We start from the raw sequence: 121896 nt of genomic DNA on the forward strand, positions 1-121896 counted from the left end.
ACGTTATCTTTCATTTAGATTTACTTTTACCGGAGATCCAACGGCACCATTGTTCCCTCTAAGTGTTCCCACCTGCGCACTGGTCGCACACTCTCAGCGCACAAGAAAACCTATTCCGTGCAGAAAACGCACTGCAAATGAATTAGATCTCCAGTACAACATTTTCTGTATCAAACAACCATCGACGCTCACACTCACACCTAGGGACACATTTTGAGTGTTAAATCAGCCAGCCATGCATGTTTTTGAAATGTGGGGGGAAACCAGAGTACCCAGAGAAAACCCACGCAGGCCCGGGAAGAACATGCAAACTCAACACAGGGAGGCCGGAGCTGACATTGAACCCGGTAGCTCTGCACTGTGAAGTCGATGCGCTAACCACTGGGTCACCGGGCTGCCAGATTTTGGAAAGTAATTTTGCTAAATATGTTGTAAAATAAAGCAAAACTGACATATACCCAGATATTATTCATTTGTCATAGGTAGTGCAGAGAGTATTGGTATTGGGGGGGGGGGGGGGCATGACAAAGCATTAATGCTGAGGGCACCAAAATGGCTGGCTTAGAACAACACTGAAGGACAATGGAACAGACAAAAACAGTTTTTTTCAGATTTGTCCACAGGAGATGGTTGTCTGGCTGAAGAATACAAAATGCAAGTGGATGAAAGTGTGAAACTTGTGGAAATGACCAAGGCGACGTGATCCGCGCGCCATGATGAGGCCTCTGAAAGAGGAGCTAACAAACCTGAAGCTCTGAGGTATTTTCAATCCTGTGGACTGTGGCACAGACTGGATCAGAAGAAGTCCAGGGGTTTTCCAGGAAGCGGTAAGGACACAAGACAATTAAACGGAACCCAGAAAAGTTCAAACTGAGAAAAAGTGAGTGAATATTAAGTTATATTTTATTTTTCAAAAAGCATGATATGAAAAAAGCAATGACACTGACATTTGTAATATTTTATTCATGGACCAAATGATACAGGATAGAGACACTAATATTTATATCAAATAAACACAAATTACCATTTTGTGGACAGATTAAATTTAAATTGGTTCGTTGCTCATTAAAAAAACCCTCCCAACTGGCCTTTCAATTCTGAGCACCTCCAAAGGTGATTGACAGCAAGTAGGGAGAAATGAGCACATGAAGCAAAATTGAAGACAGAATACATTTTCAACGATTCAAGGACTGTTAAATTTTGAGGAGGGAAAACCCCCCAAGAACTAATACAAATGATCAAACCTCTCACAACAAACTACATTTAAAAACCACAACCAAATGAAAACTAACTCCCATGAAGATTCCAAAAGTATTATAACCCTAATGAAAATTATAGATTTTCTAATTCATTCCAAAAAAAACCCCCAAACCTTTTCAATGAACTCAAGGAAAAGAAAACTTCAGCATCTAAGTCAGAAGGTACATAAAATACAATCAGCCTTGGCGTATACAAACCTGAAACATGCTCAGGTGAGAAGTGAAAATTCAATAATGACCGTTTGTCACATCATCACACTTGTGATTCTTAATCTGATACTTCCACGAGAATCTTTGGCCACAAACTGAGCAGGCAAAAGGTTTCTCACCAGTGTGTGTTGTTGTGTGTATTTTTAAGCTTCCCTTCTCAGAAAATTTTTGGCCACAAACTGCGCAGGCAAACGGTTTCTCACCAGTGTGGGTTCTTGTGTGTATTTTTAAGCTTCCCTTCTTGGAAAATCTTTGGCCACAAGATGTGCAGGCAAAAGTTTCTCACCAGTGTGTGTTTTTGTGTGTATTCTTAAGCTTTCCTTCTCAGAAAATCGTTGGCCACAAACTGCGCAGGCAAAATGTTTCTCACCAGTGTGGGTTCTTGTGTGACATTTTTAAGCTTCCCTTATGAGAGAATCTTTGGCCACAAACTGTGCAGGCAAAAGGTTTCTCACCGGTGTGTGTTCTTGTGTGTATTTTTAAGCTTCCCTTACGAGAGAATCTTTGGCCACAAACTGCGCAGGCAAAAGGTTTCTCACCAGTGTGTGTTCTTGTGTGTGTTGTTAAGCTTCCCTTATGTGAGAATCTTTCGCCACAAACTGCGCAGGCAAAAGGTTTCTCACCAGTGTGTGTTCTTGTGTGTATTTTTAAGCTTCCCTTCTCAGAAAATCTTTTGCCACAAACTGTGCAGGCAAAAGGTTTCTCACCAGTGTGGGTTCTTGTGTGACATTTTAAGTTTCTCTTATGAGAGAATCTTTGGCCACAAACTGCGCAGGCAAAAGGTTTCTCACCATTGTGGGTTCTTTTGTGATCATGTAAGCTTTCTTTATGAGAGAATCTTTGGCCACACACTGTGCAGGCAAAAGGTTTCTCACCAGTGTGGGTTCTTGTGTGACATTTTAAGTTTCCCTTACGAGAGAATCTTTGGCCACAAACTGCGCAGGCAAAATGTTTCTCACCAGAGTGGCTTCTTTTGTGACCTGTTATGGTTCCCTTACAAGAGAATTTCCAGCCACAGTCTGAACAGGTGAACGGTTTCTCACCAGGGTGTGTTCTGATGTGTCTTTTACAAGCATACATGTTCCCACAGTGAGAACATTCCCAGGGTTTGTTGTCTGTGTTACATGTCAGATCACCTTCAGACTCATCTTCATCCTCCTCCTCATCATCATCATCTGCATTTGATGACGTGTTGTCACTGTCTGATCGTGGAGCTAAGAGGCCATCTGCTTTTGATTCTTCCTGGTGGTTTCCAACACCTTTTGTTGTCATGTGTTGACATGAGCTGCTGCTTGGAGCCTCTCTGTCCGCCTCATTTATACTCTTCATAAGGACACTAGTAAATGGCACCTTGCAGATAACCTCCTCCTCCTCCTCCTCTTCTTCTTTGATGTCAGGGGGCTCATCCACCTCCACTTTCGTGCAGCGGTGCTGTAGCTCCTGCTCTTTAATATATTGGGCCTGCTGCTCCACTTCCTCTTTCAAGTGGGAGATCTCTTTTTTCTCCTCTTCCTTTTTCATGTGATAAGGCTCTGCATCCAGCCGCTCAGGACAAACATCTTCGCTGATGTCTGAAAGACACAAGAAGACAAGCACGTGTGGAATTATACACACACACACACACACACAAGCACACCCTGATGAACTACATTTAAAAAAAGGCATGGCAAGGCACAGAGAATGTTGGAGGCGGGGGAGGGAGAGGTTGCAAATGCTTTGAAACTGCTTGGTGTAAACATTGCCAGAGAACGTTATTTACTCCCAAATGGTGCCTCCTGATGAAGAACCAGACAAGATCAAAAACCTGTTGAATGCATGGGAGATAATGAATCAATACGAATTGTGTAAGCATGACATCCTTTTTAAGCTGCATTTTGACAATTTTGACATGTGATTTTAATGAAAGTATGTGCACGATGTCTATCAGCGATTTGAGGGAAGATTACGGGTTAAAGCGCCAAAGATAAACCGAAAAGTACCGAATGAAAATAGAACAGCTATGATGGTGTGATTGGACGCCTGACTGCACAGCAGTGGAAATTTCTGATCAGCCAGAAAGTGAAAGAAGCCGCCTCACCCTTTGAAGGGAAAAACAGCTGTGAACAGAAAAAACATCATTTGCATAAACCGGACCAGCTGTAGCCTTTTCGGGGCTATAAAAACCGCAGTCCGGGGGCGCGCGGGCGGACGAGCCAGGGCGAAACCCTGATCCCCCCGGACAAACAATTTCCGGTACCAGACGAAAATAGGATTACCAAGATGACTCCTTATCGAGAAATTCAATATTACAATCAACTGGCAGAACTTGAATACAGGTCTTGGGGTGGCTTTTCACTAATACTCTGTTTAATTCCAACTACCCTTAGTTAGCTGTTGTGTCTGTAAGGAGACATAGACAATATACCTTATTTTCACGACCATTCGGCGCACCGTATTGTTGGGCGCAGTCTCAGTAAGGGGTGCTATTTCTGTATTTGACACATACACAAAACGCACTGTATTATTGGGCGCAGCCAGGCATGGTAAAACATACGCCAGCTTAAACATACGGCATGCATGCACGCACGCTAAAAACACGTTTTTAAAAAGGCAACGGAAGCAAAACTGAGTTTGGTTGTACTTTATTTTGCCATTTTACAATGTACTCACGCGACTGGTACCCGCTAGGGGCGTGCCTTTAGCGTCCTCTTACGCGCCCACCCTTCACTCATTGGCGACTGGTACCTGCTAGGGACGTGCCTTTAGCGTCCTCTTACACGCCCACCCTTCACTCATTGGCGGACTTCCGCATGCCTCTTGTCACTCACTCCACCTTTTCTCAATATAAACAGCGTGTCGGCCAGAGGTGCTCTCAGTCAGGCTTTGGAACTCGGCGCATACACTCGACGCCCCGCATTGTAAGGCGTCCTGTCCATTTTGGAGAAAATGTAAGACTTTTAATGGCGCCTTATAGTCGTGAAAATACGGTACTACTCTTGCGTGTTGGAAGAAACGAGCCAACCGTATGTATTAAATGTCTCTCACCCAAAATTTTTGTCCGGATAATGTAAAAATAGGAAGTATAGAAATGGTACGAAAATATTATTATAAAAATTTATTAGTTAAATCACGGGACGTTTAAGATGATCAATCCTGACTCCCTCAATGATGATAGACAGGTGCTTATTTCATTTTTATTCTTAGAATCATTTTTATTCATTTATTTGTTTTTAATCTTTTTTACCTTACTCTCCTTTTATTCTCATGATAATCACTCTTTGTTGTGACATAATTCTCATTTGATTTCAAGTCGAAAAATATCATTTGAACAATGTTTTTCTTGTTGACGATAGTATTCCGTGTCTTACAATGGTTGATGAATGCATGTTTCACTATAATTGTCATATTAATAAATGTGTCAAAATTCATCATATCGTCTAACGCAGTTGTTTTTATGATTTAATTCATATCACCATTCAACCTTCGTCGAATCAAAGGTTGTGTGCTCGCGAACAACGGGCCGCGTGATCCGTGATGAATAGTTAATTAAAATAGTTTACTCCAGCGTAACGAATAAAAGAAACAAATCTGAACGATCTCGACCGGGATTGTGAAATCAATACTAGGTCTGTACCAATTGCTACAGAAGTAAAAAATCGAAAGAGAGCCATCGTTAAAGCGAAGCGGTCACTTATTGACTTCCGGGGTGAGAGGACGCTGGCGTGTATGTCGCCGCTTCTCACTCCAAACTTTTCCAAAACTTTTCAGATATTTCTTCTGATTTTTCTTTTGCCCTTCTGTTTTTGGACTGTTTGGACTGTGATTGATGTAACAAATCATAGCTTCACCCGATCAATCAAACCCCAAATCGTAACTTAGTCCACGGGCTAACGCCGGTAGCTTAAATTTACCGGCTGTCACCGCACCGGCCTTTCTCCCTCGTCATGGGGCGGCACAACTTCGCCGCCTTTGGGTTATTTCTGATACTTCTGACGTTCTGCCATCATCCAGTGACAGGACTACTCCACTATTCTGTCGCGGATCTTCTCCGGATCCGGAGGATTGCACCGGAGCCTCCACCGCCGGAACTGCACCATCATCCTGACATCGCTCGCCTGCCTCGACGTCGCTACATTCACCGCGGGTCGCGTAGACATGTTGACTACAAAAATCCTGGCTCAATCAACTCGACCTGGTCCACTTCTCGACGTCCTCCCAGAAACCGCGGCCGCAACACCAACTACTATGCAGTAGCCCGCCTGGCTAGGTCGGCTAACAGCACTGCCGCCATCAAACATGACACCTCCGCTGTCAACTTTGGACTGCTGAACATCCGCTCACTTACGAACAAGGGTCACCTCATTCAAGACGTCCTCGCCGAACGCAAACTTGACTTCCTCGTTTTAACAGAAACCTGGCAACAAACAAACGACTTCGCTGCTCTGAATGACTCCACTCCTCCCGGCTTTGTTTACATCTGCCGTCCCCGTGGCAACGGCCGTGGAGGAGGCCTCGCGGTAATCCACCGCGAGAAGTGGAAAGTCTTACCAGTCTCCGTTCCTGCATCAAGCTCTTTTGAATGCATGGTGTTTAAACTCCCTGGACCCACGCCAACCATCATTGCCACAGTTTATCGCCCCCCGAAGCCACATAGCGATTTCATCAATGAATTTTCCAGTTTAATCACACACTTATCCACTCTCTCGCCAAATTTAATTTTGCTGGGAGATTTTAATATTCACATGGACAACCCCGACCTGCCACTCACAAGAGACTTCACATCCTACCTGGAGAGCCTCGCGATACACTGTCTTACTGACTTCCCCACCCACATCAAAGGCCACACATTGGACTTGGTTTGCTGCTCTGGCTTCTCCCCCTCCAAGCCCACTGCTGATGTTTTTCCTGAAACCGATCATTTCCTCCTCACTTTTAACATCGTACTCCGTCTCTCTACAATCAAAACCTCCCGCCTCATTTCTTTTCGTAATACCAAAAATATCAACATTGACACCTTCTGCTCCATTATCGACCGTTCCCCGCCCCCAGACGCCCTTTCAAACCCGGATGACCTCACCGCTCACTACAATGCCTGCCTCACAAATATTCTAAATTCTCTCGCCCCCCTGAAGACCAGGACTGCTTCATTCTCTACATCTGCCCCCTGCTTTACACCCGCTCTTAGATCATTGAAATCAAAAAACCGCCAACTTGAGCGACTCTATAAGAAAACCGGTCTCACCATCCATAAGGACATGTACACTACCCATATCACTAAATACAAGGACCAAATTGCACAAACCAAATCCAGCTACTACTCCGGCCTCATCCTCTCCAACGAAGGAAATTCAAGAACTCTCTTCTCCGTCATGAACAAAATCCTCCGGCCACCAAACTCTCTCCCCCTCCACCTGTACTCCACAGCAACCTGCAACTCCATAATGGAACACTTCAATCACAAAATCCTTAAGATCCATCACCAACTCCATCAAAACCTGCCTGCTCCCCCCCCCCCCCCCATCTGAACCTTCTTCTCCTTGTCATTTCTTCTCCAGCTTTGTTCCACCAACGACTGCTGAATTATCCAACCTCATACTCAAATCCAAGCCCACCACTTGCCAGCTTGATCCCCTCCCTTCATCCCTTGTTAAATCCTGCCTTCCTTCTGTGCTTCCTCTCATATCTGCTATTATCCACTCCTCACTCTCTTCTGGTATTGTCCAATCACTCCTCAAAACTGCTGCTATCACCCCCACACTGAAAAAACATGGCTCTGACCCCAACAACTTTGATAACCTCCGCCCCATCTCCAACCTTCCATTTATCTCGAAAATCCTTGAAAAAACTGTTGCTGCTCAACTCCACTCCCACCTGTCCCTTCACTCTCTCTATGAACCCTTTCAGTCCGGTTTCCGCCCCCGCCACAGCACAGAGACTGCCCTAATCCATATTGTAAATGATCTCCTCATAGCATCTGATTCCGGTTTAGTCTCCATCCTCATCCTCTTAGACTTGAGCGCTGCCTTTGACACAATCTCTCACCCTATCCTCCTCAATAGACTCTCCTCCATTGGTCTCTCCCACACTCCCCTCAGTTGGTTCCACTCCTACCTCACTGGCCGCACTCAGTTTGTCCAGCTCAAATCCTTCACCTCAAAGCCCTCCCCAGTCACCACAGGTGTACCACAGGGATCTGTCCTAGGTCCCCTTCTCTTCATCATCTACCTCCTGCCTCTTGGCCATATCCTCCGCAAATTTAATATCCACTTTCACTGCTTTGCTGATGACACCCAGCTCTACCTCTCCTGCAAGCCAAACTCCATACTCCCACCCCCCTCCCTCACCTCTTGCCTCTCCGAACTCAAAACATGCTTCACAACAAACTTTCTTAAATTAAATACTAATAAAACTGAAGTCCTCCTTCTTGGCACCAAATCCACTTTATCCAAAGTAAACAGCTTTTCCTTCAACATTGACAGCTCCCTAGTGTCCCCCTCCCCCCAGGTTAAGAGTCTGGGTGTCATCCTGGATAGCATGCTCACCTTCCACTCACATATCAACACCATCACCCGCACTGCTTATTTCCACCTCCGCAATATTACCAGACTTCGCCCTTCCCTCACCCCCCGCACCACTGCTATTCTTGTCCACAGTCTTGTCACATCCCGCCTTGATTACTGCAACTCTCTCCTCTTCGGCCTACCTCAAAAGTCCCTTCATAAAATCCAGCTGGTTCAAAACGCCTCTGCTCGCATCATCACAAAAACATCTTCCCAGCAGCACATCACCCCCGTTCTCCAACAGCTTCACTGGCTCCCTGTTCAACATCGCATCAATTACAAACTGCTTCTATATACATATATGGCCATCCACAACCTGGCCCCTCCTTACCTATCCGACCTTCTCCAGGTGCATATCCCCTCTCGCTCCCTCAGATCCTCGTCCTCCCTCCGCCTGTCAGTGCCCCCTGCCCGACTGAGCACCATGGGAGCCAGAGCCTTCAGTCACGCTGCTCCAAAGCTCTGGAACAACCTACCTCCGGACCTCCAAAACTGCACACCTCTTTCCACTTTCAAGTCCCGTCTAAAAACACACCTGTTCAGGATTGCCTACAACAGCTCTTCCATTTCCTATGTTTTTATGATTTTATGATTTTATGTCCTGTTTTTATATATTATCTCGTTTACTAATTTTTACATTGTATTTTCTTATTGTCTGTACAGTGTCCTTGGGTGGCATGAAAGGCGCTTTTAAATAAAATGCATTATTATTATTATATTATTATTATTATTAACCTCTAATTCTCTGTTACTTATTAGAGTTAAAATAAGCAAAGGCAGATTCGGGTTGGCTTCGTGAAATCAAAGGCGGTCAGGAACCTAGCCTCATCTCTTTCGGAATGGACTCGCAAGAAATAAAGAACCCCCGTCTTCCCAGCCGTCCCGCGTTACCGCGAGGAGGGGATGAGCTGTAAACGGGGGTTCGGGCCCGTTAGTAAGGGGAGTCGATCAGGACTGTTCCCCGATTCGGTCCTGCGGATAACAAATTCTGACATAGTTTAAACTCAACATGCAAATAGATAAATGATGGCTTCAAGAACCATGAGGAAAAGAGCACCCAATGGGAGATAGCTAACGTGTCCGTCAAATCAACGCCCCTTCCCAGAAAAAAATAAAATAGTTTCCAAAAAGTAAGAACGCAGTCTTCAAGTTCAGGAAAGACAACTGGGAGAAAAGAAATAAAAAGTCAATTTGGCTCTCTTCAATGCTTTTGACAGAATACAATACATGCTGATTGATATCGCGCCTTCACAACAGCTGCAGCTGTAACAAAGCCCTTAACAAAACAGTTAACATAAAGTAAGATAATAAACACAACACAACACATAAAACACGGACAGTCGTGCAATGCTAACCACTTTTCCCTCACACGCTTTGTTGTTGAAAGCAGTTTGAGATGAAAGAGGAAAGAATCAAAGTGTCCTTTCACCATTGGATCAGAGACATCGCGTAAAATGGTTAATAATGACAGGAAGAAAAGCAGGTCGTGACCGATAAAGAACTAGTAATGACCAAACCTGCTCTGCTTGAGCCAAATCGAGATCGAGACTTGTTGAAAACAGCCCCGCTGTCCTCTTTTGCCCTACAAAGTTGCTCCTCGGATTCCGCCCTTCCTCTTGTGCATTTTTAGGGAAAAATCACAACACTTTACATTCACACATTTGTTTTGCGATGCAGTGGCTAGCAAGCGAGGCCAAGTAAGTTGAGCTAAGTAAGCTAAACTCGGCCCCGAAGCTTGAGATATTGATGGTACAGTCCAATAAAGCAACGATGGCCGTCTTGTAGTGATGGCTCCCGCAACACCGATGCGTGGACGCACGGGTCGAGCTCACAGAGCAATCCCTGCGTCGGTGCGTGTACTGCTTCAGGACGATCACGACTCAGTCCAGCGGGCGTCGACGGCGCAAAAGCCCGCCAAACTGTGTTTCTAAGGAAGTGCATCGAGCGATGCGATGCCGCCTGCCAAAGCAAGCCAGACCTCACCCTCGCTCGAACAAAAATACTGCATATATCTGGGCAAAAAGGAAAACATACAGGTTTATCAGAAAAACGTGTCCGTCTGACTTCGAGCGTCGTGTCGGCCAGGCTAGCTTAGCTGTTGTCGTGGTTCAAAGCTTCTTTGATATGTGACGTAGTTTGCGTCGGCGCTGATTGGTTGAACCAGGTGAGTATGTCCTCGCGCTCACCCGCGCACAGCAGAGAGCAGCTGACTATCGACTGCTGAGGCGCGCTTCATTCGAGTGGCATTGCTACAGTCCGCGCGTATTATGGAGCAGCTCCCGGAGAAACGCAAATTGTCCGCCGTGTACAGCCATTTTGATCTCCTTTTGGAGAATAAAGTATTTCTTCAAATCTCCTTGTCTCACCAAGTGCCTCTCGGATTTTGGACATGTCTTATTCCATCCTAATTGAAATTGAAATGAATTTCAAGGTAACTCTGAGTTCACTATTCACATATTTTATTGCAGGTGAAATGTCGAATTTACCATACAGAAATATCATATACCAACAAAAGCACCTCTGCAACTACATCTGGCATGTTACTCACCATTGTTAGTTAGTTTTTTTGGAAACTGTTCAAAATGCCAATGTTGTTAGGTTTGGTTTTTTAGATGACCTGTGGTAACATTTGGATGATGAGGTAGGGAGACTGCGAAGAAGTGCAACAGCAGATGCGATACACATGCGATCCACAGCAGGGGAAATAGCATGCAAGAAACGCAACAGACTGAAATTCAAAACACTGGAGCAATTTTTTTTCTGAGTAAAAATTTGTGAAGACAAAGCCCACAAGCATCCTCATTTACATAATTTTCACATTATTCAAACATATTGAATAATACAATATGAATGCATAGGTGTGAATGATATTGTATACTCTTCATTTTCAAATAAGTCAGTTCAGTATGTCAAGTGGGTTGTGAAGTCTGTATTCTGTTCATATTTAGTCTGTACTCTGCACATATTTAGCCATGCTTTATAACTTTCCCATGCCCGCAGTGCATCTTGCCGTACTTGTAACAATCCTCACCTCGAATTGGAATACTCCCTGCTGAAGACGCACAAACTTTGGAATGCGCCAAGCTGAGAATCGGTTTAGGAGAAACGAAGGTTGTGATCTCACACCTTGCGTCCCGGTAACGCCCTTCTGATGATATAAAAATGATGTGATTCTCTTCCTGCTTCGTACTCGTGATCATCGCAGCCATTGTCTGTAACCGCGGGTCCCCGGAATATTCTGTCATTAAAAGCTTTGAATCGATGAAACTGTTCATCGATTCCAGCCTTTATTTGAAGAACCAACATTCACCTCGTCCGAAATTCAACGAATACACGGGGAAGAGGAGGCCACTCTTCCCCCAATAGTTGCCTTCAGGGATTTTGAAAGTCCAGCAGGTGTCAGTGGTCAGCGACACAGTATCAACAGAGTGTGTCATTGTGTCAACATGCTTCATGACGCCTGCCATGTCTTTTTTTAATATTGTCATCAGTGTGTGTGTGTGGGCGCGCGCGCATGTTTTCACGATCTGACAGTGGAGCTCAGAGGCCATCTGCTTTTGGTTCTTGCTGGTGGTTTCCGACACCTCTCTGTCCGCCTCATTTGCACTCTTCAGGAGGACACCAGTAATGGCCACGATCCGATCCTGGGCAATCGGCCCCCGTCAGGGACTTGCCCCCCCTCCCGGGTCCCACACCCGGCACGAATCCCGTTGGTGTCTTGCAAGGTTCCCCGCCAACATTTCCTTCCCACACCTCCCGCAAGCCACCCTTCTCCCTCCGCGACCCCCATTCGCCCTTCGTTTCCCCCCAGCCCCCCCTCCACACGCCCCACCCGCTCCCTCCCTTCTCCCTCCTCCCTTCTCCCCCTCATTCTCTCCGTCCACTCTTTCACAGCCTCTCACGTGTCTGGCATAGTTTGCTTTCGTCACCCACCTTTCACACCCTCCGCACTGTCTCCTTTCTCCCTTCTCCTCATACGCCCCTCCCGTGCAACTCCTTTCGTGACTTATTTTATTCCCTTTCGACCCAAACCTCCTCCCACACCTCCCACACTCAAACTCCACCTGTTCCTCGTTCCTGCGGTGTATGCGTTTTTCGTGCATGGTTAGACCAGCTCTACTCCTGCATACTTTTCCGCACCCCTCATACCTACATACCAACCCATCATTCACTCTCCTAACATTCCTTCCCAGTCTCTCCTCGTTCCTACCCACCTCATATCTGTGACCCTTCTGATTTTCCCATTTATACAGGTGATCCATTCGCTCGCTCACTCTCCGCTTCCATCCTTCCCTATCACTCGTCAATCTTTCCACCTCCGTCCAGTCCATTCCTGCATTCCTCATCACTCTCTTCCAATACAACACCGTCTTCCTTTTGTGCCCCATCTTCTTCCCTCTTCCTTCCAATTCCTCCCACCATCCCAATACCATAGCTTTTGTTAGTCTTTCATTCCCCATACGCATCACATGTCCGATTCTCTGCAACACTCTCCTCTCAATTTTCCATTCAACGGATTTTACTCCCAACATTTTCCTCACATCATACATATTCACTCCCCTTTCTTGCATTTGCCTCAGTGGTTCTCCATTTCTATCACTCCACACATACCTATAGCACCTATCCATCCACTTCTGTAGTTTCCCCCCATCCCTCTTCAACCACGTTCTTACCTGACAGTCATACAACAAGCTGCTCTCCACACACGCCTCCACTACTCTCCCTTGCCACCGCTTTGATAGTCGTGTCCCTTTCAGCCACCCTTTCACACTCCCCCATAGCTGTCCCGCCCTTTTGATCCTGTTCTTCACGTCTATCTGAGTCCCAATCCAGCTTCCTAACACTCTAATCTCCTCCCCCTCTTGCGTTCCAAACTCCAGCACCTCCTCCTTCTCCTCATTGTTCCTCTCTTCCCACTGCGTCATCACCCTTTTCACCCTCCTTACACTCTCGTGTATCTCTCCTTTCGTTCCCACTATAGTAGTGTCATCTGCAAACAAGGCGCTCGATACCCGCACTTCTTTTGTTTCCGAGCTCCCTCTCTCCCAGCCATGTTCCCCTGCGAACGACCCTCCTGGTATCCACCTCCACACCACCATTTTCTCCTCCCTGCCATCTCGGTTCCTCGCCGCCAGTGCCTGCCTCATCACCGCCTGATGGTAGATATTAAAGAGGATCGGCGATGTAGAGCATCCTTCTCGCAGCCCTCTTGCTGGCATCCATCCTCCACTCACTCCCTCCCTTCCCCTCACCTTGTACTCTGTCGTCTCATGCAGGTCCATAATGGTATCCAGACATTTGCCCTTTAGCCCATACCGTTCCAGCAACAACCACAACGCTGGTTTACTCACTCTCGGATACGCCTTTTTCAGATCTAACAGTCTTGCACATGGCCAGTCGTCATCCTTCACATCCTTCACCCCTTCCTGAGTCACTCTTCTCTTACAATCTTTTACATCCTCCTGTATGCGTACCATCATCTGCGTCACATCTGCTGTGGACCTCCCTTTCCTAAAGCCCGCTTGGTTTTCATCAAGGAGCCTCAGGTGTTCGGCCCACCAACTCAGTCTCTTCGCTAACACTCTTCCTAACACCCTGCTGCACATACTCAGCAGGCACACTCCCCTGTAGTTGTTTCTGTCATTCCTGTCCCCCTTCTTATGTAACGGTACCATCAGTCCCACTTTTACACTTCTATCCCACTGGTCCGCCCTCTGCTCAAACATCTCCCTCACTATCTTAATCCCCCTTCCTAACACTTCCTCACACGCATTCCGTAAATATCCTATTCTCACCCCATCCTCTCCCGGTGCCGACTCTCGTATCTCCCACATAGCCTCCATGATTTCCTCCCTATCTGGCACCTCATTCATGATCTTATTTGCTTCGCTCGCCCTACAATCGTCCCTGAGATCTACGGCTCCTCGAACCGCCTCCTCAATCACTCTTGGTTCTTCCTCGTACCTCTCTCTCGACACACTTTCAAAATGCTCCCTAAACTCATTTGCCGTCACAGTCGTGCTCCGAGCGGCCGGTCTATCCCTCTTTCCTATCTTCCTCAAACATTTGTACATTTCGCCAATCCTCCCTCTAGAACATGCTTCCTGACAGTCCTCAATCACTCCTTCCCACCAGTCTCTTTCCAGCCTCCTCAGCAACTTCTTCGATTCCTTTCGCGCTTCCTTCACTTCCGCTTTTAGTCTGGTGAGCTCTTCTTCCATCTCCCCCACTCCTCTCCCTCCTCCCCTCACTCTTAGCCTTCTCCTCGCATTCAGTGTCTCCATTATCTTATTCCTTCTGTCTACCCTCTCCCATACCCTCTTCTTTATCTCTTCTATCTCCTCCTCTCTCCCTACCGTCCACGGGTTGGATATTTCTCTTCTCTCCCTTCCACATACCTCCACTGCTGTTTCCACCATTATTTTCGCCAGCTCCGTCCACCCGCCCTCCTTTACCAGTCCTTCCTTATTCAACTCCCCCAATTTCTCTCTTGTCCTCTTCTCATATTCTCTTTTCTTCTCCTCCACTTTCAACCCCTCCCACTTCGCTTGCACCACTCTCCTCTGGATCCTCTCTTCTGTCCTCCATCTCTTCCACTTCCCATTCACCTGCATACACACCGGCCTGTGATCTGACAGTTCATACTCACTCATAGTCCACATCCTTTTCACCATGCGGTGTCTCTCATTCCCTTTCACCAGAAATCCATCCAACTCATACCATTTTCCACTCGCCATGTGTCGCCACGTCCCCCTCCTTCTAAACCTCCTATAGCTATTCACATATGCCAGATCGTGCTCCTGGCACCATTCTATTAGGCCCCTTCCGGCTTCATTCATCCTCCCCAACCCATGCCCCCCACACACTCCTCCTATCTTCACATTCGTTCCCACACTTGCATTGAAGTCTCCTCCAATCACCAGTCTTTCACTCCCTCCCATCGCCACCTGACTCCCCATATCTCGTTGGCATCTCTCCATTTCTCGTTCATCCGTTCCCCAGCTCGGTTGGTAGCCTGAGCCCTCCCAGCACCACCGCCACCACTCTCTCTCCCAGCCACTTCTGTTGTCCTTCCTCTATCCACATCCTCAATGCCGTTCCCCTCAACATCACTCCGGCTTTCCTCCCATGAACAAGCGCTACCTGTTCCTCCTCCTCACCCAACCACACCACCCCAGCTTCTTCTGCCTTTAATTCCGTCATCAGTACCACTTCCCATTTTTCCTTGTTGACTCTTTCTGCCACTCTCCTCAACCTCTTTCTAAATGTCTCTCTCACACTCAGTCGCCTCACATTCCATGTGACTATCACTCGTTCTTCATTCTTACCCCGAACTTCCAGTCTATTGCCCCTTTCCCGTCCCACCCTTCCCTTCCTCCTGTCTCCCCTCCTTTCATTCCTCTCCCTTCTTTTATCGTCCCTGCTCCTCGCTCCCCTCTTCCTGCCAGGGCCTGGATGGGGGTGAATCCCCACCAGTCTGTCTTTCACCCATCCTCCCACATGTCTTTCGTCCATCCCGCCCTGCTTACGCTTCCTTCTCACCATCCCCATCTCACCCCCTGGGGAACCTTTTTCCCCCCTCGTCGCACCACGTGCGGGTCCTGAAAGGGCCCTCGCCTGACTTTTGTTTAAGGAGGGTTGTGGGGCGGCTACTCCCACTTCCCTCCGTTCCGGCGGGGCGAGCATCGGGTGTCTCTCCTTCCGGTGAGGTCCCTTCTCCTTCCCCGTCAGCTGGTAGGTCTTTAACCGCAGCAGGGGCTCGAGACCCCCGGCGTTCCCCCTCGCGCCACGTGGAGGCATCCCACCAAGCGAGGGAAATGTCAGATCACCATCAGACTCTTCATCCTCATCATCATCATTTGATGATGTTTTCTCACTATCTTTCGTGCAAGGGTGATCTGGCTCCTCCTCTCTTTTAATGTATCGAACCTGCTGTTCTTCCTCTTTGCTCTCCTCTTCTTCTTTCAAGTGAAAGGGCTCTGCATCTAGCCGCTCAGGACAAGCATCTTCGCCGATATCTGCAAGACACTTAAAGACACAAACACCCATGGAATTCTGGTTTGTAATTCCAATGAAGGTTACTCAGAGAGCTCGATTAGTTCAGATTACAAATCAAAATGTGACATGACCAGCATCACATATTCGTCGTGGATTTTTCTTTATTTATTTTTATCCATGGTGGTGGTTTATTAATTTTTTTTATCCTTGGGTATTTGTGAAAAAGACTTGCACAGAGCGTGCCATTGCACATTTTTGAGTGGTGGGTAAGTCCAGAGCGCAAATTCTACTGCGTGATTTTCACCTTTCGTGGAGCATTTCTGAACCGCGAAAAAAAGCGATTACTATACATTGATCCCTCGCTATTTCGCGCTTCAATTATCACGGCTTCCGTACATCACATTTTAAATATTTTTCCAAAGTACTGTATTTACAAAAAAAATGCCGAACAATTCAGAGGTTTTGTCCATGCCTGTACTGTTCGGCAACGGGCACTGCCTCAAGGCGCACGATTGGTTTCCGGTGTGATGTCGACCAATGACAGCAAGAGTGGATTTATCCTGTGAGCTGATTGGCTGTGTATCTTTGCATCCCCGCGCAGCGTCACGTGACGAGACACTTTGGAAGCCTTGTGTGTGTCACATCATGCTGTTGATTCTCTGGCATACTGTCTCTTTTATTTGCTTCGTGCGCGGCGAACAGAGAGAGAAAGAGTGAGAAAGTGTGAGAAAGAGGGGTGAGAGAGAGAGAGAGAGAATGAGAGAGAGAGAGAGAGAGAGACAGAGAGAGTGTGCGACCATTGCACTTCAAGGGAACATTGGTGCTGTTGCATCTCCGGTAAACGTAAATCTAAATGAAAGATACCTTTCATTGTTTTGCCTCGAATTGGAAATTTCGCTTATCTCGAAGCGGAAGGCAATTTCCTCGCTGCTGCTTCCTGCCGGTATGGAAGAGGACTACATGGTTACTCTTCCAGGCGATCGACCGCACAGGCATACATCTTAGATAATTTCCCACGGCACACCTGACAATTGCCACGGAACATGGTTTGAAAAACACTGAATTAGACATTCATAATAAAGACCCAATGAGGAGAGGACACACTGGTTTCTGGTACCAATCACTCAAAGGGGGAAACGAGGAGAAGCGTGAGGTTTCATTTCTCTGTCCGTCACCCCAATGATCTCCCCGTTCGCCCCCTAATGTACTTTTCAATGGGAATCTAATACAGGGGTGTATCCAACCTAAAGGGTGAGGGCTGTTGAAGACAAACTGAGTGAAAATTACGTACATGTGTGCAATCATGACAAAACACCAAGTTGCAGCTGGCGTTGGCAGCTCCATCCAGTGATGTGTTCCTCGAGCTGGTCCTTGGCCTCGAGGACCGAAGGGCGGTCCTTGGTCCTCGGCCTTGGAGACAAGTCCTTGGTCCTTGGCCTCGGAAATCAAGTCCTTGGCCTTGGGTTGCCAGTCCTCGGACACAACGAGGGATTAAAGCCTCTAATCCTTCGTCCACAGGTATAAAGTGGGCCAGAGGACCGCAAAAATTAAAAAGAAATCAAACACAATCCATCCAGGGAAACCCACGTTGAAGACTTTCTCTGGTGCTTTAAGAGGGGCGGGGCTGCCATTGACAGTCAGTACAACGTGTAAAGAGCGGCATCACAGTTAGTTTCAATCACGGTTCCGTTCGCGATCGGCAGTTTAAATCGCGTGTAAAGCCTTTCTGTAACAGTGCTGTCTTCTATTTAGTTATTTTTGCACAGTCGTCACGTTTGTGCGGTCGCACTAGAATGTGAGTTTGAACCAAGTAATTTGCGTTACAGCTGGAGTCAATAATGTCAGCACTTCACTTCCGGGTTTGGCCGTTGGGATTTGGAGTCCTTTTGCTCGATTCCAGTTGTGTTTGCTGAATGCTTTCTGATGTTTGGAATAATGAATATTGATAATACATCGTTTAAAATCATGGTTGATGTAATTATTTATTATTATTGTGAAGTTGAAGATATTAATTAATGTAATATTAGTGGGAATAATAGTCGTACTCAGAGAATGTTGAGAGATTCAGCCATCTCGTTATTCTGCGTCCGCGTCCGAGACGCATAATTTTCCCACGGGACGCACAGTTCCAAATAATGTGCGTTTTTGGGACGCAAGGAAATTTCTCAGTCAAAACAAATAAACAAACCAAAAAAAACTACGGCAAGCCTGGGGATTTCACTGTAACAATCGTTACCGGGAGCGTGTCGTTTCAGTGGCGTCATTTTAACGGTACCGAAAAATAGTTTAACCATAAAAGTCATCGCACACAAGTTGACTGTGTGATCAACGCAATTTCACTGTGCCTGTTTTTCGTTTTGTTTTGTTTTCAGTGTTGGCGGGGGGGGGGGGGGGGGGTGCAACAGATAACGTTATGTGCGCATGCGGGTTGCTATTATAGTCCGCAAACTGAGGAATCGCGCGGATGAAAGTTTGAGATGGCGGCAAAAAAAAACTCACAAAGGTCTACTAATTACGACATTTAAGAAATGGGAATGCCAGTCTGATTTTTCGTATGAATCGTCCAAAGGGCGTATCACTAAACTCACCTGTGATGAACTGTATGCACAGAACGCGAGAGCAAGATACGACGCGAGGCACGATTACGAGGCAAGTTGGTCATTAGATTTGTAGGCTAATCGCTGTGAAAAATATTATGAAACAGTATTGGTTATTCTATAATTTACTGGTTGTAGCATGGTAACTTTATGAATAAAACCTTCGTCACAAGGTGTAGTAATGCTAATGTTAACTGTTGGTAGAACTAATGATGACGTGTGTTAAATTCTTTCGTCAAATTGATCGTAGATTACACATGCATCGTTTTGGGAAGAGGATGTCAAGCCACATCAATACTTACCTGTATTAATGATTACCAGTCAATTAATCTTTGCAGTGTGAGATTGGAAAAAGTACTCTGATGATGCCACATGAGTACACCAGTTTTTGATCCATTTATTTTTTGGAATAAACCTGGAGTACACAGCTGCTGATATAATGTTCATTGTTAATGCATCGTTTTCAAACATTGACCCTTGAAACATTATAATTTTGAGTTTCGGAATTCTTGATTATGAATATCAGTCAAAATAGAAAAATGGGTTCCCATGATGAACGTTTACGGAACCCAACATTTGTTATCGTGGTTTCCCATTGGGTAATCCGACGGAACCAAAAAACGGTTACCATGAATTTCCGAAATTCTCAGGCCTGCTCCTGAATTATTTACATTTTTTCAGCATTTGTTTATCATTGTATGTATATGTTGTTGTTTGTGTTATTATCATATGCAATTGAATAAGTAGACCCTTTCAGAATTCGAAATTTGGGACTCTCTCAATGCATAATGGGACTCGGACTTTTCTGATCAGCGAGTCCCTGGGACTCGCTGCCGGTAAACTGTAAAATTATCACTGAGAGATTAGCGCTTTTTCTGCAGTCAGTGATTGACTTTTATGCAAAGTCATTTCTCAACTTGTGTTCTGTGCCATGTCATGCCTGTTGAGTGTTGATTTACTTCATATTAAGAAACTACTGCACTAAAACATTCATTCATAAATGTATATCATATGATTTTTTTTTTCTCAGTATAAATAACACGTACCCTGACTGTTCTACTCTTTGAATAAAAACAGTTCATTCAAGCGTTTAGGGAGTGCAAAGGGTTATGATGGAGGGGTGTTGCAAATCATGAGGACCTGCCAAGTGGTATGATAGCATTGTTTTATACATGTCCTTGGCTCGGCCTCAATTTCAAAATCAGTCCTTGGCCTCGGAGGCAAGTCCTTGGTCCGTGGCCTTGGACTCGGAAAATTTTCCAAGTCCTTGGCCTTGGCCTCGGGTTGCCAGTCCTTGGACACAACACTGGCTCCATCCACGTCCGATCTTGCTCTTGTTTTGTTGAAATACTTATCTCTTTCCAACCACTTTGTTGCAAAGGGGGTTATGTCACTCAACTATGACATGGTGCATTTAGAATTCTTGATTGTAAATGTGAACATATCTTTATTAAAAGCATAATTATGTCTTTATTAAAAGCATAAGTGTTCTTCATTGCAGGTATAATCAATTTATAATTGCAGGCATCAGCGTTCTTCATTGCAAGCATAATCGATTTATGATTAATCATATGCAAATGTATGATAACTAAAAACAATCAACCGAACACCAAGCAAAAGCTCCTTCGTGGGTTTTCACTTATCGCGGCAAGGGCCCGGTCCTCATGAAGATATCCTTTATTTGTCCCACACTGGGGAAATTTACAGTCTACAGCAGCAAAATTGGGGGGTAGAAAGAAGAAAAACAAACTGTTTGCATGCACAAAAATAAATGTTTCAGGATAAGTGAAATATAAATATTCAATATAAATATAGATATATAATATAAATATAGATCTAGATATATAAAAGCATATTTGCAACTGTTATAAGGTGGCTGTGCAATTTACAATTGTTACTGGTTTTCACATATTTTATTTTTTATTCCGCAGCCTGAAAGCAGTCGCGGGTGTGACAATTAATTAATTAATTAATTAAATGTAAGTAAAATTAATTAAATTAAAGTAAAAGTAATTAAATTTAAAAAGTAATGAATTAACCGCGAGAAGTGGGTTATAACAGTGTCTATGTACACACTCTTACACAAAGGTGTTTGTTCTGGACAATCGTGACAAGCACAGAAGTCCAATAACAAAACACCACTCGAGTTCTGATCGGGGGGCCATTCCTCCCAATCACGCCCTTCCAGGTCTCACTGTCATTGCCCACGTGAGCATTGAAGTCCCCCAACAGAACAAGGGAGTCCCCAGCTGGCGTACTCTCCAGCACACCCTCCAAAGACTCCAAAAAAGGTGAGTACGCTGAACTGCTGTTGGGTGCGTATGCACAAACAAACAACAGTCAGGACCCGTCCCCCCCACCCACCCGAAGGCGGAGGGAGAAAACCCTCTCGTCGACCAGTGTGAACCCCAATGTACAGGCGCTGAGCCGGGGGGCAAAGAGTATGCCCACACGTGCATTTTGACATTAACCGTTATTGTTTTTCACTCATTTGTGTTTGCAAGCCTGCTGAAGCTATAGCTAGCACAAGTTTGCGGGGAATTCTGGTATAAAATAGAAAGTACTTTTAGCATCATCACACAGGTAGTTCATCTGTTGTCGGCATGTTCGCCTGGGACGGTCCTTCTGGAATGGTGAGTCAGTCACCAAAATCGCTTCGCGGACAACTGGCTGGTAAATCAAAAGGGAGTCCTTGATTGATGACAGTGCTGAACAACGCTAGCCAGGAACAACCCTTTTGCGCGTCTTTTACATTAATGGCCAAAAGACGTTTTTCTGTACACAGGTACAGTAATCCCTCGCTATAACGCGGTTCACCTTCCGCGGCTTCACTGTTTCACATATTTTGTTGTGCAGTTTTTTAAATGCTTTTTTTGAAACAGTGAATTGTGTTCTGCATCCTGATTGGCTAAGGGGCTGACTGATGTGAACAGCCTCCGCACCTCGTCTCTGTATAGCTTGCCAAATTTGCCTTTGCAAATTTTTGGTCTTTGGTTTCATTATATCAGTGGCAAATGCTGGTCTTTTCAGGAGGGGAAGCTTAATTTCGGCCGATATCAGAAAATGTGTCAGTTTATTGATACGTGAATTCTACTCTCTGTTCCTTTTCAAAAAAATGAAAAGGATGCCTTCACCATAAGATCGGTGATTGGCTCATTTCGCTGTCAATCAAAAAGAGATTCAGCCTCAGACAGATCATCCAATCATCATGCAGAAAAGCTCTTCCGCCCACTGTCCATAGACTCCCAGAGACACTGAGCGTCCAATGGGCGGGACAAAACCAGCATTTATCCAATGATTCGTCTCGTTTCAATGCATTGGGACAACCTACACTGAACTCTCGAGACGCCCAGCGTCCACGCTGGAGACGCTCAGCGTCCACATACTTTAAAGCAAGTGAAGCTGTGGGAATGAATGAGAAGAGAGTTGCGTCGTAATAATGGACATACACACATATGTGCTTCCCTTGCAGTCTGAGAGCAATCACCTCTGCATTGTATACATCAGGGGTGGCCAACCAGTCAGAGATGAATAGCCAATTTTTTTACTGTGTTACTGCAAAGAGCCACATCATACCTTTCGTCACGCGCGCACACACACACACACACACACACACACACACACACACACACACACTTTTTAGGCCAAAGATCGACTTTTAAAGCGACCAACTTCTCACGAACGACCCGATCGCGCACGTGCAAACACACACACACACACACACACGCTCGCACTCACGCGGGTGCCCACCAGTCGGAACGGGCCGAAAATAAATAAAAGCTCAAGATACAAACAAACAAATCTTTTTTTTTCCCCACCCATTTCCTCCTCTCACCGATCGCGGTCCATTTGGGACCAGTTCGCTGGCTCTTGGCCGATTGCGTTCGACGTATTGGGCACCATTGCTTTAAAAACAGAGGTAATTCGCCAACTCGCTTAGCACTGCGTGCCGTCGTTTGTGCATGAGCTGTGATGTAGTCATCTGATTGGTTGCCCTCTATGTCAATCAAGTAACGGGATTGATGATTGGCTGACGTAGTACATTCTGTGCCTCGATGGGATCACCACCTTATCGTGGTGAGGCACTTTGCGCGTCTCCGTGACCCCTAGAGCTATGTCGGCAGGAGTCCCGCACTCCTGGCAGGGTCACCCAAGCCGAACAGGTCGAAGGGTAGAGGCCAGACAAAGAGTGATCCCAAACCGGCACCTGGGGGCAGGCACAGGCGGAGTCCAACAGACCGGACTACCGGCAGCCCCCTGCAACTCTTGCCAGGAGAAGGTCATCATGGGTACCCTCATGCCACCGGAAACCACCTGGCAGGAGTGAAGATGGTGGGAGTGAGGACTGCGCGCCCACACCCTCACCTTAATCCGAACCTCTGCGCAAGCTTCTTGCCCCAACCCCACACCCAATCCCCCACCCTGCATCCCCCTAATCCCCCAAAGTCCTGTGGCGATGTGGAATGGCGGTGGGCACAGGCCAAGGATGTGGCTGGGAGTGCCTAGCCAAACCATGCACACAGGCGGCAATGGAGTGATGGTCGTTGACACTGCGGGATGGAGCAGCGCATCTCTTCGGCAGCTTCCATTGTGACTGAGCAGCTCCACACTGCTCACCCCTGAGATGGGGAGGGACCTAGAAAAAATGGTCTAAAAATTGTCTGCTCTCCACACTCCGGACGGTAAACCGCAATCGTCGGAGCATCCCCCTTGCGGTCGAAAGGATAATAAACGAAATAGAAAAAATCTATGCATAGCTTCGTGGAACGTCCGCACACTGCTGGACCTGGCTGAAACTCCTGACAGGCCCCACCGGAGGACAGCACTTGTGGCCACAGAGCTCGCGAGGTATAACATCGATATCGCAGCTCTCAGCGAGACCAGGATACATGGAGAGGACTCCCTGACAGAAGTTGGTGCAGGGTATACCTTCTTCTGGAAAGGGGTCCCTGAAGGCACTCGTCGAAACCATGGAGTTGGCTTTGCTGTGAAGTCCCAACTGCTGAAGCGCATCCCAGAATCCCCCACCGGCATCAATGAAAGGCTGATGACATGGCGCATTCCCCTGGCAAAGGGACGCTTCGCCACACTCATCAGTGCCTACGCACCTACTCTGAATGCCGAGCAGAATATAAAGGAGGATTTCTACAGAACTCTGGACACCATCCTGCAGCAAACACCGGCTATCGACAAGCTCATAGTCATGGGAGATTTCAATGCTAGGGTGGGCACGGAACACCTGGTATGGAGTAAAGTTATTGGCCAGCATGGAGTGGGAAAAATGAACAACAACGGCCTTCGGCTCCTCTCCCTCTGTGCAGAACATCAGTTGGTCATCACTAACACCATTTTCCAAATGAAGAACAGGTTTAAGACCACCTGGCAGCATCCCCGCTCCAAACACTGGCATCTCCTGGACTATGTGATTGTCCGTCAAAAGGACATACGGGATGTCCTCATCACCCGTGTCATGCGCGGAGCTGAGTGTTGGACTGACCATCTCATGGTCAGATCCAAACTCCTCATGAGCATTCAACCCCGTCATCCAAGGACAGCTCCCAACAAAAGGCTCAACTGTGCAGCATTGAACAACCCCACCACCAGAGCCAACCTCCGGCGACTCCTTGCTGAAAACCTTGACAAGATCCCGGAGGAATCAAGTGACTGGCCAGCTCTGCACCAGGCTATCCAGAGCACAGCTTCGGAGGTGCTTGGCCAGTCAAGGAGACGCCACCAGGATTGGTTTGACTGCAACTCAACCGAGATACATACACTTCTGAAAGCAAAGCATGAGGCCCATAAAGCTCTCCTGTCCTGCCCTACATCTCTCACCCGTAAAGCCACCTTTTCTGCAGTTAGAACAGTGACCCAGCGAGCACTCCGTATCATGGAGGACACCTGGTGGGTGCAGAAGGCAAATGAGATCCAAAATCTGGCAGACTGTAACAACACCCAGGGCTTCTACAATGCCATCAAAGCACTGTATGGTCCCAAGAAGCGGGCAATTGCTCCAGTCCGACCAGCTGATGGCTCTGCACTCCTCAAGGACCACCATGAGATCCTTGCCCGTTGGGCAAACCACTTTGAACATCTTCTCAACCATACCAACCCTGTCAATCCACACATTCTGGACAATCTTCCAGACCTGCCAACAATCATGAGCCTCGACGCCCCACCATCCTATTCTGAAACCCAGCAAGCCATTGCGGGCCTAAAGAACAACAAAAGCGCTGGACCTGATGGCATCCCTGCAGAGGTTTTCAAACACGGAGGTTATCTCCTCACGCGCCGACTGCACCTCCTGATTCAAAACATCTGGGAACATGGGACCGTCCCGCAGGATTGGAAGGATGCTAACATCGTTGTTATCTATAAGCAGAAAGGGGACAGAGCAGCCTGTGGGAATAGCCGAGGAATCTCTCTCCTCTCCACCGCAGGAAAGATCTTGGCCAAAATCATGCTCAGCAGGCTAGTCGAGCACATCTCAGAAGGTGTGCTTCCAGAAACCCAGTGTGGCTACCGGAAGACTAGATCCACCACTGACATGATCTTTGTTTTAAGACAGCTAATGGAGAAAAGCAGAGAACATCAAAAGGACCTGTACATAGCCTTCATCGATCTCAGCAAAGCCTTTGACACCATTAACCGTGAGTTGCTCTGGAAACATCTCTCCAAACTTGGGGTCCCACCCAAGTTTCTCAGCATCCTCCAGCAGCTGCATGATGGGATGCAAGCCAGAGTGCTCATCGGAGGACTCCAGTCAGAGCTCTTCAAGGTGAAAGTCGGGGTGAAGCAGGGCTGTGTCTTGGCTCCAGTGCTTTTTAACATCCTCCTCTCTGCCACCACGTGCCTCTTCCACCGTGGCATGGGACATGAAGACGGTGTCCATATGGAATACCGCCTAGACGGAAGCCTCTTCAACATCAGACGGCTCCAGGCTCACACAAAGACAAAAATCTGTCAGATCTGTGAGCTTCAGTATGCTGATGACTGCACTATATTAGCTCACAGTTCAAACTCTATGCAGCACGCCCTCGACACCATTTCCAATCTGTACCAATCCTTTGGTCTTCAGATCAACATTAAAAAAATTGAGGTCATGTTCCAACTCGCTACCCCAACCTCCACATCCCCCAGCTTTCACATTAATGGCACTCCACTAAACGTAGTGGACCATTTCACCTACCTTGGCTCCACTTTATCTTCAAACTGTTCCCTTGACACTGAAGTCCACACCCGTATTAATAAAGCATCATCATCCTTTGGTCGCCTACGCAGCAGGGTCTTTGAAAACCGAAACCTGAAGACCTGTACCAAGATTGCTGTGTACAACGCAGTGTGTCTCTCCACTCTGCTCTACGGGTCAGAGTCATGGACTCCATATCGCCGGCACATTACTACCTTGGAAGCCTTCCACATCCGCTGCCTGCAAAAGATCCTTGGCCTGTCCTGGGAAGATCGAATTCCCCATACAGACATCCTCGAAAGCACCAATTCCATCTGCATGGAAGCGGCCGTGGCGAAAAAACATCTTCGGTGGATTGGACACACCATTCGCATGCCAGACAACCGCCTGCCCCGCCAGGTCCTCTATGGCCAACTGAGAGGTGCAAAGCGTTCTGCTGGGGGCCAAAAGCGGCGCCTCAAGGACTACAGCAGGGACCTCCTAAAGCGAGCCAACATCAACCCCACGCAGCTTGAAACACTTGCACTCAACAGACCAACCTGGCAGATCACTTGTGCTACTGCAATCTCTGAAATACACAAAATTAACCAAGCCAGACGAACCGAGAAACGCATTCAACGACACCAGCGGGCAGCTGGTACCCCCCTGGTATCCGGTTTCCCTTGCTCCATCTGTGGTCGAGTCTGCGGCTCAAGAATCGGTCTCTATGCCCACGAGAAGTGGCACCAGCGACAGAGTTGCTGACCCCCCCCCCCCCCCACCCCCACCCCCCTACCCATCCTCCCCTCCCTTGGAGCAAGTGTCATCATCAGACATGATGGACAGCTAGAACATTCTGTGTAATGAGCGCCTTGTTTGAATGGCGTCACCACTGCCAAGGCGTTTTGCTTTCTGCTCCTGTCCCCCCACCCCCACCCTTCCCTGCTCGCCACTCAGTCCATGTGCTGTCTTTGTCTGACTTTTCCTAGCCTCCTGTCGTATTTTCATCCTAAAATAGGTGGTTCGAACATGGAATTGGTTGGCTGGTCTCTCGATGCCATCGACAAAATTTTCTCGATGAGAAGAGCAGGCAGTGGGGAGCCTACTTGCCCCTCGGGGACTTTTGCTGCTGGGTACAACCTAGATCCTTGGAGGAAGCGGAGAATGGTGTACCTGTCAACACTGTCCGTTGAGGATGTGGATGACATCTCCATTATCGGCCTTTCGATAACAGGTATGCTGCTGTTTGGTGTTAGCAGTTTCCTGATCTATCGCAAAATTCAACCGACGGAAGCGGCTCGATTGGAAGTGAAGAGGCTGCCGGTCTAAGGATGGCATAGTGCGGATGTCCAACACTCAGACTGTGCTCAACCACAAACTGTTGCGGTTTTAGAGCGTCTCTGCAAGATGGTCAAGAACTTGGAGACACTGGAATCCGTGCTCAAATATTGACTGAAATCACGGATTTGGCTGATCGACGCCACTCAAGAGACATAAGCCACGGACTCAAGGCTGTCTTAAATTCTTGGGCAGCCTGCTACCAAAACAACATCTGCTATCTCGACCTTCCCCTGATGAAAGTATGCACGGAAGCTAGTCCCCCACCATCACCCACTCCTTCATACATTCCCTTGTTTCACCGTCTTCATTGTTTATGTCTTGTGACCTGTTGTAACTGTCATATGCTTGTGCAGCAGTTTTTTGCCTAACTCAAATTATCCTCAAAATGAGGGTAGTTCGAGCGTGGGTTTTTTTTCTCCCCCTCTCCCTCTATCTCTGTCCTACTTGCCCGTGTCCAAGACGTGAACAGATAGACAGATAGCGAACAGACCATTGGACCAAGGCTCCACAATGTTGAGATGGAGCTTTAGTTTCTTTTTCCCTAGGGTTTTTCTTTTTTTTGTAAAACTGTACAGAGAAATAGAAACACAAAAAGGGGAATATTTCACACCGTTCAAATTAAATGTCTCTGTGTCATCACTGTACATTGTAAGGTTAACTTGTCAAAACGCAATATAAGCTTGGAACAGAAATAACCAATATATGCGCGGTTAGCATTGAAAATAGCCGCAACTAGCATGCAGTAGCCCATATGCTAATATGGATAGCCCAAGCGCTAATGTAGCATAGCAAAAACGGACGGAAAATCGTTCTTAATATTGCATATTTCCAAAGCTAGAACTGAAGCAACGGTTTGGTAGACATCATGAAAGTGCAGTCTAAACAGGGTTCAACTTACAGACGATGCTTTCCAAGGCATACACTCAAGAACAAAATGAGAGACGATGACAACAGCTAGCACGAAACCGTGAGGTCTTCACTGCACTAGGCACTTCCGGTTTGTTTTGCCAAAATTAAAGTCCTCTCGAATCTAACTACAAATGGAACATGACACCCTCCCTTGTGGTTTCTTTCTGACTTCCGGGTTGAGTGAACGCTGGCGCGTTTTGGCTGCCTCTGCTCAACCTGTATTATTTTGTGTTTTTTGTTATTGTAAAGTGTCCTTGGGTGTCTTGAAAGGCGCTTATAAATAAAATGTATTAATTGTTATTATTATTATTATTATTATTATATTAACATTGTCATCGATTGTTCATTTAGTATGTCGTAATCTGAAAAGAAAAAGTCAATCTACTCTCATACTCAAAATCAATACAGTATTCCCTTACATTACAGCACATATGTCAACGTCAAGGCCTAGGGGCCAGATCTGGCCCGCCAAATCATTTTATGTGGCCCGCGAAAGCAAATCAAGCATGTCAAATTCCATGATGCTGTCACGTTGGGCCCGAAGCGACAGAATAATCGCTTCGTGCGCAACTACTAGAGATAAGTGGATCCCCGAAATAGCAGACACAGAAAAGAATTTTGTCACAAAAAATGAGATTTAATATAACACAAAATCCCCGTCTTAACGGACAACAGAAAACGCTGGTCAAAAAGAGGACCAGAAAATAATAACGAGGAAACAGAAAACGCTTGCGAAACAAAAACGGCAAGGAGAAAGTTCTTAGGCAAAATATTAACTCAAACACGAGAGGAATATCAAAGCACGCAATAATAGTCAACAGTCATCAAAATCTGTGTTTTAACCGAGAAGGAATAGGCGATAGCAAATGGCACGGCGTGGAATACTCCGGCAGTGAGTCGACTGTCGGAGCGCCTAGATATAGCAGGTGTAATCATCCACAAATGGGTGGCAGGTGTGCAGGCGGCAAGCAAGAACGCCTGCCCCCTGCTGTCAAATACGGAACGTGACAGTACCCCCCCCTCAACGGACGCCTCCCGGCGGCCTACCCGGTTTGGACGGGTGAGATGCGTGGAAGTCGCGAAGAAGGGACGGATCAAGGATCCAGGAGCGGGGGACCCATTGCCGATCCTCCGGCCCGTAGCCCTCCCAGTCGACCAGATACTGGAACCCCTTTCCCCTGCGCCGAGAGTCCAGGATGGCCCGTACCGTGTACACCGTGTCACCATAGACGACCCGCGGAGGAGGGGGCGGAGTGGGAGAAGGAGCCAAGGGACTGGTCGCCACCGGTTTGAGCAGGGAGACATGGAACACGGGGTGAACCTTCATGGTGGCCGGCAGCTGGAGCTTGACCGCGACGGGGCTGATGACGGACTCCACCACGAACGGCCCGGTGAATCGGGGCCACAATTTCGCAGACGTGCCGGCCAGGCGCAGGTCTCTTGTCGCCAGCCACACCTCCTGCCCCACTTCATAGGTTGGTGCAGGGCGCCGACAACGGTCCGCGATCTGCCGGTTACGGGTCGCCGTGCGGGACAACGCGGCCCTGGCCTCCCTCCACACGCGATGGGCCCGCTTGAGGTGGCACTGCACGAAAGGAACCTCTATTTGTCCCTCCTGGGACGGGAACAGCGGCGGTTGATACCCGTAGGCCGTCATGAAGGGGGACCTCCCAGTGGCCGAAGAGACGAGGGTGTTGTGTGCATATTCCACCCAAGGTAAGTGGTCGGCCCAGGAGGAGGGACGGTGGAGACACACACAGCGGAGGGCTGCCCCCAGATCCTGGTTGGCGCGCTCTGCCTGCCCATTGGATTGTGGGTGATATCCCGATGTCAAACTGGCCGTGGCCCCGAGGGACCGGCAGAACCGCTTCCACACACGGGACACGAACTGGGGCCCCCGGTCCGACACTATGTCCACAGGGATGCCATGGAGACGGAAAACGTGTTCGACGAGGAGGTCGGCGGTCTCCAACGCCGACGGCAACTTGGACAGGGGAATAAAGTGGGCAGCTTTTGAGAATCGGTCCACAATAGTGAGAACGACGGACCGCCCACGGGATGGAGGAAGGCCCGTGACAAAGTCCAGGGCGATGTGGGACCAAGGTCGAGGAGGGATGGGTAATGGCTGGAGCAATCCCGCCGGAGGCCGATGCGAGGCCTTGCCGCAGGCGCAGGAGGAGCAGGCATTAATGTATTCCACCACATCCTTCCGAAGCTCTGGCCACCAGAAACGCTGGGAGATGAGATGCACAGTCCGGTTCACCCCAGGATGGCAAGCCACCTTGGACCCGTGCCCCCACTGCAACACCTCCGAACGCAGCGGTGGCGGCACAAACAGCTTCCCCGCGGGACATCCAGCCGGGACTTGGACCCCATCTTGAGCCTCCTGTATCCGCCGTTCGATCTCCCACCTCAGCACCCCCAGGATGCAATGGTCCGGAATGATGGCCTCTGGCGTCCGGTCCCTTTCCGCGGGATCATGGAGACGGGAAAGGGCATCAGGCTTGATCTTCTTGGATCCCGGACAATACGTGAGGGTGAAATTAAACCGGGTCAACAGGAGGGCCCACCGGGCCTGTCGAGAGTTCAGTCTTTTTGCACCGCGAATATACTCCAGGTTCTTATGGTCCGTATAAACCGTAAATGGCTCCTTAGCCCCCTCGAGCCAGTGACGCCATTCTTGAAGGGCTGCAACTACAGCCAGCAGTTCACGATTCCCTACATCATAGTTTGCCTCGGCTGTGCTGAGTCGACGAGAGAAAAAGGCGCAGGGGTGCAACTTCTGGTCGACTGGAGAACGCTGGGACAAGACCGCCCCCACTCCTGAATCCGAGGCGTCCACTTCTACCACGAAAGGGTAGTCAGGATCAGGATGTTGCAGCACCGGGGGGTTAGTGAATGCTTCTTTCAGATTCGTGAACGCCAAGTCCGCATCCGAGTCCCATTTGAATGGGATCTTAATGGATGTCAACCGGGTTAATGGGAGTGCCTTTTGGCTATAGTTGCGAATGAATCGTCTATAGAAATTTGCGAACCCCAAGAAGCGCTGTAGCTCCTTACGGTTAGCCGGTGTTGGCCAATCCACCACCGCCTTTGTTTTGATGGGGTCGGCTCTCAGCTTACCCTGCTCGATGATAAAACCCAGGAAAGAGATGGTTGGAACATGAAACTCACATTTTTCTGCCTTGACGAAGAGCCTATTTTCTAATAAACGCTGTAATATGAGTCTGACGTGCTGTTTGTGCTCCTGTAACGACCGGGAAAAAATCTGAATATCATCAAGATACACGAAACAAAATATATTCAGCATATCCCTTAATACGTCGTTGACCAGATTTTGGAACACCGCGGGAGCATTGGTCAGCCCGAAAGGCATAACTAAATATTCAAAGTGGCCTAATGGAGTTTTGAAAGCAGACTTCCACTCATCCCTTCCCGAACGCGGACCAAATGATACGCACTACGCAAGTCTAATTTTGAAAAGACGGTGGCGGAATCTAACAAAGGCAGCGGGTACTTATTTTTTATGGTGATGTCATTTAGCCCACGATAGTCCACACACGGCCGCAACGACTTGTCCTTCTTCTCCACAAAGAAGAATCCCGCACCTAACGGTGATCGCGACGGTCTGATTAGACCTGCAGCGAGCGAGCTGTTTGTATACTCCATTAATGCCTCTTGTTCTGGTTGAGACACCTGATATAGACGAGAGCTCGGCAGTGGAGCGCCCACCTGCAGGTCAATGGCGCAGTCGTACGGACGGTGGGGGGGGGCAAAGAGCGGGCGCGATCCTTGCTGAAAACCTGTTGTAGATCGTGATAGCACTTTGGCACTCCGTCAAGGCAGATAGCTTCAGGGGAGTCGTTACCGGCACGTTCGCGTCTGTGTTCGACGTGATTCCCGGATACTTTGAGCTTGAGTGGTTCTGTTTTATGTGTCACAACCGCCAGGAGGCGCCCATCGAGATCATGAACACGCTTCTTTTCGGCTAACTCCTCAATAACACAGCCTATCTCTGAGGCAAGGTCGGTATCAATAAAACAGTCATCAGCCCCCGAGTCTATTAGGGCCCTGATCCGCCGTGCCCGAGACCCCCCATAGATTTCTCCCTCAAGTTCCAACCTCTTGGGGTGCCCCGGCCCAGAGTCGGCTCTCCGAGGCTCACGAGATTCCGCGCGGGGTCGTGACTCACAGTACTCGATGGGTGTAGGTGGTTGAGGTTCCGAAGAATAGGGTGCGGCCCGATGTCCTTGTCGGCCGCTGGTAGACCAAGCCCGATCGTTGCCCCGGCGCCGTCTTTCTTCCGCTCTGGAACTTTCGCCACCCAGCTGCATCGGCTCCTCCCCGGTGACAGCACTCCGAGCTCGGGGGTGGTCTCCGGACCCAGCTGCCCGAGGCGCCTCGCGGGACGCCTCTCGGTGCGCAGTCTGCTGAGATGGGAACCAATCACCTCCGCGCTCCCGGCTCCTCTCTCTCAGGCGGTTGTCCAAGAGCAGGGAGAGATCTATTAGTTCCTCAAGATTGGAACTGTTGTCGCGGGTCACCAGTTCATCCTTGAGTAGGGGGTTCAATCCGCGACGAAACAACCCACACAGCGCCCGGTCGTCGTAGCCACTCTGGGCGGCCAAGATCCGAAACTCGATCGAGTAGTCCGCCACGGATTGCCTCCCTTGGTGGAGATCGAGTAGTCGGCCCTCAGCCTCTCTTCCCCGTACGGGATGGTGGAACACCCGACGAAGCGCAGCCACGAAGCCGGGGAAGGAAGACCGGAGGCTCGGTCTTGCTTCGCTCACCGCCATTGCCCATGATGCAGCCTGACCTGTCAATAGGCTCATTATATATGCAACCTTCGCGTCATCACTAGCATAAGCGGACGGTTGCTGATCGAAAAAGAGCGAGCACTGATGGAGAAAGTGCCCGCACTGACCGTGCTCACCCCCGTAACGTGGAGGGTGTGGAAGCATCGGTTCCCTACTAAACGTAGGGGGAGAGAGAGGTGCCTCGGTGGGGTTATGTTGAACCACCGGGGGAGGTGCTCTCCGCTCCTCTAGGCGTATAATACGGGGTTCGTAGTCATCGAACCCGTGAGCCAGCATGGAAACCGCGCCGCGGAGTTCCGTAATGGCCTGGCCCTGCTGACTCATCCGTTGCTCTTGACGGGATAGAGCGGACAAAATCATTTCTATGTCTGCGGGATCCATGGTGGCCGGAGTATTCTGTCACGTTGGGCCCGAAGCGACAGAATAATCGCTTCGTGCGCAACTACTAGAGATAAGTGGATCCCCGAAATAGCAGACACAGAAAAGAAATTTGTCACAAAAAATGAGATTTAATATAACACAAAATCCCCGTCTAAACGGACAACAGAAAACGCTGGTCAAAAAGAGGACCAGGAAATAATAACGAGGAAACAGAAAACGCTTGCGAAACAAAAACGGCAAGGAGAAAGTTCTTAGGCAAAATATTAAATCAAACATGAGAGGAATATCAAAGCACGCAATAATAGTCAACAGTCATCAAAATCTGTGTTTTCACCGAGAAGGAATAGGCGATAGCAAATGGCACGGCGTGGAATACTCCGGCAGTGAGTCGACTGTCGGAGCGCCTAGATATAGCAGGTGTAATCATCCACAAATGGGTGGCAGGTGTGCAGGCGGCAAGCAAGAACGCCTGCCCCCTGCTGTCAAATACGGAACGTGACAGATGCTTACTAAAGTCTGAACCAAAATTTCAAATTGTCATATATAATCCACAATAACAGTCATGATTCTTGACTTCTAATTTTAAAAATAGTTATTCGTCAATTTATTGTGCACTGCGTATGCAATATGTGGAGGGGATTAAACATTTGTATGGTTTCCCAAAATTCATAACTGCCCTCCAAGGGAAACCGTAACTATAATGTGACCCGCGACAACAAATGAGTTTGACACCCCTGCATTAGAGCATTTAATCAATTTACCAATTTAAATCAGATTTTTTCATTTAGTTTTTTTCTTGACTTTTAAACCTGGTTTTGAACACAGCAAGAGATTCACACGTTGATCTCTGCTGAGTGATGTGTTGGTGAGAAAGGCTTCTCTTTGTTCGAGGCGAGGAAGCTAAGATCGGAAAAAACTCGGCCGAGAAGGCCTGACGAGTACCGAGACAACTGTAACTGGACAGTAAGATTTAACACAAACTGTTTTAATTTGGAAACATAGTACTGGATGTCCCATATTCGTGCATTTAGTACAAATTCAGGGAAAACTTTCCTGAAAATTCCAGAAATGTTTTTAAATAAATTATATATTATATACAGTGGGGCAAATAAGTATTTAGTCAACCACCAATTGTGCAAGTTCTCCTACTTGAAAAGACGAGAGAGGCCTGTAATTGTCAACATGGGTAAAGCTCAACCATGAGAGACAGAATGTGGGAAAAAAACTCGAAAAATTACATTGTTTGATTTTTAAAGGATTTATTTGCAAACATTGTGGAAAATAAGTATTTGGTCAGCTACAAAGAAGCAAGATTTCTGGCTGTCAAAGAGGTCTCACTTCTTCTAATGAGGTCTAACTCGGTGCCTGTATTAATGGTGCCTGTTTTAATTCATTATTGGTATAAAAGACACCTCTCTACAACCTCAGTCAGTCACATGCCAAACTCCACTATTGCCAAGACCAAAGAGCTGTCGAAGGACACCAGAGACAAAATTGTAGACCTGCACCAGGCTGGGAAGACTGAATCTGCAATAGGTAAAACGCTTGGTGTAAATAAATCAACTTGTGGGAGCAATTTTTAGAAAATGGAAGACATACAAGACCACTGATAATATCCCTCGATCTGGGGCTCCATGCAGGATCTCACCCCGTGGCGTCAAAATGATAACATGAACGGTGAGCAAAAATCCCAGAACCACACGGGGGGACCTCGTGAATGACCTAGAGAGAGCTGGGACCACAGTAACAAAGGCTACAATCAGTTTCACAATGCGCCGCCAGGGACTCAAATCCTGCACTCCCAGATGTGTCCCCCTGCTGAAGCCAGTACACATCTAGGCGCGTCTGCGGTTCACGAGAGAGCATTTGGATGCTCCAGAAGAGGACTGGGAGAATGTGTTATGGTCAGAATAAACCAAAATAGAACTTTTTGGTAGAAACACAGGTTCTCGTGTTTGGAGGAGAAAGAATACTGAATTGCATCCGAAGAACACCATACCCACTGTGAAGCATGGGGGTGGAAACATCATGCTTTGGGGCTGTTTTTCTGCAAAGGGACCAGCACAACTGATCTGTGGAAAGGAAAGAATGAATGGGGCCCTATATTCGAGAGATTTTGAGTGAAAATCTCCTTCCATCAGCAAGGGCATTGAAGATGAGACGTAGCTGCATGTTTCAGCATGACAATGATCCAAACACACAGCCAGGGCAACAAAGGAGTGGCTTCGTAAGAAGCATTTCAAGGTCCTGGAGTGGCCTAGCCAGTCTCCAGATCTCAACACCATAGAAAGTCCGTGTTGGCCAACGACAGCCCCAAAACATCACTGCATGGAGGAATGGGCCAAAATACCAGCAACAGTGTGTGAAAAGCTTGTGAAGAGTTACAAAAAAAATAGGGCCTACGTTATTGCCAACAAAGGGGACATAAAGTATTGAGATGAACTTTTGGTATTGACCAAATACTTATTTTCTACCATGTTTGCAAATAAATTCTTTAAAAGTCAAACAATGTAATTTTCTGAGTTTTTTTTCCCCACATTCTGTCTCTCATGGTTGAGGTTTACCCATGTTGACAATTACAGGCCTCTCTAATCTTTTCAAGTAGGAGAACTTGCACAATTGATGGTTGACTAAATACTTATTTGCCCCACTGTATATAATATATATATATATATATTGGAGCTGTCAAACGATTAAAATATTTAATCTAATTAAAAACGCAACTGTCATAATTAACTGAAATGACCTAAAAATTTATAGTGATTACTCACGCATTTTTTATCGTTTCTGAATTTCCTTTTTCTTTTTTTTTTTTGTCCTATTTTTCTCCCATTTTAATGCTCTCATCGACATGGAATCATGAATCAGTTTTGTGCAAAATGCAAATATTTACTGAAATAACAATTTCGATTTTCAATTTTACATGAGGGCGGCCCGGTAGTCCAGTGGTTAGCACGTCGGCTTCACAGTGCAGAGGTACCGGGTTCGATTCCAGCTCCGGCCTCCCTGTAGGGAGTTTGCATGTTCTCCCCGGGCCTGCGTGGGTTTTCTCCGGGTGCTCCGGTTTCCTCCCACATTCCAAAAACATGCATGGCAGATTGATTGGACGCTCTAAATTGTCCCTAGGTGTGAGTGTGGGCGTGGATGGTTGTTTGTCTCTGTGTGCCCTGAGATTGGCTGGCAACTGATTCAGGGTGTCCCCCGCCTACTGCCCGAAGACGGCTGGGATAGGCTCCAGCACCCCCCGCGACCCTAGTGAGGATCAAGCGGTTCGGAAAATGGATGGATGAATTTTACATGAACATTTTTCACTTGGAGCAGTTATTCACACATAATCTCTCACACAATATTACTGTCCATCAACAACAGTGAAAAAAATATTTTGTCACACAACAGCTGCTTTAACAGCTCTTTTTATGGAATCAAAACAGAGCAATATACCATTATAAAGTGCACATCTAAAGTAAACTAGTACTCAGCCTATAGTGGATTTAAGCCATGGTTGCATACTTCGTTTTTCTCAAGTTTGCTTTGAACACAGCAGTCAGGCGATGTTGATTCTGTTGGGTCTTCTTGCTTGGAAGTCCCTCTACGGTTTTGTGTTCCACTTGGTTAGATGACAACACTGGAGACGTTTTATTTTCAGCTAGGTCGCTACCACTGTATCGCTGAACTCTTGACGTGCCTCAGCGGCGCACCGTCGCTGTCAGACGAACACAGAGAAGCTCCACCCGCTTTATTTATATGGCCACGGAACACTGTAACCTTCCACACAAAATAGTTCCAAACAAGTAACAATCACGTCAATGGCATATGTCGTATTCGACAGGCTACCTGCTCTTTATTCACCAGAGGCTCATCAACCTCGTCTCTTATTTCTCTCCCGAAACAGTGTCTTCTCCGCTGCATACAATCTCTGTCCACAGCTTGGAATGGAGGCTCTCGTTAGATACTATGCGAATGATTTCAGCTTGAGTTGAGCTGTGGACAATGTTGACAGGCTTGCATGCAGGAGCCATACATTTAGCTATGGATTCAGCAAATTTGTTCTTTGTCGTGTGATCTATTTTCTTCACTTTGAAATGATCCACAGCTGTCTGTCTTAGACGAGGGGGCGGAGTACTCACATCAGCTGTGTGCTTGGCCATTAAGTGGGATTTCAGACTCGACGTGCTGTGATGATAGCTCAGTTTACGACTGCAAAACATCCAGGTAACTTTGGTCTTGTCAGTGGAACTATCTGGCAACTTTTTAAAAGTAAATTTTCCATTCATAAACTCTTCAAGTATCCGTTTTCGGTGTCTCGCGCTGCCGTGGCTGGCAAAACAGACATGGGCGTGGACTTCTGCAGCGCGCTTGTTGTTTTGTTTCTGGTGTATTTATAGAGCAACGTAACATCCGCTTGTGACATATGCCGCGTTAATGTCGCGAGAAAAAAATTAATCCTGTTAAAATTCATTTAAATTAATGCCAATAAAAACACGCTAAACTGACAGCTCTAATATATATAAAATTCCTCGTCTCACCCCCCCTCGGGTGGTGTCCGTCCCTCATTCAGCTTGGGTCCTCTACCAGAGGCCAGGAAGCTTGAGGGTTCTGCGCAGTATCCTTGCTGTTCCCAGCACTGCACATTTCTGGACTGAGATGTCCGATGTTGTTCCCGGGACAACCACTCATCTAGTTTGGGGGTCACTGCCCTGAGTGCTCCGACCACCACAGGCACGACTGTCACCTTTACCTCCCAGGCTCTCTCCAGCTCCTCTCTGAGCCCTTGGTATTTCTCGAGTTTCTCGTGTTCCTTCTTTCTGATATTTCCATCACTTGGGACCGCTACATCCACAACAACGGCTTTCTTCTGCCCTATATCTATGATCATGATATCCGGTTGGTTCGCCATTACCATCTTGTCAGTCTGGATCTGGAAGTCCCACAGGTTCGTCGCTCGGTCATTTTCCACGACCTTCGGAGTTGTTTCCCATTTTGACCTTGGGGTTTCCAGTCCATACTCCGCACAGATGTTTCGGTAGACTATGCCAGCCACCTGGTTATGGCGTTCCATGTAGGCTTTCCCTGCCAGCATCTTACACCCTGCAGTTATGTGTTGGATCGTCTCAGGTGCCTCTTTGCACAACCTACACCTTGGGTCTTGTCTGGTGTGGTATATCTGGGCCTCAATGGCTCTGGTGCTCAGGGCCTGCTCCTGAGCAGCCAGGATGAGTGCCTCTGTGCTGTCCTTCAGGCCAGCCCTCTCTAGGACTTCTTGAGTTCGGCCACTTCAGTTATGGTCCGGTGGTAAATCCCATGTAGGGGCTTGTCCTTCCATGATGGTCCCTCTTCCAACGCCTCATCCTCTGTTCCCCATTGTCTGAGACATTGTCTGAGTACGTCATCCGTTGGAGCCTTCTCCTTGATGTATTCATGGAGCTTGGATGTTTCATCCTGGACAGTGGCTCTCACACTCACTAGTCCCCAGCCTCCTTCCTTTCGGCTTGCGTACAGTCTCAGGGTGCTGGACTTGGGATGGAACCCTCCGTGCATGGTTAGGAGCTTTCGGGTCTTAACGTCCGTGGTCTGAATCTCTTCCTTTGGCCACCTTATTATTCCTGCAGGGTATCTGGTCACTGGCAGGGCATAGCTGTTTATTGCCTGGGTCTTATTCTTGCCATTGAGCTGGCTTCTTCGGACTTGCCTCACTCGCTGGAGGTATTTGGCCATAGCCGCTTTCCTTGTTGCCAGTTCGAGGTTGCCATTGGCTTGTGGTATACCGAGGTACTTGTAGCTGTCCTCAATGTCTGTTATTGTTCCTTCAGGGAGTGAGACCCCTTCAGTGCGGACTACCTTTCCTCTCTTAGTCACCATCCGACTACATTTCTCAAGCCCGAATGACATCCCGATGTCGCTGCTGTAGATCCGGGTTGTGTGGATCAGGGAGTCTATGTCCCTTTCGCTCTTAGCATACAGCTTTATGTCATCCATGTAGAGGAGGTGACTGATTGTAGCTCCATTTCTGAGGCGATATCCATAGCCTGTCTTGGTGATTACTTGGCTTAGGGGGTTCAGTCCTATGCAGAACAGCAGTGGGGAGAGTGCATCACCTTGGTATATGCCACATTTGATGGACACTTGGGTAAGTGGCTTGCCATTGGCTTCAAGTGTGGGTTTTCCACATCCTCATCGAGTTCGCAACGTAGGCTCTTAGGGTCCTGTTCACCCTAGACAACTCCAAGCATTCAGTGATCCATGTATGTGGCATCGAGTCATAGGCTTTCTTGTAATCAATCCAGGCTGTGCACAGGTTGGTACGTCGGGACCTGCAGTCTTGTGCGACTGTTCTGTCAACCAGGAGCTGATGTTTGGCTCCTCTGGTATCTCTACCAATGCCCTTCTGTGCTTCGCTCATGTATTGATCCATGTGTCCACTTATCTTAGCCGCAATGATGCCTGACATGAGCTTCCATGTTGTGGAGAGACAGGTTATTGGCCTATAGTTGGATGGGACTGCACCCTTTGAGGGATCCTTCATGATCAGGATCGTTCGCCCTTCGGTTAGCCATCCTGGGTGAGTCCCATCCCTCAGCAGCTGGTTCATTTGTGCTGCTAGGCGCTCATGGAGTGCTGTGAGTTTCTTTAGCCAGTAGGTGTGGACCATGTGCGGGCCTGGTGCTGTCCAATTCTTCATATCTGAGACTCTTTCCTGTATGTCTGCCACTGTTATGGTAACTGGGTTCTGTTCAGGGAGGTTGCTGTGCTCCTCTCTCAGGGTCACCAGCCATTGTGCACTGCTGTTATGTGCAACCTCCTTCTCCCATATGCCTTTCCAGTACCTTTCAGTTTCCAGTCTTGGTGGGTCAGCTCTGTTGTTAGGACCCTGCCACTGAGCGTACACTTTTGCAGGTTGTGTTGCAAACAGCCTGTTTATTCGTCTGGCCTCATTCTCATCGTGTACCGCTTTAGGCGGCTGGACAAGGCTTGGAGCCTTTGTTTGGCAGTTTCGAGTGCTTCAGGTATGGTCATCTGGATGTACCTCTCGGGTATCGGCCTTTTCATCACAACTCTCTGGGCCTCCGTCAATTGACTCACATCTTTCCGAGCCGCCTTGCATGGTGGGTAACGTATCTCATGGCTTCCATGGTTGCTCATATAGCCAAGCATCTCAAGGATCACTAATGCTGAAGCGTATATCAGCTCATTGGTTTCCGTGATCGTTACGGTCGGGATCGCCCTCAGTGCTGCATTCACACTTTCCATGAGACTTTCAGGTGGTACTTCACATAGCCGTTGTAATCGGTTTCTAGGTTGCCCAGTTTTCATTCTCGCCATGATCTTAGCTTAAAGGTCAGTTGCTGCCTCGCTCAGCATTTCAATCATTAGGGCTGGCCTCCCAATCTCATCATCTGCATTCATTGGGGCTTGCCTCCCAATCTCTGGTATGACCTCCTCCTCTGATCTGGCAGCCTGGGGCCCTTCACCATGGAACCTGCGTTGTACCTCATCAATATATATATATATATATATATATATATATATATATGTATATATAGATAGAGAGAGAGACAGAAAGATTAATCAAAAGTATGAATTGTTTTTATAAAATCACTACTGTACTTTCTTCTTCAGGTATTATGAGCGTAAGGTTCAGAATGAGCTCACTAGTGAACTAGTGGGCGTTTTGTGGCATACATGTTAACTAGTAAGCTTCAAAATGAGCTCACTAGTGGGCGTTTTGTGGCACACATGTTCACTCGTAAGCTTCAAAACGAGTGCACTCGTGAACTAGTGGGAAATATGGAAGAAATACTCAGGGCCATTTATTCATCCGACATGCATTGTAGACCAATGAGAGCAAGTCCGACAGACACGTGGACTTCGGGCAGCCAATCATGATGCATTTCGAGCCAAGCAGCGACAAAAGTCGAGGAGAAAACTTTCAGACACATTGAAATGTGAAAATGGGTTAAATATTACTCTTATTGTGACACAATATGTTGTTTTACAATTATTTTAGGCGGCAAAGTAATTGTGTAAATGTCAAATGTGTGGTCAATTTATCAAGATGAAGCCTGCTTAAAAATTGGATGCTCCAACGATTTCGGAGATGTGTCTTTGACAGCAATGGCGGCAGTTCAACGCTGACAGTCGCAGCCGGGTGCAGATTTATTTCAGCAGGACTTTCTAAAATGTGCTGTTTGCTCTGACAGTTCTCTGTCTGACAGTCACATTTTGTCTTATTACTCACAAGCTAATTGACATTTAAAAAAGAGTTAAAGTTAAAGTTAACCACGGCACAAGCAAATCTCATCAGCGTGGCGGTATAGGTGCCATGAAGGAAAAGCTCAAGATTATCAACAAGAAAGTGCTACGAAAAGACTACAATGGACAGAGCATTGAAAGCAAAGACTATCATGTATTGTTCACAATTGTACCTGAACTGTGTGAGTCACTACTTAGTGGTGAAACTTCAAGAAGACTAGACCTAGTTAAGAGAGTCTACCAAATCAGCTTCTCACCAGGTACACAGTCAGTGGAAAATGTTGTGGAACAATATCAGGATGTATTGAAAGGACTTGGATGTCTACCTTACACATACAAAATCCAACTCAAAGAGGATGCGACACCAGTGATTCATTCACCTCGAAGAGTCCACTCCAAGAAAGGCTTAAAAAGGAGCTGGACAAGATGTGTCAACTTGAAGTCATCACTAAAGTCGAAGAGCCGACTGAGTGGGTCAACGTGATGCTTTGTGTGGACAAAGAGAATAAAAACAAAGATCGGAGAATATGCATGGACCCTGGTGTCTTAAACCAAAACATCAAACGTGAGCATTACCAGATTCCGAAACGAGAGGAGATTGTGAGTGAAATGGGCGGAGCCATGTCCAAAGCTTGATGCAGCACAAGGGTTCTGGCAAATAAAGCTCAAAGAGAAAAGCTAAAAGTACTGCACATTTAATACTCCGTTCGGCACGAATAGGTTCTTGAGAATGCCATTTGGAATAATCTCAGCGTCAGAGAGCCATGGACAATATGCGTGTCGCCGATTCTGTTCATAATCTTTATGGACAGAATTTCTAGGCGCAGCCGAAGCGTTGAGGGGGTCCGTTTTGGTGGCCTCAGTATTGCATCCCTGCTTTTTGCAGATGATGTGGTGCTGTTGGCTCCTTCAAACAGGGCTCTCCAACTCTCACTGGAGCGTTTCGCAGCCGAGTGTGAAGCGGTTGGGATGAAAATCAGCACCTCCAAATCTGAAACCATGGTCCTCAGTCGGAAAAGGGTGGAGTGCCCCCTCCGGGTCGGGGGAGAGATCTTGCCCCAAGTGGAGGAGTTTAAGTATCTTGGGGTCTTGTTCACGAGTGAGGGCAGGAGGGAGCGAGAGATCGACAGGCGGATCGGTGCAGCGTCTGCTGTGACGGTCTGTCGTGGTGAAGAAGGAGCTGAGCCAAAGGGCGAAGCTCTCAATTTACCGGTCGATCTACGTCCCAACCCTCATCTATGGTCACGAGCTATGGGTCGTGACCGAAAGAACGAGATCCCGGATACAAGCGGCCGAAATGAGTTTTCTCCGCAGGGTGTCCGGGCTCTCCCTTAGAGATAAGGTGAGAAGCTCGGTCATCCGGGAGGGGCTCAGAGTCGAGCCGCTTCTCCTCCACATCGAGAGGAGCCAGATGAGGTGGCTTGGGCATCTGATTCGGATGCCTCCTGAACGCCTCCCTGGTGAGGTGTTCCGGGCATGTCCCACCGGGAGGAGACCCTGAGGAAGACCCAGGACACGCTGGAGTGACTATGTCACCCAGCTGGCCTGGGAACGCCTCGGGATCCCCCAGGGAGAGCTGGAAGAAGTAGCTAGGGAGAGGGAAGTCTGGGCTTCCCTGCTAAAGCTGTTGCCCCCGCGACCCGGCCCCGGATAAGCGGTAGAAGATGGATGGATGGATGGATGGACTTGAAGGGGTTCGCTGTTATGTGGATGACGTTGTCTTATGGGGCACAACCTTACAGGAACACAATGAAAGACTGGCAAAAGTGCTACAAAGAGTACGTGGAAATGGATTGAAACTGAATCGTGCGAAATGTCAGGTTGGTGTGCAGGAGATAACATTTCTGGGGGATAAGTTGTCTAGCAGAGGCATTGAACCGGATGAAAGGAAAATAAGAGCCATCCTCAGCATGAAAATAAGAGCCATTCTCAGCATGCCTCACCCCACAGACAAAAAGGGTGTACTACGAGTCACGGGAATTGTAATTTCCCCATTGCGGGACAAATAAAGGATAAAGGATTATTAACTTCATTGGAAAGTTTATTCCGAATCTGTCAGTGAAAACATCAGCCATGAGAGAGCTACTTCATGATGCTACAGAGTTTAAATCAGGGGTGCCCATTCCGTCGATCCTGATCGACCGGTAGATCTGGGACAGGACCCAAGTGTATCCAAGGGGTGTAGAGGAGAAGAAAAAATCCCAACCATTTGTGTGTCTTTGTACATGTTAGGAATAGATTTTTTGTGTTAATGTACGCTGCACCCTAATCATCCTATCAGTCTCATTTTCACGAAAAAATATTTAAAAAATAAAAAAAATAAAGCAGGTAAATCATTAACCTTTGGTGGTGCGTGATCTACGTCACCGGAAGTTGTTGGCGCTCAGCAGTCTGCAATTGCAGCTTGTGATCAGAGCTGTTGTGCTACATCTTTTATCGTCATTATTCTCATTCAGAGTTTCCATCGTGTACAATTCACCGAGGGCACGGGCAAAGAATAGGAATCTAGAGGGCCCAGGGAAGCACTTTAAAATGGTACATGTGAGCTACCTAAATAGTTAACAGGCTGCAAAGGTGCATTGCATGCCTCCCTGTCAGGCTATTTCTCATCATGGTGGGAGGTTGGTTGATTGAAAAGTCGATTTGAGGTCCAAAAGGTTTGGGTACCCCTGGTTTAAATGGACGAGTCGACATGAGCAAGAGTGGAATGTTTCAACAAAAAGACTGAAAATCACAACAGATGCGCTATGAAGAGCACCAGAGCTACACCACACAAACTCCACTGAAAGTGATGTCGAGGCTCATGTAAACCTCATATTTGAGTCCCTGCCGGTCTCAGATTCAAAATCAAAACAAATAAGGGAGGAAACCATGAAAGACACAGAAATGCAGACGGTGATGACACATATGAGAGAAGGCTGGCCGAGAGGGTCATGAACAAAGTATGACCACATCAGGTCAGAGCTCAGTGTTACAAATGGACTATTACTGAGGGACAAAAGGATTGTCATTCCGCACAGTATGAGGACAGACATACTGCAAAGGATACATGAAGGACATTTAGGAGTCGAGAAATGCAAGAGAAGGGCCAGGGAAGCCGTATACTGGCCAGGCATCAACAAGGAAATTGAAAATATGATTGCAAAATGTGAAACGTTTCAAAAGTATCAGAGCAACAAAGCGAGGGAACCTATGCTGATTCCAGATCTTCCCATCGCTCCCTGGAAGAAAGTTGGAACAGACTTGTTTCATTACAATAGAAAACATTACTTGCTGGTGTCACGTTCCGTATTTGACAGCAGGGGGCAGGCGTTCTTGCTTGCTGCCTGCACACCTGCCACCCATTTGTTGATGATTACACCTGCTATATTTAGGCGCTCCGGCAGTCAACTCACTGCCGGAGTATTCCACGCCGTGCCATTGCTGTTGCCTATACCTTCTCGATCGAACATTACGTTAAGACTATTGAAAATCGTTGCATCCCTGGATCTCTCGTGTGTAATTATAGTATTATCTTAATCTTCTCCTTGCCGTTTTTTCGCAAGCGTTTTCTGTTGTCTCGTTATTATTTCCTGGTTTTCATTTTTAACCAGTGCTTTCTGTTTTCCGTTTAGACGTTTTTTTTTTTGTTGTAATAAATATTATTTCTGTGACAAAGTTCCTTTCTCTGCCTGCTATTTCGGTGATCCATTTATTCCTAGTGTGTTGTGCACAAAGTGATTACTCTGTCGCTTCGGGCGCAACGTGACAGCTGGTAATTGACTGTTATTCCAACTATCCCGAAATTGTCTTGCTCACATGCACAACTGAAACCAACGTCATAACACATGTGAAATCCTTCTTCGCAAGACATGGGACAGTGATTATTTTACAGTTTACACCCAGCGAGTCCCAGGGAATCGCTGATCAGAAAAGTATGAGTCCCATATGCATTTAGAGAGTCCCAAATTTGGAATTCTGAAATGGTCTACTTATTCAATTGCATATGATAATAACAGGGAATACTTACTGGACCATCAGGTGAAAAATAGGAAGTAAAACAAGGGGGACGGGCTTTTCTTCCGCTTGGTTACTCAAATGTAAATAATATTTTGTTAAACAATGATGTGTTAATTAAATACGCACTGATTGCTTGACAATTAATGGGATTCAAATCAAGATAATGACGAACCACGGTGCGCTGCTGCGACTCAGGGGGGCACTCTTCTCCGCACAGCAAGCGCTCAATTAGGAATTTGCGTATTTGATGTCACTGCAACAGGAAGCGAAGGCCCCTAACCCTAACCCTCCTCGATGACAAGTCTCATGTCTGCAGATGCACACTGCAAGTGCAGACATGAGTCAGGCGCTTCTATGTGCGCTGATGGCCGCTTGGAGTCTTGGTAAGGTCATCTGAGGTCAATACCACTTTCAACTGATGCCTGACCGCATTTGTGTCCTCTTTGTGACAGGAATCAGCGGCCAGAAGGTGCACCAGCCGGAACGGGACACCCACACCGTGGAGGGTGCAGCAGTGATGCTGGACTGCACCTACGACGTAGCGGGGGACTTAGACTACATCTTATGGTACAAACAAGAAGCCAACTCATCGCCCGAGTTCATCCTGAGCCGCTTTAAGATTGGTCAGGGCAAGAAGGCGGAAAAGTACGGTGATAGGTTTTGCTCCACCATGAACGCCAGCGCTCGGCAAGCTCCTCTGTATATTGAGCGCGTGAAGCCCAGCGACTCGGGAGCCTTCTACTGCGCCTTGCAGACCACGCTGACGCAACCACTGGCGTGCCTGCACAAAAACATGTGCACCCGCCTCATCTCATAAGTGACATTGGGGGCGTGGCCTCACCGGAGTCCAAGAGGAACAAAGTTTGATTCCGGCTCCGGCCTTTTTGTAAGTCGCGGTTTTGTGAGCATTGAGTAAATTTGCTGCTTTGAATTACCGTAGTCAAATGAATGCTTTCCATAGAGTTCATGGTGGAAATAGCTCATGTTTATGCGGTACCATCTTTCAATTGCAAGAATGTCATTTTCTCACGCAGTCAACACACAGGGAACAAACTGCCGTCACCATAACTTTGGTCAGCTCCTGTGATTTTATTTATTTGAAGGCATCACTGATTTCACACACATGTAAGCCTGTTGGATTTGCAAAGCAATGATTATATATTGTGAGAGAAAAAAAAACAACAACAAAAGTTTTGGGTTCTTTATTTCGGTGGTTGAACATTTGTCGGCAAAGTTTACATTGTCGCCCAAGCAAGAATGCTGGTCATATTTATTTTATTTTATTTATTATTATTGTTGTTATTATGATTACTACTCGTAGTAGTAGTTGTAGTAGTCGTCGACGTTGAAGAAAACGTAGGGCTATGATTATGGTTATTTGAAGAATCCTTTTTTTGCCCTCTTTCGTTCATGTTCTATCTCGGAAGTGGTTTTTGCCTGGCATTTTGAAAAGAACTGATCCATGGATGTTTGCTTTTGTCGGGTTTTAACAATCCTTTGAAAATGTCCAAGGCAAACATCAGCACAGTGAGTGATCGCCCGACTGGTGAACACTTTTACTTTCTGGTTGATTAACATTTACATAAAACTATCAGAACACCTCATGGGCGAATGAAGAGGACGCTGCATCGACACATATCTATCTGACCACACACACACAGACACATAAGGTAATAGCCAATGGCAGAGCAGCTGTAAGTATGTTGCTTTCAGGAAACTCAGAGCTGCGATTAGCTGCCCATTCTGATTTTTACCTTGTCGTATCTTGAAATTTCTTTCGCAACAAGAAGCAATATTTTTCTGTTCAGGCACTTCGTAACTTGAAAACTTCGTCCGAATAGACATTCGTAAGAAGAGGTACCAGTGTAAAAGTGAAAGGCAGCTTGGGCCGTGGCTTCACGTGATCAGGGAGGAGCTTCAGTTACACTGAGATTGTGAGTTCAGAGCTTGAGTTCAGAAGGAGAAGCAGAGTTGACAGAAATTTCTTCAGTATGTTGCTGTCAGCATGGTTGCTGCTCATCATCACGGTGGCGGGTGAGTGCTGCATGGTGAGGCAAAGAGTCACTCAACATGTCACCGAATGCTGAAACAGCTTTTGTCTTATCCTTCAGGCACCAGCAGCGAGCTGGTGGCGGTCACGACTGAAATGCTGGCATCAAAAGGCAGTCGGGTGACACTGTCATACGTTTATGCCAAAAAGTCAATGAGTAGTCATTATATATTCTGGTACAAACAACTTCCTGGACAAGCGCCACACTTGCTTTCCCACTCAGGAAATGGCAAACCATGGAACGGCAAAACCAGAATGTCGGTCAGCAGGACAAGTGACAGGCAGCGAGTGCACCTGCACATGGAGGATGTGTCGCTTGAGCACTCGGCAGTTTACTACTGTGCTGTGACACCCACATTGGCATACACGCCACATTCTCGTTAAAAGAACATTTCCTGCTCCTGAACTCATCACACTCGCCTCTTACAGAGGAGCGGCTTAACTAGATTTCCAAACCTCAATTCTGAATTTTGGATGTTGATCTGCAAAATTTAAATAAAATTGAAAGGCTTTTTTTTCCCACCCTAGTGGGCTGTGGTCTGAGGAGTCCACATTTCAAATTGTTTTTGGTCATCATGGTTTTTGAAGGTCACTGTTGTGTGACGCAGTGTCATGGGGCTTCGTGTGTACAAGAAGAGGCCTCCTCAACGGCTTGTAAGACAATATTTATTCGCAAGAAGAAGGAGAAGCAGATGGGGCCAGGATGAATTTCAGGCGACACGACACAGTACAGTGCTGTTACTCAGGAGGACATGTCTTCGAATGTGCATGTTGATGTCATTGCAACAGGAAGTGAAGGGCGTGCCCACTCAACCACAAGTCAGCATTCATGTGAACCGCCAATGCTGCACCATGAAGCTCATGCCGGCACATCCTCTGGCGCACCTGCAACAAAAACACCTGCAGCCGCCTCGTGTCATAGGCCACATGGGAGGGTTGGGGGGCGTGGCCTCACAGGAGGAGATGAGCCACTGCGACAACACGCTGCTGCTGCTGTGCAGGGGACGTTCTTGTCTCATGGCTCATTTCAACTTCATCTCATACTCACTGATCTTATGTTTTGTTGTGATGTTATGCAAGCACATGGAGGTCAATGTGTAATGTGACTGAGAGCTGCAGTGATTTTGTTTTCATATACTGGCATGCGCAACAATGAAAATGTTTTCTGGCTTTCTCGTCATCACTGGCGCAAGAGGATACAAGTTGTCCCATTACATTCCTGACATCCACGACAAAGGTCAGGCATGCGAAACGCCCGCATAAATATCGATCAGGAGACCAACAAGGGCCAGCGCTGCTGACTGCTACTGCGCATCCCCACTCTGCGCACGAATATGAACACAGCTTTGATGACCTCACTGTTAAAACGCAATAAAGACCCAACGGTGACCATTCAATTATCGCCCTGAAATCAGACCTGCTGAAAAGTTACAGAAAGCGATGCTCCTCATTCTACCTGACCTTCATTTCCTACACACAACAAACATCCTGTCCCAGTAAGCTTTTGAGACAGAAACCATCACCGCTGTCATCTGTGGCGCAGGTGCCATGGTGACCGCTTCCTGTGGAAAGAGCAGCAGACATGCACACCAACGCTCACACTGAAATAGCTCAAGTCACTTTTAACTCATGCTCACAAAATAAATCCCGATAGCCTTGCTAAATGATGTGGGATTTTAATTTTTAATGTGTGAGTTGACTCTCATTCATCCAGGTCATGGCAAAAGTTGAATCGAGGCAACTGAATTCTTCTGTATTGTTGATTTTTTTTTTCAAAATGGCTTTCTACAATTTGAACAATTTGTAATCATGCTGATTTGATGTCTTCTTTGTATTATGACTTATTAGTTTCTCTGGATATAGAATCTTGGGGGACTCTTTTGAATCATCCAAAAAATAAGGAAGCAACAGCCTTCTAAAAAAACATTCTTTTATTGAATTTTTGTTTATTAAATGATGCGTTTTATAGCTCACTGACATGTAAAAAGTGGCATGTTCTCACACAAGCACAGCAGCAAGAGGAAGATGGTGGCGCCGTGCTGGCTACTCCGGTGCCCCGAACCACAGGCCCAGTGTCATGACACAGTTGATGGCGAGCGTCTTGGCGAAGACGAGGCGGAGGGTGAGGACGGCGAGGGACAGCAAGTTCACCTTCTCGTCTGCCGGCGACATGCACATTTAGCTCAGCCCAACAAGCTGCGCCTCTCGCATGTTCGATACTAACCTGGCACCAATGCGTCCTGGCACTGCCCTTGTCCACTGTCACCTGTGGCAGCAAAACAGGAAGCAGACGTGAGGTGGTGACTCCACTAAGATGACTGGAGGCCTCGCCTGACCCTCCTCACCTTCCTCGCACGTGTCGTTATGTGCGGTTGTCAGCAGTGCCACCTGGTTGTATAACGAGTCATCTGATATTCGCGCAGGACGAGACTCCTCGAACATGTGTCCTTTTCCCGGCTTCTCAGTGGCATTGCGTCGGCTGAAGCCGGTGGCGAGACACGCCGTCAGGTTGCTAGCCTCAAGTTTGTAGAAGGATGGCTCAGAGTCCTCCCCTAAAACACCAACCACATGCTCACATTACAAGGGAAGTTGCGTCAAAAGTTTTCATGACCATAATATGGAATATAAATGACCAATCCAAGTGGCTCCCCTCACTCCTTTTCAAATCAAGGCAGTCGAAGGACTTTATTGAAGTGGAAAAATTGACTCACTGGGGTCCATGTATCAGGTTGGTGTGTGCAAAGTGCATAAATATAGCGAAACTGCAAACGATCCCCTTGTGGATGTGCATGTGACGTGCGCAATTCGAGACCACCTTGCAACCCTGGTTGAGCGTCCACGAAGACCAACATCACGAACGACTACTTTTTTCGTGTTTAATTTAATTAATTTAATTTTTATTTTGAGTTTAATATCTAAATCAAGATGAAAATAAAACAGCCATTTAGATTTTTTTTTCCAGTGATTCACTTTGGGTTATGGTGCTTTGACGTGGGCAAATGGAGAGCACCGTACAACCCTGTTCAAGCATCCATGGGGACCAAAATCACGAACGGCAATTTTTTTTCCAGTGTTCTATTTTTAGTTCAACACTAAATGAATCTGGAAATAAAACAATCATTTAGATTTTTTCCAGTGATCCACTTTGGGTTATGGTGTTTACTTGTCGCTTTGAAGAAACTTGCTGGTTCCTGACATGTCTAATATGCAACAATAGCTTTCATATTATGTTCGTGACAGAGTTTGTGAAAGTTTCACACAAAGTATGTCAACATGTAACGAGCAAATCCCCAAATTTCATTTTATTGAGCCACCAAATAGACTTTGCCATGTTTCCACTCACCAGGCTCAACACTCAATCTGGTTCTACATCCAAATGTCGACTACACATTCAGACAATGTGAGGCTCAAACAAAACCAAAACAAAAAAAGAAACAATATGAACTAGCTGAGTTTCTGTTTCAGATTTTAATTCAAACAAAACTAAGTAATTATCTTCCAAAAACGCCCAAAAATCCCACTTACAGGTTTCCACCGTCAATCTGGTTCCACTTCCAAAAAGTAACCTGTTGTATCCTGTCACACATTAGTTGCTTCCTTTACAAGAACCTCCTGAGATCTGTTTTGAACTTGCAAACCTCAACAGGCTCCACGGTGTAAAAAAATGGACACAAAAAATGTATTTCATCTTGTTTTATCTCATCTTTTTGAGGTCGTGACACAATTTGGGTTGTGATACATCAAAGCCAAACTTACGAGTCTCCACAGTCAGTCTGGTGCCGCTTCCAAAAAGTACTCTCCAGTTTCCTGACACACATCAGTTGGTCCCATAACAAAAACCTGAAGTGAGCACAATCAGAATCCCGATGGGGTTGAGGTGGTATGATGATCATTTTCCAGCCTGAAGGTCGTGGGTCCAATCCTGAGTCCGAGTGACCATGCTCAAGCGTCCTTGAGCAAAATACCAAAGCCCCAACTTGGTCCTGATGCTGATGAGGATTGTTAAAGTGCCTTCAAAAGTGCGATACAAGCAAAATCCCAATTGTTATTTACATTCATTTTTCCACGCACGAATAAAATGTATTGTCAGCGTACCAATTATCTGTTCATTCCAGCTGCATGTATGGGAAAATTTACCAGTTGCGACAATCAAACTAGTTTCACAACAGCGTTCCGCCTCTTCACAGTGGCATCCCTCAGGGCAAGGTTACTCGTCCACGAGACTTTCATGTCACCCATGTCGACTGGACACCCTCCTCCAAATGTCTGTGATATCTTGAATCATGTTATTTGCATCAAAAAAGCAAATTTTTCATCGTGTCGCCATGGCACTTGAGGCAATAAAAGGAAGATTCGCGGCAGAAGCAAGCATCTGCATATTTCCCCGAAAAATTGAGTGGAGAAAGAAAAACAAGTGTTCACAGATAATTCTGTCAAAACAAGAGGTGGAAAACGCAAGCTACCGTATATATTAAGATCATCCTGAATTCCACTGTCATGCTTGTCCCGCCCCTGAAGACAATCTTGAGCCTGCAGCAGCCTTCTTGCAACAACATCCACTGTGACACAAATCTGCAACCACATTGGCCACGCCCACCACCCCTGGCTTCACTATGCTGGCATCATGTTGCATCTTTTCCAAGTTCCGCTCAAAAGTCATTCACATCTATTTTAATGTTACCAGGTGGTCCCAAGTAATGGTACAAACTACAGGAAAATGATACAGGATCCGACATTAACGGTGGCCCAATGGCTTTATGGCCCTGGACCAGTATGCCACTGTTGTCGGGCCACCACCAACATTCTAGATGCAGGCTCCGTAGTCCAGTACAAATTTCACCAATATGAAACTGAATTTCTTGCTTTTAAACAAAATAATGTACGATTTAAACATTGAGTTTTTAGTAGTCAGGGGATGCAATCAAACTGTCTTGAAAGCAAAGGATCTTTTGGGCTCTCCTCAGTCAAAATCTGTCTTGTTTGGGGTTCACAGAGAATTTTCAGTGAAAGATTCTTTGTTCAAAAGTAGGTGGCCACAATGAACAACCAAAACATACTATGCTGGGTGCGTGCTAAATTATTTTCCACAACAATACTGTATGTATTGGCTTGAACAAGAAATAAGCTCATAAAAAATATTTCTTATACGGATATGTACTTTAATCAGTGTCACACCAAGCGAACTTCCCAGTCAGCAAAGGCATCTGGCCTGGATTCTGCATGAAGCTGGCTCAGCTGGCCTTGTGTCGGCACTGGCTTGACTCTGGCAAACCAGATGAGGGCCAGTTGTGGAATGAAGTATTTGGGCCAGAAATCAATTTCCAACTCCGGCCCGTATATGGCCAGCCAGTATTGAGCCACCCTTAAATGCAGTTTCAGATTTTTTTTTCTACACACAGCCTTGTTTTACAATTGCACACCGATGCGGAATTCCATTCATCACACTCACACACACGCACGCACACACACACACACGCACACACACACGCGGGCGTGCCCTTACACACAGTTACACACGCACGTACTAATTCTTGTGCACGCTGCTCTTTAATGTACACTCCGATACAGTAGGCGGTGATACACCGCAAACGTTAACTGCCAACCGCCAATTAAGAAGAAGAAGAACAACAAGAACATGAACAAGAAGCAAGAAGAACAGCGCTCACAGCCTCGCGTGGTGGGATGCCTCCGAGTAGCGGAGGCTACGGGGAAACGTCGGGGCTCTTGGGCCCCTAACGCGGTTAAATGCCCACCAGCCGGCAGGAAAGGAGATGGGAAGGTGAGGCGCCCAGTGCTCGCCCCGCCGGAACGGAGGGGAGTTGGAGTAGCCGCCCCACAACGCTCCTGAAACAATAATCAGGCGAGGGCCCTGCCGGGGCCCTCACTGGGTGTGAAGCTCGCGAGGCACCAGCCGATTGCCCAGGAGGAGGAGGACAGCGCTCGCAGTTAACGACGACGCTCTTTGCCCACAGTTGCCGATGCACGCTCCGGCGAGATGTCCAGAAAAGACGTGGTGAGTAAATTTATTTCACGCTTAGCTTACCTCCCAAATCGTGAGGTAAGCTGAGGTTGTACGTGAGGTTGCAGAGCTGTGAGTCGGACAGGCTTCTCTGCAGCACTGGAGCGCCGCAGGGGACTGTTCTGGCTCCATTCCTGTTCATCCTCTACCCCTCGGACTTCAGACACGCCACTCCAACCTGCCACCTTCAGAAGTTCTCCGATGACTCTGCGATTGTTGGCCTCATTACAGAGGGGGGCGATCGGGAGTACAGGGGAATGACGAAGGACTTTGTGGACTGGTGCCAGCAGAATCTCCTCCAGATCAACCCTAGGAAAACTAAGGAGTTGGTTGTGGATTTCTGTAGGAAACAGTCCTCACCGGCACCGATGAACATCCAGGGTATGGACATAGAGAGGGTGACCTCCTACAAGTACCTAGGTGTTCTTCTGAACAACAAACTGGACTGGTCTACAAACACGGACAACCTGATTAGGAAAGGACAGAGCCGACTCTTCCTACTCAGGAAACTGAGGTCTTTTGGGGTTCAGGGGTCGCTCCTTAAGACTTTCTATAACTCGGTGGTGGCCTCGGCCATCCATTATGGCATTGTCTGCTGGTCGGGCAGCATCTCAGCCCGGGACAGAAAGAGACTGGAGCGACTGGTCAGGAAGGCTAGTTCTGTCCTGGGTTGCTCCCTTGACACTCTGGAGGAGGTGGGCAACAGAAGGATGCTAACTAAGCTAAAAGCTATGATGGACAGTCCCTCCCACCCTCTCCAGCCCACCCTGACAGCACTTGGTAGCTCCTTCAGCCAGAGACTGTTACACCCGCGCTGCAAGAACGAGAGATACAGACGCTCGTTCCTACCAACTGCTGTCAGGCTGCTGAATAAAAAATAGCAACAATAATATTTAATAATTGAATGATGTGGAAAACAACTGTAAATAGCACTGCGATTTATCCATTTTGTATTTATATTGCACTTAATTGGACGGTGTTTGTTTGTTTTTTCTTCTTCTTTCTGCCTACATTCTTGCTGCTGGAGGCTGTAAATTTCCCCAGTGTGGGACTAATAAAAGATATCTTATCTTATCTTAATATTTGTCCTTTGTGACAGTACACTGACAATTACAATACGAAGACAATTCTGTCTAGAGTTTAGCCTGAATTTTGAAGGGCGCTAATAATGACGATTAGCATTAGCCCGTGCTCCAAGCACAGATATGACTTCTTTATGGTGGCATAGGGAAATATTAAAAATATATTGTGCTACAATTTAAGGGTTATTTACATGTATTGTTTTCTAAAATTGTCACCTGCTGTATCTAAATCGAGACTAAAGCGCGCGAAGTTTGAAAATAAACCGCTCAGTTACGTCACAGGCAGGCCGGGCGTGAACCTGCTGCGTCACAGTTTCCGTGTGCATGTGAGTTTCGTGAATATGTAGGTGATTGAGCAGTCAGAGGTGCTGCCAAGAAAGAAACCTTTCTGCACTGAAATACAATGAAATTAATTTTGATTCGGTTTGCTGTGATCCAAACCGGATAATTCATCCTTGACCAGAAAGTTAGTTTAAAACGTATTACCTCAATTCAAAAACAAAATCTGACGTTAAAATGAAAAGATTTGTGTTTGTAAGACTGAATATGAAAATAAACAGAATTTAATTTTCAGTGAGGATCAAATAAGTTTCAAAGAAAAAAGTCTATCCTATCACAATTCAGATTCAAATATTCAATATGATTCAGAGTAAAATATACAAATCCATCCATTATCCGAGCCACTTAACTTCAATTCATGTCATTCAAATTCAGTATAAACTACTGAAAAGTTATTTACGTTTAGTTTTTGGTGGCAAATATTCCGCCCCACACTGTCACAACTAATTCAAGAAATTTCAAGGGTTATTTTTACCGACCATTCATTGGTCATGACATGTACAAATGTTTCTTTTAAAGCCGTTATTCATTGAGGTACAGTATGTGGGCCGAATGTACGTGCCGTGTCTGCCCCAGAGCTGGGCCGGACCAATTTTGCTGACTGGGATTATTAGCACTATTTGCTTGGCTGGCCACAAGGAGCCAGAAAAAAACCCAATACATTAAACAAAAAGCGCTTGCGAAGGCAAGGTACAAGAGAAAACCGGGAATACACAAAATAAATATCTCAAGTCCAATAACGTGAAACCAAATATCAAGATCGATTAAAAAAAAACATTGAAAACGAGAGCGACTATGAAACGGACCGAACAGTCACACGTTTTCTGCTTTCCGTCTTGCCGAGTGGCAGCTCGCCACGTGCCGGAAGGTCGGCGAGTCTCGAAAGTGACAGGAAGCAGGTGCACCTGCATATCGAGATGATTATGCACATATTTACTTTAATATTTGCTGTAAATTAGTGTGATTAAAATCAAGACAAATATGACATTCACGCGAACCACAGTGCGCTGCTCCGCCTCACAGCAATACACGACCTCCGTTGTGCATGTGTGATGTCACTACTTCAGAAAGGCCCTGCCCCTCTGCAACTAAGTCAGCGTTTACGCACACTGCGAGTGCAGACATGAGTCGGGCGCTTGTATGTGTGCTGACGGCTGCTTGGAGTCTGGGTAAGGTCGAGATGTGAAGTCACTGCCGCTTTCCACTGAGGTCTGATCGCTTTTGTTGCCTTTTTGTGACAGGAATCGGCGGCCAGCCGGTGCACCAGCCAGAACGGGACGTCCACGCCGTGAAGGGTGAAGCAGTGACGCTCGGCTGCAGCTATGACAGAGCGGGGAACAGCGACTACATCTTCTGGTACAAACAAGAAGTGAACTCATTGCCGGACTTCATCCTGAGCACATCTCAGTTCGGTCAGGGCAAGAAGGGAGAAAAATACGCTGACAGGTTTCGCTGCAGCATGGTCGCCAGCGCTCGGCAAGCTCCTCTGCATATCGAACACGTGAAGCCCAGCGACTCGGGAGTCTTCTTCTGCGCCCTGCAGCCCACGCTGACACATTCACTGGCGTGCCTGCACAAAAACACCTGCACCCGCCTCATCTCATGAGTGACATTGGGGGCGTGGCCTCACCGATGTTGATTGGTCTTACTGTAGCAAGAGCTGCAACTCAGCGTGACAAGAGGCTGTGCTCGAGGATGCTTTTGTATTGTCTCGTTTTTTTACTTCACTCTGCTCTGTTATGTTGACAGTGCAGCTCAGATGTCAACTAGGAGGCCAACGACAGCTGATGCTGCTCACCAGTGTAATGGCAGCCTCCTTGGCAAATCAAACTGCAATAAAATGACAAAAGTAGCGAAACGACATCAAACTCCATCTACATATTGCACATGTACAATCCAAATGCATAGTCCTCTCCACATGAATCCCTCAGGCCGCTGTCATAGACTGAGTCCGCCGCTGTTGTATAATCACGTGACCACAATGAGCCAATTGAATCGTTTGTTTACCGGAAGAGAGTTTTGGTTTTTTTATTGATCGGAATCTGTGCTTAAAATAGAAGCACTAAAAGTAAAATGCAGCCTTATTCTCTTTGTAGTCAGGAAATAGTCTGTTCACAGTTGGATTTTTGACATTTATTCCTAAAATTGAAATACAGTAGTACACAGCATGAGACAAAAAAGAATGGCCGGTAAATTTTTTTTGGATTCCTGACAGGTTTTCTGGTCCGTGTCTCCCGTTTTGTTTTTTTAAAAAGAGAACAGATTGCATCTGTGACCGTGTGCATCCTACGACACTGAAGGACATTACATTAAAAGTGAACAATGACCAAGACACAGTGACAGTGAAGTACAAGTGTCAAAATAATTTTGACAGTAATTCATCACTGCCAAGCTTATTGCACACAAAACAAAATAGAAAGGAAAAAAAAAAAAGCTTTTGTCCATTTTCTGAGGCCCATCCAAACTTTAAACCACAATTTCATTAAAACCCTGGAGAACCCATGGGGTCAAATTTGGCCCCTATAAATTCTGATACTCAGATGCGACCCTTAAATCCCAAAGGGTCAAATTTGGCCCTAATCGAAAATTAGGATTAAATAATTCAATATTTGAAAAAACATTTTGGTGTTCAGTGAACATTTAGTAGTCATTTAATATCTTATTCATCATTTTCCAAAGAAAAGGGTTCTTGGGTTCTCCAGGGTTAAGTCCATGAGACTGGGACAAAAGAAAAATCCTAAATATTGGATAGTTTTCATAGTGTTGTAGTGTGGTGGAGCCAGTTTGACAGGTTCTTTGTTTCAGTGACCTCATTGTGTTTTTGTTTTTTTTTGTCACTCCCTGCACATTGAATACAAAGCGGGACAGGACCCCATCATCCTGGACCTGAACATGGCCGATGCGGAACTCTTCTTTTCTTTTCTGATTGATATAAAAATTATTTATTAGATATAAACACATCACGGGGTAGGACTAGATAAGTTTTTTACTTCTTCCTACTCCCTTGAACATGATAACTGTGTTGAATGAAGACTGATTTCTTTCTTTTTACTATTTTATCTACCTTATTTTCTGTCAAATTATTACTGTATACTGTATGTTTTATGTTCAATAAACAAACCAAACCAAACCAGTCTGTCGGCAGATCTGACCAGCTTGAGTTTTGGGAAAATACATTTGCATCCAAAGAATCCAGAGAGGTTTGAATGGTACATAGTGTGTCGTTCCGCTTTGGCATCAGGAACGCACACTTGGGATGTTGAGGTAGGAGAAAGCACTTATTGGAGACTGGGGGTGGCCTGGGGGGACCCTTGTTCGCCAAATTGCATGGCCGCATATGGCATTGGATTGTTTGGTGGTGAGTTCAAAGGGTTTGCAGACCTATCCGGAGCCTACATTCCATCATGAGGATCCGAGTTCAAGTGGACACTCATGAAAGATTCATTTCCTTTTCCGAATCTCTTAGGAACACTCAGCTAGGCAAAACCAATCCTTAGGCTTGGTCACGTTTGTCTGACAACATGAATTTGTTTCCTTTCCTTTGGACCAGGAGTCAAATTCCTCTGTGAATCATTCCGCTCACCCCTCGCGTTACAACCCAAAGTCAGTGATGCTTTCGGTTGGAAATGTTTTGCCCCACATTTGAAGTCTGATCTGTGATTTTGAGAGCTTTTTTTCCCTCTCTCTCCAAGGGATTGTTGACATGGATTGATTCAAAAAAAATTTTGATAAACAATGGGGAAGGAAGAATTCAATATGTGCAAAATGTCATGATGTTGTTTGCCAAAATGTATTAAAGAAATGGAGTTCAATCTTGAGTGATAGTTGCTCGTTTACGCCGACAATTTCGAATTTCATCCGTAATTTTCATCAAAGAATGACCTCTATTTCCATACTATTTTTGATACCCTGGTCGTCTTGGCACGGACGAGCGTTTGTATATATCTTGTTCTTCTCCCACTGTGTAACCATCATTGACAATGGTGATCATTGCTGTGATCTGAAAACTCGTGACATTCCTAGCGCGCCTGAAGGCGTGAACTGTTGCATATGTGGGTGGAAGTACCACCTCTGCATTCATGATCATCCAATCACAAATCAGCGGGATGTGTGAAGGAAAAAAATATCTATAGTGTGTATGTTATTAAAATGGATTTCTTGTCACAGTGGTGTGACATCATCAAAAGACCACATTGTGATATTTGAGGGAAACTTGTCGGGACCCGTTTGTGTACCAGAGGAAGCCTGCTATTCCCCTCCGCCACCGCTTCTCGGCCAGTGTTCCCAAGAAGAAGATGCAGACAAGGTCAAAGATGACATGTAGAAGAGCCACAAGAACCACAGTGCACTGCTGCGACTCAGGCGGAACCTCTTCCTCTTCTCACAGCAGCGCCAGACTTCCAATGTGCGGGTGTGATGACACTGCCTCAGGAAATGAAGGCCCCGCCTCCTCAGCCAGAAGTCAGCATTCATGCAGACAGGGGGTGCAGACATGAATCGGGCGCTTTTATGTGTGCTGATGGCTGCTTGGAGTCTTGGTAAGGTCATCTGAGGCCAACGCCACTTTCAACTGATTTCTGACCACATTTGTTGCCTATTTGTGACAGGAAGCAGCGGCCAGAGAGTGCATAAGCCCGAAGGGGACGTCCGGAGACTGGAGAGTGCAACAGTGACGCTGGACTGCAGCTATGAAACATTGGTGAGCAACGACGACATCTTCTGGTACAAACAAGAAGCCAACGCAGCACCCGAGTTCATCCTAAGCCGATTTAAGATCGATCAAGGCAAGACGGCAGAGAAGTACGCTGACAGGTATCGCTGCAGCATGGACGCCAGCGCTCAGCAAGCTCCTCTGCGTATCGAGCGCGTGAAGCCCAGCGACTCGGGAGTCTTCTACTGCGCCCTGGAGCCCACGCTGACACATCCACTGGCATGCCTGCACAAAAACTCTTGCAACCGCCTCATCTCGGAACATACATTGGGGGTGTGGCCTCACAGGAAGAAATGGGTCAAACTGTCGCAGAGCTGCAACTTAGCGTGACAACAGGCTGTTTTCGTGCTCAAGGAGGATATTGTCTTGTCCCGTTGTGGCCCAGCGGGCCTAAAAATGTACTTTGTAACTCACTGAGGATGATTTTTCGATTCTACTTGCCGCTCACTCTGTCATGAGTCTCAGATGTGCTCCTTTGCTCATCTGAGTTCAGACTCCATATGGATTCCTTCTAGTATTTCAATGTCCTCTCCTTCTTTCTGATCTGAAGTTAGGTCTGTTCAAAATAGGACAAATTTGAGTTGGGAATACTCATTGAAAATTTGGGTAGAGGTCACATGTTGCATTAAACTAGTGCTTCTCTAATAGTGGGGCGCACCCCCCCCCCCCCCCCCCCCCCAGAGGCTCCGTCAAGGCGGGTGCATTTGACCTCGGGGAACGTGCATTTTTATTTTTTTATTTTTATTTTTTTTTAACTGTCCTAGAATAAAGTGCAGCGGCACCTCCACTACATTAGGGGCAGTGGCACTCTCATTGGCAGAGTTTGCGCAGGGAGCATTCGAAGGGAGGTAATATGACGAGGCATATGTAGCGCTTGCTTTCACTGTATGACTACGTTGGCAGACGAGGAAAGATAGATCGGTGTGTTTACTGTGTCTAAAAATGTTGGTAGCGGACAGCATGAAGCCAAATAAATTAAGGCGTCACTTCAAAACATTACACCCCAATCATGCTGATAAGCCGCTTGAGTTTTTTCAGTGAAAACGTGCCGAATATTGCCAACAATCATTACGCTTCGTGACTGCTCTTTCAGTGAACTAAAACACAGGTCCCGGCTACACATTGAGCAGGAGCCAAGAGTTGCTGTGTCCTGCTTCAAACCTCGCTTCGAAAAGCTGTGCATTGCAAAATGTGCTCATTGTAATCATTAATCCAGACATCTTTGATAAAAAAAGAAATCAGCACAAATTATTTTATATATTTTTGTTTTGCAAGTTCAAGTTATTTTTAAATATTGTGCTCTGAGTAGGGGTGTTCACATGGCAGACATTTGCTTCGGTGCTGCACCGATGTATTTTGTTGCGATATATCTTACATCGGAGCAAATTTTGTGGAGCGTTCACACGGACAAAGCCACTGACGAAAGAGAAGCGTGTTAACCCCCGTGCTGTCACGTAGCAAGGTGGTGGTGGACCCCAAAAAGCAGGCAGGAGGGAGGAGCAGGGTGTATTTGAAGAATTGTATTAAAACAAAGAAAACTAAATCCCAAACAAAGTCCAAAGTATCAAACAAAAAAGCATGACTAAAGCTAAAACATAATGAACTAAACATGACAGAAACTAAGAGCAAACAGCAAAACACATGACAGTAGCAAGAAGCAACAATGACCCGACACCGAGTGTTCGGGCAGGAGTCAACAACTAATTACCAAATGACCAACAGGTGTGCAGCTGCCGGGGGAGCCCTCCAGTGCCACCTGTTGGTCCCTAAACCGAATCATGACAGTACCCCTCCCTCAAGGGACGGATCCCAGACGTCCCAAAGTTGTCCAAAAGCTTGCCTCGCCGGGGAACAGGAACTAAAAGCGACGGCAATCCTTGCCTCGCCGCAAAACAGGAACTATAAGCGACGGTGACCTTCACCTCGCCAGGGAACAGGAACAAAAGCGACGGCAATCCTTTTGGCTGGGCGTGGCCTGATGTGGACGGAGCTCGACGTAACGGGGGACAGCCGGACGTGAACAGGGGCTCGGCCTGACGTGGGCGTGGACGTGGCACGGCTCGTCATCGACGTGAATGCGACTCAGCTCCAACAGACACGTGACGAGCCTCGGCTCAACATAGACGCGGACAGGGCTCGGCCCACCGTAGATGCGGCTTGACGAGACGAAAACAGGACAGCCGCATCCCCAGCGCTGCCTGAAAGGGGAAAGGGGTGTCGGCCGCAGACGCGCTCCGCCAGGCACATGGTGGAACAGGGACCAGTCCTTGGTACCTGCGGGGTCCAGGTGGTCGGGTCATTCTGTCACGTATGCGAGGTGGTGGTGGACCCCAAAAAGCAGGCAGGAGCAGGGTGTATTTGAAGAATTGTATTAAAATAAAGAAAACTAAATCCCAAACACACAAAGTCCAAAGTATCAAACAAAAAAACCATGACTAAAGCTAAAGCAGGTGCACACTGCAATCCAGGAGGAAGGGCCACAGAGCTACGAGGAAGTGTGAGTTGCTACGCATTGCAGAGCGGAAAGAAGGAGCAGCAACAGCAAAGTCAACATTTCTCTCGTGTGAAGCTTTCCCACATTTGAAAGTAAAGAACAGAGCGAAACATGGTGGCAGCGCATGTGTAGAAATTGGCGACGTGAAGAGGGGGTTGGACGAAACGCTAGCTCGTTAGCACGGAAGCTAACCGCGGACGTTAGCACGGAAGCTAATTGCGAAAAGTCGCTACGCAGCTGGAACCCACCACCAGAGACCAACCAGCCGAACGCCAGCGAGCGTGAGGGAGCCGGCAACCCCACTTGCCACGTTAGAAACACCCAGCAGCAAGCCCACTGGACACGTCACAAACTAGCATACAACTGGCTAGCAACGAGACCCGACAAAATGCCACCCAAACAGAAGCAAGACACAAAGCAGGATGAGGATTTCCTGACCCTCACTCAAGTAAACGAATTACTCCAGCAACAAAAAGAGCTTTTTACGGCGCTCTTGCAACAACAACAGGAAAATTTCAAAGGATTTGTCAAGATGATAATAGACTCAACAAACTCACGACTTGACACTTTTACCAGGGAAGTCCAAGAAATAAAAGCCAGCATCAACTTTACCCAAAAAGAGGTAGACGACATTAAAAAAAATCTAATCTGTCAAACTGGCCATTCCAAAGACATGCAAACAGAATTCTACAAAATATGTGACGGCATGCTTGTATTAACAGACAAGATGGACTACTTGGAAGGACAGTCAAGAAGAAACAACTTGGTAAATGATGGAATTGAGGAAAAACCGGGAGAAACGTGGACTGAAACAGAGGAAAAAGTTCAAAAAATCCTCAAGGAGAAGCTGCTGATACAGGGGCAAATTGAGGTGGAGAGAGCTCACCGCACAGGAAGACAAGAACCTGGAAGACCTCGTCCGAGGCCAGTTGTGGTGAAATTTCTCAAATACAAGGACAGATCAAGGATCCTACAAAAAGCAAAATACTTAAAAGGCTCCAACATCTACATCAACGAAGACTTTACAGATGCCGTACGACAAAAAAGAAAAGAGCTCCTCCCAAAATTAAAAGCTGCACGTGACAGAGGGGAAACTGCCTACTTAAGACATGACAAACTTATCGTCCACCCCCGCACCAGTACTCCAACACAACAGGCTCGAGTTCAACACCATCAAGCAGCATACTGAGAATTATTCACCACCCGAAGATATAAACTCTGACCCTACTGAAGCAGGAAATTCACATACCAAAAACATGGACTTCGAACCCTTTGATGACCCTTCCAACCCTTTGATGACTTCCAACCCTACTGACCACAAGACATTTGACCCTGAGAACAACTTGGACCCGGACAATAACTTTTTCAAGACCGACCAACCGCGAGGGAGCCAGCGACGACCGAATGTGAGGGAGCCAGTGATGACCGCGAGGAAGCCAGCGACGACTGCAGGGAAGCCAGCGACCGCGAGGAAGCCAGGAGACAACCAGCCAGCGACCACCGCGAGGGAGCCAGCGACGACCGCAAGGGAGCCAGAGACGACCGAGAGGAAACCAGCGACGACTGCAGGGGAGCCAGTGACCGCGAGGGAGCCGGGAGACAACCAGCCAGCGCGCGTGAGAGAGCCGGGAGGCAGCCAGCCAGCGAGCGTGAGGGAGTCGGCGACGACCGCAAGGGAGCCAGCGACCACGAGGGACCCAGGAGACGTCCAGCCAGCAACCGCGAGGGAGCCAGTGATGACGGCGAGAGAGCGAGCGACGACAGCGAGGGAACCAACGACGACCGCGAGGGAGCCAGCGACGACCGCGTGGGAGCGGGAAATTCACATCCCAAAAACATGGACTTCCAACCCTTTGAAGATATTGACTATAAGCCATTCGATCCTGAGAACAATTTGGACCCAGACAACAACTTCTTCCAGAACAAACAAAGGGTAACAAACTCTGACTATTACCTGGATGAACAATTCAACACTAATATAAAATTGGAAAATGCACTTTCAGTAATACACTTAAACAGTAGAAGTCTCTATAAAAACTTCACAAAAATCAAAGAATACCTGACTAAATTCAATAAATTTAAAATAATTGCCATATCAGAAACTTGGCTTGATGAAGATAAAACAACTGAAATGGAAATAGAAGGTTATGAAATGTTTGCAACTAATAGGGAAAACAAAAAAGGAGGGGGGGTTGCAATATATGTAGACAAAGCACTTAAATGCAGTAAAATCGAGAGATTGACAAACACAATAGAAAACCTAATGGAATGTCTAACCATTGAAATACATAATAAAAAGGCATCAAATATCATCATAAGTTGCATCTATAGGACACCAGGATCATGTATTGACACATTCAATAAAAAACTAACAGATATGCTCAGTTACAACAACGATAAGAAAACACGAATAATATGTGGTGACTTTAACATTGACTTATTAAACCCAAATGGACACAAAAAAAACAACCGACTTCATAAATACTATGTACAGCAACAGCTTTTTCCCAGTAATCCTGAAACCTAGCAGAATAACAGTTGACACGGCCACATTAATAGATAACATATTTATAAATAAGATTGACCATAAAATGGAAAGTGGACTTCTCATTAATGACATAAGTGACCACCTACCTGTTTTTGCAGTTTTTCATAATTATTTTGATAGAAAAGCTAAGTCAACAACTCACATAACAGAAATAAGACTAAGAACCCAACGCTCCACCGACGCCTTTAAGCAAGACCTAGAAAAACAAAACTGGACCGAGGTCTACTCAAACGAAGACCCAAATACAGCGTTTGAAGTATTTCAGTCTACCATAATCTCTTTATATGATAAACATTTTCCATTAACTAAAGTCTCCAAAAAGTATAAAGACCCAAGTAAGCCATGGATAACGAAAGGCATAGAAAACGCATGTAAAAAGAAAAACAATTTATATAAATTGTTTTTAAAATTGAGAACTGAAGAAGCAGAAAAAAAATATAAGACCTATAAAAATAAACTAGTAAATATTATAAGAACCAGTAAAAGAGATCATTATCATGCACTATTAGAGCAGAATAAAAGTAACACACAAGAAATATGGAAGATACTTAACCAAGTAATCAGAAATAGTCCTAAAAAAATGTATTATCCAGAGTATTTTATCAAAGGCAAAAATACTATTTTGGAAAAAACTGCAGAAATAGCAACTGAATTTAATGAGTATTTTGTCAACATCGGCAGTAACCTAGCAAAACAAATTCCTGATCCAACAAACTTGTTTGAAATAGATAGATATGTAGAAAAAAACTCCTCCACGATGTTCCTTACTGCTGTAAAACAAGAAGAAGTATCAAATATTATAAAAACTTTTAAAAATAAAAAGTCAACTGATTGCTTTAATATTGACATGACAATAATAAAGCAGATTATAGAATATGTAGTGCGACCTTTCACGCACATATGCAACCTGTCATTCAAAGCTGGTATCTTTCCATCAAAAATGAAAATTGCTAAAGTTATTCCAATCTATAAAAGTGGAGAAAGACATCGGTTTACAAATTATAGACCAATATCACTACTACCACAATTTTCAAAAATATTAGAAAAACTATTTTCTCGCAGACTTGATAGCTTTATACAAAAGCATGCGCTGTTAAGTGAGAATCAATATGGCTTCAGGGAAAAACGGACCACCTCAATGGCAGTTATGGAGTTTGTGGAAGCAATAGCCACTAATATAGACAACAAAGAATTTACTGTTGGGGTTTTCCTAGATCTAAAAAAAGCTTTTGACACAATAGATCACAGTATATTATTGAAAAAACTAGAAAGATATGGCATTAGAGGTGTAGCTTATAAATGGATAAAAAGTTATTTAGAAAACAGATATCAGTACGTGCAACTCAACAATAAAAAAACGAATCAACTGAAAATCACTCACGGAGTTCCTCAGGGGTCAGTGCTTGGTCCAAAACTATTCATCTTATATATAAATGATATCTGCAAGGTCTCAAAACAATTTAAATGTGTCCTATTTGCTGATGATACAACTTTCTACTGTTCTGGAATAAATCTGAAACAGCTCCTGACAACCGTAGAAAACGAATTAAACAAATTAAAAAACTGGTTCGACAGAAATAAATTGTCACTTAACCTGAAAAAATCGAAGTTAATTGTTTTTGGCACAAGACCAATCAAACACCAAGCTAAAATTATGGTAAACTCAATTGAGATAGAAAGAGCGTATGAAACCAAGTTTCTCGGATTAGTAATAGACTCAAAACTATGTTGGAAGCCACATATCGATAACGTAAAAAGAAAAATAGCCAAAACCGTAGGGATCCTCTACAAAACCAAGGAAGTGCTAAATAAGAGATCTTTGTACACATTATACACTTCATTATTATTACCATATATGACCTACTGTGTGGAAATATGGGGAAATGCCTGCAAAACAAACACACTCCCTATTCTCAACCTACAAAAAAAAGCAATTCGAATTATTAATAGATCAAAATATACGGAACCCACAAATCCACTATTTATCAAATTAAATACGATGAAATTTTATGACCTGGTTGACTTTAAAATCGCCCAATTAATGTACGAAGCACACAATAGCCTGCTCTGCCAAAACATTCAGAAGTTTTTCGAAATTCGAGAAAGCAGCTATGATTTAAGAGGTACCAACTTATTCAAAAAACTCAAAACAAGAACAAACATCAAGCAAAGAAGTGTATCTATCAAAGGTGTTAATCTGTGGAATAATCTCGAAACGGACCTGAAAATGAGTAAATCGCTTGCTGAGTTCAAAAACAAATTCAAAAAAAGAGTACAAACAACCTACATCAATCAGAGTTAAAATGATAAATTCAAAACATTAAATATAATGATAAATCAGAACTAAGTTGATAAATAGAGAAAGGTATATAAATATCCATTATGAATACAAGAGAAAATTGACACAAGAGTGTCAGGGTGTGGAAGTATATAATCCCGATACAAACCAAAAGTTGTAAAAATATCACGGTTATAAGGGTAAAGTATGAGCCTTAATGGAGACTTCTTTCTTCTTACTTTTTTCTTTTCTGATTGATATAAAAATGATTTATTAGATACAATCACATAACGGGGTAGGACTAGATAAGTTTTTTACTTCTTCCTACTCCCTTGAACATAATAACTGTGTTGAATGAAGATTGATTTCTTTCTTTTACTTTTTTTATCTACCTTATTTTCTGTCAAATTATTACTGTATATATGTTTTATGTTCAATAAACAAACAAACAAACAAAACATAACAATGAACTAAACATGACAGAAACCAAGAGCAAACAGCAAAACACATGACAGTAGCAAGAAGCAACAATGACCCGACACCGAGTGTTCGGGCAGGAGTCCTTTTATACGACTAATTACCAAATGGCCAACAGGTGTGCAGCTGCCGGGCGAGCCCTACAGTGCCACCTGTTGGTCCCTAAACCGAATCATGACACGTGCAGCCCCACTTGCGTTGACACGGCAGTTTCTGCAGCGGTGCAAAATGAGAAAGAGCTGTCGTGTTGGTTCTTTTTAAAACATACACAACTCAAGCAATTACTGTACAGGCACATACTTCTCCTTCTCGGTCTGCTCGAGAGGCATTCAATGACCGCCCCCGAAAACGTAAATCAACGATGACTTCAATGACACTCATAAAAGCAAACATAATGCGCCAAACAGAAAATCAAGAGAAGAAATCACAAAATAAATTCTATTGGGGGGGGGGGGGGGGTGAACACACACAGAGGAACAAACAACACAAACAACTCCGAGACAGTCCAGTCTCCGACAAAAGAAAAGATGACGGAAGTACGACAGAGCATTTGTAACCTTTTTGCCAAAAAGAGCGATGGAATCCTTTGAATGCAGTTTTATTGAAAAGAAAAAAAAAAGACGTCTGCCCCGCAGCACGTTTGAGAACACACTCTTCACAACTAAAATCACTTCCTGCTTTCCCTGACTTCAACAGCCAATCAGAATCTATCAACATAAAATCATCTCGAAGCAATTAAACAACAGAATGCAATTTAGGTAATCTTAACATGAAATAATATGATGCTCAAACATAAAATGAGAATATAACATAAGCTGACACGAATATTAAAGTAAATACTGTATGTCCATAATCATCTCGATATGCAGGTGCACCTGCTTCCTGTCACTTTCGATACTCGCCGACCTTTTGGCATGTGGCAAGCTGGCACTCGGTGAGACGGAAAGCAGGAAACGTGTGACCGCTCAGTGCCTTTCATAGTCACTCTCATCTTCAATGTTCTTTTTTTATCAATCTTGATATTTGGTTTCACGTGATTGGACTTGTGATATTTCGTTTGTGTATTCTCATTGTTCTCTTGTACCTTGCCTTCGCAAGCGCTTTTTGTTCTACGTATTTTTATTATTATTTTCTGATTCCTTGTGGCCAGGCAAGCAAATAGTACTAATAAGTTAGCTTGTTGTGACTGTGATTAAAGTCCAGATCCGGATAAAAAATATTTTTTCTGATCTTATTTCTTGTTCGAGCCAGTACATATTGTTGTGGGAAATAATTTAGCACGCACCAGCATATGTTTTGGTTGTTTATTGTGGCCACTTACTTTTGAACAAAGAATCTTTCACTGAAAAGTCTCTGTGAACCCCAAACAAGACATTTTTTGACTGACGAGAGCCCAAAAGATCCTTTGCTTTTGAGACAGTTTGATTGCCTCGCCTGACAGCTAAAAACTCAATTTTCAAATCATACATTATTTTGTTTAAAATAGAGCTGTCAAACGATTAAAATATTAATCTAATTAAAAATGCAACTGTCAAAATTAACTCAAATGAACTAAAAAATTAATCGTCATTACTCACACATTTTTTTATCGTTTCAGAATTTCCTTTTACATTTTTTGTCCTATTTTTCCCCATTTTAATGCTCTCATCAACATGGAATCATGAATCAGTTTTCTGTGTGCCAAATGCAAATATTTACTGAAATAACAATTTCGATTTTCAATTTTACATAAACATTTTTCACTTGGAGCAGTTATTCACACATAATCTCTCACACAATATTACTGTCCATCAACAACAGTGAAAAAATTTTTTTGTCACACAACAGCTGCTTTAACAGCTTTTTTTATGAAATCAAAACAGAGCAATATAACATTATAAAGTGCACATCTAAGGTAAACTAGTACTCAGCCTATAGTGCATTTAAACCATGGTTGCATACTTCGTTTTTCTCAAGTTTGCTTTGAACACAACAGTCTGTTTCTGTATGTTTGTTGAAGAATAACGAGACACTGGACACCAGTGTTCGTTATGCGCCGCTGTATTCAAAACTGCCGGCCGTACAAACAAGCGCACGCACTCCCCCCGTGCTGCTGGGGCAAACCATTCACTCCCCCTAACACAGTCAGGCTATGTTGATTGTGTTGGTCCTTCTTGCGCGGAAGTCTCTCTATGGTTTTGTGTAGACCTAATTTCGGATGACTACACTTGGTTCGATGACAACACTGGAGACGTTTTATTTTCGCTAGGTCGCTACCACTGCGGCGCACTGTCACTGTCAGACGAACACAGAGAAGCTCCACCCGCTCTATTTATATGGACACAGAACACTGTAACCTTCCACACAAAATAGTCAGTGGCATACATCGTATACCTGTATGATACAGAGAGAGAGAGAAGAACAGGTAACTTTGGTCTTGTCAGTGGAGCAATCTGGCAACTTTTTAAAAGTAAACTTTCCATTCATAAACTCTTTAAGTATCCGTTTTCGGTGTCTCGCGCTCCCGTGGCTGGCAAAACAGACATGGGCGTGGACTTCTGCAGCGCGCTTGTTGTTTTGTTTCTGGTGTATTTATAGAGCAACGTAACATCCGCTTGTGACGTATGCTGCGTTAATCTCGCGAGAAAAAATTTAATCCCGTTAAAATTCATTTAAATTAATGCCAATAAAAACGCGCTAAACTGACAGCTCTAGTTTAAAAGCAAGAATTTCAGTTTAATATTCATGAAATTTGTACTGGACTACGGAGCCCGCATCTAGAATGTCAGTGGTGGCCTGACCACAGTGGCATACTGGTCCAGGACCATAAGGCCATTGGGCCACCGTTAATGTCGGATCCTGTATCATTTTCCTGTAGTATGTACCATTACTTGGGACCACCTGGTAACATTAAAATAGAAGTGAATGACTTTTGAGCGGAACTTTGAAGAGAGGCAACATGATGCCAGCACAGTGAAGCCAGAGGTGGTGGGCGTGACCAATGTGGTTGCAGCTTTGTGTCACAGGATGGATGTTGTTGCAAGAAGGCTGCTGCAGGCTTCAAGATTGTCTTCGGGGGCGGGACAAGAATGACAGTGGAAATCAGGATGATCTTAATATTTTCGGTAGCTTGTATTTTCCACCTCTTGTATTGACATCATTGTTCGTGAATACTTCTTTTTCTTTCTCCACTCAATTTTTGGGGAAAGATTCAGTTGTTTGCTTCTGCCGAAAATCTTCTTTCACAGACACTTGAAGAAGGGTGTCCAGTCGACATGGATTACATGAAAGTCGAGTGGATGAGGAAACTTGCTCTGAGTAATGCCGCTATGAAGAGGTGGACCGCTGTTGTGAAATTAGTTTGAGTGTTGCAACTGGTAAATTTTCCCATACATGCAGTTGTAACGAGCAGATAACTGGTACACTGACCCTAAATTTTATTTGTAGGTAAGGTAAATAACAAATGGGATTTTGCTGGTATCGCGCTTTTCAAGGCACTCAAAGCAGTTGAACAATCCTCATCAGCATCAGGACCAAGTTGTGGCTTTGGTATTATGCTCAAGGACCCTTCAGCATGGTCACTCTGACTCAGGATTGGACCCACGACCTTCAGGCTGGGAAATAACCACAATACCACCATAGCTGTGACCCCACCATAAGGATCCCGAGTGTGTTCTTGTCAAAGTTTCTCTTGAGGTTTTTGTTGAGGGACCAACTGACGTGTGTCAGGAGATTACTTTTTGGAAGCGGCACCAGATTGACTGTGGAGACTTGTAAGTTTGGCTTGAATTTATCGCAACCCAAATTGTGTCACTACCTTAAAAAGAAGAGATAAAACAAGATAAAATACATTTTTTGTGTCCATTATTTCACACCACGAAGTTGATGGAGTTTGCAACTCCACAACAGATCTCAGGAGGTTCTTGTTAAGGAAGTAACTAATGTGTGACAGGATACTACCGGTTACTTTTTGGAGGTGGAATCAGATTGACAGTGGAAACCCGTAAGTGGGATTTATTCATTTTTTGGAAGATAATTAATTAGTTTAGTTTGAATTAAAATCAGAAACAGAAAATTTGCTAGTTCATTTTTTGTTTTGTTTTGTCTGAGCCTCACATTATCTGAATGTTTAGTCGATGTTTGGATGTGGAACCAGATTAAGCGTTGACCCTAGTGAGTAGAAACATGGCAAAGTCTATTTGGCGGCTCAATAAAATGAAATTTGGGGATTTGCTCGTTACATGTTGACATGCTTTGTGTGAATCTTTTACAAACTCTGTCACGAACAAAAAAAGAAAGCCATTGTTGTATATTAGACATGTCAGGAACCAGCAAGTTTCTTCAAAGCGACAAGTAAACACCATAACCCAAAGTGGATCACTGGAAAAAATCTAAATGATTGTTTTATTTCCAGATTCATTTAGTGTTGAACTAAAAATAGAACACTGGAAAAAAAATTGCCGTTCGTGATTTTGGTCCCCATGGATGCTTGAACAGGGTTGTACGGTGCTCTCCATTTGCCCACGTCAAATGCCCGGCCGAATATATCATCCGCAAGGGGAGAGCTTGCAGCTAAATGGATGCACTTGGCATGCACCAATCTCATACACCCCAGAGAGTCAATTTCTGCTTCAACAAAGTCATTTCCCTGTCTTGATTTTAAAAGGAGTGAGGGGAGCCACTTGGATTGGTCATTTATATTCCATATTATGGTCATGAAAACTTTTGACGCAACTTCCCTTGTAATGTGAGTATGTGGTTGGTGTTTTAGGGGAGGACTCTGAGCCATCCTTCTACAAACTTGAGGCTAGCAACCTGACGGCGTGTCTCGCCACCGGCTTCAGCCGACGCAATGCCACTGAGAAGCCGGGAAAAGGACACATGTTCGAGGAGTCTCGTCCTGCGCGAATATCAGATGACTCGTTATACAACCAGGTGGCACTGCTGACAACCGCACATAACGACACGTGCGAGGAAGGTGAGGAGGGTCAGGCGAGGCCTCCAGTCATCTTAGTGGAGTCACCACCTCACGTCTGCTTCCTGTTTTGCTGCCACAGGTGACAGTGGACAAGGGCAGTGCCAGGACGCATTGGTGCCAGGTTAGTATCGAACATGCGAGAGGCGCAGCTTGTTGGGCTGAGCTAAATGTGCATGTCGCCGGCAGACGAGAAGGTGAACTTGCTGTCCCTCGCCGTCCTCACCCTCCGCCTCGTCTTCGCCAAGACGCTCGCCATCAACTGTGTCATGACACTGGGCCTGTGGTTCGGGGCACCGGAGTAGCCAGCACGGCGCCACCATCTTCCTCTTGCTGCTGTGCTTGTGTGAGAACATGCCACTTTTTACATGTTAGTGAGCTATAAAACGCATCATTTAATAAACAAAAATTCAATAAAAGAATGTTTTTTTAGAAGGCTGTTGCTTCCTTATTTTTTGGATGATTCAAAAGAGTCCCCCAAGATTCTATATCCAGAGAAACTAATAAGTCATAATACAAAGAAGACATCAAATCAGCATGATTACAAATTGTTCAAATTGTAGAAAGCCATTTTGAAAAAAAAAATCAACAATACAGAAGAATTCAGTTGCCTCGATTCAACTTTTGCCATGACCTGGATGAATGAGAGTCAACTCACACATTAAAAATTAAAATCCCACATCATTTAGCAAGGCTATCGGGATTTATTTTGTGAGCATGAGTTAAAAGTGACTTGAGCTATTTCAGTGTGAGCGTTGGTGTGCATGTCTGCTGCTCTTTCCACAGGAAGCGGTCACCATGGCACCTGCGCCACAGATGACAGCGGTGATGGTTTCTGTCTCAAAAGCTTACTGGGACAGGATGTTTGTTGTGTGTAGGAAATGAAGGTCAGGTAGAATGAGGAGCATCGCTTTCTGCAACTTTTCAGCAGGTCTGATTTCAGGGCGATAATTGAATGGTCGCCGTTGGGTCTTTATTGCATTTTAACAGTGAGGTCATCAAAGCTGTGTTCATATTCGTGCGCAGAGTGGGGATGCGCAGTAGCAGTCAGCAGCGCTGGCCCTTGTTGGTCTCCTGATCGATATTTATGCGGGCGTTTCGCATGCCTGACCTTTGTCGTGGATGTCAGGAATGTAATGGGACAACTTGTATCCTCTTGCGCCAGTGATGACGAGAAAGCCAGAAAACATTTTCATTGTTGCGCATGCCAGTATATGAAAACAAAATCACTGCAGCTCTCAGTCACATTACACATTGACCTCCATGTGCTTGCATAACATCACAACAAAACATAAGATCAGTGAGTATGAGATGAAGTTGAAATGAGCCATGAGACAAGAACGTCCCCTGCACAGCAGCAGCAGCGTGTTGTCGCAGTGGCTCATCTCCTCCTGTGAGGCCACGCCCCCCAACCCTCCCATGTGGCCTATGACACGAGGCGGCTGCAGGTGTTTTTGTTGCAGGCGCGCCAGAGGATGTGCCGGCATGAGCTTCATGGTGCAGCATTGGCGGTTCACATGAATGCTGACTTGTGGTTGAGTGGGCACGCCCTTCACTTCCTGTTGCAATGACATCAACATGCACATTCGAAGACATGTCCTCCTGAGTAACAGCACTGTACTGTGTCGTGTCGCCTGAAATTCATCCTGGCCCCATCTGCTTCTCCTTCTTCTTGCGAATAAATATTGTCTTACAAGCCGTTGAGGAGGCCTCTTCTTGTACACACGAAGCCCCATGACACTGCGTCACACAACAGTGACCTTCAAAAACCATGATGACCAAAAACAATTTGAAATGTGGACTCCTCAGACCACAGCCCACTAGGGTGGGAAAAAAAAGCCTTTCAATTTTATTTAAATTTTGCAGATCAACATCCAAAATTCAGAATTGAGGTTTGGAAATCTAGTTAAGCCGCTCCTCTGTAAGAGGCGAGTGTGATGAGTTCAGGAGCAGGAAATGTTCTTTTAACGAGAATGTGGCGTGTATGCCAATGTGGGTGTCACAGCACAGTAGTAAACTGCCGAGTGCTCAAGCGACACATCCTCCATGTGCAGGTGCACTCGCTGCCTGTCACTTGTCCTGCTGACCGACATTCTGGTTTTGCCGTTCCATGGTTTGCCATTTCCTGAGTGGGAAAGCAAGTGTGGCGCTTGTCCAGGAAGTTGTTTGTACCAGAATATATAATGACTACTCATTGACTTTTTGGCATAAACGTATGACAGTGTCACCCGACTGCCTTTTGATGCCAGCATTTCAGTCGTGACCGCCACCAGCTCGCTGCTGGTGCCTGAAGGATAAGACAAAAGCTGTTTCAGCATTCGGTGACATGTTGAGTGACTCTTTGCCTCACCATGCAGCACTCACCCGCCACCGTGATGATGAGCAGCAACCATGCTGACAGCAACATACTGAAGAAATTTCTGTCAACTCTGCTTCTCCTTCTGAACTCAAGCTCTGAACTCACAATCTCAGTGTAACTGAAGCTCCTCCCTGATCACGTGAAGCCACGGCCCAAGCTGCCTTTTACTTTTGCACTGGTTTCTCTACTTACAAATGTCTATTCGGACGAAGTTTTCAAGTTACGAAACGCCTGAACAGAAAAATATTGCCTCTTGTTGCAAAAGAAATTCCAAGATATGAAAAGGTAAAAATACAGAATGGGCAGCTATTCGCAGCTCTGAGTTTCCTGAACGCAATATCCTGAGAGCTGCTCTTCCATTGGCTATTACCGACAATGATGTGTCGGTCCTTGGTCCTTGGCCTTGGAGCCTTTTCCGCCTTCTTGCCATGACCAATCTTAAAAGGGCTCAGCATGAACTTGGGCGATGCATTGCCTTCTTGTTTGTACCATACCATGTAGTCAATGTTCCCTGCTCTGTCGGAGCTGCAGTCCAGCGTCACTGCTGCACCCTCCACGGTGTGGACATCCCGTTCCTGCTGGTGCACCGTCTGGCCGCTGATTCCTGTCACAAAAAGGACACAAATGCGGTCAGGCATCAGTTGAAATTGGCTTTGACCTCAGATGACCTTACCAAGACTCCAAGCAGCCATCAGAAGCACATAGAAGACTCATGTCTGCACTCGCAGTCTGCATGAATGTTGACTTGTCGCTGAGGGGGCGGGGCCTTCGCTCCCTGTTGCAGTGACGTCACAGACGTACATTCCAAGTCGAGCGCTTGCTGTGCGGAGAAGAGTGACCCCCTGAGTCGCAGCATGCACTGTGGTTCATCATTATCTTGATTTGAATCCCATTAATTGACATGCAATAAATGAAATACGTATTTAATTAATACATCATTGTTGAACAAAATGTTATTTACATTTGTGTAACTGAGCGCAGGAAAAGCCCCTCACCCCTTGTTTTTCCTCCTATTTTTCACCTGAAGGTACAGTAAGTATTCCCACCTACCTGATGGTTGGGTAAATATTCCCACCTACGGACTTCTGTCAAACGGAAATTCCATCCATCCATCCATTTTCCGATCCACTTATCCTCACAAGAGTCACGGGAGGAGCTGAAGCCTATCCCAGCCGACTTCGGGCAGTAGGCGGGGGACACCCTGAACCGGTTGCCAGCCAATCGCAGGGCACACAGAGACGAACAACCATCCACGCTCACACTCACATCTCGGGACAATTTAGAGTGTTCAAGCAGCCTGCCATTCATGTTTTTGTAATGTGGGAGGAAACCGGAGTACCCGGAGAAAACCTACGCAGGCCCGGGGAGCACATACAAACTCCACACAGGGAGGCCATATTTGTACCCGGTACCTCTGCACTGCGAGGTCGACACGCTAACCACTGGAACACCGGGCCACCTAATGAAAATTCCCTCACCCGGAACAAAAACCTATGCATTAAATTTTCGACTACGACATTTACGTCCTGTAGATCGTGGCATCCAAACGAAGAGGAAGGGTAATGACCATGGAATGCATCCAATTTGCTGCTCAGAGTAAATTGCTTGTGGCTCGACGGACAGTCGAGTAAACGAACGTTTCCTGGAATGCTTTACTTGTTATCATGCTAAAAACCTTCCACAAACTGGACCGCTAATTAGAGAGAAGGCAAGTTCCATAGAGCTAACGATGGGCATCGAGGTCTTTGAAGTGTGCCCGTGGCAAGCTTCAAAAATTCGTTGCACGACATCATCTGAGCAACGCTGTCTTGTGTGGTGATCGAGGGGAGGTCAAGTTAGAGTGAGTGGAAAGAAAAGCTTCCAGGTCTGTTACTCGTATAATTTCATAGCAAATAGTCCTAATTTTGTGACGTGTCTTGTTATACTGTATTTTGTTCACATACCTCTACTGTATACTGCAGTTTTTGTGTTATTCACAGTTCTTGGACCATATATTTTTGCATTGTATTGCTTGTGTTGTTACACATGTACAGTATTTTGTTAAACTACTTGAATATTCATCAAGGACATGTACCATAGTCGTTTCCCACATAGGGACGTTCTGTTAGAAGGAAGGATTGGATGAAAATAAATACATTTAATGTTAAATTTAAATGTGCACTCTTGAGACCGAGCGGCCCGGTGGTCAACTGGTTAGCATGTCTGCCTCACAGTGCAGAGGTGCAGGGTTTGATTCTGGCCTTCCTGTATGGAGTTTTCATGTTCTCCCTGCGGGGGTTTTCTCTGGGTACTCCGGTTTCCCCCCACATTCCAAAAACATTCATGGCAGGTTCATGAAACTCTAAATTGTCCCTTGGTGTGAGTGTGAGTGTGAACGTGGATGGTTGTTCGTGTCTGTCTGCCCTGCGATTGGCTGACCACCAGTTGAGGGTGTCCCCCGCTTACAGCCCAAAGACAGCTGGGTTTGGCTTCAGCATGCCCCACGACCCTTGTGAGGACAAGCGGATAAGAAAATGGATGGATGGATGATGTTTTGCCATTCACAGTCTTCGTTTATGTGGGGATCATCTCTGATAAATGAATTTGAGGTCTTTGTTTTTCCTGACCTCCCATTTCCAAGTGGCGTTCAAAAATTCCATCCTGGCCTTATTTGAGACATGTTATAATGAAGGTCAATCTCGCTTATTTATTGACACGTGCCACGTTTCGGGCAAGCCAAATAAAGTTTGGAATCCCAAAAAACGTAGACGCTAACAACGTCTTCGTAACAAACGAATACTTTAATATATAATCGAACCGACAACGAATTTAACATAAAGCGCTGGTCCAAACAGGGACCAGGGAGAACATGAAACAAATAACAAAAAGTGCTTGCAACAAAAGGCAAGGGGAGAAAACAAGAACCGAGTCTACAAATGAAAAAATACGTATCAAAATGCACGCGAGAAAAGCCAAACCACAAAATAAAAACAAAAGCAAAATAAATGGTACCGAGAACCCAAAAGCAAAAACACGACGAGATCGATAGCAAAAATAGGTCTATGAGTATGGAAGCAGCAAGGCAATAAACAATACTCCGACAACAGGTGAACAGCAGAAGAGTCCTCATTTACAGAGTCCCATAATAATAGATTGGCAGCAGGTGTCCACCCAGAAGTCTGCTCATGCCACCTGCTGGCCAGAGTGAAAACAGAACCGTGACAACACGAGGGTGTGGCCTAGTTACACAGCCATTGCCGCTTTCAAGAATATGCAGCTCGACATAATGTGTGTGGGTGTGAAAGTGAGTGTCAGAGGTCCTGTGGCTGCCGTTGTCTTCCGTCTCAGGAACATAGTCAAGGCATTGTTCTTGTTTACCTTCTTAATCAACAAACATGTTACTCTCAGTATAGAAAAGAGTAAAATATGAGATAATTTACAATTATTCCAACAAAAACCTTCCTTTTTGGGGTGACTATTTTCATATCTCATTGCAGGGAAATGGTGCCTCACCAGTCATGAATCCCACCGATATTGTGATTAGTGATATTGAAGAAGACTTGGCTAATCCAACCATTTTGAGCAAAGAGAACTTTATTGTTCAGCAAGCAACACACAGCATCAAACAACAATACATATGGCTCCATGACACATTTTACAAGAAAATGGAAAATGTCCATTTGACTCAGGATAGCATCCAATAAAAGACGATATGTACGACACAGTCATGGACAGTTCCGTTTTATGCAGTCAAGTCACTTGCAATGCAGTCAAGGAAAAGAAATGTACATAATCCACAATCAATCAGCCTTGGTGCATGGACTCATGAAGCCTGCTCACATCAGGGGTCGAAACGACATTAATAATTGTTCATCTCATCATCACACTTGTGATTCTGAATCTGAGACGTCCATGAGAATCAGTGGCCACAAAGTGAGCAGGAAAAATATTTTTCAACGGTGTGGGTTCTTGTTGGTATTTTTAAGCTTCCCTTCGGAGAGAATCTGTGGCTACAAACTAAGCAGGCAAAAGGTTTCTCACCAGTGTGGGTTCTGGTGTGTTTTTATGCGTCTCTTCTCAGAGAATCTTTGGCCATGAACTTAGTTGGAAAAGGGTTACTTTCCAGTGTGGGTTCTTAATTGACTTTTGAAGTGATGCTTTTGTGACAATCTTTGGCCACAATCTGAACAGGAAAAAGGTTTCTCACCACTGTGGGTTCGTGTGACTTCTTAAGATTTCCTTCCAAGAGAATCTTTGGCCACAAACTAAGCATGAAAAAGGTTTCTCAACAGTGTGGGTTCTGAAATGCTTTTTTAAGGTTCCCTTCTGAGAAGCGGCTCTACTCTGAGCCTCTCCCGGATGACCGAGCTTCTCACCTTATCTCTAAGGGAGGGCCCGGACACCCTGCGGAGAAAACTCATTTCGGCCGGTTGTATCCAGGATCTCGTTCTTTCGGTCACGACCCATAGCTCGTGACCATAGATGAGGGTTGGGACGTAGATCGACCGGTAAATTGAGAGCTTTGCCCTTTCGCTCAGCTCCTTCTTTACCACGACAGACCGATACAACGTCTGCATCACAGCAGACGCTGCACCGATCCGCCTGTCGATTGCTCGCTCCCTCCTGCCCTCACTCGTGAACAAGACCCCAAGATACTTAAACTCCTCCACTTAGGGAAAGATCTCCTCCCCAACCCGGAGAGGGCACTCCACCCTTTTCCGACTGAGGACCATGGTTTCAGATTTGGAGGTGCTGATTTTCATCCCAACCGCTTCACACTCGGCTGCGAAAGGCTCCAGTGAGAGTTGGAGAGCCCTGTTTGAAGGAGCCAACAGCACCACGTCATCTGCAAAAAGCAGGGATGCAATTCTGAGGCCACCAAAACGGACCCCCTCAACGCTTCGGCTGCGCCTAGAAATTCTGTCCATAAAGGTTATGAACAGAATCGGCGATGCGGCAATGCGAACCAAACTCTGACATCGGTGGTATAGTGACCGAACCGCCTGTATCAGGGGGTTCGGAACCCCATACCCATGAAGCACCCCCCACAGAACTCCCCGAGGGACACGGTCAAATGCCTTCTCCAAGTCCACAAAACACATGTAGACTGGTTGGGCGAATTCCCACGTACCCCCGAGGACGATCTTTCTTTTTACCATTTTATCTACCTTATTTTCTGTCAAATTATTACTGTATATGTTTTATGTTCAATAAACAAACCAAACCAAACCAAATCTGTTGCCTGTTCAGATTGTGGCAAAAGATTCTGTGAGAAGGCACACTGAAGAGGACGCACAGAAACCCACAATTGTGAGAAACATTTTTCCTGCTCATACTGTGGCCAAATATTGTCATGGGAGTCTCAGAAAATCTTTGGCCACAATCTGAACAGCCAAAAGGTTTCTCACCACTGTGGGTTCTTGAGTGTAATTTCAGCTTCATTTCTGCTCATCTCCTTTATTTGCTTTAATCTTTTTACGTATCCTGTGAACGGAGATCCCAATAGCACACGCAACTCCATTGACGCTCGTTCCTACCGACTGCTGTCAGGCTGCTGAATAAAAATAACAACAATAATAATAATAATAATTACATGATGTGAAAAACAATTGTAAATAGCACTGTGATTTATCCCTTTTGTATTTATATTGCACTTAATTGAACGGTGTCTGTTTGTTTTCTTCTTTCTTCTTTCTACCCACATTCTTGCTGCTGGAGGCTGTAAATTTCCCCAGTGTGGGACAAATAAAGGATATCTTAAGCTGACCTTGCAAGAGAATCTTTGGCCACAGTCTGAACAGGCGAAAGGTTTCTTCCCAGTGTGGGTTCTTGCATGTCTTTTTAAGGATCCCTTATTAGAGAATTTCCGGCCACAGTCTGAACAGGTGAACGGTTTCTCACCAGTGTGTATTCTCATGTGTGGTTTCAAAGCACTATTACGAGTAAACGTTTTGCCACACCGTGAACATTTGCAGGATTTGTTGTCAGTGTGACATGTCAGATCACCATCCTCCTCCTCCTCCTCCTGGGCAATCGGCCCCCGTCAGGGACTTGCCCCCCCTCCCGGGTCCCACACCCAGTACGACTCTCGCTGGTGCCTCGTGAGGTTCACACCTAATGCGGGCCCCAAAAGGGCCCTCGCCTGATTATTGTTTAAGGAGGGTTGTGGGGCGGCTACTCCCACTTCCCTCCGTTCCGGCGGAGCAAGCCCTGGGCGCCTCACCTTCCGGTGAGACCCCACCTTCTTCCCCACCGGCTGGTGGGCATTTAGCCGCGTCTGGAGCCCAAGAGCCCAGGCGTTCCCCCCTCGCGCCACTCGGAGGCATCCCACCACGCGAGGATCACCATCAGACTCTTCATCCTCCTCTTCCTCATCATCCTCAATGTTCAATGATGTGTTGTCACCATCTTTCGTGCAAGGGTGAGCTAGCTCCTCCTCTTTTTTAATGTAAAGGGCCTGCTAGTCTTCTTCTTCTTTAAAGTAGTGGACCTATTTTTGTTCTCCTCTCCCTAATGTGAGAGGGTTCTGCATCCAGCCTCTCAGGACAAGCATCTTCACTGATAGCTGAAATACATGAGAAGACAAACACCCATAGAATTATGGTTTATATTTACAATGAAGGTTATCAGGAGAGCCAGATGAGTTCAGATTAACCCCCGTACTCACTGGTGGACACCAACAGTAAGGGATGCCGTCAAGCTGAAGAAGGAGTCCTATCGAGCCTTTATGGCCTGTGGGACCCCAGAGGCAGCTGACAGGTATCGACTGGCGAAGCGGAACGCAGCTTCAGTGGTCTCCGAGGCAAAAACCCAAGCGTGGGAAGAGTTCGGTGAGGCCATGGAAGCCGACTTCCGGACGGCTTCGAGGAAATTCTGGTCCACCATCCGACGTCTCAGGAGAGGGAAGCAGTGCACCACTCACACTGCGTACAGTGGGGATGGGGCGCTGCTGACTTCGACTCGGGACGTTGTGAACCGGTGGGCAGAGTACTTCGAAGACCTCCTCAACTCCACCAACACGTCTTCCTTGGGGGAAGCAGAGTCTGGGGACCCTGAGGTGGGCTCTCCTATCTCTGTGGTTGAAGTCACCAAAGTGGTTAAAAAGCTCCTTGGTGGCAAGGCCCCAGGGGTGGATGAGATCCGCCCGGAGTTCCTCAAGGCTCTGGATGTTGTGGGGCTGTCCTGGTTGACACGCCTCTGCAACATCGCATGGTCATCGGGGAGAGTGCCTCTGGAATGGCAGACCGGGATGGTAGTCCCTCTTTTTAAAAAGGGGGACCGGAGGGTGTGTTCCAACTACAGAGGGATCACACTCCTCAGCTCCCTGGTAAGGTCTATTCAGGGGTGCTGGAGAGGAGGGTCCGTCAGGAAGTCGAGCCTCAGATTGGGGGGAGTTCTGTGGGGGGTGCTTCATGGGTATGGGGTTCCGAACCCCCTGATACAGGCGGTTCGGTCACTATACCACCGATGTCAGAGTTTGGTTCGCATTGCCGCATCGCCGATTCTGTTCATAACCTTTATGGACAGAATTTCTAGGCGCAGCCAAAGCGTTGAGGGGGTCCGTTTTGGTGGCCTCAGAATTGCATCCCTGCTTTTTGCAGATGATGTGGTGCTGTTGGCTCCTTCAAACAGGGCTCTCCAACTCTCACTGGAGCTTTTCGCAGCCGAGTGTGAAGCGGTTGGGATGAAAATCAGCACCTCCAAATCTGAAACCATGGTCCTCAGTCGGAAAAGGGTGGAGTGCCCTCTCCGGGTTGGGGAGGAGATCTTTCCCTAAGTGGAGGAGTTTAAGTATCTTGGGGTCTTGTTCACGAGTGAGGGCAGGAGGGAGCGAGCAATCGACAGGCGGATCGGTGCAGCGTCTGCTGTGATGCAGACGTTGTATCGGTCTGTCGTGGTAAAGAAGGAGCTGAGCGAAAGGGCAAAGCTCTCAATTTACCGGTCGATCTACGTCCCAACCCTCATCTATGGTCACGAGCTATGGGTCGTGACCGAAAGAACGAGATCCTGGATACAACCGGCCGAAATGAGTTTTCTCCGCAGGGTGTCCGGGCCCTCCCTTAGAGATAAGGTGAGAAGCTCGGTCATCCGGGAGAGGCTCAGAGTAGAGCCGCTTCTCCTCCACATCGTGAGGAGCCAGATGAGGTGGCTCGGGCATCTAACTAGGATGCCTCCTGGACGCCTCCCTGGTGAGGTGTTCCGGGCATGTCCCACTGGGAGGAGACCCAGAGGAAGACCCCAGGACACGCTAGGGAGACTATGTCACCCAGCTGGCCTGGGAACGCCTCGGGATCCCCGGGGAGAGCTGGAAGAAATAGCTAGGGAGAGGGAAGTCTGGGCTTTCCTCCTAAAGCTGCTGCCCCCGCGACCTGACCCCAGATAAGCGGTGGTCTAAAAAACTGGTCTATATTTCCTTCTGCTAAATACCGCCAGACTTCAGCCATTGTATCTGCAGTTTGCCATCCAAGTGCTGTTACAGGTCATTTTAGGAATAAACTCAAAACCCAACCTTTTGTTTTGATGGTCAGAAAATTAAACCAAAAGCAAATCAATGCATTTCAATTTCAGATGGACGAAATTGCCCATATCAACTACGACTCTATGTAAGTTCCACACAAGCTTTTCTTGTTGGCCAAACATATATGGGTTGAAGGACCTGAATCAGTTCCTTGAACCCTTCACATTCCACAGTGCTGAGGGGCTGGCAATCCAAGGTCGAACTTGCGCTTTGGATTTATCCACCACTCAAAAATCTGCCATGTCAGACTCTTTCCAAGTCTTTCCACCAACAACCATCGATAAAAAACAAACAAACTATTCAATAAACCACCACCAGTGATACAAAGACAGAAAAAAAATCCACCACCAAGTTATCCTACTCATGTCACAGCGTGAATAATAATCTGAACTCATCTGGCTCTCCTGATAACCTTCATTGTAAATATAAACCATAATTCTATGGGTGTTTGTCTTCTCATGTATTTCAGCTATCAGTGAAGATGCTTGTCCTGAGAGGCTGGATGCAGAACCCTCTCACATTAGGGAGAGGAGAACAAATAGGTCCACTACTTTAAAGAAGAAGAAGACTAGCAGGCCCTTTACATTAAAAAAGAGGAGGAGCTAGCTCACCCTTGCACGAAAGATGGTGACAACACATCATTGAACATTGAGGATGATGAGGAAGAGGAGGATGAAGAGTCTGATGGTGATCCTCGCGTGGTGGGATGCCTCCGAGTGGCGCGAGGGGGGAACGCCTGGGCTCTTGGGCTCCAGACGCGGCTAAATGCCCACCAGCCGGTGGGGAAGAAGGTGGGGTCTCACCGGAAGGTGAGGCGCCCAGGGCTTGCTCCGCCGGAACGGAGGGAAGTGGGAGTAGCCGCCCCACAACCCTCCTTAAACAATAATCAGGCGAGGGCCCTTTTGGGGCCCGCATTAGGTGTGAACCTCACGAGGCACCAGCGAGAGTCGTACTGGGTGTGGGACCCGGGAGGGGGGGCAAGTCCCTGACGGGGGCCGATTGCCCAGGAGGAGGAGGAGGAGGATGGTGATCTGACATGTCACACTGACAACAAATCCTGCAAATGTTCACGGTGTGGCAAAACGTTTACTCGTAATAGTGCTTTGAAACCACACATGAGAATACACACTGGTGAGAAACCGTTCACCTGTTCAGACTGTGGCCGGAAATTCTCTAATAAGGGATCCTTAAAAAGACATGCAAGAACCCACACTGGGAAGAAACCTTTCGCCTGTTCAGACTGTGGCCAAAGATTCTCTTGCAAGGTCAGCTTAAGATATCCTTTATTTGTCCCACACTGGGGAAATTTACAGCCTCCAGCAGCAAGAATGTGGGTAGAAAGAAGAAAGAAGAAAACAAACAGACACCGTTCAATTAAGTGCAATATAAATACAAAAGGGATAAATCACAGTGCTATTTACAATTGTTTTTCACATCATGTAATTATTATTATTATTATTGTTGTTATTCTTATTCAGCAGCCTGACAGCAGTCGGTAGGAACGAGCGTCAATGGAGTTGCGTGTGCTATCGGGATCTCCGTTCACAGGATACGTAAAAAGATTAAAGCAAATAAAGGAGATGAGCAGAAATGAAGCTGAAATTACACTCAAGAACCCACAGTGGTGAGAAACCTTTTGGCTGTTCAGATTGTGGCCAAAGATTTTCTGAGACTCCCATGACAATATTTGGCCTCAGTATGAGCAGGAAAAATGTTTCTCACAATTGTGGGTTTCTGTGCGTCCTCTTCAGTGTGCCTTCTCACAGAATCTTTTGCCACAATCTGAACAGGCAACAGATTTGGTTTGGTTTGGTTTGTTTATTGAACATAAAACATATACAGTAATAATTTGACAGAAAATAAGGTAGATAAAATGGTAAAAAGAAAGAAATCAGTCTTCATTCAACACAGTTATTATGTTCAAGGGAGTAGGAAGAAGTAAAAAACTTATCTAGTCCTACCCCATTATGTGTTTATATCTAATAAATCATTTTTATATCAATCAGAAAAGAAAAAAAGTAAGAAGAAAGAATTCTCCATTAAGGCTCATACTTTACCCTTAACCGTGATATTTTTACAACTTTTGGTTTGTATCGGGATTATATACATCCACACTCTGGCACTCTTGTTTCAATTTTCTCTTGTATTCATCATGGATATTTCAATACCTTTCTCTATTTATCAACTTAGTTCTGATTTATCATTATATTTAATGTTTAGAATTTATTATTTTAACTCTGATTGATGTAGGTTGTTTGTTCTCACCAGTGTGTGTTCTGGTGTGTTTTTTAAGGTTCTCTTGTCAGAGGATTTTTGGCCACAAACTGAGCAGCAAAAAGGTTTCTCACCAGCGTGGGTTCTTGTGTGGTTAATTCGGCTTCCCTTAAAAGAGAATCTTAGGCCACAGTATGAACAGGCAAAAGGTTTCTCACCAGTGTGTGTTCTGGTGTGTCTTTTAAAGTTTCTCTTGTCAGAGAATATTTGGCCACAATGTGAACAGGCAAAAGGCTTCTCACCAGTGTGGGTTTTTGTGTGATTTTTTAAGTGTGACTTTTGAAAGAATCTTTGGCCACAGTCTGAACAGGCAAAAGGTTTCTCACCAGTGTGTGTTTTGGTGTGTCTTTTTAAGATTCTCTTGTCAGAGAATTTTTGGCCACAATCCAAACAGGCAAAAGGTTTGTCGCCAGTGTGGGTTCTTGTGTGTACTTTTAATTTTCCCTTATGGGGGAATCTTTTACCACAAACTGAGCATGAATAGGGTTTCTCGCCAGAGTGTGTTCTGGTATGTATTTTTAAGCTTCCCTTCCTAGAGAATCTTTGGCCACAAACTAAGCAGGCAAAAGGTTTCTCACCAGTGTGTGTTTTTGCCTGTATTTTTAAGTTTTCCTCCCGAGAGAATCTTTGGCCACAAACTAAGCAGGCAAAAGGTTTCTCACCAGTGTGTGTTTTTGCCTGTATTTTTAAGTTTTCCTCCCGAGAGAATCTTTGGCCACAAACTAAGCAGGCAAAAGGATTCTCACCAGTGTGTGTTTTCGCGTGTATTTTTAAGCTTCCTTTCCTAGAGAATCTTTGGCCACAAACTAAGCAGGAAAAAGGTTTCTCACCAGTGTGTGTTCTGGTGTCTTTTTAAGGTTCCCTTCTCAAAGAATCTTTGGCCACAAACTAAGCAGGCAAAAGGCTTCTCACCAGTGTGGATTCTCACGTCTTTTCAAAGCACTCTTGACAAGTAAACATCGTCCCACACTGACAACATTTCCAGGGTTTGTTGTCAGTGTGACATGTACCGCTACATTCCCCGCTATACTATGAAGTTGCCAGTAACACTAATCATTTATGTACGGTTGATGCGTCTCGTAGATGTGGATGAAAATATGCGCTGACTTGCATGTCGCCATAGGTTTAAAAAAAAAAAAAAAAAAAAAACAGGACACATTTGGTCCGCTCAGCTCTGCTAAAACCACTAGTGTTAAATTCATATTCCATTTCATTTCAAATTGGATGCTGAGCAACGTGGAATGAATGGTGTAAATAGCAGTGTGCGAGCATGTATGTGTGTGTGTGTGAGAGATGTTGAAATGTAAGTGGAAAGCAACAATAAAAAAAAAAGAAAAATAAAAGTGTGGTAATACATTACAGATTGTCCAACCAGAAGCCAAAAGATGACGACTCCTCGCTTTGGTGGTGGAAAGAAAGGTAAATAAAATTATTGTACCTCACTCTGCAGCAAGATATATTTGCAACTTTTTATGTTTCTATAATTTATAGGTCGTGCATCTGGACGTGGTGGGATGAATCGATGGTGACAAACTGGATGGAAGCCAAAAACCATCTTCTCCACAGCTGCACTTTTGTTCATAGTTCAATAGTTTTGTTGTGTGCAAATAAATTACTTTGCTACAAAAACATTATTTGTAATGTTCTTTTGTAGGAGGAACACATTATTGAGGTATTTGAGCTGCCACGAAAGCAAAAAATAGTGTAAAACTTGAAATGATGCTTGAAATGCATGCTTTTACAAAAAGCTCATTTTCTCTGGATTTCTGCAGAAAATCGTCCTTTTCCATAATTAGCAGTTTTCTAATGCTGATTGCCAACGAACAGAGAAAGATAGAAACAAACTTTTTTTTCTGCTGAAAGACGAGAGTCTCACCTTTCTTTTGACAGGTTGCATGTATATATAGCCATTGAACAGAAAATTCTGTGGGCCTTGCAAATCAGTCAAAATTCAGTAAAATGTGAGGGATTGAGGGGGTTGCTCCAGTGAAAAGGGGTGGTATTCAATGAGTTAATCTGAGACTCCCACGAGAATATTTGGCCACAATGTGAGCAGGAAAAATGTTTCTCACCATTGTGGGTTCCTGTGTGTCCTCTTAGGTGTGTCTTCTGACGGAATCTTTTGCCACAATCTGAACAGGCAAAAGGTTTCTCACCAGTGTGGGTTCTCGTGTGATTTTTTTTTAGTTTCCCTTCTGAGAGAATATTTGGCCACATTCTGAACAGGCAAAAGGTTTCTCACCAGTGTGTGTGTTCTGGTGTGTATTTTTAAGGTTCTCTTCCGAGAGAATCTTTGGCCACAAACTCAGCAGGAAAAAGGTTTCGCACCAGTGTGGATTGTCACGTCTTTTCAAAGCACTCTGACAAGGAAACATCTTCCCACACTGACAACATTTCCAGGGTTTGTTGTCAGTGTGACATGTCAGATCACCATCAGACTCTTCATCCTCATCATCATTTGATGATGTGTTCTCACCATCTTTCGTGCAAGGGTGCTCTGTCTCCTCCTCTCTTTTAATGTATCGGACCTGCTGTTCTTCCTCTTTGTTCTCCTCTTCTTCTTTCATGTTTGTTTGTTTGTTTGTTTATTGAACATAAAACATATATACAGTAATAATTTGACAGAAAATAAAGTAGATAAAAAAAGAAAGAAATCAATCTTCATTCAACACAGTTATTATGTTCAAGGGAGTAGGAAGAAGTAAAAAACTTATCTAGTCCTACCCCGTTATGTGATTGTATCTAATAAATCATTTTTATATCAATCAGAAAAGAAAAAAGTAAGAAGAAAGAAGTCTCCATTAAGGCTCATACTTTACCCTTAACCGTGATATTTTTACAACTTTTGGTTTGTATCGGGATTATATACTTCCACACCCTGACACTCTTGTGTCAATTTTCTCTTGTATTCATAATGGATATTTATATACCTTTCTCTATTTATCAACTTAGTTCTGATTTATCATTATATTTAATGTTTTGAATTTATCATTTTAACTCTGATTGATGTAGGTTGTTTGTACTATTTTTTTGAATTTGTTTTTGAACTCGGCAAGCGATTTACTCATTTTCAGGTCCGTTTCGAGATTATTCCACAGATTAACACCTTTGATAGATACACTTCTTTGCTTGATGTTTGTTCTTGTTTTGAGTTTTTTGAATAAGTTGGTACCTCTTAAATCATAGCTGCTTTCTCGAATTTCGAAAAACTTCTGAATGTTTTGGCAGAGCAGGTTATTGTGTGCTTTGTACATTAATTGGGCGATTTTAAAGTCAACCAGGTCATAAAATTTCATCGTATTTAATTTGATAAATAGTGGATTTGTGGGTTCCGTATATTTTGATCTATTAATAATTCGAATTGCTTTTTTTTGTAGGTTGAGAATAGGGAGTGTGTTTGTTTTGCAGGCATTTCCCCATATTTCCACAAAGTAGGTCATATATGGTAATAATAATGAAGTGTATAATGTGTACAAAGATCTCTTATTTAGCACTTCCTTGGTTTTGTAGAGGATCCCTACGGTTTTGGCTATTTTTCTTTTTACGTTATCGATATGTGGCTTCCAACATAGTTTTGAGTCTATTACTAATCCGAGAAACTTGGTTTCATACGCTCTTTCTATCTCAATTGAGTTTACCATAATTTTAGCTTGGTGTTTGATTGGTCTTGTGCCAAAAACAATTAACTTCGATTTTTTCAGGTTAAGTGACAATTTATTTCTGTCGAACCAGTTTTTTAATTTGTTTAATTCGTTTTCTACGGTTGTCAGGAGCTGTTTCAGATTTATTCCAGAACAGTAGAAAGTTGTATCATCAGCAAATAGGACACATTTAAATTGTTTTGAGACCTTGCAGATATCATTTATATATAAGATGAATAGTTTTGGACCAAGCACTGACCCCTGAGGAACTCCGTGAGTGATTTTTAGTTGATTCGTTTTTTTATTGTTGAGTTGCACGTACTGATATCTGTTTTCTAAATAACTTTTTATCCATTTATAAGCTACACCTCTAATGCCATATCTTTCTAGTTTTTTCAATAATATACTGTGATCTATTGTGTCAAAAGCTTTTTTTAGATCTAGGAAAACCCCAACAGTAAATTCTTTGTTGTCTATATTAGTGGCTATTGCTTCCACAAACTCCATAACTGCCATTGAGGTGGTCCGTTTTTCCCTGAAGCCATATTGATTCTCACTTAACAGCGCATGCTTTTGTATAAAGCTATCAAGTCTGCGAGAAAATAGTTTTTCTAATATTTTTGAAAATTGTGGTAGTAGTGATATTGGTCTATAATTTGTAAACCGATGTCTTTCTCCACTTTTATAGATTGGAATAACTTTAGCAATTTTCATTTTTGATGGAAAGATACCAGCTTTGAATGACAGGTTGCATATGTGCGTGAAAGGTCGCACTACATATTCTATAATCTGCTTTATTATTGTCATGTCAATATTAAAGCAATCAGTTGACTTTTTATTTTTAAAAGTTTTTATAATATTTGATACTTCTTGTTTTACAGCAGTAAGGAACATCGTGGAGGAGTTTTTTTCTACATATCTATCTATTTCAAACAAGTTTGTTGGATCAGGAATTTGTTTTGCTAGGTTACTGCCGATGTTGACAAAATACTCATTAAATTCAGTTGCTATTTCTGCAGTTTTTTCCAAAATAGTATTTTTGCCTTTGATAAAATACTCTGGATAATACATTTTTTTAGGACTATTTCTGATTACTTGGTTAAGTATCTTCCATATTTCTTGTGTGTTACTTTTATTCTGCTCTAATAGTGCATGATAATGATCTCTTTTACTGGTTCTTATAATATTTACTAGTTTATTTTTATAGGTCTTATATTTTTTTTCTGCTTCTTCAGTTCTCAATTTTAAAAACAATTTATATAAATTGTTTTTCTTTTTACATGCGTTTTCTATGCCTTTCGTTATCCATGGCTTACTTGGGTCTTTATACTTTTTGGAGACTTTAGTTAATGGAAAATGTTTATCATATAAAGAGATTATGGTAGACTGAAATACTTCAAACGCTGTATTTGGGTCTTCGTTTGAGTAGACCTCGGTCCAGTTTTGTTTTTCTAGGTCTTGCTTAAAGGCGTCGGTGGAGCGTTGGGTTCTTAGTCTTATTTCTGTTATGTGAGTTGTTGACTTAGCTTTTCTATCAAAATAATTATGAAAAACTGCAAAAACAGGTAGGTGGTCACTTATGTCATTAATGAGAAGTCCACTTTCCATTTTATGGTCAATCTTATTTATAAATATGTTATCTATTAATGTGGCCGTGTCAACTGTTATTCTGCTAGGTTTCAGGATTACTGGGAAAAAGCTGTTGCTGTACATAGTATTTATGAAGTCGGTTGTTTTTTTGTGTCCATTTGGGTTTAATAAGTCAATGTTAAAGTCACCACATATTATTCGTGTTTTCTTATCGTTGTTGTAACTGAGCATATCTGTTAGTTTTTTATTGAATGTGTCAATACATGATCCTGGTGTCCTATAGATGCAACTTATGATGATATTTGATGCCTTTTTATTATGTATTTCAATGGTTAGACATTCCATTAGGTTTTCTATTGTGTTTGTCAATCTCTCGATTTTACTGCATTTAAGTGCTTTGTCTACATATATTGCAACCCCCCCTCCTTTTTTGTTTTCCCTATTAGTTGCAAACATTTCATAACCTTCTATTTCCATTTCAGTTGTTTTATCTTCATCAAGCCAAGTTTCTGATATGGCAATTATTTTAAATTTATTGAATTTAGTCAGGTATTCTTTGATTTTTGTGAAGTTTTTATAGAGACTTCTACTGTTTAAGTGTATTACTGAAAGTGCATTTTCCAATTTTATATTAGTGTTGAATTGTTCATCCAGGTAATAGTCAGAGTTTGTTACCCTTTGTTTGTTCTGGAAGAAGTTGTTGTCTGGGTCCAAATTGTTCTCGGGATCGAATGGCTTATAGTCAATATCTTCAAAGGGTTGGAAGTCCATGTTTTTGGGATGTGAATTTCCCGCTCCCACGCGGTCGTCGCTGGCTCCCTCGCGGTCGTCGTTGGTTCCCTCGCTGTCGTCGCTCGCTCTCTCGCCGTCATCACTGGCTCCCTCGCGGTTGCTGGCTGGACGTCTTCTGGGTCCCTCGTGGTCGCTGGCTCCCTTGCGGTCGTCGCCGACTCCCTCACGCTCGCTGGCTGGCTGCCTCCCGGCTCTCTCACGCGCGCTGGCTGGTTGTCTCCCGGCTCCCTCAGGCTCGCTGTCTCCCGGCTCCCTCGCGGTCACTGGCTCCCCTGCAGTCGTCGCTGGTTTCCTCTCGGTCGTCTCTGGCTCCCTTGCGGTCGTCGCTGGCTCCCTCGCGGTGGTCGCTGGCTGGTTGTCTCCCGGCTTCCTCGCGGTCGCTTGCTTCCCTGCAGTCGTCGCTGGCTTCCTCGCGGTCATCACTGGCTCCCTCACGGTCGGTCGTCGCTGGCTCCCTCGCGGTCGGTCGGTCTTGAAAAAGTTATTGTCCGGGTCCAAGTTGTTCTCAGGGTCAAATATCTTGTGGTCAGTAGGGTTGGAAGTCATCAAAGGGTTGGAAGGGTCATCAAAGGGTTCGAAGTCCATGTTTTTGGTATGTGAATTTCCTGCTTCAGTAGGGTCAGTTTATATCTTCGGGTGGTGAATAATTCTCAGTATGCTGCTTGATGGTGTTGAACTCGAGCCTGTTGTGTTGGAGTACTGGTGCGGGGGTGGACGATAAGTTTGTCATGTCTTAAGTAGGCAGTTTCCCCTCTGTCACGTGCAGCTTTTAATTTTGGGAGGAGCTCTTTTCTTTTTTGTCGTACGGCATCTGTAAAGTCTTCGTTGATGTAGATGTTGGAGCCTTTTAAGTATTTTGCTTTTTGTAGGATCCTTGATCTGTCCTTGTATTTGAGAAATTTCACCACAACTGGCCTCGGACGAGGTCTTCCAGGTTCTTGTCTTCCTGTGCGGTGAGCTCTCTCCACCTCAATTTGCCCCTGTATCAGCAGCTTCTCCTTGAGGATTTTTTGAACTTTTTCCTCTGTTTCAGTCCACGTTTCTCCCGGTTTTTCCTCAATTCCATCAATTACCAAGTTGTTTCTTCTTGACTGTCCTTCCAAGTAGTCCATCTTGTCTGTTAATACAAGCATGCCGTCACATATTTTGTAGAATTCTGTTTGCATGTCTTTGGAATGGCCAGTTTGACAGATTAGATTTTTTTTAATGTCGTCTACCTCTTTTTGGGTAAAGTTGATGCTGGTTTTTATTTCTTGGACTTCCCTGGTAAAAGTGTCAAGTCGTGAGTTTGTTGAGTCTATTATCATCTTGACAAATCCTTTGAAATTTTCCTGTTGTTGTTGCAAGAGCGCCGTAAAAAGCTCTTTTTGTTGCTGGAGTAATTCGTTTACTTGAGTGAGGGTCAGGAAATCCTCATCCTGCTTTGTGTCTTGCTTCTGTTTGGGTGGCATTTTGTCGGGTCTCGTTGCTAGCCAGTTGTATGCTAGTATGTGACGTGTCCAGTGGGCTTGCTGCTGGGTGTTTCTAACGTGGCAAGTGGGGTTGCCGGCTCCCTCACGCTCGCTGGCGTTCGGCTGGTTGGTCTCTGGTGGTGGGTTCCAGATGCGTAGCGACTTTTCGCAATTAGCTTCCGTGCTAACGTCAGCGGTTAGCTTCCGTGCTAACGAGCTAGCGTTTCGTCCAACCCCCTCTTCACGTCGCCAATTTCTACACACGCGCTGCCACCATGTTTCGCTCTGTTGTTTACTTTCAAATGTGGGAAAGCTTCACACGAGAGAAATGTTGACTTTGCTGTTGCTGCTCCTTCTTTCCGCTCTGCAATGCGTAGCAACTCACACTTCCTCGTAGCTCTGTGGCCTCCTCGTAGCTCTGGCCTGCAAGATGAATGTGAGATGTGAAAGGGCTCTGCATCCAGCCGCTCAGGACAAGCATCTTCGCTGATATCTGCAAGACACAAGAAGACAAAAACACCCATGGAATTCTGGTTTATAATTACAATGAAGATTACTCAGAGAGCTAGATTAGTTCAGATTACAACTCAAAATGTGACATGACCAGCATCACATATTTGTGATGGATTTTGCTTTCTTTGATGATTTTTATCCATAGTGGTGGTTTATTAATTTTTTTTATCCTTGGGTATTTGTGAAAAAGACTTGCACAGAGCGTGACATTGCACATTTTTGAGTGGTGGCTAAATCCAGAGCGCAAATTCTACTGCGTGATTTTTACTTTTCGTGGGCCGTTTTTGAACCGCGAAAAAAAGCGATTATGATACATTGATCCCTCGCTATTTCGCGCTTCATTTATCGCAACTTCCGTACATCACATTTTAAATTTTTTTCCAAAGTATTGCATTCAGAAAAAAATGCCAAACAATTCAGAGGTTTTGTACATACCTGTACTATTAGGCAATGGGCACTGCCTCAAGGCGCATGATTGGTTTCCGGTGTGATGTCGACCAATGACAGCACGAGTGGATTTATCCTGTGAGCTGATTGGCTGCGTATATTCGCAGCCTCGCCCAGCATGACGAGACACTTGAGAAGCCTTGTGTGTGTCACGACATGCTGTTGATTCTCTGGCATACTGCCTCTTCTGTTTGCTTCATGCGCAGTGGGCAGAGAGAGAAAGAGCGAGAGAGTGCGAGAAAGAGGGTTGGAGAGAGAGAGAGAGAGAGAGAGACAGTGCGACCAGTGCGCTTAGAGCAGGGGTGGGCAAACTACGGCCCGTTGGTCTTTTTAGTCCGGCCCGCCGTAGATTGGTACGGTAAGCGGGTAACAAAGTCCAAAACATTCAGGAGACGCCTGGAGTTGGAAAGACTCAAATCTACGAGACTTTGAAAAACAAGGAAGCGATTCTTACTCAGTCCGATTCTGGCAATTTCCATGCTCAGAGTGAATTGCTTGTGGCTCGAGTAAATGAACATTTCCTAGAATGGTTTGATTGTTATCATGTTAAAAACTTTCCGCAAACTGGACCGCTAATAAGAGTCGGAGAGCAGTCAAATGTGTAGAGCGTGAACAACAGGGGGCTCAGTACACATGCTTGAGGAGAACCAGTGCTGAGTGTGATGGTGGAGGAGAATGTTACATTATTACTGGCATACAAAGACATTGCGTTATCTTCTTTATTTTCTATTTCTATTTCTAACTTTTGGCCCGGCCCTCCACAATATTTTCTGCTTCTCATTTGGCCCCCCCGGGAAAATAATTGCCCACCCCTGGCTTAGAGGGAACATTGGTTCTGTTGCATCTCCGGTAAACGTAAATCTAAATGAAAGATACCTTTCATTGTATTGCCTCGAATCTGAAAATTTGCTTGTCTCGAAGCGTAAGGCAATTTCCTCGCTACTGTTGCTTCCTACCGGTATGGAAGAGTACTCCATGGTTACTCTTCCAGGCGATCGACCGCACAGGCATACATCCATCCATTTTCCGAAATGCTTAATCCTCACTAGGGTTGCGGGGGGTGCTGGAGCCTATCCCAGCTGTCTTCGGGCAGTAGGCGGGGGACACCCTGTACCGGTTGCCAGCCAATCGCAGGGCACACAGAGACGAACAACCATGCACACTCACACTTCGGGACAATTTAGTGTGCTCAATCAGCCTGCCACGCATGTTTTTGGAACGTGGGAGGAAACCGGAGTACCCGGAGAAAACCCACGCAGGCCCGGGGAGAACATGCAAACTCCACTCAGGGAGGCCGGAGCTGGAATTAAACATCTGCACTGTGAAGTCGACGTGCTCATCACTGGACTACCGGGCCGTCGACATACATACAGTATTGGATAATTTCCCACGGCACACCTGACAATTGCCACGGCACAGGGTTTGAAAAACACTGAATTAGACATTCATAATTAAGACCCAATGAGGAGAGGACACACTGGATTCTGGTCCCAATCACTCAAAGGGGGAAACGAGGAGAAGCGTGAGGTTTCAGTTCTCTGTACGTCACCCCAATGATGTCCCCATTCGCCCTCTAATTTACTTCTCAATGGGAATCTAATACAGGGGTGTATCCAACCTAAAGGGTGAGGGCTGTTGAAAACACACTGAACTTGTTAGACTATGGGTGTGTATGTGAGTGAAAATTAGGTTCATGTGTGCAATCATGACAAAAACACCAAGTTGCAGCTCGCATTGGCAGCTCCATCCACGACCGACCTTACTCTTGTTTTGTCGAAATACTTCTCTTTCCAACCACTTTCTTGGAAAGGTGGTTACGTCACTCATCTATGACACAGTGCATTTAGAATTCTTCATTGTAAATGTGAACATATCTTTATTAAAAGCATAATTACTGTATGTCTTTATTAAAAGCATAAGTGTTCTTCATTGCAAGCATAATCAATTTTTAATTAATATGCAAATGTATAATAACTTAAAACAATCAACCGAACACCGAGCAAAACCTCCTTCGTGGATTTATACTTATCGCGGCAAGGGCGTGGTCCCCATGAAGATATCCTTTTTTTTGCCCCACACAGGGGAAATTTACAGTCTCCAGTAGCAAAATTGGGGGGTAGAAAGAAGAAAAACAAAGTGTTTGCACGCACAAAAATAAATGTCTCAAGATAAGTGAAATATAAATATAGATATTGATATGTAAATAGTCAATATATAGATATATAAAAGCATTAATACAACTGGTATAAGGTGGCTGTGCAATTTACAATTGTTACTGGTTTTCACATATTGTATTTTTTTTTCCGCAGCTTGAAAGCAGTCGCAGGTGTAACAATTAATTTATTAAATGTAAATAAAATTAATTAAATTAAAGTATAAGTAGTTAAAGTAAAAGTAGTTAAATTAAAAAAGTAATTAATTAACTGCGAGAAGTGGGTAATAACAGTGCCTATATACACACACACAAAGGTGTTTGTTCTGGACAATCCGTGACAAGCACAGAAGTCCAATCACAAAACAAAAGTCCAATCACAAAATCTCCCAATCACGATTTCCAATTCCAGGTCTCACTGTCATTGCCCACGTGAGCATTGAAGTCCCCCAACAGAACAAGTGAGTCCCCAGTAGGAGTACTCTCCAGCACGCCCTCCAAAGACTCCCAAAAAGGTGAGTACGCTGAATTGCTGTTGGGTGCGTACACACAAACAACAGTCAGGACCCCCCCGCCCACACCCAAAGGTCGGAGGTAGCAGTGGCGGTCCTGGGGGGCCGGGGGGGGGGGCAACGGGGGCCAGTGCCCCTGTAGCACTGATTCTGGCCCCCCCTGTGGCCCCCCCTCCGAGCGTAGATTACGCAGTCGTGCGAGTCGCCGACGCGAAAGGTGGAACCAAATTGCGTTAACATTCTAGTCGGACCCTTTAGTGCGCTGCGCCACTTAAAAATGAGCGGGAAAATGAGAAGCAGTCCGCAGAGAAGGAAATTACCATGACACGAGTGCTATGTGTGTGTGTGTGCGCGTGTTTGTGTGTGCGAGTGTGTGTGTGTGTAACTTTTTTTGGTCTCCCTTTTTATTTGAATTTTTATTTAACAGGATCAATATATAAGACATTGCCTTTAAAAATTTGGATAATTATATGCATGTAAAACATCTAGCTTCAGTGTATTTGCAATTTTTGTCCCCGGCAGGCTGGTACCATATCATCCCCTGTCTTGAATATTCTCAACAGATGGACACGGCGTATTGTTATGCTTGCAGACATTTTAGCCCTCCTAATACTGTTTTTTTCTCATTACTGTAATGTTATGACTACAATTTCAAAGTCAGAAGAAATAAAAAGTCAAATAAGATTTCGAATCTGTCTTTTTAGCCCTGGGTTGAATGTGCCCCCCATCAAAACCCCTGGCCCCAGCCCGGCCCCCTCAGTGAAATTGATCCAGAACCGCCACTGGGAGGGAGGCAATCCTCTCGTCTACCAGTGTGAACCCCAATGTACAGGCGCTGAGCCGGGGGGCAAAGAGTATGCCCACACTTGCTCTACGTCTCTCACCGTGGGCAACTCAAGAGGGAAAGAGAGTCCAACCCCTCTTGGGAGAACTGGTACCAGAGCCCAGGCTGTGTGTGGAGGCAAGTCCGACTATCTCCAGTCGGAACTTCTCTACCTCGCACACAAGCTCGGGCTCCTTCCCTGCAAGAGAGGTGACATTCCACATCCCTCAAGCTAGCTTCTGTAGCCGAGGATCGGAGTGCCAGGGTCCCCGTCTTCGGCTGCCGCCCAGCTCACACTGCACCCAAACCCTTTGGCCACTTCCCATGGGTGGTGAGCCCATGAGAAGGAGGACCCACATTGCCTCTTTGGGCTGAGCCCGATGGGTGTAGGCCTGGCCACCAGGCGCTCGTCAACGAGTCTTTCATCATAAGGTGTGTTTTACTTACACGCACACACACACAAATATATGTGCCTCGATGGGATCACCACCTTATCGTGGTGAGGCACTTTGCGTGTTTCTATGACCTCTAGATCTATGTCGGCAGGAGTCCTGTACTCCTGGCAGGGTCACCCAAGCCGAACAAGGTCGAAGGGGAGAGGCCAGACAAAGAGTGATCCCAAACCTGCACCTGGGGGCAGGCACAGGCGCAGTCCAACAGACCGGACTACTGGCAGCCCCCTGCAACTCCTGCCAGAAGAAGGTCGGCATGGGTACCCTCATGCCACCGGAAACCACCTGGTAGGAGTGAAGATGGTGGGAGTGAGGACTGTGCACCCACACCCTCACCTTAATCCGAACCTCTGTGCAAGCTTCTTGCCCCAACCCCACACCCTGCTTCCCCCTAATCCCCCAAAGTCCTGTGGCGATGTGGAATGGCGGTGGGCACAGGCCAAGGATGTGGCTGGGAGTGCCTAGCCAAACCATGCACACAGGCGGCAATGGAGTGATGGTCGTTGACACTGCGGGATGGAGCAGCGCATCTCTTCGGCAGCTTCCATTGTGACTGAGCCGCTGCACACTGCTCACCCCTGTGATGGGGAGGGACCTAGAAAAAGTGGTCTAAAAATTGTCTGCTCTCCACACTGCGGACAGTAAACCGTAATCATCGGAGCACCCACCTTGCGGTCGAAATGACTATAAAAGAAATAGAAAAAAATCTACGCATAGCTTCGTGGAACGTCCGCACATTGCTGGACCTGGCTGAAACTCCTAACAGGCCCCACCGGAGAACAGCACTTGTGGCCACAGAGCTCGCGAGGTATAACATCGATATCACAGCTCTCAGCGAGACCAGACTACATGGAGAGGACTCCCTGACAGAAGTTCGTGCAGGGTATACCTTCTTCTGGAAAGGGGTCCCTGATCTCGTCGAAACCATGGAGTTGGCTTTGCTGTGAAGTCCCAACTGCTGAAGCGCATCCCAGAATCCCCTACCGGCATCACTGAAAGGCTGATGACATGGCGCATTCCCCTGGCAAAGGGACGCTTTGCCACTCTCATCAGTGCTTACACACCAACTCTGAATGCCGAGCAAAATATTAACCCTCCTGTTGTCCTCATTTCCTGTACACACCCTGTGTCCTCCGGGTCAAAATGACCCATCTTCACTAAACCCCCCACCCAAATAAGCAGCTAAATTGAATTTTAAACACCAAATTTCTTTCTTGTTCTTGCTCCAGTAAACTATTTAGGACAATACAGTACAAGACAAAAATATGAAAAATAAGATAACCCATTCAACTAATTAGCACATGTAGCGCAGTATGCAAGTGCACAGCCTTTGCAGATATATTTCTTTCACCTATAGCACACAGTATGTGTTTTACAGGCCTTCTTTTGAGGACAGAACTGGCATTTCTTCTTCTTACTTGCCCTCGCTGGGGAAGTGGCTGTGGAAGGTGGATCATCAGGTTTCTCAGGAGCTCCTGTACATTTTGTTCTGCATGCCTGCCTTGTTGGGTGTATGCTGCTGAGGACCATGTTATTTTGCCATTTTTTGAAAGGAAAGTCTCTCTTTCAGCTTCAGGGATTTCTTCTTGTTCTGAAGATGATTCATCATATTCTGGGTTATATTCCTCCCCATCTTCTTCTTCTGATACATCCTCTACTTCCTCTTCTGAATCAGTTGTCTTGCTGGACAGCAGAAAAAATCAGCTCTAGAGCCTCTTCAATGTCATAATGCACACTCATGACATCAGCACAGAGAGAATTCGGAGTCCTGTCATCTGTAGCACCTTTATAGCCCCTTGAAATCCACAAAAAGAGTTCTGCCATCTACGAGAACGCCACCTATCTTGTCTTGTTTATGTCTGCTACTGTCTTGTTCACGTGTTCTACTAATTGATCTGAGACACAACTAAAACACTGAAACATTCTATGGTGTGTAAATAACTTTGTGACCTTGATTTCAACCCGATTTGCGTCATGGGTCATTTTGACCCGAAGACCACCTTTGTACAGCTTCCATGGAAATGTGAATAAAAACAACATTTCAATGTTTCTGCAGTTGGGGCCAATCTAGGAAAAGTCATAAAATTTCAAGTTAAAAAATTATCATTTAGGGGGTTTTTGGGGCGTTTTTAACACAGTGATGGGTCATTTTGACCCGAGGACAACAGGAGGGTTAAGGAGGATTTCTACAGAGCTCTGGACACCATCCTGCAAAAAGCACCGGCGACGGAAAAGCTCATCGTCATGGGAGATTTCAGTGCTTAGGGTGGGCACGGAACAACTGGTATGGAGTAAAGTTAGTGGCCAGGCTGGAGTGGGAAAATGAACAACAACGGCCTTCGGCTCCTCTCCCTCTGTGCAGAACATCAGTTGGTCATCACTAACACCATTTTCCAAATGAAGAACAGGTTTAAAACCACCTGACAGCAACCCCGCTCCAAACACTGGCATCTCCTGGACTATGTGATTGTCCGTCAAAAGCACATACGTGATGTCCTCATCACCCGTGTCATGCGCGGAGCTGAGTGTTGGACTGACCACCTCATGCTCAGATCCAAACTGCTCATGAGCATTCGACCCCATCATGCAATGACAGCTCCCAACAAAAGGCTCAACTGTGCAGCATTGAACAACCCCACCACCAAAGCCAACCCTCGGCGACTCCTTGCTGAAAACCTTGGCAAGATCCTGGAGGAATCAGGTGACTGGCCAGCTCTGCACCAGGCTATCCAGAGTACAGCCTTGGAGGTGCTAGGCCAGTCAAGGAGACGCCACCAGGATTGGTTTGACTGCAACTTAACCGAGATAATTACACTTCTGAAAGCAAAGGATGAGGCCCATAAAGCTCTACTGTCCTGCCCTACATCTCTCACCTGTAAAGCCACCTTTACTTCAGTTCGAACAGTGACCCAGCGAGCACTCCGTATCATGAAGGACCCCTGATGGGTGCAGAAGGCAAATGAGATCCAAAACCTGGCAGACTGTAACAACACCCAGGGCTTCTACAATGCCATCAAAGCACTGTATGGTCCCAAGAAGCGGGCAATTGCTCCAGTCCGATCGGCTCTGCACTCCTCAAGGACCACCATGAGATCCTTGCCCGTTGGGCAAACCACTTTGAAAATCTTCTCAACCACACCAACCCTGTCAACCCGCACATTCTGGACAATCTTCCAGACCTGCCAACAATCATGAGCCTCGACACCCCACCATCTTATACTGAAACCCAGCAAGCCATTGCGGGCCTCAAGAAAAACAAAAGCGCTGGACTCGATGGCATCCCCGCAGAGGTTTTCAAACACGGAGGTCATCTACTCACGCGCCGACTGCACCTCCTGATTCAAAACATCTGGGAACATGGGACCGTCTCGCAGGATTGGAAGGATGCTAACATCGTTATTTATAAGCAGAAAGGTGACCTCAGTGTAGCTACTGGAAGACTAGATCCACCATTGACATAATCTTTGTTTTAAGACAGCTAATGGAGAAAAGCAGAGAGCATCACAAGGACCTGTACATAGTTTTCATCGATCTCAGCTAAGCCTTTGACACCATCAACCGTGAGTTGCTCTGGAAACACCTCTCCAAACTTGGGGTGCCACCCAAGTTTCTCTGCATCCTCCATGCAGCTGCATGAGCTCTTCAAGGTGAACGTTGGGGTGAAGCAGGGCTGTATCTTGGCTCCAGTGCTTTTTAACATCCTCCTCTCTGCCATCACGTGCCTCTTCCACCATGGCATGGGACATGATGACGGTGTCCATATGTCCTTGACGGAACCCTCTTCAACATCAGACGGCTCCAGGCTCACACAAAGACAAAAATCGGTCAGATCTATGAGCATCAGTATGCTGATGACTGCATTATACTAGCTCACAGCTCAAACTCTATGCAGCACACCCTGGACACCATTTCCAGTCTGTACAAATCCTTTGGTCTTCAGATCAACCTTAAAAAAACTGAGGTCATGTTCCAACTCGCTACCCCAACTTCCACATCCCCCAGCTCTCACATTCATGGCACTTCACTAAACGTAGTGGACCATTTCACCAACCTTGGCTCCACTTTGTCCTCAAACTGCTCCCTTGACACTGAAGTCCACACCCGTATCAATAAAGCATCATCATCCTTTGGTCGCCTGCGCAGCAGGGTCTTCGAAAACCGAAACCTGAAGATCTGTACCAAGATTGCCGTGTACAATGCAGTATGTCTCTCCACTCTGCTCTACGGGTCAGAGTCATGGACCCCACACCGCCAGCACATTACTACCCTGGAAGGCTTCCACATCCACTGCCTGCAAAAGATCCTTGGCCTGTCCTGGGAAGATCGAGTTCCCCATATAGACATCCTGAAAAGCACCAATTCCATCTGCATGAAAGCGGCCGTGGCGAAGAAACATCTTCGGTGGATCGGACACACCATTCGCATGCCCGACAACCGCCTGCCCCGCCAGGTCCTCTAGAGCCAACTGAGAGGTCCAAAGCATTCTGCTGGGGGGCAAAAGTGGCGCCTCAAGGATTACAGCATGGACCTCCTAGAGCGAGCCAACATCAACCCCACGCAGTTTGAAACACTTGCACTCAACAGACCAACCTGGCAAATCACTTGTGCCACTGCAGTCTCTCAAATACACCAAACTAACTAAGTCAGACAAACCGAGAGACGCACTCAACGACACCAGCGGGCAGCTGGTATCCCCCTGGTATCCGGTTTCCCTTGCTCCATCTGTGGTCGAGTCTGCGGCTCAAGGATCGGTCTCTATGCCCACGAGAAGTGGCACCAGCGGCAGAGTCGCTGACACCCCCCCCCCCCCCCCCCGCCGCCCCACCCTCACCTTACCCATCCTCCCCTCCCTTGGAGCAAGCGTCATCATTAGACATGATGGACAGCTATATATGTGTGTGTGTGTGTGTGTAAAAAAACACCTTGTGACACACACACACATGTGTGTGCATCATACCGGATCGGTCGAGGCCCGGGTTAACATCGGCATTGTTGATCTACAGGGTGCTGGTGGAAAATGGACTACTATTGGTCGAAGAAGGACAGGAGGAAGGTGTGTCCGTAGGAAAAGAGAGAAGTGGAACTCCAAGAGTATAGAATTGAGAGTAGGGATTTTGAATGTTAGAACTATGACAGGAAAAGGAAGAGGGTTGGTTGACATGATGCAAAGGAGGAAGGTACACATATTGTGTGTCCAGGAGACCAGGTGGAAAGGTAGCAAGGCTAGAAGCTTAGGCTCAGGGTTCAAATTGTTCTATCAAGGTGTAGACAGGAAGAGAAATGGAGTTGGGGTTCTCTTGAAGGAGGAGTTTATGAGAAATGTCCGAGAAGTAAAGAGCGTGTCGGATAGAGTGATGAGTCTGAAGCTAGAAATTGAAGGTGTGATGTTCAATGCTGTTCGTGGGTATGTCCCACAGGTATGATGTGAGTTGGAGGAGAAGGTGAAATTTTGGTTGGACCTTGACGAATTGATGTAGAACATCGCAAGAAGTGAAATAATTGTGATTGGTGCAGACTTCAACGGACATGTTGGCGCAGGAAACAGAGATGATGAGGAGGTGATGGGAGGGTTTGGACTCCAGACGAGGAACGCAGAAGGACAGATGGTGGTGGACTTTGCGAAGAGGATAGAAATGGCTATTGTGAATGCTTTCTTTCAGAAGAGGCAGGAACATAGGGTGACCAATAAGAGTGGAGGCAGGAGTACACAGGTCTACTACATTTTGTGTAGACGGTGCAATCTAAAGGAAATCGGAGACTGCAAAGTAGTGGGGTAGGTGAGAGTGTAGCCAGACAGCAGAGGTTGGTGGTGTGTAGGCTGACTCTTGCGTTGAGGAAGATGAAGAGAGCAAAAGCAGAGCAGAGGACTAAATGGTGGAAGGCTGAAAAAGGAAGAGTGTCGCATGGCTTTTAGGAATGAATTGAGATGAGCACTGGGTGGTCAGTAGGTGCTTCCAGATGACTGCACATGTGATCAGGGAGACAAGTAGGAAAGTACTTGGTGTATCATCTGGAAAACTTGCTGTTGGAATGAGGAGGTGCAGGAATGTATACAGAGAAAGAGGTTAGCTAACAAGTGGGACACTGAAAGGACTGAAGAGAGGAGACATGAGTACAGGGAGATGCAGCGCATGGTGAAAGTGGAGGTGGCGAAGGCCAAACAAGAGCCCTACGATGACTTGTATGCCAGGCTGGACAGCAAGGAGGGAGAGACTGATCTTTACAGGTTGGCGAGACAGAGACAGATGGTAAGGACGTGCAGCAGGTTAGGATGATTTAGGATAGAGATGGAAATGTATTGATAGGTGCCAGTAGTGTGATGGGAAGATGGAAAGAGTACTTTGAAGAGTTGATGTATGAGGAAAATGAGAAAGAACAAAGAGTAAAAGAGGTATCTGTTGTGGACCAGGAAGTAGCAAAGATTAGCAAGGATGAAGTGAGGACGGCATTGAAGAGGATGAAGAGTGGAAAGGCAATCTGGCCTGATGATTTACCAATGGAGGTATGGAAGTGTCTAGGAGTGGTGGCAGTGGTGTTCCTGACTGGGCTGTTCAACAAGATCTTAGACGGCGAGATGCCTGAGGAATGGTGAAGTGTGCTGGTGCCCATTTTTAAGAACAAGGGAGATGTGCAGAGTTGTAGTAACGACAGAGGAATAAAGTTGATGAGTCATACAATGAAACTATGGGAAAGAGTAGTTAAAGGTAGACTGAGAGCAGAAGTGAGCATTTGTGACAGGAGTATGGTTTCATGCCAAAAAAAAAAAAGAAAAAGTACAACAGAGGCAGTATTCGCTTTCAGGATGTTGATAGAGAAGTACAGAGGGAACTGCATTGTGTGTTTGTAGATCTCGAGAAAGCATATGACAGGGTGCCCAGCGAAGAACTGTGGGATTGTATGAGGAAGTCTGAGGTGACGGAGAAGTACGTTAGAGAGGTGGAGGACATGATGACTGTAAGACAGTGGTGAGGTGTGCTTGTGCTTCCGGTGTGACAGAGGAATTCAAGGTGGAGTTGGAACTTCACCAGGGGTCAGCCCTGAGCCACTTCTTATTCGCGATGGTGATGGAACAGGTGGAGCAGAAACTGGAGAGGTGGAGTTTTTTTCAGGTGTGATATGCGATAGAAGAGTTTCAGCTAAGATGAGAGGAAGGGTGTATCAAACTGTGGTGAGACCAGCCATGCTGTTTGGACTGGAGACAGTGCCACTGAAGAAAAGACAGGAGGAAGAGCTGGAGAGCAGAGAGATGTTGAGGTTCTCTTTGGGAGTGACCAGGTTGGACAGGATCAGGAATGAGTACATCAAAGGGACAACTCATGTGAGAGGTTTTGGAGAGAAAGTCAAAGAGGCCAGACTGAGATGGTTTGGACATGTCCAGAGGAGAGAGGGTGAATATATTGGGATATGGATGCCGAGTCTTGAACTGCCAGGCAGGAGGCTGAGAGGAAGACCAAGGAGGAGGTTTATGGATGTTGTGAAAGAGGACATGAAGGTAGCTGGTGTGAGAGAAGAGGATGCACAAAACAGGGTTAGATGGAGGCAATGATTGGCGACCCTGGAGTGTCGGCCCCTTCCCGACCCACGCCTCCTCCCGGAGATAAGGGGCACGCGGAGGCGTCTCGCCTTCTCCCGGGGGTCAGCAGAGGGTAGGAGGGCCGACACTGAAGTTTCTTCATTGAGCCGCAGACCAGGGGACGCACCAGATGTTTCTCTGAGTTTGAGGCTGGAGTTGATCAAAAACTAAGTACAAACTTAGTCAAGAGTCCAAGTTGCAGGCTGGTCACAAGCGAGTTTTATTCAATCAAAACCCGGAGAGGGATAGATGTGCACATCAGAGCTCTGAATTCTCCAGAGACAAGACACAGGTTTTATAGAGCTTGGTGGGGCCAACACCTTCCATTTCATTGGCTGATACCAAAGAACGCCCTTCACTCTTTATCAATTCTAGTGGTATCATGATGCGTTGTATAATCCTGATTGGCTGTGACATTCTTTGTCAGCTAGATTTTAATGGTATCTATAAGCGGCTTCATATCTTGGTTCTGATTTATGATGGTATCACAATGGGCTTTGTTGTTAAAATATAATAGAGGCCTCTACTGGGCCGTTGTGTGATTGCATGTGAGTGTAGATTTAACTGCATCCCCGAAGGTTTGGGGACCTGATGATATTTATTGCAAAGCAGACAGCAGTCATCATGTGTATGTACTTCGCCCCGCACAAGCATTTTGCTTGTCTAATTATTGACATTTTTGCTCATCTAAGCGAAACAGACAGCAGTCATTTCGTGTATGTATTTTGCTCCTTCCTGTTCCAAGGTGACTATTGCCGAGCATAATCAAAGGCAAAAATACTATTTTGGAAAAAACTGCAGAAATAGCAACTGAATTTAATGAGTATTTTGTCAACATCGGCAGTAACCTAGCAAAACAAATTCCTGATCCAACAAACTTGTTTGAAATAGATAGATATGTAGAAAAAAAACTCCTCCACGATGTTCCTTACTGCTGTAAAACAAGAAGAAGTATCAAATATTATAAAAACTTTTAAAAATAAAAAGTCAACTGATTGCTTTAATATTGATATGACAATAATAAAGCAGATTATAGAATATGTAGTGCGACCTTTCACGCACATATGCAACCTGTCATTCAAAGCTGGTATCTTTCCATCAAAAATGAAAATTGCTAAAGTTATTCCAATCTATAAAAGTGGAGAAAGACATCGGTTTACAAATTATAGACCAATATCACTACTACCACAATTTTCAAAAATATTAGAAAAACTATTTTCTCGTAGACTTGATAGCTTTATACAAAAGCATGCGCTGTTAAGTGAGAATCAATATGGCTTCAGGGAAAAACGGACCACCTCAATGGCAGTTATGGAGTTTGTGGAAGCAATAGCCACTAATATAGACAACAAAGAATTTACTGTTGGGGTTTTCCTAGATCTAAAAAAAGCTTTTGACACAATAGATCACAGTATATTATTGAAAAAACTAGAAAGATATGGCATTAGAGGTGTAGCTTATAAATGGATAAAAAGTTATTTAGAAAACAGATATCAGTACGTGCAACTCAACAATAAAAAAACGAATCAACTGAAAATCACTCACGGAGTTCCTCAGGGGTCAGTGCTTGGTCCAAAACTATTCATCTTATATATAAATGACATCTGCAAGGTCTCAAAACAATTTAAATGTGTCCTATTTGCTGATGATACAACTTTCTACTGTTCTGGAATAAATCTGAAACAGCTCCTGACAACCGTAGAAAACGAATTAAACAAATTAAAAAACTGGTTCGACAGAAATAAATTGTCACTTAACCTGAAAAAATCGAAGTTAATTGTTTTTGGCACAAGACCAATCAAACACCAAGCTAAAATTATGGTAAACTCAATTGAGATAGAAAGAGCGTATGAAACCAAGTTTCTCGGATTAGTAATAGACTCAAAACTATGTTGGAAGCCACATATCGATAACGTAAAAAGAAAAATAGCCAAAACCGTAGGGATCCTCTACAAAACCAAGGAAGTGCTAAATAAGAGATCTTTGTACACATTATACACTTCATTATTATTACCATATATGACCTACTGTGTGGAAATATGGGGAAATGCCTGCAAAACAAACACACTCCCTATTCTCAACCTACAAAAAAAAGCAATTCGAATTATTAATAGATCAAAATATACGGAACCCACAAATCCACTATTTATCAAATTAAATACGATGAAATTTTATGACCTGGTTGACTTTAAAATCGCCCAATTAATGTACAAAGCACACAATAACCTGCTCTGCCAAAACATTCAGAAGTTTTTCGAAATTCGAGAAAGCAGCTATGATTTAAGAGGTACCAACTTATTCAAAAAACTCAAAACAAGAACAAAAATCAGGCAAAGAAGTGTATCTATCAAAGGTGTTAATCTGTGGAATAATCTCGAAACGGACCTGAAAATGAGTAAATCGCTTGCCGAGTTCAAAAACAAATTCAAAAAAATAGTACAAACAACCTACATCAATCAGAGTTAAAATGATAAATTCAAAACATTAAATATAATGATAAATCAGAACTAAGTTGATAAATAGAGAAAGGTATATAAATATCCATTATGAATACAAGAGAAAATTGACACAAGAGTGTCAGGGTGTGGAAGTATATAATCCCGATACAAACCAAAAGTTGTAAAAATATCACGGTTAAGGGTAAAGTATGAGCCTTAATGGAGACTTCTTTCTTCTTACTTTTTTCTTTTCTGATTGATATAAAAATGATTTATTAGATACAATCACATAACGGGGTAGGACTAGATACGTTTTTTACTTCTTCCTACTCCCTTGAACATAATAACTGTGTTGAATGAAGATTGATTTCTTTCTTTTTACTTTTTTTATCTACCTTATTTTCTGTCAAATTATTACTGTATATATGTTTTATGTTCAATAAACAAACAAACAAACAAATGTTCATTGCTTTCCCTGACAACCATATGCCTGTCCTCTACTTGTTACGTTACGATATATTAGGTTATATAGTTATCCATAAAACAGACACCACAACCCCTGAAGGGAAAAGCCGAAAGGAAAAAAGAATAAGAGCGCACGTTGACACACACGGCCCTCTTTTGTTCCACAAAGGTCTTCCTCGTACTCTGCTGTCCTTCTTGCGCACATTTTCACACGAAAATTAGAAAAACGCTTACGATCTCTGTGGAGCGATGTGTTGAGCACAAGCGCCTCTATGTTAGCGGCAAGCCGGCTTAGTTAAGCACTGCGGTCAGACCAGCCTGCAATCGCAAAGTTGAAGTTAAGACAGCCGCCACAGCTATTTTTAATCCTGAGCATTACGGTTATCTGTTTCCAGCGAGCGGCGTTGGCCACCTTCAAAATCAAAGCTCTCCAACAAATGCATGCACGTCAGTGGTTTGGATTTAAAATAATGCAACAAAATAATTTCTTAGCTGTCAGACAACCATTAGTTCACCCAGGGAGTATGAAAACTCTCAGAAGAGCACAGAGAAGCGTTCTGAAGTTTAGATGGAAAAAAAGGTCAATGTTAACTTAACATCAATGACAAAATTTTCACCTGATTTATAAAAAATAAAACAAATTAAAAAATGTTTACATTTTGGTTATCCCGCAACCAGATCAAGTCGAAGGCACACTGGGCCACCCCAGGTATCCAACCAGACTACTGTCATCAAGATCTGATTTTCCATTTCGAAATAAAAGGCTTCTGAAATGACGTATTGACCTTTTTGCCTGATTTCAAAAAAATTATTTAAAAAATGAATTTTAGTGATCGCGCCACCAGACCAGGTCTAACGCATACTGGGTCATAAAGATTTGATTTTCCCTTTGGTTCTTAACGATGTTAGAGGTACAGAACCCAACCAGTTCATATGCACATTCACCGAACCCTTCATTGGTGAAAAATAAAACGTTTTTTTTTTACAAATTCAAGACATAAAAGACATTAATTAAAAAGAGAAAAAACATCTACATAAAATTTCAATATATAAGAATACGTTTTTTGAATTGTGCACTAAATTTCTCCATTGTGTGTGTGTGAGACAAATAACGGTTTTCTTGTCTGTGTTAACTCATCGTTGCTTGACCGCAGAGAAATTATTTTGTTACATTATAGTAAATCCAAACCACTGATGTGCATGCATCAGTTGGAAGGCTTTTATTTTGAATGTGGCCAACGCTGCTCGACGGCCCCACATTACCGTAATGCAGAATGCAAAGTATTAACAATCGCTGTGGCGGCTGGCTGGACCTCAATTTTGCGACTGGAGGCTGGCCTGACCGCATTACGCAGAGGTGCTTCCGAACATAAGGGGTGTTCACACGGCACACATTTGCTCCGGCGCTGCACCGATGTATTTTCTTGCGATATAGTTTACACCGGAGCAAATTTTGTGGAGGGTTCACACGTACAAAGCCGCTGAGCGTGTCAGCACCGGCACAGCGCCGGTGCAGCTCCACTTGCGTTCACACGGCAGTTTCTGCAGCGGAGCAAAACGACAGAAAACAAATGAGCTGTCGTGTTGGTTCTTTTTAAAATGTATACACAACTCAAGCGACTACTGCACAGGCACGTCCTTCTCCTTCTCGGTCTCCGTGCCTTCTGCTCGAGAGTGACCGCCCCCGAAAACGTAAATCAACGATGACTTCAATGACACTCAGAAAAGCAAACATGTAAAGCGCCAAACAGAAAATCAAGAGAGGAAATCACAAAATAAATTCTATGGGGGGCGGGGGGTTGTGAACACACAACAAAGGAACAAACTACACAAAACACCCCGAGAGAGTCCAGTCTCCTACAAAAGGAAAGATGACGTTTGGGGACTATTCCCCCCACATCCCCCGTTCTAGTTGAGATGGTATAACCCAAGAGGTGCTTGCTGCCGTTACCAGCCAAGTCTTGTGTCTTTATTAAACAAACACATGACGGAAGTCCGACAGAGCACGAAAGCAACGCATTCTCGCCGTACGTAATCAACTCTTCACGAGCATTTGCTCTAGAGCAAATTTTTAAACCACCTCCCTGAGGTGGATCAAATTTGCTCCGGTGTAAGATGTTTTCCGGGGCTATGCCGGAGCTAATTTGCACGTGTGAACGCTCTACCGGACCAAATCTTGCCGTGTGAACACCCCTGTAATGGCACTCACACCGGAGTTGCTGAGCTTTTGACAAAATCGCTGTGGACCAGATTTCCTGAAACGCATGGAGCAAGAACGTTTTCGTGTATTCTGACATTGCCCGTGACTGTTTTTCACTCTTTTGTGTTTGCAAGCATGCTGAAGCTATAGCTAGCACAAGTTTGCGTGGAATTCCGGTATAAAATACGAAGTACTTTTAGCATGATCACGCAGGTAGTTTATCTGTTGTCGGCATCTTCGCCTGGGGCGGTCCTTCTGGAATGGTGAGTCAGTCATTCAAAATTGTGTTGCGGGCAACTGGCTGGTAAATCAAAAGGAGTCCTTGATTGACAACTGTGCTGAACAACGCTAGCCAAGAACAACCCTTTGGCGCGGCTTTTACATTAATGGCCAAAAGACGTTTTTCCGTACACAGGTACAGTAATCCCTCGCTTGAATGTGGTTCACCTTCCGCGGCTTCGCTGTTTCACGGATTTTTGGGGGGAGTTTTTAAATGCTTTTTTTTTAAACAGTGAATTGTGTTCTGCATCCTGATTGTCTAAGGGACTGACCAATGTGAATAGTATCTGCACCTCGTCTCTGGACAGCTTGCCAAATTTGCCTTTGCAAATCTTTGGTCTTTGGATTCATTGTATCAGTGGCGGATGCTGCTCTGTCAAGGAGGGGAAGCTCAATTTCGGCCGACATCATAAAATGTGTCCGTTCATTTGTACGTGACTTCTACTCTCTGTTCCTTTTCAAAAAAATTGAAAAGGATGCCTTCACCATAAGATCGGTGATTAGCTCAGTTCGCTGTCAGTCAAAAAGAGATTCAGCCTCAGACAGATCATCCAATCATCATGCAGAAAAGCTGAGCTTCCGCCCACTGTCCATAGACTCCCAGAGACACGGAGCGTCCAACGGGCGGGACAAAACCAGCATTCATCCAATGACTCGTCTTGTTTCAATGCATTGGGACACCCTACACTGAACTCTCGACACCCAGCGTCCACGCTGGAGACACTCAGCGTCCACACACTTTCAAGCACAGTGAAGCTGCGGGAACGAATGAGAAGAGAGTCGCATCGTAACCAGTAATAAGAAGCTGATTCCGAACAAAAGTTGTGCGCGGTTTTGCGCATGTCCACACAATTGTACGTACACACATATATTTGATCACTAACTTTTTGACATTTTAGGGGAAGCTGAGCTTCCCTTGCAGTCTTAGAGCAATCACCTCTGCACTGTATACATCAGGGGTGGCCAACCAGTCAGAGACGAAGAGCCTTTTTTTTTTACTGTGTTACTGCAAAGAGCCACATCATACCCTTCCTCCCGCGCGCGCGCACACACACACACACACACACACACACACACACACACACACACACACACACACACACACACACACAGACACACTGCGGACAAGAAAGCATACGAAGGCTGTTCAGAAAGAGTACGAAACAAGTGAGACGAACAGCGTGACCCAACCTAATCTGTGAAGAACAATTCTTGGCTGCATCCTGCGAATGGCGTCCAGTAGTTGACGTTGTCCCTTGTGGTCCTCTTTTTCTTTACAAAGTTCCTCCTCGTATTCTGATGTCCTTCTTGTGCACGTGGTGCGAAAATTGCAACAACTTTTTACGCTTACCATCTCCGTGCACCGATGTGTTGAGCACGAGCGGCTCTTTGTTAGCGGCTAGCAAGCTAACCGAAGCTAAAGTAGGCCGAGAAACGTCCACCGAGACGACTTGAATCGGACACGAAGCTTCAACGAAAGATGTTTTAGTGCAGCGAGATGATTGTGGACGCCCCGAGTGGAGGTTTGAGCACGTTGAAGACAAATTCAGGAGAATTTCGTCAAGGGTTGTCTGTCCCTCAACGCGCCCCAGTTCCGTACTGCTGTCAAGCCACCAATTGTTAATACTCTGCATGACGGAAATCTGCCGACAGCGAGCCCCGTTGACCACCTTCAAAATAAAAGCTTGCAAACCGCCAGCGGTTTGGATTTAAAATAATGTTGGAAGATAATATCTTGGCGGTAAGGCAACGACGAGTTCACCCAGACAGAATGAAAACCACCAAGAAGACCAGGTCTGAGGCAGGGGTAGATTCGTAGATCCGGTTCCTCAAGAGCCACATCCTGCCTGTTTTAGGTGCCTCCCTACTCCAACACACCTGATTCAGTTGTTTCAGCCTCCCCTCGACAGAGCTTGCTGATGAGCTCATCACTTGAATCGCATTCCAAAAACATGCATGGCAGGCTGATTGAACACTCTAAAATTGTGCCTAGCTGCAGGTGTGCTGTCTGACATGAGATTGTCTGTCACCCAGTTCAGGGTGTACCCCACCGATTGCCCAAAGATGGCTGGCATAGGCTCCAGCACCCCCCATTACTCTTCAAGAGTCATGGCGGGTCACTCTTGTGAGGATAAGCGGATCGGAAAATGGAAGGATGGATGTAGCAAGCCTCAAGTAGTTATTTTGTGTGTGTTGAGTTAATTCGGTGCTCTTAATTAGTCGAATGAATGTTTGACATGTTTTGTTCTAATTTTTTTCAGTTCCTTGTGGAAATGGTTCATGTTTACGCTGTACCATCTTTCAATCGAAAGAATGCCATTTGCTCTCGTCGATGACACTCATCCCCATTTTGCTGTCAGCATAATGGGAATAAACTGCTGTCACCGCAACCTTGGTCAGCTCCTGTGATTTTATTTCTGTGAAGACATCACTGATGTCACACATCCATCAGCCGTTGTACAGTATTTGTAAATTAGTGATCACCTATTGTGAGCAAGAAACAAGGAAAGTGTTGTTTTTTTTGTTTTATTTTGGTTGTGGAGTATTTGTGACCCAAGTTTATTTTGTCGCCCAAGCGGGAATGCTGAGAATATTTGTTATTATGACTAGTAGTCGTCGTGGTCAAGGTATGATTATTATTTAAACCAGAATTCAACAGCAATTTCTGATTTTCATTCATTTTTTGGACTACTTTTCTTGTTTTTGTTTGTTTGTTTCATTATTCTTTATTTCTGTAAGAGAATTTTCGACACCTGTAGCTCGTGTGTGGAATTCAGGATAGAAATGGATCATGACAGAACAGGTCACGATATCGTCTTCAGGTGATAACGTTGTTTCCCTCTCCTGGTCAGTAGGAGGAATGCTGTCGGTGACAACTTCCGGGAATCGAAAAAGAAAACTTTATTTCCATTTGTGTCTTGTGCCAAATTCTATTTTCGTTAAAAAATGTGTATCAACCTGTTTTTAGACTTTTTCTTCTTCGTTCCAGTCAAAAATATCGAATATCAAGCTGTATTTCAATGTTGGTGTTTCCAAATTAAAAGAAAGGTGAAATTACGGCTTGTTTTCTACTTTAAAAAAAAAATACATTGTTTTCTTTGTCTTCCGGAAACAAAATAAAACCCCGTCAAATGTCACAAGATAAGATGAAAAAGCCCACGTGAGGTGAATTTTTCGACAAGAGAGTAAGGCTGGTTTTGAAACCCGTACACTCGGTTTACAAATCCTTGACTGTCAGCTTATGTTATATTCTTAATTATCATTTTGTGTTTGAGCATCATACTATTTCATGTAAAGATTACAAAAATTGCATTATATTGTTTAATATTTTTCCTCTTTCAATAAAACTGCATTCAAAGGATTCCACCTATCCTTTTGCCGTTCGTAAATTAGAGCCATCCATTAAAAAAACAACGAACACCTGAGCTTACAACTGAATCTCCTCGGTTAGTCGTGACCAGTAGTGATGGGTCCAGCGACACCGATGCGTTGACGCATGCGCCGGGCTCACAGAGCAAACCACGTGTCGGTGCATGTGCTGCTTCATTACGTCACGTGATTGACACGTGAACTGCACCGGCGCAGTTTAGACTGCATCGGCTGCTTGGCACAGTCCAAGCTGCGCCACTTAGTCCAGGGGGCGTCGACTCAGTGCAGGGGGCGTTGACGCAGCAAAAGCCCGCACAGTGTATCCTAAGGAAGTGCGTCTGGCGACACGATGCCGATTGCCGAAACAAGCCAGACCTCACCCTCGCTCGAATAAAAATATATGTTTGGGCAATACGGAAAACACACTGATTATCAGAAAAAATATGTCATGTGACATGTCTTATTCCATTGTGTGTTTGTGTTCTCCACAACAGGGGAAATAGCATGCATTAAACACAACAGACTGAAATTTAAAACACTGGAGCATCTTATTTTTCTAAATCAAAAATTGTGAAGACAAAGCCCACAAGCATCCTCATTCACATGATTTTCACATTGAAACACATTGAATGATACAATATGAATGCATGGATGTGAATATTGTCAAGGGTCAATATCATCTTTATTGTCAAATATGCTTTATGTATGACATGCAGCATAAATGAAATTTCTTCCTCTCAATCCTCAGCGCATACATGCAAACATGCTGTGCATTAAACACACACAGCTAAGAAAAGATAGCAGCTACCCTGTATAAAAAACACATGTAATCTGAACAGTATAGACAATATAAACAGCATAAACAACAAACAATGGCGCTTGTGGCTATTGTGGGTAGAGTGAGGTAGTGCATTGTATACACGTCATCATCAAATCAGTTTGTTCAGTCTGTCAAGTGGGTTGGCTGCAGGGATTTTGAAGGTCCAGCAGGTGGCAGTGGTTAGCGACAGTGTGTCATTGTGTCGACACGCCTCATGAGGCCTCATGGACCCATCACTAGTGACCAGATACTCGATCGTTTTTTTACAGTATTTGAGGCGAAGGAGGAGTTCGTTGCTGACTGCAAAATGACAGCATTTTCATGAAGTTTTACATTTAAACTTGCTTTTTTAAGACAAAAAAATATATATATTCTTGATTTCGGCGTGCATTTATCTTCACAACTGGTTTATTTGAAATTTTATTGTTTCCATCGGTATTTGGTCTTGGTTTCTCGTGTTCACACTGTCACGTTGCGAGGTGGTGGTGGACCCCAAAAAGCAGGCAGGAGGGAGGAGCAGGGTGTATTTGAAGAATTGTATTAAAACAAAGAAAACTAAATCCCAAACACACAAAGTCCAAAGTATCAAACAACAAACCATGACTAAAGCTAAAACATAACAATGAACTAAACATGACAGAAACTAAGATCAAACAGTAACACACATGACAGTAGCAAGAAGCAACAATGACCCGACACCGAGTGTTCGGGCTGGGAGTCCTTTTAAAGCCCTAATTAGTTATGACCAACAGGTGTGCAGCTGCCGGGGGAGCCCTACAGTGCCACCTGTTGGTCCCTAAACCGAATCATGACAGTACCCCTCCCTCAAGGGACGGATCCCAGACGTCCCAAAGTTGTCCAAAAGGGTTGCCTCGACGGGGAACAGGAACTAAAAGCGACGGCAACCCTTGCCTCGCCGCAGAATAAGAACACACGCAACGGCGACCTTCGCCTCGCCGAAATACATGAACGATGAGTGACAGTGACCTTCACCTCGCCAGGGAACAGGAACAAAAGCAACGGCAATCCTTTTGGCTGGGCGTGGCCTGACGTGGACAGAGCTCGACGTAACGGGGGACATGGAACAGCTGGATGTGAACAGGGGCTCGGCCGGACGTGGGCGTGGACGTGGCACGGCTCGTCGTCGACGTGAATGTGACTCTGCTCCAACAGACACGTGACGAGCCTCGGCTCAACGTAGACGCGGACGGGGCTCGGCCCACCGTAGACGCGGCTTGACGAGACGAAAACAGGACAGCCGCATCACCAGCGCTGCCTGAAAGGGGTGTCGGCCGCAGACGCGCTCCGCCAGGCACATGGTGGAATAGGGAACAGTCCTTAGTACCTGCGGGGTCCAGGTGATCGGGTCATTCTGTCACGTTGCGAGGTGGTGGTGGACCCCAAAAAGCAGGCAGGAGGGAGGAGCAGGGTAGATTTGAAGAATTGTATTTAAAACAAAGAAAACTAAATCCAAAACAAACAAAGTCCAAAGTATCAAACAAAAACTATGACTAAAGCTAAAACATAACAACGAACTAAACATGACAGAAACTAAGATCAAACAGCAACACACATGACAGTAGCAAGAAGCAACAGCAACACACATGACAGTAGCAAGAAGCAACACAATGACCGACACTGAGTGTTCGGGCTGGGAGTCCTTTTAAAGCCCTAATTAGTTATGACCAACAGGTGTGCAGCTGCCGGGGGAGCCCTACAGTGCCACCTGTTGGTCCCTAAACCGAATCATGACACACACGGTGGTCTCGATATGTTATTGCTGAAGTGGCGGACCCTCAGGGCCAGCAAGGCCTTCTCTGCTGGCCTAAACATTCATACAATAACATACATTTATTCTTCATTCACCTTCCGAACCGCTTTATCCTCACTAGGGTCGCGGGGGGAGCTGGAGCCCATCCCAGTTTCCTTCGGGCAGTAGGCGGGGGACACCCGGATTTGGTTGCCAGCCAATCGCAGGGCACACAGAGACAAACAACAATGCGCGCTCACACTCACACCTAGGGACAATTCAGAGTGTTCAATCAGCCTGCCACGCATGTTTTTGGAATGTGGGAGGAAACCGGAGGACCCGGAGAAAACCCACACAGGCCCGGGGAGAACATGGAAACTCCACACAGGGATGCCGGAGCTGGAATTGAACCTGGTGCCTCTGCACTGTGAAGTCGACGTGCTAACCACTGGACTACCGGGCCGCCCTACATAAATTTAATTCATGTTATTTTATTTTCATAAATATGTCAACAAAATTATTCTTTAGGTCATATTATTTCCACTTAGTCGAGTGGCGTTCAATGTTATTTTAAATAACATTGAAAGCCACTCGATGAATAACGTATTTATTATGGTAGAGTTTTTAACCAATCATATTTCAGCTAGCTTGTGTTGCCAAGTCCCCTCCGTGAGTCGTCACCTTACCGTGGTGGAGGGGTTTGTGTGTCCCAATGATCCTAGGAGCTAAGTTGTCTGGGGCTTTATGCCCCTGGCAGGGTCACCCATGGCAAACAGGTTCTAGGTGAGGGGCCAGACAAAGCACGGCTCAAAGACCCCTTATGATGACAAAAATATATGGACCAAGGTTTCCCTTGCCCGGACACGGGTCACCGGGGCCCCCCTCTGGAGCCAGGCCTGGAGGTGGGGCTCGTTGGCAAGCGCCTGGTGGCCGGCCCTACACCCATGGGGCCCGGCAGGGCACAGCCCGAAGAGGCAACGTGGGTCCCCCTTCCCATGGGCTCACCACCCATGAGAGGGGCCAAAGTGGTCGGGTGCAATGTGAGCTGGGCGGCAGCCAAAGGCGGGGACCCTGGCGGTCCGATCCTCGGCTGCAGAAGCTAGCTCTTGGGACATGGAATGTCACCTCTCTGGCAGGGAAGGAGCCCGAGCTGGTGTGTGAGGCAGAGAATTTCCGACTGGATATAGTCGGACTTGCCTCCACACACAGCCTGGGTTCTGGTACCAGTTCTCTCGAGAGGGGTTGGACTCTCTTCCACTCTGGAGTTGCTCAAGGTGAGAGGCGCAGAGCAGGTGTGGGCATACTCATTGCCCCCCGGCTCAGTGCCTGTACATTGGGGTTCACACCGGTAGACGAGAGGGTTGCCTCCCTCCGCCTTCGGGCGGGCGGACGGGTCCTGACTGTTGTTTGTGCATATGCACCAAACAGCAGCTCAGCATACCCACCCTTTTTGGAGTCCTTGGAGGGTGTGCTGGAGAGTACTCCTGCTGGGGACTCCCTTGTTCTGCTGGGGGACTTCAATGCTCACGTGGGCAATGACAGTGAGACCTGGAGGGGCGTGATTGGGAGGAACGGCCCCCCCGATCAGAACTCGAGTGGTGTTTTGTTATTGGACTTCTGTGCTCGCCACGGATTGTCCATAACGAACACCTTGTTCAAACATAAGGGTGTCCATATGTGCACTTGGCACCAGGACACCCTAGGCCACAGTTCGATGATCGACTTTGTAGTTGTATCATCGGATTTGCGGCCGCATGTTCTGGACACTCGGGTGAAGAGAGGGGCGGAGCTGTCAACTGATCACCACCTGGTGGTGAGTAGGCTCCGATGGTGGGGGAAGATGCCGGTCCGTCCTGGCAGACCCAAACGTATTGTGAGGGTTTGTTGGGAGCGTCTGGCGGAATCCCCTGTCAGAAGGAGTTTCAACTCCCACCTCCGACAGAGCTTTTCCCATGTTCCGGGGGAGGCGGGGGACATTGAGCCCGAGTGGACCATGTTCCGTGCCTCTATTGTTGAGGCGGCCAATCTGAGTTGTGGCCGTAAGGTGGTTGGTGCCTGTCGTGGCGGCAACCCCCGTACTCGCTGGTGGACACCAGCAGTAAGGGATGCCGTCAAGCTGAAGAAGGAGTCCTATCGAGCCTTTATGACCTGTGGGACCCCAGAGGCAGCTGACGGGTATCGACTGGCCAAGCGGAAGGCAGCTTCGGTGGTCGCCGAGGCAAAAACCAGAGCGTGGGAAGAGTTCGGTGAGGCCATGGACGCCGACTTCCGGACGGCTTCGAGGAAATTCTGGTCCACCATCCGACGTCTCAGGAGGGGGAAGCAGTGCACCACTAACACTGTGTACAGTGGGGATGGGGCGCTGCTGACTTCGACTCGGGACGTTGTGAATCGGTGGGCAGAGTACTTCGAAGACCTCCTCAACTCCACCAACACACCTTCCTTGGAGGAAGCAGAGCCTGGGGACTCTGAGGTGGGCTCTCCTATCTCTGTGGTTGAAGTCACCAATGTGGTTAAAAAGCTCCTCGGTGGCAAGGCCCCGGGGGTGGATGAGATCCGCCCGGAGTTCCTCAAGGCTCTGGATGTTGTGGGGCTGTCCTGGTTGACACGCCTCTGCAACATCGCGTGGTCAACAGGGAGAGTGCCTCTGGATTGGCAGACCGGGGTGGTAGTCCCTCTTTTTAAAAAGGGGGACCGGAGGGTGTGTTCCAACTACAGAGGGATCACACTCCTCAGCCTCCCTGGTAAGGTCTATTCAGGGGTGCTGGAGAGGAGGGTCCGTCAGGAAGTCGAGCCTCAGATTGAGGAGGAGCAGTGTGGTTTTCGTCCCGGCCGTGGAACAGTGGACCAGCTCTACACCCTTAGCAGGGTCCTCGAGAGTATGTGGGAATTCGCCCAACCAGTCTACATGTGTTTTGTGGACTTGGAGAAGGCGTTTGACCGTGTCCCTCGGGGAGTTCTGTGGGGGGTGCTTCGTGGGTATGGGGTACCGAACCCCCTGATACGGGCTGTTCGGTCACTATACCACCGATGTCAGAGTTTGGTTCGCATTGCCGGCAGTAAGTCGGAATCGTTTCCAGTGGGGGTAGGACACCACCAAGGCTGCCCTTTGTCGCCGATTCTGTTCATAACCTTTATGGACAGAATTTCTAGGCGCAGCCGAAGCGTTGAGGGGATCCGTTTTGGGGGCCTCAGTATTGCATCCCTGCTTTTTGCAGATGATGTGGTGCTGTTGGCTCCTTCAAACGGGTCTCTCCAACTCTCACTGGAGCGTTTCGCAGCCGAGTGTGAAGCGGTTGGGATGAAGATCAGCACCTCCAAATCTGAAACCATGGTCCTCAGTCGGAAAAGGGTGGAGTGCCCTCTCCGGGTTGGGGAGGAGATCTTTCCCTAAGTGGAGGAGTTTAAGTATCTTGGGGTCTTGTTCACGAGTGAGGGCAGGAGGGAGCGAGCAATCGACAGGCGGATCGGTGCAGCGTCTGCTGTGATGCGGACGTTGTATCGGTCTGTCGTGGTGAAGAAGGAGCTGAGCCAAAGGGCGAAGCTCTCAATTTACCGGTCGATCTACGTTCCGACCCTCATCTATGGTCACGAGCTATGGGTCGTGACCGAAAGAACGAGATCCCGGTTACAAGCGGCCGAAATGAGTTTTCTCCGCAGGGTGTCCGGGCTCTCCCTTAGAGATAAGGTGAGAAGCTCGGTCATCCGGGAGGGGCTCAGAGTCGAGCCGCTTCTCCTCCACATCGAGAGGAGCCAGATGAGGTGGCTTGGGCATCTGATTCGGTTGCCCCCTGAGCGCCTCCCTGGTGAGGTGTTCCGGGCATGTCCCACAGGGAGGAGACCCCGAGGAAGACCCAGGACACGCTGGAGAGAATATGTCACCCAGCTGGCCTGGGAACGTCTCGGGATCCCCCGGGGAGAGCTGGAAGAAGTAGCTAGGGAGAGGGAAGTCTGGGCTTCCCTGCTAAAGCTGTTGCCCCCGCGACCATCAGCGGTAGATGATGGATGGATGTGTTGCCAAGTAAATTAAACTTGCTCGGGCCTTCAGATTAAACAGAGCAGGCCGCTGTGCGCTGTAAATGAATGGGCACAGTCAGGTTGCAATAGCCAATTAGATCACGAGTCTGTGCACCGGGGCCAGCGAGAAGGGCTTACGTCGAGACTGGCCTGGTTGCAGAACTACTTTCCACACAATTTTCAAGACGGACCTTCCGCGAAAAGCTGGATATTGTGCGAAGATGTCGCCCAACTCCTGCGCTAGCTAGCCTGTCCCAGCAAGGAAAAGGGTTTGTCTGTCATTTTCAGACGAGCAATTATGAACGGTACCCGTGGCTCACAGCCCCTGAGAAACGCTGCAAATTGTACTGCTGGGAATGCCTATTGCTTGCCACGGACCGATTTGGTGTTTGGAGCCACACTGGATTTACCGTATTTTCACGACCATTCGACGCACCGTATGGTTGGGCGCAGTCTCATTAATGGGTGCTATTTCTGTATTTTACACATAGACAAAACGCACTGTATTATTGGGCGCGATTTTAAAGTGGTAAAACATACGGCAGCTTAAACATACGGCATGCATGCGCGCACGCTAAAAACACGTTAGCTTGTAGCATACGGTAGCATGCCAAGACATACAGATACAAGCTAAAAACACGTTTTTAAAAAGGCAACGAAGCAAAACGGAGTTCCGTTGTATTTTATTTAGCCATCGTACAATGTACTCACGTTTTTCGATCAATCATCACCCAGAAATCCATCAAAGTCCTCATCCTCTGTATCAGAATTGAACAATTGTGCAAGTACCGGTAATCCATCAAAAACGCCGTGTTCCCTCTCGTTGTCAGTCACTCTCATTGCCATGTGGCTCCACAGAAATGATGCCGGCTTTGCCAAAAACTCGAACAACAGTGCAAGCAGACACGTTCGTCCAAGCAGCCACAATCCATTCGCAAATTCTGCCTCTCACTCTTTGTAAAGTTGTGTTTGCCATCGATCATTCATTGTTCCCATGCCGCTCGCAACTTTACTTTGAACGCCCGGTTGATGCCGATGTCCAGCGGTTGGAGTTCTTTAGTC

General features: G+C 45.7%; 1 protein-coding gene, 1 long non-coding RNA gene, 3 pseudogenes and 3 gene segments (V, D, J or C); 4 read left to right on the forward strand and 4 right to left on the reverse strand.

Annotated features, from left to right (window-relative positions):
- Positions 1-1948: 1948 nt before the first annotated feature.
- LOC147190296 (uncharacterized) lies at positions 1949-112486 on the reverse strand (annotated as a pseudogene).
- On the forward strand, positions 45748-46648 carry LOC147190297 (T cell receptor alpha variable 12-2-like). The segment is given in 2 exon segments: positions 45748-45851; positions 45921-46648. Coding segments are annotated over 2 exon segments (432 nt in total).
- LOC147190298 (uncharacterized) lies at positions 49432-51965 on the reverse strand. Of its 2 annotated transcripts, XR_015103888.1 has the most exons (5): positions 51614-51965; positions 51275-51529; positions 49864-50070; positions 49743-49784; positions 49432-49677 (listed from the first exon to the last, which is right to left on the reverse strand). It is a non-coding gene; the product is annotated as an uncharacterized LOC147190298 (long non-coding RNA). The 2 variants fall into 2 exon arrangements; XR_015103889.1 differs by lacking the exons at positions 51275-51529; positions 51614-51965 and adding an exon at positions 51044-51221.
- Positions 56034-57524, forward strand: LOC147190299 (T cell receptor alpha variable 13-1-like). The segment is given in 2 exon segments: positions 56034-56127; positions 56200-57524. Coding segments are annotated over 2 exon segments (411 nt in total).
- On the forward strand, positions 59349-60323 carry LOC147190300 (T cell receptor alpha variable 19-like). The segment is given in 2 exon segments: positions 59349-59496; positions 59566-60323. Coding segments are annotated over 2 exon segments (501 nt in total).
- LOC147190301 (uncharacterized) lies at positions 72845-98265 on the reverse strand. Of its 2 annotated transcripts, XM_086137774.1 has the most exons (5): positions 93973-98265; positions 93410-93517; positions 75453-75599; positions 75274-75383; positions 72845-73979 (listed from the first exon to the last, which is right to left on the reverse strand). In XM_086137774.1, the coding sequence occupies exons 3-5, from the start codon at positions 75469-75471 to the stop codon at positions 73668-73670; spliced, it is 441 nt and encodes a 146-aa protein (XP_085993900.1). In that variant the 5' UTR covers positions 75472-75599; positions 93410-93517; positions 93973-98265; the 3' UTR covers positions 72845-73667. The 2 variants fall into 2 exon arrangements, 1 of the variants encoding a protein (XP_085993900.1); XR_015103886.1 differs by lacking the exons at positions 72845-73979; positions 75274-75383; positions 75453-75599 and adding an exon at positions 78335-79604 and having other exon boundaries at positions 91457-93517.
- On the reverse strand, positions 85045-86529 carry LOC147190302 (uncharacterized; annotated as a pseudogene).
- On the forward strand, positions 103278-104515 carry LOC147190303 (uncharacterized; annotated as a pseudogene).
- Positions 112487-121896: the final 9410 nt, after the last annotated feature.

The sequence above is a fragment of the Hippocampus guttulatus genome, chromosome 19 (genome assembly GCF_054856545.1).
Source record: "Hippocampus guttulatus isolate MCC_2025c chromosome 19, RoL_Hgut_1.0, whole genome shotgun sequence".
In the NCBI taxonomy this organism is placed as follows: domain Eukaryota; kingdom Metazoa; phylum Chordata; class Actinopteri; order Syngnathiformes; family Syngnathidae; genus Hippocampus; species Hippocampus guttulatus.

Bases quoted from the DNA above. Each gene is read 5' to 3' on its own strand.
- LOC147190301 (XM_086137774.1), bottom strand. The intron at 73,980-75,273 runs GTATGGTACAAA...TCATTGCAACAG, and splicing joins CAGGGAACATTGACTACATG to GAAGTGAAGGGCGTGCCCAC.